Source organism: Podarcis raffonei, chromosome 17 (assembly GCF_027172205.1).
Source record: "Podarcis raffonei isolate rPodRaf1 chromosome 17, rPodRaf1.pri, whole genome shotgun sequence".
In the NCBI taxonomy this organism is placed as follows: Eukaryota; Metazoa; Chordata; class Lepidosauria; order Squamata; family Lacertidae; genus Podarcis; species Podarcis raffonei.
This window is the reverse complement of record NC_070618.1, coordinates 35708347-35847452: the sequence shown is the minus strand read 5'-3', so window position 1 is coordinate 35847452 and position 139106 is coordinate 35708347. Positions and strand designations below refer to the sequence as shown.

Below are 139106 nucleotides of genomic sequence, written 5' to 3'. Positions count from 1 at the left end.
CCTCATTACCCAAACCCTCCAGAGCAGAATTTGGGGGGGGGGGGAGAGAAGTCCTGCTGTGTGTTAGGACCTCGTTCTATGCACAAAACAACTTAGTTAAATATCACCCTTTGTTCACATTCTCTTGTCTCATGAGGAATGCTGAACAATACCTGCACACTGCAGAAGGTTCCGGACCATGTGCGGTGGTAGCCAACCTGGTGCTCTCCAGAGATTTTGGACTGCAACTCCCAGCCCCCCAAGCCAGCAACATGTTGACCAGCCTTGTTCTAGAATGCACACAGTTCATGTGAGCACTTGGCTGAGCTGGTTAGGCCACACGAACACTCAGGCTGGTGTCCGATTTGGCAAGATCCAGTTTGGCAAGAGCCTCTTAATCTCAAGGTTGTGGGTTCAATCCCCACATTGGGCAAAAGGTTCTTGCATTGCAAAGAGCTGGACTAGATTGCCCTGGTGGTCCCTTCCGACACCACGATTCCATGGGCTCCTCTTGCCTTATGTCTTCCTGGACAGTGGCAATGACTCTGCTCTCCTTCCTGGACAGTGGAAGCAAGAAACCCCCTTTCTTGGCAAGCAGTAGCTCTGCACACCATGAATCCCCTTACCATGAAGCTAGTTTGCCCTGGTGGCAGCAGCAACAGAAGGTCTTCTTTAGCCAGCAAGGACCTGCCATTTGAATTCCCTGCATTACCTCTGAGGCCTCAAATGCACTGTGTTCTGATGTGTCCACAGTGAGCCTTTTGGCGGTGGCTGATGCACGCCTGCTTCCTGATAACGGAAGAGGAGACCCTGTGGGGAAGATGGGATTGTGGGCCCTCTCATACATTTGGGCAACCAGCCCAGTGGTGCTGACCCCTGACATCAGGGCTGCCATCACTGCATATGTATTGGGGGTACACCTGAAACTGCAGGCACACATTGCCATGGAGATTGGTAGCAGTGGGCACACAGCTAGCCATTAGTGGTTCTCTCATCTAGGTACCCTGATAAGCTTGACTTACCTGCCAGCAAACTGACCAGTAGCACCTGCACTGGAAAGACCCAGGAATCACCATGAGTGCCATAGGATGTTGTGTTAGGTAAAGGTAAAGGGACCCCTGACCGTTAGGTCCAGTCGTGAATGACTCTGGGGTTGCAGTGCTTATCTCGCTTTATAGGTCGAAGGAGCCAGTGTACAGCTTCTGGGTCATGTGGCTAGCATGACTAAGCCGCTTCTGGCAAACCAGAGCAGTGCACGGAAACGCCATTTACCTTCCCGCCGGAGTGATACCTATTTATCTACTTGCAGTTTGACGTGCTTTCAAACTGCTAGGTTGGCGGGAGCAGGGACCAAGCAACGGGAGCTCACCCCGTCACGGGGATTCGAGCCCCTGCCCTTCCGACTGGCAAGCCCAAGAGGCTCAGTGGTTACATTGCTTTAAAATGTACCACTTTGGTTTTCCCTTCTAAACAAGGGACTGAGATGCTCCTCCCTCCTTTTTCTGATCTTCTTGCCGTTGCCCCTTCTGGTCAGTACAAAACGTGATCATGTCCTCAAGTAAAGCTACTTTCTCCACTTAGTTAATGGATTTTGTTTTGATTTGTTTGTTGCCTGGTTCAGCAGCAGAGGATTTTGCAACACAGGGAGTGTCCCGGTGTGCTTTTTTTTTGAGCACTTTAAAGAATGATTTTATACGGTGGCTGGGAAGGAAACCTGTCACCCAAATGGGGAATAAAATGGCAGATTTTTATTTTAACCCACCAAATTCCATTCTCGGCCCTTAGAAAAGGCAAAAAGAGGCTGACTTCTCAGGTGGTTATTTGGGATGCTGTTTCATTATTACACTTTACAGCCACGAGGAATGCACCATAGAGAGCCAATGTGGTGTAGTGGTTAGGAGCAATGGACTCGTAATCTGGTGAACCGGTTTCGCTTCCCCGCTCCTCCACATGCAGCTGCTGGGTGACCTTGGGCTAGTCACACTTCTCTGAAGTCTCTCAGCCCCACTCACCTCACAGAGTGTTTGTTGTGGGGGAGGAAGGGAAAGGAGGTTGTTAGCCGCTTTGAGACTCCTTCGGGTAGTGATAAAGCAGGATATCAAATCCAAACTCTTCTTCTTCTTCTTCAGCATTTGGATCATGGTTTGCCCCAGATATTTTCATAGAATCATAGAATTGTAGAGTTGGAAGAACCCCAAGAGTCATCTAGCTCAACCACCTGTAACACAGGAATCTTTTCCCCAACATGGGGTTCGAACCCACGAACCTGAGAGTCAGAGTCTCATCCTCCACCATCCCATGAAGCTATCCCATGCCTGAGGTAAAGAACAAGATGATTCCCCTTCATTCCATCCAGAATTTGACTGGACTCTCAGGTCAATGTTACTTCAGCACTGGGGATGGGGCAGCACCCTGCCCTCTACCTGAGGGCAAGTAACCAAACAATTTAACCCCTTGTTGCAAACAATAGTCAGTAATATCCAAGGCAACACGATGACCAAATACAATGATACGATATCGATATACACTCTTTATATAATATGAAATATATGAAATCACATAAACAGAAAACTTATGAAAGTCACAAAATATGCACTCTTAATGGATTCTCTTGAAAACATAAAACCAAATGAACATAAGTCTTATAAGTCTCTGAAAGTCTTTGAAGACTATGCAAGTCTCTGAAAGAAGCAATGGATCAGATTCTTATCTGGTGAAAATAGGCTGTAAAGCTTTGTTTATGACGTCCAATGCTGCTGAAGTAGTTCGCAAATAGACGTTGTGAACAGTGATTCCGGATATACCCGCTGTTTCATGGAATTCTTCTTCAGCACAGCAGAAGGATACAGAAATGCTTCATAAACCCATCTATATGGTGAATGGAAAAGTATAACAACAATTGCTATGGAGCAGTGGTCATAAAGTTATGTAGTCACACTCTGCTCATTTGGATGATGCACGCCAGTCACCCAAATCTCTTGGGCTGCTCCTGCCATATTTGAACTGCCTTCCAGAGAAAGAGAGAAAGCCCTGGCTTTCAGGTCCATAAATAGCAACACCCTAGAGGTCCCGGGCCCTAAGGAAGTTAGATTTGCCTCAACCAGAGCCAGGGCCTTTTCAACACTGGCCCCGGCCTGGTGGAACGCTCTGCCTCATGAGACCAGGGCCCTGCAGGATCTGATTTCTTTCCGCAGGGCCTGTAAGACAGAGTTGTTCCGCCTGGCCTTTGGCTTGGAGCCAATTTGATTCCCTCCCTCTCTTTCTTTTTTCCTTTCCTTCTCCTCCTGCGATGAGGCTACATTTTAATATTTCAATGTTTCAATATTTTAATGTTGTATTTTAATTTTGTTTTTAAGTTGTAATCATTCAACTTGTTTTTATTATTGCTTGTAAGCCGCTCTGAGCCCGGCCTTGGCTGGGGAGGGTGGGGTATAAATAAAAATTATTATTATTATTATTATTATTATTATTATTATTATTATTATTATATGCCTCACTTTTATCTGTGAAACCCCTTTCCCTCTTTCCAAGGTCTCTGTCACATGCCTCCTTGAAAACACATTCCCAAAGCAGTACCCTGGTATCATTACCTTAAACCCTCCTTCGATGTTTTGAAAGCTGGAGGATAGACTAGCGTCCTTTAGCTTCTTTCTTCTCCCTTTGCTTAACCTCCTTGTGTTTCTGGCCACATGATTTATGTTTATAGGCCAGTGTGGCCTGGCTGCATTTTAACTGCACACAAATGACAAATGTCCATTAGACACTGTCCCTATTTGGTACTCAGGATATCAGCGGCTACACTCATATATTCACAGGCTTGTGTGACCTATCAGAGGTACCAGCTGTTAAGTTGCACAGTCCTTGGTTCTTGGGGTGCTTGTACTGCCTCCACCTGTTGCCATACCTTGCTGGCTCTTTCTGCCTGTTCACAGGAAATATCAGCAGGACTCTGGGACTTAACGGTTCTTGAGAGAGCATTTCACACAGGGAGGTACGCTCCTCTCTCTTGAGTGACAGGTTTGAGTTTCTTGCGCGCACACAAGCAAACATAGACACACACACACACACTTTCTCCAGAAAGTCGCTGGCTCACTCTGAATCAGCAGCTGACAGTTCAGAATGTTGCCTGCTCTTATAGAACAAAAGACTTTGTCCCTGTATTTGAGAGGGGATGCCAGGTCAAGACTGTGGGGTGTGAAACACAGAGCAGTCAAATTACAACATTCCTAGTGTGGACATAAAAAGGGGTGTGTGTGGACCAGCCAGTCGGAACTTCCTGTTTCCTCCTGGGCTGGGATAGACTTCCTTTGCACGTGACCAGAGGTGGGCGTGGCCTCACCTGTGCAGGTAACAAAATAGCACAGAGGAGGCAGCCATATCTCTCTTTGACTCCATACCTTGAAGAAGCAACATCTGATTAGTCTGAGATGCTCTCTTGGCTTCTAGCTTCCAGCCAAGAGAGGACAAAGAAACTGTCTCCTTATGGGATGGATTCCAGGTGTATATACTTTGTAACTTAAGTCTGCCTTCTGGGATCCATTTGTGAACAGAATGTGAGTAAACTATTTTATATACAGTGGTACCTCTGGTTGCGGACACGATCCATTCCGGGGTGCCGTTCACACCCCAAAAAGTCTGCAACCAGAGCGGTGCTTCTGCACATGTGTGAAGCATGACAGAGCGCTTCTGAGCATGCGCGAAGTGTGTAGAACGCTTCTGCACATGGTGAACTGCACAGAACGATTTTGCGCATGTGCGCGCAGCGAAACCCAGAAATAAATACTTCCGGGTTTGCCACATTCTTAACCCGAAAAAACGCAACATGAAGTGTTCACAAGAAGAGGTATGACTGTACTTTTATACAAGACTGTGTCATGTCTATTTTTTTATGAGGGACTAAAAGGGAAATTACCAGGAGACTTATTTTAGAGGCTTAAACAAGCCTGGCAAACCTATCCACTGTACAAGTTTGAAAAGGGGAATGTTACTCTGCTAAATTGTAGAACTTGTTAACACAAGTTGGGAAGGATATAATTAAGCACTATATCCTCTCCTGCCTCCCTGAACATTCCCACAAAGACCAGCCCACACCTACAGAAGGAAGAAGCCATCGCCAAAGAAGATAAAGAAAATTGGCAAAACAAATTAGCAAACTATGCAGGACAAATTAGATAATCGGTTAACCCAAGAAAGAAAGAGGACTTTGATTTATTTTTTTTAAGGGGAAATGTTTAATGCAATTTTTTTAACGCTTTGTGTATAGATTTTGACATTAGTAGAACTTTTAAAAGTCACTTGTAGTAAGATGAAGAAGGTCTTAAAATTGAACTGTTAAGAATATAAGGTTTTATGGACGTGCGTGAACAAGCACAAATGGAACCAAAAGGGGGAGTGGAGGGAAGTCAAGCAAAAAATTATGGTTTGAAATTTTGTTTATGATTCTTTTCTTTTCTTTTTTTGTTATTATAAAATTAATAAATTGCTTACCAAAAACCCAAACCCCAGAATGTTGCCTTCGCTGTTCTAAAACTGCTTCAGCAAACCTTGCAAGATCAGGATTTTCCATATAAATGCAAGGGAAGAAGCCGGCACAAACATAATCAAGCATCAGTTTCCCTCCGCCACAGACTTGTAGCCCTTGGACTTCCAGCCTTTCACTTGCTCTTGTTTGGGCCCTCTCTAAAGGAGCAGAAAACACTTACAACATGAAAGAAACCATCATTGCTAATGGGTAGTGAAAGCATGCAGAGAATTTGCATTCTTTTTGGTTCCCTGCTAATTGTCCTTGCCTAGGAGAGTCCCTGCCTGAGCTTGGAAGTAGTATGTGGTGCTTTTAATATGCAGCTCAGTGGGGACCTCTCGCCTATTTTAGCATCTAGAAATGTTTTGCAGACAATGGGGTCCGAAAGCTGATGGACCAGCTCCACCTAGTGAGGGGGAAATGAATAGGAGATCCTGACTGTGGGAATTACTCCATAATATATTATGGCTTGGTAAATTTTAACAATTCTGCACTTTATGGATACCACTAAACACAGTATTCAGTAGATGCAAGTAGGAGCGATTATAAGGTAAAGGTAAAGGTACCCCTGACCATTAGGTCCAGTCGTGACCGAGTCTGGGGTTGCGGCACTCATCTCGCTCTATGGGCCGAGGGAGCCATCGTTTGACCGCAGAGAGCTTCCGGGTCATGTAGCCAGCATGATGTAAGCTGCTTCTGGCAAACCAGAGCAGCGCACGGAAACGCCGTTTACCTTCCCGCCAGAGCGGTACCTATTTATCTACTTGCACTTTGATGTGCTTTTGAACTGCTAGGTTGGCAGGAGCTGGGACCGAGCAACAAGAGCTCACCCCGTCGCGGGGATTCGAACCGCTGACCTTCTGATCAGCAAGTCCTAGGCTCTGTGGTTTAACCCACAGCGCCACCCGCGTCCCTAGGAGCGATTATACTTTGCATGAATTCTTCTTACTGTTGCCTCTGACATTCCTATTCATTGCCATTTGCCACGGATTTTCCCACCCTGCCCAAACTTTCCCCTTTTTTCCAGCTTCACTGTCTCCAGTACTGGACCAAGGGGATCATTTTTATGACCTCAGAAGTGAATGAACCGGTTGTGACTCTCCTCCGTGACTCATTTGTATGCAAGTTTAGTCACTTGTTACACTTTGCTTATCACCAGGAACCTGGGAGATCTCGACGGCATTATCGTTTTGACTGGTACGATTTCATTAAAATGCAAATTTAATTGCCCTGCACACAGAGAAATACCACAGAGATTATCCTAAGGCCAATTAATTGCCCAAAGCTGCTGCAAAATCTTTTTGTGTGTGCTGGTCCAATTTTTGCTTCAGATACCCAAGTAATTCCCACCCCCGAAACTGTTTCCACATTACCACTTGACTGGTGCTATTTATAGGCTTGCCTTTTCTAAGAGCATCACACCAGGGCTGCATTTAATGAGGACCTCTGTTAAGTTGCATGACACTGCTTCAAAGATGCTCTTTTATGCTCCATATACTCACTTTTTTTAATTAAAGAAGAAGAAAGTTGTCGTAGATCTCTAAGCACTTGGCATCCATGAGCAAGTCTTTCTCATCTTGCATCTGGGCCTCCATTTATTTCTCAATCATTTGTATTGCTTACTCTTTTTTAACTCACTGGATCTTATGTGCCAGCCCATCCTATTTCATGATTACACAGAGGGATATGTTATTCAAAGCAGATTATTCTGGGGGTCCTGATGATGAGCATTTTGTGGGCTCATAAAAGCCTGCAGTGGCAGATCAAAATTACTGAAACATAGGGCTTATCCACACTTGGTTTGCCCTGCCGCTTTCCCTTGGGGAAACCCAGAGTTTAGTGCTAAATTGGAACTAACACCAGCTGGGTTTTCTGAGAATTGCTGTTTGTTCCGATTAGCGCTAAAGAGCAGGTTCTCTGGGGAAATGCAGCAGGGAAGGGCAAAACTGTTTGGATCCGTGGCTACAAAACATGGGGCAAGTGAAAGTGTGGACGAACCCATTACGAAGGTGAAGGGTGTTGAGTTAGTGTACATGTGAGCTTTCTCTTACATTGAGGTGGGAATCTGCTTGCCCCCACCTGTTTGGGAGCTGTAGAGGCTTTTATATGTTGCTGTAGATCTGTGGATGTAAAATGCTTGGGTTCAATCAATGTTAGGATTTAATTAGAACTGGTGTGTTAGGAGCAGGGAAAGACAGACCCAAGTGTGTATTGGGGGCCTTAAGAGGTGTGGTGGTCCCAGTGATAAGCCTTTGTAATTATCACATGTAAAAGCAACTGAATAAGGCACACTTCCTGGGTTGTGTATTTTTCCGTTAACAATAGAAATGAGCAAACCAGTGATATTTAGGGAGCAGGTTATCAGACGGGGCCCACTACTTACATCATAGGAGCCTACACAACACAAAACACTGTTGCTGTATGTATTTCTTATTTTATTTGGTTTTTTATCTTATACAGTGGTGCCTCGCAAGACGAACGCCTCGCAAAACGAAAAACTCGCAAGACGAAAGAGTTTTCCGTTTTTGAGTCATTCCGCAAGACGAATTTCACTATGGGCTTGCTTCGCAAGAAGAAAACCCATAGGGAAATCTCTGGGGACCTCTTTTAAATGCTGGCGGTGGGGAGCAAAGCCTTTCGCCCCCCTCCGACCTTCAGAAGAGGTCCAGGAAGGCCGGCGGGGCCCGAAAGGCTTTGCTCCCCACCGCCAGCATTTTAAAAGCGGTCCGGGATAGCAGGGAGGCGCGCTGCGCTTTCCCGCTATCCCGGACCGCTTTTAAAATGCTGGCCATCGGGAGCAAAGACTTTCGCCCACCGCCGGCCTTCAGAAGAGGTCCTGGACCTCTTTTGAAGGCCGGCAGGGGGCAAAAGTCTTTGCTCCCCCCCGCCTGCCTTCCCGGGATAGCGGAGAAGCGCAGCGCGTTTCTCCGCTATCCCGGACGGCTTTTGAAGGCAGGCGGGGGGGAGCAAAGACTTTTGCCCACCGCCTGCCTTCAGAAGACCTCCGCTGTCCCGGGGGCTTTTAAAATGCTGGGGGTCGGCAGCGAAGCCCTCCTGTCCCCGGAGCTTGCGGGGCGGGAGGTGGGGAGAAGGGCTTTTCTTCCCACCGCCAGCCTTCAGAACAGCCTTCTGAAGGCTGGCGGTGGGAAGAAAAGCCCTTGTCCCCCCCCCCCCCCAGCCTTCAGAAGAGGTCGGGTGATAGACTGTCCCCGGACCTGGTCTGAAGGCGGTTTCCATAGGAACGCATTGATTGATTTTCAATGCATTCCTATGGGAAACCGTGCTTCGCAAGACGAAAAACTCGCAAGAAGAAAAAACTTGCAGAACGAATTAATTTCGTCTTGCGAGGCACCACTGTATTTTGGAAATGTACATCCAGGGTTTTTTTCCTTTACTTTTTTGGGGGGCCCCCAAGAGAGTGGGGCCCTAAGCTATAGCTTCTTTAGCTTATACATAAATCTGGCACTGCCGCTGGGAGAGATCATCAGGGGGTTTGGGCTGGGTGTTCATCAGTATGTGGATGATACCCAGCTCTACCTCTCTTTTAAATCCGAACCAGTGAAGGTCCTGTGTGAGTGTGTGGAGGCGGTTGGAGGATGGATGGCGGCTAACGGATTGAGGTTGAATCGTGACAAGACAGAAGTACTGTTTTTGGGGGACAGGAGGCGGGCAGGTGTGGAGGACTCCCTGGTCCTGAATGGGGTAACAGTGCCCCTGAAGGACCAGGTGCGCAGCCTGGGAGTCATTTTGGACTCACAGCTGTCCATGGAGGCACAGGTCAATTCTGTGTCCAGGGCAGCTGTTTACCAGCTCCATCTGGTACGCAGGCTACCCTATCTGCCCGCAAACTGTCTTGCCAGAGTGGTGCATGCTCTAGTTATCTCTCACTTGGACTACTGCAATGCACTCTACGTGGGGCTACTCCAGAATGCGGCAACTAGACTGATGACTGGGACCGGCCACCGAGATCACATAACACCGGTCTTGAAGGATCTTGATTGGCTCCCAGTAAGTTTCCAAGCACAATTCAAAGTGTTGGTGCTGACCTTTAAAGCCCTAAACGGCCTCGGTCCAGTATACCTGAAGGAGCATCTCCACCCCCATCATTCTGCCCAGAAACTGAGGTCCAGCGCTGAGGGCCTTCTGGCGGTTCCCTCATTGTGAGAAGCCAAGTTACAGGGAACCAGGCAGAGGGCCTTCTCAGTAGCGGCACCTGTCCTGGTGAACGCCCTCCCACCAGATGTCAAAGAGAACAACAACTACCAGACTTTTAGAAGACATCTGAAGGCAGCCCTGTTTAGGGAAGCTTTTAATGTTTAACAGACTATTGTACAGTGGTACCTCGGGTTACAGGCGCTTCAAGTTACAGTCGCTTCAGGTTACAGACTCCGCTAACCAAGAGATAGTACCTCAGGTTAAGAACTTTGCTTCAGGATGAGAACAGAAATCATGCAGCGGCAGCAGCAGGAGACCCCATTAGCTAAAGTGGTACCCCAGGTCAAGAACAGTTTCAGGTTAAGAATGGACTTCCAGAATGAATTAAGTTCTTAACCCGAGGTACCACTGTATTTTAATATTTTGTTGGAAGCTGCCCAGAGTGGCTGAGGAAACCCAGTCAGATGGGTGGGGTATAAATAAAAAATTATTATTATTAATTATTATTATTATTATTATTATTATTATTACTACTGCATGGCACCTATGGCCCTGGCCCTCCACAGTCGCGGGGCCAAGCTGGCACTCCTGGCCCTCACCTGTACCTTGCGACCTCAAAGCTGGCTTTTTAATTTTATTTTTTTATTTTTTAAAAAAGCAATTATTAATTTTGCACATAGTTTAGGAAAAAATAAAACGCAACAAGAGAGAAATGGTGAACCGCATTTTGGTGGGCAGCGGATGGGAGCAATGTAGGTGACGGGGCTGTCGTAGGCTTCGCAGAAGGGATGCAATAATAGTAGAGGAGCTGGAAATGAGCGCAGAGGGGGAGGCGTTAAAAAATATCAGAGCAATTCTGCAGAAATCATGCCTTTCCCCCTTTTTGCCATACGTCCGCCGAGGATGCCGCCCAGGGCAGCTGCGCCCTGCTCCTGTCGATAGCGGAAAAGGGGCTGCACTGGATTCCTCGACCCTGAAAATCAGAGAATCGGGCGCTTTGGCAGGAATTGCGGCATCTTGCATCACCGCTCGGAGGTGTTTGTTTTTAAAGCAGTTTTTTAGCTGCTTTGTGCAAATAAAAGAAAAATAAATAAGTAAATACATCAATAAAGATTCAATAATTCATTTTTCCTTTTCTTTACAAAGTATAAAGGTAGAGGTAATCAACATTAGACACAACAATTTAGAAAGAGTAAAATTTTTGAGGCCTTAGAACGAAGGAAGGAAGGCTATATGTGTACATGTATGTAATGACTAGATTAGAATGAAGATATGGTTTTATTTGTAGATGTGGGGGGGGGTTCCCCTTTTTTTCTTTTTTGTGTTTTGTTTTTCTTGTTTGTATAGTTTTATTTTGGATTCAATGTTTGTAATTTTTGTTGTAATTTTGCATTGAAATTTTTTAAAAAAATATATTCAATAATGATCTCTTCAGACGGGCCTAAAAAATCTTCTGGCTGAGTCGTGCCAGACCAGAGGCAGCTTCTACTTTTGAATGGAGTCGGAGTGGTTGCGCATGCGTGTCACTCTTCTCTTTTCCTATCTCTATGGGGTGGGAAGGCGGGGCTTGGACTTCCTTTTACCACCTTCCTTTTGCGACAGCTGCCGGAAGTGAGCGCCGGAAGTGCTCCGCGCAGATTCCAGGAGGGCGCCGAGCGTGAGAGTTCTTCGTGGGTACGGAAGGGAGCGAGTGGCGGGGACGGGGCACGGGCGAGGCAGGGGAGGGGAGCGGAGGGGCATGGAGGCTTAAGGCTTAGACCTGCTTGGCACGGACACGTGTGTGTGCACGTGTGAAGGCGTGCACGCAACATCATGCAGGGCAGCAGCACGTGTAATCGCCCTTGATTGTTACTGCCACACCCTTTGAGAACTACTGCTATATGCTGTATTGTTAGCATTGTGTTCGGTATACCAGGCCACAGGATAGCGCCCGAGAAGCAGACAGGACTGGGCAACACAGACTTCCATCATCCTGCCCAGTAGTGGCTGCTGCCAGCCAGAGCTTATGGCAGCGGTCAGCAAACGTTTTCAGCAGGGGGCCGGTCCACTGTCCCTCAGACCTTGCTGGGGGCCGGACTATATTTTGAAGGGGGGGAAATGAATGAATTTGTATGCCCCACAAATAACCCAGAGATGCATTTTAAATAAAAGGGCACATTCTACACATTTAAAAACATGCTGATTCCTGGACCGTCCGAGGGCCGGATTTAGAAGGCAATTGGGCTGCATCAGGCCCCCGGGCCTTAGTTTGCCTGCCCATGGCTTATGGGATAAGGAGCAGTATAAATGTCAAGTGACAATAAATGTCATGGACTGAGATTCCCTTGCAGAGTGTTGTTATTGTTTGAAATGTCTCTTCTCCTTGCAGGAAGAAAGCAACCTTCCAGCGCAACCTTCCCTTCTTTCCCCAATGCCATCCAGTATAATAATAATAGCAGTAAGAGCAACACTTGGATGGCTGATCAAGGTGTAGAGAAGTGTCAGGAGACACCAAGAGCTGAAGACTTGGTAATGGACACTGAAGAGGAAGAGGCAGTGACTGACCAGAAAGAAGAAGGAAGTGAGGTTCAGTTGGATCTCTCCACTGAAGATGGCGCCAAAAAAGTTGTGCCAGGCATAATTTACCTTGGTCACATCCCTCCTCGCTTCCGGCCGCGACACGTCCGTAACTTGCTTAGTGTGCATGGTGAAGTAGGACGTATTTTCCTGCAGCCTGAAGGTGAGCCTTCTTGGTGTGTATTGGGGAGCAGTGGGCAGGGGTGGGTGGGTCTGCCAGTCAGCTGAACAGGGTCAGGCAGAATAAACGCCATGGTGAAAGGCTACAAAGCAAAATATCATGTTGGATGCAGGTGCCTTAGAACCGGTGTCAGCATCTGGTATGGGGAGTGTATGAAAGACGTGGAGATTAGTGTAGAGAAGCTGATTTCAGAGTATTATTTGATTTATGATCTGTATGCCACCTTAATCGAAGCGTTGTGCAATTCTTACATTTTCAAAGGGTGTGAAAAAAACTACAGTTGAGTGAGAAATCTAGAAGCCGGTGGATGTGTGGACTGAGGTTGCATTTAAAACTAGGCCATTGTCACATTCTGCACAAACCTGTAACCCTCCTCTCTGTGTCCTGCAGAGCGATTTATACGAAAGAAAAAGAAGAAAGCAGGTAGCAATGCCAAGAACTTCACTGAAGGCTGGGTAGAATTCAGGGATAAGCGTGTGGCAAAGGTAGTAGCTGCCAGTTTGCACAATACGCCCATGGGTGTCCGGAAGAGGAGCCGATTCCATTATGACCTCTGGAATATGAAGGTAAGTGGGTGCTGAGGGCTGCGCCAGTAAATAAGGATTACCCCCTTCGCATCTAGTTGATCTTGTGACTTAAACTCTCTGTTGAAGGAATGAGGTGTAAAGTGGCCTTTCTGAAGGTACTGGTCCCTCTCGCTCTCTCATTGGATGAAGTCATGAGTTTGCAAAAGCCTCTCTCACATCCATCTTCTATTCATTAATGTGGTGCAAAACAAACTGCTTTACAAAACTATGCTTGGATGGGCAGGCACAAATATCACAGTGCTTCTTGCACCCAAAGCCCGGGGAGCTTGGGGGAGGGGGGGAACAGGGATGGTCAAGCCCAGAGTTGACTCTCAAAGTAATATTTCACTTCCAAGGAGAAGAAACAATGAATCCATATGGGTATCTTTTCATATGCGAACAGCGTCGCATTGGCAAATTAGCTACATTCTGGAATAGCAATGGGCTGCTGCCAAATGTGGGTCATGAGGGGATCCTTTTGGGGGAGTACAGTCATTTCTCTGCTCCAATTCCAGCTCCTTTTGATGATGTCAGATCATCCAAGTACGAGTTCTCCATATCACTAAAATGTTTAATGCTGCATGGTTATGGAGATTAACCAACTGAGCAGGGGTCTCCGGACTAATGTCTGGAGAACAGAGGTGCTTCTTGATCATTCAGAGGTTGGCTGTTCCTGGTTGCACGATTGTCAAATCTTTTAAGCCTATGTTTTTAATAAAGGGAAGGAAGAGAGACCACAGGACTCTATGCACTGTATAAAGTATCACTCTTAGAAAGTGTTAAGAAGATGCTGTACCTCTGCTGTTGGAGGCGGCACGCCTTTAAATGCCCGTTGCTGGGAGTGGCCTGTGGAGGACGTCCCTCTTGCAGGTTTCCCATAGGGGCATCTGGTTGGCTACATTTAGAAGCAGAGTGCTGGACTCGGGCCTTTGGCCTGATCCTGCAGGGCCCTTCTTAAATTTCCTTGTCTTTTGTCCCCAGTATCTGCACCGCTTCAAGTGGACTCACCTGAGCGAGCGACTGGCCTATGAGCGTCAGGTGCGGCAGCAGCGCATGCGGGCCGAAGTTTCACTGGCCAAGCGTGAGACTAATTTCTACCTGCAGAATGTAGAGAAGAGCAAGCGCTTTTCAGAAAAGGGCAATCGGGGAGGACAGGAAGAGAAGAGCTGGGGCTTTGTCCAGCGCCAGACTGAGGAAGAAATCCAGACCAGCAAAGGGAAGAAGCGCCTGAAGAAGCAGTTGGCCCGGGCTGCTGAGATCCAGCAGAAATCCCAGTCGAACAGCTCTCTGCTATCCAAGATCTTCAATATCCAACAGTAGGGCTTGTCCTCTGAAATGTCAGATTTGCTGCTGACCCTGGTTTAGCTGCTGGCTGCTGGGTTTTTATAAGCCAAGCAGACTCAGTCTATTCTTGAACCTACCAAAGCAGGCAGGGGAAGTTCATTCTTTGTTGCACAGCATATTTTATACATATGCTGTGGTTGTAAAACTTGTTGATCTTTCTGCTGTGTGGAGCCTCTTTTTAGGAAGCTGTCCAGCTTTGCCTGAGCAGCATTAAAGCTTTCCCCTGTGGGGATTTGGCAAAGGTTTGCTCTTTTGGTTGTTCTCTTGGCGGCTGAGATTGGCGCTGGCTGTCTCACCTTCCCAGACCTGAATCAAGTTCAGAGGTTGATCCAGCGGAAGAGTGTGCTGTTCTAGATCGGATGCTGCTGCGGGGAGGGGAGCTGAAACCAGCTAGAATCCAGTTGCTAATAGGAACCTTGATCTTCATTTAGAAATTGGGGGGGGGGAGGAGGAACAGGCCAAGCACTGCCTTTGTGGACATTTTAGTTCTCTGCCGCTGATCATCCAAGGTACTTTGGAATGAGAAGCGCCAAATGGGGATTCTAAGTGTTTTGGTGACATTAAGGTGATAATACTGTTAAGTCAACATGCAGCTATTATTTGAAACAAACATCTAGGGCTAGAACAGCAATAAGCATACAGACCCCATGAAAATGTTATTTTTCCAAAAAGTATTGAATTGGGTTTGGGATCAATCATTTTTATATATTGTCCAAAAATGTGGTCTGTTACTACTGGAATTATTTCAATTTTTCATTGTTTTTATTTTGCATTTCAACATGTTTCAACAATAGAAATTAAGCCTAAGCAGACTCCACCTACATTAGGAATTATCTCCATTTTTAATGTGTGTGTGAGAGAGAAAGCAGGTACCAAGTGGTAAATAAAAAAATTATTTTGAAGCACTGGTTATGTCTGTTCTTCAACCGTAGTGTGTGGACATCAAGTGGGAAGTGTTCTAAAGTAGTATCCGATTCCCTGTTTAGGTAAAAGAACAGTTGGATTACTGTAGCTCTGGTTTGAAATGCTCAGCATTTCTCTGGTAAGCCATACACTATATGTTACATACAGCTTCATTACTCAGGAAAAGCCTGAAACAGAATAGAGTTTTGCCAGTCCACAATCTCAGTTGAGGAGTTGGAATTGTGTCTGGTACTTGGAGCCCAGAAATCCTGAGGAAAGTGAGGAAAGCTCCCTAATATGAGGAGTAATTGGATTACTTATGGAGACTTGGTGGTGAAAGAAGGTGGGAAATGGAGATTGAAACCATATGAGCAAGTAAAAGAACATGTATTTGACTGGCTGCACTATTATCAGATAAGTGATATGTTTAAAAAGGATGTGAAAGAAAGAGGGTATAAAGAAAAAGATTCGAAATTTCAAACAGAAATTGTCAACAATGATTGTAAGATAATTTCAAAAATGTATAAAATTTTACTGGAATGGCACACGATGGATGAGGAAGTTAAAGCAGTAATGATTCATTGGGCCAGAGATTTAGGGTATAGTATAGATTTGGAAGATTGGCAAAAAATATGGAATGAAAACTTGAAGTTTGCAGCATGTACTACGTTAAAAGAAAACGTTATGAAAATGGTATACAGATGGTATATGACACCAGTTAAATTAGCAAAAATGTACAAAACTTGTAACAAATGTTGGAAATGTAAAGAGAAAGAGGGTACATTTATTCATATGTGGTGGGAGTGTAAGAAAGTGAAGGGATTCTGGGAAATGATATACAATGAGTTAAAGAAAATGCTGAAATATAGCTTTGTAAAGAAACCAGAAACCTTCTTACTGGGAATAACTAAAAATGATATAAATAAGAGGGACTGTAAACTCTTTCAGTACGCAATAACAGCAGCGAGAATATTGATGGCCCAAAGATGGAAACAAGAAGAACTACCAACTCTGAAAGAATGGAGAGCAAAACTAACAGACTATGCAGAACTGGACAAATTAACTGGGAAAATCAACTTCAAAGAGACCATAAGTTTCTAGAGGACTGGGGAAAATTCAGAGACTATTTGAAAACTGTATGTGAGGAAAATACAACGCTAGTGTGTTTTAAAGAAGCTTTGTGAAGAAAATAAGGAATATTGCAAGAATGTAAAAGAGGATAGAAAAAATGTATTTAAAGGCGATACTATAATTAAGGAATGTGAAGATAGAAATTTAATTATGGATGATTATCAGAGGAGTTGAGGGAGGTTCAATAAGTCAAAATATGTGATGTGAAAATTGTATGATTGGAGATATTATGGAAAAATTTAATAAAAAATTATATTAAAAAAAAGAAAGTGAGGAAAGCTCCCATGTTCCTATCCAAATGTCTTTTCTCTGCTGGAATATGATTGATGTGTTTTAGTTCTGCAATGTGGCTTCTGAATCTTACCTCCAGAGGAGGAGGGAGACATGGGAAGGCATAGAAACAAGCTGGTATAACGATTAACATTGAGTTTACATATGAAGCGAGATTCATTCTCGGCCTCTTCTGCCTCTAAGTGAAAGATGGAGAGGTTCCCGCTGTATTGATGTGAGAAGGCAGACATAAAAATAAAAGCAATTTGACAAGCTCTGAAAGACTTTGAGAATTCCTTCTCCCTTCACTCCACCCTTTCCCTTCAAAACTGACCTATTTGTATCCCTTTCATGTTGTCCTAAATTAATGATCTGTATCGCCAATCAGGATTCAGGCCCCATCACGGGACTGAAACTGCCTTGGTTGCACTGGTTGATCTCCGGCAGGCTATGCAAAGAGGTGAAAACTGCCTCCTGGTCCTGCTGGATTTCTCAGTAGCCTTTGATACAGACCATGGTAATGCTTCTGGACCATCTAGAGGAGTTGGGGACATAGTTATCCAGTGATTCTTATCCCTCCTAGGCTGTGTCCAGAAAGTGGTATTGGAGCAGGGGGGACAAGCGTTCAGACCTCTGGGAAGTCACTTGTGGGGTGCCTCAGGGCTCCGTCCTCTCCCTCCCACGCCATTTTTTAAAAACATCTATAGGAAGCCTCTGGGACAGATCATCAGGGGCTTTGGGATAAGTGTTCACCAGTATGTGGATGATACCCAGCTCTACCTCTTCTTAAACTGGAACCAGTAAAGGTGGTGAATGTCCTGTGTGTCTGGAGGTGGTTGGAAGATGGGTGGTGGTTAATGGATTGAGGTTGAGTCCTGTCAAGACAGAAGTATTTTTTGGGGGCGCAGATGTGAGGAATCCCTGGTCCTGAATGGGGTAACTGTGCCCCAGAAAGACCAGGTGCGCAGCCTGGGAGTCATTTTGGACTCATAGTTGTCCATGGAGGTACAAGTCAATTCTGTGTCCAGGGCAGTTTACCAGCTCCATTTAGTATGCCAGCTGAGACCCTATTTATCTCAAAGTGGTTTACAAAAAGATAAAAAGAACATCGAGAAAATTTGCTGCATTTCCATTTTGCCCAGGCAAATAGAAAGGCTTGTGGTTGGTTTGCATCATAGAATTGTAGTTGGCACCGGGGGTCATCTATTCTAGCCCAACCCACTACAACAAAGATTTCTAAACTGTGTGCTGCAACACATCAGTGTCGGCTGCAGTTTGTAGGTGTGTTGCGCCACTCTCCCCACTCTCCTCCAAGGGCTGGAAAAGGGTTAGTTTAACCTCTGGTTTGCTAGTAAAACTAAATTACTGTGTTGCCAAATGATGCATGTCTAAAAAGTGTGTCACCAACATGAAAAGTTTGGAAAGCTGCCCTACAATGTAGAAATTTCTACACACAGTCCCCCATCCAATTTGAAACTGTACTGGACCTTGCTTAGCTTTGCAAATGTGTTAGCAGTTTTATAGCTGCACCACTAGGCATCATTTTCATTTTTTAAAATTATTCTATTTCTTATCTGCCCTTGACCACAAAACCCCAGGTTGGGTTATAGCAATTTAAAAATACTGTACAATCATAGCTCGGGTTGAATGTGCTTCACGATGAGCTCGTTTGAGTTGCGCTACGCGGCAACCAGGAAGTAACGGAGCGCGTTACTTCTGGGTTTGGCCGCTTCGCATGCTTTCAAAATGACATTACACGCATGCGCAGAAGCGGCGAAAAGCGACGCGCGCAGACGTGCCGTCACTGGTTATGTTTGCTTCTAGATGCGAATGGGGCTCTGGAACGGATCCCGTTCATATCTAGAGGTACCACTGTATTAAAACAAAATAGTCAAAAGAACAGGGTAAATCCTAAAACATGTCTCGGGGGTCAAAGACCATGTAGAGACGCATCTTCAGCAACTCCAAAGCAAACTCTTAACAGCCCCTCACTGAGGCTGTTTTGTGGGCCAGAACCTCATTGCAGCGTGCAGAGGCCAACATGCTGCGGAATGCGTTTCATGAGCATTTCCTTTGCATCCAAAAGGCGGCTTTGGGGACAAAGATGTGCTTTTGGCTGCATTGCAATGGCAAGGGATTACCACAAGGGGGAGGCAGAGTATGCACAACCTCTATACCAGAAGCAGGGACTCTTTTCAAGTCGGAGGGCCACATTCTCTCTTGGGCAACCTCCTTGGGGCCGAATGCTGGTGGTGGGCAGAGAAAACTGGCTTTTATTTTTGTGTATCAAGCTGCATTCCAGCCAGGTGAATGTGCTCGGGGGAGGCGGCAGCAGGGAACATACGCTGCAGACTCCCCAGAGGGCATTGGTAGAGATTGTGATTTGTTGGTCCCCCTTGAATGCTCTGGAAGGGGCAGCCTGAGGACTTGCCCTGGAATCCCACAACCTGAGCAGCTCCTTAGGCCTTTCAGTTTTAGCAGCAGGTCTTAGAGGCCCCTCTAAATAAAGCTCCTGTTATTGAACTATCGGTTCCTGTTCTTGAACTCAGAAACGTTGCTCTCACTCCTGCTGTGCACAGCAGCAAACCCATTTTTCCCGAGTGTGGATTCTTACCCAGACCAAACTGCCCCGTCCCAATAGAACAGGGAAATAGCAGCAAGCCTTACAGGAACTCAAAGGTGTACAAAAAATTATTACTGGAGGAGGGAATCTCGAAAGGGAAAACCCAGAAGCAGCTCAACATGGACTGACTTGAGCAAAGGAAGGGGGGGGGAATGGAGCACCGCAGAAGCTGCTGGTGGCTGGAACCCTGAACAGGAGCACTCTGCACAGCGCATTTCACAGCAGGCTTCCTTTGTATAGCCGTACCTTGTAAGTCAAACACCTTGTGAGTCAAACATTTTGGCTTCCGAACACAGCAAACCCGGGAGTGTTCCGGTTTGCGAACGTTCTTTGGAACCCGAACGTCTGACACGGCTTCTAATTGGCTGCAGGAAGCTCCCTGCAGCCAATCGGAAGCCGCGCCTTGGTTTCCAAACGTTTTGGAAGTTGAACAGACTTCCAGAACAGGCTCCATTCGACTTCCGGGGTACAACTGTGAATTTATAAAAGGGGGTAAAACCTTTAGGAATGAGGTAGAGGCTAACACCACATGAGCTGATAGTCACAGGGGTGTCCCCGAGGGGGGAGGGAGGCCATAGCTGTCAATGTTTCCCTTTCTTGAAGGGAAATTCCCTTATTCCAAATAGGATTTCTTGCAAGAAAAGGGAAAAGTTGACAGCTATGGGGGAGGCATGTGCCTGGGAGGGGGCAGGAAGGTAGAGATGAGAAGCCCCATTGTATCCACATCTGAATCTGTGTATGTTCATGCTTTTGTGTGCAGCTCCTAAGCCCTTGTACACAGCCTACATGCATAAAGCTTGTCCATATGTAAAGATTACACAGGTGGTCAGTTTAACCTCTGCAGGCTGGGGGTTAGACTGACCACTGCCACCCTTCCCCATCTGTATTCAATCTACACCTTCAAGATACTATTACCTCCTATGAACTGGGCCAGGTTCTGAGATCCTTGGGGAAGGCCCCTCTTTTGGTCCTGCCACCCTCAAAAGCACGGCTGGCAGGGACATGGGACAGGGCCTTCTTGGTGGCTGCTCCCAGACTTTGGAACTTTGTGTCTTTACAGCACAGTTGAATTCCAGAATTTCATTTTTCATTTAAAATGCCTCCCTTGCCTTTCCTTTTGCGGCTGCTGTAAGAGGGCAATTGTTCTCTTGGTAGAATAGAAAAACAGCCTGTTCTCTTATTTTTTGAAGCAACTCTTCTGGCAGTGGGAAATGGCAGGTTGTGCAGCACCTTGCAGTTTAACACCTGTGCTTTTAGGTGCTCATGCATTTAAAAAGTTGCAGCTGCCCCTCTTCTCAAGAGAATGTGTGTTCTTGAAAGAAGCTGAAACCTTAAGAATGTCACCAGCCAACAAAAATTTAATATGACATTCCCAAAAGGCAAAAAAAGTGGGGAACACAGTAATTACCAGGAACAGGTACCAGAAAATAGGGGTACTAATTACCAAGAACAGGTACAGAAAATAGTACTTTTGACAAGTGAATCTCTGAGCACAAGTCAAATGCAAGTATGTAGCCACGATACTGAAAAAATGTATTGCTATCAAAGGAACTGCACAATTTGCAAAAGCAGTTAAAATAATGCACAAATACATTTTATTTCTGAGCTCTGAAGATCTTCAGAATTTTTTTTCTATGAGGAAATATAAGACTACTGACACTGCTTCTCAACAGGAAATGGAGTTGGCATCTTTCAGGAATGTCCTACTTCTAAAAAAAGAAAGAAGAGTTTTTCAAGCTTCTGGTTCCAGAGAATTCATTTTCTTCCTGGTCATGTTGCCAACTCCAAGCTCCCTTGTGACACAATCAAATATAGTGTTTTAGATTGCTGTTTGCTCTTCACCACTTTCTTCCTGACAGGAAACATTTAGGTGGCAAAAGTAAACAATGCAACCCTTCCACAATTAGTTCTATAATAAATAAATAGATAGAAAAACTGTAAATTGGATGTGGGCCCCCCCAATCCAGATCAGGACCTTGCTAGTGAGGCAGGAGGCAAGTTATCTATTTCAGGCCCAACACCTCGTTTTCTGCCTGTTGGATTTCAATCTGACTCCATGCATATCAAAGATACCTGAAATAATCATGTAGAAATAAGGAGTCATTATTTGGTTCCGTAGATCTAATTGTCATCGAGTGACAAAAGAATGCTGAAACTAGTCTATAATGTATCCTATTTTAACCTGAATTATACTGTTGTAATTTTAAAATTGATTTTCTTGCTTTTTTTTGTAAACTGCTTAGATGGTTTCCCCTTTTTAAAATGTTTGATATTTTACTATGTTTTATATACCGTATTTTTTGCTCTATAAGACTCGCTTTTTCCCTCCTAAAAAGTAAGGGGAAATGTGTGTGCGTCTTATGGAGTGAATGCAGGCTGCGCAGCTATCCCAGAAGCCAGAACAGCAAGAGGGATTGCTGCTTTCACTGCGCAGTGATCCCTCTTGCTGTTCTGGCTTCTGAGATTCAGATTTTTTTTTTTATTGTTTTGCTCCTCCAAAAACTAGGTGCGTCTTGTGGTCTGGTGCGTCTTATAGAGCGAAAAATACGGTATGCTGTAAGCCACCGAAAGTGGCTGGGGAAACCTAGCCAGATGGGTGGGATATAAATAGTAAAATCTTCTTCTTCTTCACAATCAGTATGTATAAATTTTAGGAAATACCACTGCTTTTTTTAAAAAAAAAAAGTCACAGGATATCCTGATTGCCAATATCCCATTTCACATCTGGATACACCCTCAGCTTCTCATTCTTGGCCTTTGTACATAAAATCAATCAACCCTGCTCTGGGCTACTTTGGGAGGGAGATATAAATTGAACAAACCCCTGATTTAAATCAGAATGGAGAAACCTCTGCAGGATCAGACTCACCCTGTAGTAGAAAAGGCAAACTACTTTGCATGCAAATGTATGTATTCAAATGTATGTATAGTGGCAGCTGCTTCTTGTAGAAAAGGGAGCTTTCAGCTAAGCAGCAACAGGGGAAGACTGCTGCCACAAAGCACTGTGGAAGGATATTATGGTTGATGATATAAATAACCAGACTTAACAGGGATAGACTCGCCCCGCCCCACTAGTCCCTGGTGTAGATTATCTCTGAGGGTTGGAATATGTCTCGGTCCTAGATTTGGGCTAGAAACCAGATTGGAATAGAATTAATCCAGATGGTTCAAAACCCTCTGGAGCCGAGATGTTGCCACAGGCTTGAGCCCCTTTATATTGCTTGAGCAATATAAAATAAATTCTTCAAAACAAGGTACCTAATGATTTCTGGAAGATGTTTATTGTAAAAAAAAACACCAAAAAACATTTCTGGCAAAATGCTCGAAGGCTGCCTCTTACGCTGATAGTGGCAGGCCAGGATTTTAAGTGGTTTGGCTGAGAATCATCATCTCCAAGAGGATTAAGAGCAAGTCCCCGCTACTTTGATGGGGCTTCACAACCCTGCTTGCCAAATTGCCCCTGGAAGGAGGGGGGAACAGGGGACAAAAAGGAAAGTTTGGGCATGAAGGTAAAGGACACCTTCCTTCAACGCTCCCCAGTATTTCATCTGATTCTAAGCACTAATACAGCCTGCCTTTTCTCTGAAAAGCAGCATTTGCTAAGGCTGCTTCTTCAGGACTTGTGTGGTAGCGGCAGTCCTTCTCAGGATCTCTCACTGGCTCACTCTGAAAGACAAAGAAAGGAGGCACAATACTTTTGGTCTTCAAACATCTACTCACCTCTGGAACAGATCGCCTCCTTGGGGGGGAAAACCACACAAGCAATTACACCCACCTTGCACTGCCCCGTCCCTTCATAGCAGAACTCAGTCAGGCTCTTTACCTTTCTGCCACCCTACTAATGATCTGAGGACTTTCTTCCAGGCTGCTTTGAGGTGGGGCACCATCAGTGCTTGTAGTAGCGGCATCAGTTTCTGAGTCAGCGCAGATGAGTTCTCAAGTGCCACTGTCCAATGCAGAGGGATACCAAAGCTACAAAGAGACACCCAGCAGGATTCTGTTCCTCTTAAGAGTAAGGAGCCTTCCATATCTCCCCTTCCCTGAGCTGCAATTCCAATTGCCACTGCACAGTGTGCCCCACTTCAATTAAATGTGTGCACCCCATACTGACTTTCAACAGGAAAACCTAAGCTGGTCTGCAACAGTGCATGTGCCTTTTTAAAAGAAAAGAAAGGAAAATTATTTATTTATTGACGCTTTACAGCTTTTGGAAGCCTTCTAAGCATGAAGATATTAAAAATTTGCAACCTAGTCTCAGGACAAATGCACCTTAGCATCTAACCAACATGTTTTTAAAAACCGGATATTGAATCAGCTGGTGGGATCAGAGAGGGAATGTAACCCTTTTTCTCCTTCGTTTCTACTCATCCTGAGGAAAATCCCTTCTCCGAAGATGTTATTTGCATTTGGGGTGGGGTGGGGGAAGGTTTTCTCAGCTCCAACAGATGGGACTTCCTCTTCAGAAAAGGATTTTTTTTCCCCAGGACCACAGAAGGGGAGGAAAGGATTAAGTTCCTCTCCATGCCTGCCCTGATCCCATTGCTATCATATATTTACTGTATTTTTTGCTCTATAAGACTCACTTTTCCCTCCTAAAAAGTAAGGGGAAATGTGTGTGTGTCTTATGAAGCGAATGCAGGCTGTGCAGCTATCCCAGAAGCCAGAACAGCAAGAGGGATCGCTGCTTTCACTGCGCAGTGATCACTCTTGCTGTTCTGGCTTCTGGGATTCAGAATATTTTTTTTCTTGTTTTCCTCCTCCAAAAACTAGGTGCGTCTTGTGGTCTGGTGCGTCTTATAGAGCGAAAAATACGGTATATGCTTCTTTTCATCCTAGGGAAGCCTTGAAGTGGTGGACCCTTTGAACACAAAACATACACTAAAGTACAAGGAAACACCATAAATCAACCAGCAAGCAAAACAGTGCTAGGCCACAAAATCACTTCATGAGGGCCGAAAGCAAGCTCCCACAGTAGAGAATTAAAGGGTGCTCCCAGCAACACTACACCCCACACACACTTGGAGGAGGGCTCGAAAAACACCAACAAGAAAGTCAAAACTAAACTCAGCATGAACTGAGGGTGTTCTCACGAAAACTTACTATTTCACTTCTCCCAGCCGATACCATCAATTTCCACTTCCTGAAACAGCAGTGTTTAAGGTCCTGTGGTCAGTGGGTTGAATTTTAAATGGAGTGATGGCCACTTACGACAATAGAGGAAACAAATCTTGTTACAGCCTACTCTCAGCCAGAGACCCAAAGCTCTAGAACAGGATGGGGATGAGCTAACTATGCCCCATTCATTTTCTGGAGTCACCCAGGTACATGTGGATCAGATTCTGCAGCTTTCTAACAAACTACAGCTAAGAAATGTGTTCAGCTCTTGGGCTCGGGAAGAAAATGAGCTTCCCACCCTGGCTTTTGGTGAGAGGAATGGAAGAGTAGTGCCATCAGGCAGTAGCAGTGCCCCTGCTTCCAGCTTAGAGCCAAAACGAAGCAGGTTCTAAAAGGTCTGGCAGAAGTTGCACTATTTTGGCTGCAGAATGAAAAGCAGTAGGGAGAGGAAACTTTATACACAAGGAGCAGAGATGGGTAAACTCTGTCCTGCTCTTAAGTAGGCTGCACCCACAAGAAGCCAGTGCCCAAGACTGGAGGGGCCACCGAAATAACCTCAACACACAAAAGACTTAACCGAAATAACCTCAACGCACAAGACTTTCTAGGCATTCTCAATGAACACTCATGAAGCACTTCATGCAGCAATTTACAGAGAATGCTCTCTCATTGGATGGCAGCTGTCAATGTGGGGACATGGGAAAAACACCGGCTAGAGTAAAGTTTTAATAAAAACTGAGTAAGTTTTGATGACTAGTTTCGATGGGGGGAGAAGCACTTTTCAGATGGTGCATCCATGCCACAGCAGATGCCATTGTTGATGTGTCTGTGTGCAAGTGTACTTGCATTACTTAATTAGTACTCATCCCACCCACCCCACAGCCTAACTTCATTTTATTGGAAGGTTTGCCCCTCTATTTTCGAATGACCACATTAATATACGCACAAGACAGGAGCTCCAGAGAGGTACCCAAAGGGAAAGTCTTTTCTCAACTCCAGCCTTGAGGTAAACTCACTTCCGGATCCAGGGGTGCCCCTTCCACCTGCCAAATAAAGCCATGTTACAATTCTGGCTCAATACTCAATACCATGACTATCTTGTCAATGGAGCCTTGCCTGCTGAATTCCGATGTCTTGGGCTTAATCACATTAAATATTTTATAGGTATTCCATCTTCCTTCTTGAAGACAGGGTATTTTGATCCTCTACTCACAAAATGGGATTGGAGCAAAGGGTTATCACCATGGTTTTAAAAGCAACCACAAGAAACCACTGCCTAACTAAGCCAATGGGCCACTGAAACAACCTGGCTACACAATGATTGCACAAAGTTTGATAATCTTTAAGCATTCTCAATCAACAATCCTACACTTGAAGCAGCAATTTGTAGTATGTTCTCGACTCTTGTACCATTAGCTCCTCACTACGACTGATATGAGATGTATTTAAATCTGATTTGGTTTCAACAGATGCAGGTAAAGTGGCAGACACCCATAAGCTTCCCACTATCATCAAACAAATCCAGAGTGATTTCTTAAGATTTTAAAGTCACGACAATGTGTGCTTACCATTCCCATCAAAATACCTACAAGGTATTACACACACACCAGCCCAGGTTTTCTTTTTTTATGGGAATGGTTTTACTGTAATTTCAGATTCAAAAATTCTTACTTTGAAACACAACCACCCACCCCACTCAAGACTTTTGGCTTCGTAGTTTTCTCCTTGCCCCATTTAAACAAAGCAAAGGAAGAAACCAGTTTATTGTGATCAGAAAGCTCAGCCTCCCACTCATAAGATGCCAAAGTAGCATTGGTGGAGCTTGCCTACTAAAACCAGTATTTTGAAACAACTGGTAATTTTATTTTTCCACTCTGTCATTTAATTACTCTTGATTTTTAATGTCTTAATTGTGTATTTTTATTGTTGTTAGATGTTAAACTGTACTGAAAATCATACTGGCATATGTATTTATGAAGGGTGTATATAAATGGCTTAAAAAGCCAACAGTGGAAACTGTCTTGTATCTGTCTCAAAACTGTACCCAACTAAGGAACCTGGCTTTTGGTAGCTCCAGGAAATTATAAAGAAATAAAGAGCAGAAAAAGCAGTGAAGCAGGAGGTACTACCTCAGGCACCACCAAGATCAGTAAGTGCTCAGCCAGCAGCAGCAGCAGCAACAACAGCAGTAGCAGCAGCAAACTCTTCCAGCAGGAAAGGACAGGACACCAGAAGCCACAGCAAGAATCCCTTCCAATGAAGTATTGACTCTGTTCTGAAGCCCATGTATTTGTTGCCCCTGCCCTTTTCAGGGTCTCATAATAGTTCCCCGAGATTTATCACAAAACAAGCCTTAACGTAAATGTGACAAAACGCAGGTTGGCTATGAAATACAGCCTATGCAGAGGTCTGTGTACCCTTGCACAGAGTCTGTGCAAAACACAGCTGCATTCTACATCTAGGACATACAATGCAAATACACCAAATTTGCATATGCTCTTATTTCAATTGTGCAATGAATGTTTACACTACATGACTAGTCTAGTTTTGCTAGCCACAAGGAAAGGCAAGAAGGCGTGCAAAGCACTTCAAGTCTTTGGTCCCACGATGGGATAGCAGCTTCTGAGATTTTAGTAGGTAAACTCTCCTCTGCCCAAAATATATATTCAGGCATACTGTTGATATTAAAACATGTTTCCCCCTTATTTTTAAAAATCAACGCCTGGTATTTTCTGTAAGTCAAGGTGTACACCTTACACCATTTGGGAGGTAAAGTGGTGGTGTCTTAACTCCCATGGAATCATGGCATAGAGCCCCACCTACATATTAGCTCAGTGGTTTTCACACACTGCTTTGGGACCCTTTTCTTAGGTACCAGAGTGCAGACATTGGCAACAGCAGATAACCTGCCCTATTAAGACAGATTGGCCACTGTTACGGATATTCCTCTGTGATGTATATAGTCAAACAAGGAGTGGTATCGAACATAGTTTACTCAGAGTAAACATACTGAAATTAATGGGCAAACTTTGTTATCAGTGGGTATACTTTTTGGTAAAAGTCAAGCTGAATACCACCCAAGGGATGATAGCCTGTACTCATGGATGCATCTAGTTCAGGCTCCACAGGCCAGGCTGGTATCTTACATGCTCATCCCAGAATACCTCAGCAGCACAGAGGTTCTGTGGCACAGAAGCCAATATAGAAAGAATCCCAAACACAAGGCACCAAGTTTCAAACTGACAATATACAAAGCACCCAAATACAAATGCTTGTGGGATTTAGCCCACTGAACTAAGTACTGAAATTCCTCGGCATCTCCTCTCCAAGGTATCCGTTTAACAAATACACAGCAGTTTAAAGTATGTGCCATGTATTATGACTTTAGATTGGGCATAGTTGAAGTGTTAAAACGTCAAGAACAAATTTCATTTTCAGAAGGGCATTTAATAGGCTTCGTGAAGCCAAAGAACTGAATACAGGAATTCCTTAACCACTTTTAGTACAATATCGAGTTACATGTGTGTCTTCCAGTTTAAAAAAAAATATAAACAAACGGTTTTTCAAGAACAACTTGCAAGTTCTGCAAGCTTCAGTTCTAGGTACATCATACAGTATAAATTCTGATTTCTGAAGATCAAACACACGTCTCCCTTTATAATCAAGGGGGTTTTGCCTTCCACCATACCCCTTGCTTGCTACACCATAGGACTTTTACAAAACTACAAGGTATTAATGCATTTATAAAAACAAGGACCCTCACACCTTGCTCAGACTCTGGGGAATTATAGGTGAAGAATAGGTCAGAACCCCCATCTTGGTGTGTTAAAAGAAATCCAGGGGGTGGGGGGTGGGGGAAAGCAATAAAAGTATGTATTCAAAAATGCTTAAACACACCTGTAAAAAAAAAGGCAAATTAAAATGTTTTCCTTCAGAAAGCTCTAACAGGCCATCCTGTAGCAGAAGCTGTTGGGCTGCTTGTGGTAAGACTACAAAAAGGGAAGATACAGGTAGAGAACTAAACAAGATTCAGCGAAGCTCCAAAAATCTTTATAAATACGGCCATTGGAAGGACGATCTTGATTCAGGAAGGATTTATGCTCGGTGCAAGCTGAGGACAAGAAGCAGGTACAAATCATAAAGTACACTGAAGAACATTGGTGCATGATGCTAACCTAGTCTCCCTCCTCCCAGCCCAGGGCAACTGTTTGCAGCCTTGGAGATGATGCAGGTGGAAATTATCTGCCAGTAAATGAGTATTTGCATACACCTTTTTTGTTTTTAAAAGACCCTATTAGGAATGTGGAGGTTTAATTCCCATAAACTTACGGTTCGGAGAAAGTTTCCGTGTATAAAAGGCTGTAGTCATGGTTTTTATAGACTGGTTCAACAGTGTCCCTTAAAAAAAAAAGTGTGTGGATGGGTTTAACTGTCCCATTTTTATTTTTTGCTTCACTCCAGCAACAGGCCAATTCTCCATACGCAATTATGCTAGACTTGCTGATGAGGAAAGGAGTTCTGCTGACAAAGTTATTCTTTGACGTGAGAGAACTAAGTCCTATGCTTTAGTAGCTATCCTGTTATCAGAAGCAGATGGTGCTTAGACATACACTTACCTAGTTATCGTAGTTGTCTCTGTAGGAGCTCCCAGAGTAACGGTCTCCATAGCCTCCTTGATTCCTTGAGGGAAAAAGCACAGAAGACTGATATGTCACTGCTGAGCTGCTGCTAAATGCTATACATTGAGTGAGATTCAATGTAGCAGGCATCCATCCACTCAAGCAGTAGGGATTCTTCTTTGCCTCCTCCCGCCCATGGGAAAAAAATCTGATCTGGGGACCTGGAAGACCACCCAGAACTTATTTTGGGGCTGATGTCCCATTGTACAGGTGGACATATTAAAATATCACTATAATGCCAAAATCACAAAAAGAACCTTTACGTGCAATACAGAATCGCTCATTTATAAACCTCATTCTTATTTAAGTGCTGTATATAAATTGGTCATTAAGAGAAGGACCGATTTAGTAATAAGGTTATAAAAAACTAGGATCCATTTCTAGCTATACTAGTTTTTCAAGACGTGTTTCCAATACTGTACCCAGTAAGCACCTATATGAATGCAAAATGGCAACTACTTCTTTGCTTCTTGCAGTTTTTATAAAGCACCACGGCATAGGTGATGGGCATAGATCTGAATCACAAAATGACCAGAATCACAGCACAAACCCAGAACGCGGTGGGAGCTAGGGCCCTCTGAATGTTGATGTACTACACCTCCCATCTTCCTTGAAAACTGGTTGCGCTGGCTGAGGCTGATGGGAGTCCAGCAGCATAAAAAAGGCACCACTTTGGCTAAGTTGCCTTAGGGGCAAAGAGAAACCAGTTGGAAAACAGGATTCCACTAGGGCAATATATTGGCAAGTTGTCTGAAACTGCTGTTGTTCAGATTGTGATACCAGTTTCAGACATTTTAAGCTCAAATTGCCTGCAGACGGCAAATGAACAAGCAGACGGAGCCTGAAAAAGTTCTGGGTGACCACCCTCTCAGGCTCCGTGTCTGGCTGCACCTTTGAGTAAGTCCCCTGGTTTGCGAGAGCTGCAGCGGTATGTGGGCTCGCTCAGCTGAGGGGTTGGAGGATTCACATCCCCCAGCTGAGCAGTTTAAAGAAACTGTGATGCCCCTCTGGCTCGCATGAGCCAGAGAGGTATAGGGGCCTGGACTGGGCGATGTATCTCAGCAATGTTGAAAACCAGGTATCATCCCAGACTAGATTCCAGCCACCACGCCCCACCAAAATGAAATATAAGCCAATCACAATACATGAAGGAACAAGGGCATACAGCAGCACTGTAATTTGACATTCATTTAAGGTTAACAATTTCAATTACAGCAAGTCAAGTCTTACTGGCAGACTCATACCCACCAACTGTGTTGTTATTTAGAAGAGAAACACAGGCATGGCAGGACTAGCCTTCCTTTCTACATGATAGCCTGTTGTTAATAAAACAGCAATACCTGCAGCTTCCATGCCAGAGCAGCACACAGCTGGCTAAGCCTATTTCCTAGTGCTAAAATAATCAGGAGCACTTCAACAGCTCTCTTTTGCTACCTCTAAGGAAAAGTTTAATGGTTCAGAAGGAACTCTCAAACTGTTATTCTAATACAGAACACAAAGGATCATGATCTCAACATGAGATGTGTAGGTACCACAATCTGCTGCAACCAAGTATCTCTTATGCGTGCGTGCTGGTCTTACCTGCTGCCATAATAGTCTCTAGATCCACCATAGCCACCGCTTCTGTTATCATAACGGCCACCTCCATATCCTCCACCTCCTGCAGCAAAGACACAAATGTTTATCAAGCCTATTTGCTCCCACACCACTAAGCAGTTAGTACTGAAGGGCACATGCCACAGGAAAGCTCACCTCTGGAGAATCCACGTCCACGCCCTCTGCCTCCAGAAGAGCCACGGGAGGATTTTCCAGCCTGGTCCACTCTGATCTGACGCCCATCCACAGACTTGGGAAAAAGCAAGAGAATGAATCACAGCCAGAGCTTTTAACAAGATGATGCTAATCTTCCAACCTGCTACCAAGGACGCAGGAGTCCAATATAATCAAAGCTTGGATTAAAATTTTGCTTTGAACAATTTGCATCCTCTGCCACTGGGAAGCAGAACAAATCCCTGCTCTGCTGAATGCTATGCAAAACCCACAGAATAAATATTTAATTTAAATAAATATTTTTATTAAAAATATTTTTTGAAGCTGAATTCAGGAACACCAGTTTTGTGTATCTCACTGGTGCACCCCAACCAAACAGGACTGAACTTTCCACACAACTGACATCACTTATGACATCAGTTGAGGGTAACCTGGGAGTGAAACGGCCTCATGAGCCAAATGTGGATTCTGGGTTGACAAGCCAGAGGTTCCCCACCCCAGTTTAGAAGAGCATCATAAAGTCACTTTAAAAAAGGTGAATTACGCAACCCTGGAGCTGTAATTCAGGACTAAAAATTATTACTGCTCACTGTGCAGCACACCCACCAAGATAATAGTAGGTAGTTACAACATTTTGCAATACAAGCATAACAGAAGATCACATCTAATAGCCCTCCATATTCTAGGAAGTTACAAAGAAAGTGGATGCAATAGAGAATGAATAAGAAATGGTGAACAATCTCTGTGGGCGACACTTACCTCTCCATTCATGGCCCTCATGGCATCCTTGGCATCTTCAGGACGGCAATAGGTAATAAAACCAAAACCCCTGGACCGCTGAGTCTCCCTGTCTTTCACCACAACCACTGGAGAGAGAAAAAATTGTAACAGATTATTTTCCTGGCTCTTTTTCTACATGTAGATGACAGCCAGTGTCCCTTGCCAGGTCCCTTCTTTAGCCCCACTTCAGACTCAAAGACTGCTTGGAAGGACATTATAGCCTCACATGGGCATCCGGGAAATAAGTTCCAAGAATTGGATGCTGAAGAGTAAGAAAACCCCTGCTGTCTAGCTTACTGGGGAAACAAGATGCTGTTATTCATGAGCTCAGGTAATTTATTAACCAATCTCTCAATCACAAGAGCTTGCTTCCAGGAAACCTCAGACCTATACATCAAGGGTCTGTAGTATCAAAGCACAATCCCGCCCAACTGGACTTATTGATACCTTTGTATTTTTTGAATACACTTTGAAAACAAGGAAGATGCAGCCATGTATCATTGGCATTCTTCAAATCTAACCTATACATGCCCCTCATCCCATTTTGACAGCTATAATCAGCAAGCCATAGTATTAATTACAACACAATTTGGGGAAAGCAAAATGCACATCGTTATTAACACTATATATTACCAGGAGTATCACTTCAGAATGCAGATATGTATCAAGTGCTCTCTCATGTTGACAAAACCCCATTTGTTCAATATGAACATGGTTGGACAATCTTCATCACACATTCGTTTTGTACGTTCAGAAAAAAAGGATTTTACATAAATGAGCAGGCAAACCTCAGCTGTGATCTGAAGTGATACAGCACAGGAATTGCTAAATCAGGGGTAGGCAACCTAAGGCCCGTGGGCCGGATGCGGACCAATTGATTTCTCATTCTGGCCCATGGACGGTCAGGGAATCAGCATGTTTTTACATGAGTAGAATGTGTGCTTTTATTTAAAATGCATTTGTGGGGCATAGGAATTCGTTCACCCCCCCAAATATAGTCTGGCCCACCACATGGTCTGAGGGAGGGTGGACCAGCCCACGGCTGAAGAAGGTTGCTGACCCCTGTGCTAAATCATTCAAGGTGGCTGACATTAACACAGGGGTGAGGAACCTATGATCTGCAGGCCAAATGTGGGCATTGAAGACTCTCTATCAGGCCCCAGGGACTTTTCCAGGCCACACCCCTCATCAGCCCCACTCAACAAACTCTTTGTTTTCTGGAATGCATCCTTGAATTACAATGGTGGCTCTTGCTTGCCTCAACAAAGAATGGCGATTTTCTGCCTCAGCCAAAGAGTTATCATGCCTTGAATGCAAGATGTGACAAGTCTTTAACTTATCATAGTATAGTTGCTAGCATTGTGTGAGTGCATGCACTTGCAAACCCCAAAGCCCTACCAATTGGTTTCCTAGTGTGGAAAGATTAACAGATTCAGAACTTCTGTAATTACAGAATAAAATCAGGTGTGACACCCTTCCTCACCTTCTGCAATGTCTCCATAGGGGGAGAACAACTGCTCCAGATTCTGCTCATTGGTGTCAAAACTGAGCCCTCCAATGAAGAGTTTTCCTTCATCCGATGCCATTGTTTAAGTGATCTGTAGGGAAGAAATGTGTTTAGACTTGGCAAACATAGGTGGGAATAAGGACAAAAGATAACAGGCCACACTAGCAATTTACAAGTAGCTGATCACTGAGAACAGCCCATTTTCATTTTCCAGGAAAACAGATTATCATTATTCTTCAATGAATAATCTGGTACAGCTCGGCTTCTTGTTAATCTGCTGTATAGTCATCACTGATGTATAAGTTGCCCATATTGACCAGGGTCACATCTTCCTTTTGTAGCTTATCTTCATTAGTTGCCTGACTTCCAGTAGCAGTCTCACTTCCAGGCCTGGAGCCTCTTAACTTGGTTTTACTATCTGTTTCCCACTGAACTGAGACCCATAATTATCTATTCCAACTGAGCATTGTAAACTTAACATGCTTACTTTCCCCTGCATGCCCTGAGGCAGAGACATTGAGAACCTGAAAAATTACTTATTCTGTTTTTATTTGCAGCTATTTATTTATCTGGAAGCAACAAACTGAAAAATCAATGTTGCTTATTTCCAGGCAACTTTGCATGTTTACTCAGAAGTATTATTTCCAGTAGGTCTTACTCCCAAGCAATTGTGCACAGAATTGCAGTCTTAACTGTAATCCTGTGCAAACTTCTCTGGGAATAAGCGTCACTGAAAACAATGTGACTGACTCTCAAAGAAGCATGCAATAAAGCAGCATATACTGTGGCCAAAAAGTAGATATATGTGTGTGGCCATTTGCAGGAGTAAAGAATTTTCTAAAAGTTTACTCAAAGGTAGGATTGCTAATGTTGCCCACATGTTCTTTTGATGCTTCCTATCTTAATACCAGACAAGGTGTTCTTGTGCCATTACGTTTAATGTTACGAGTTTTTATATCTTGAGCCTTCTACAGTAAAGGACAGTCTTAAGAGTGCATAAAAGTACATTTTACTGGACACAGAATGAGCCTAGCTGATACAGTTCTTCATTACAATTAGATACAGGTGACTGGGCTTAGCTATAAGCAGGCAGGAGTTAATTAGCTACAAATGAGCAGTTAACTTGTTTTCCCAGTGATATAACTGTGTTAATCCCCAAACAAAGATGGAAGATGCTTACTTGCCCTACTCAAAGTGCTTATCTGAATTGCTTTCTCCAGAGCATCTGATAAGCTATCAGTCATTGAGGTTTGGACATACTAAGGCGAAATACTAATTAACACTTCTCAATTTTCATCAATGCCTGCTTCAGAAAAATGGAAGGTTAATTGAAGGAAGCATGCAGGCAATCTTTCTCAGATGTGAAAAGGAGGTGGCAGTGTTAAGCCACTTCCCTACTAGGGAGCCACCTTTCATACTATTTATGAGTAAAGTGATTAGGGTGAACACACACTTTGAACCAGTATTTTTTTTTTTGTATTTTTAATATTTTGTTGGAAGCCACCCAGAGTGGCTGGGGAAAGAAACCCAGCCAGATGAGCGGGATATAAATAAAATATATTATTATTATGGCAACCTCATTGTAACTAGTATGAGGGCTAATAGTTCAGCACATTTTCTATTTTACAGGAAAATGAGTGTTTATCTGCTTGGATTAAGTCCTTAGCCGTACAGGTGGATCTTACTTTCAAGCAAAAAATATTTTAAGATCAGGCGTTCTCGAACCATCTTATGAAGCCTGGTATTGGCTCCACTCTGTGCAGCAACTACTAGAATGTTGTGGCCAATAATTTTGGAAACATGAGGTTGACGACCCGAGGCAGATTTCATCCATCAGGTGCGTATGGCAAGATCCTGCAATCTACTCAGTGCATCAATAGCTGGAACAGGTCATCGAAGGAAGGCAAGCAGGAACTAGTGAGTGAGCGTTGCAGCGGCTCCCGACGGCTTCTCAAGGCAGACGTGCAGAGAGAATGGGCTCCCATTCTTTGCCCCAACCAATCCACCCCTCCCCCCTGGTAAAATGGCCGCGAACACGTGGTCTGAGCAGAATGCGGGAAGGCGAGCTCAGCGCGTCTCACGTTCTATGGACTGAGACCCCAGCAGGCATGCGCAAAGACTACCCCGCTGCTGTCCCGCGCTCCGCGAACAGCCTTCGCGCAGGCGCACTAAGCCAAGGGCTCCTCCTCTCCCGCCCCCGCGTTAAACCTGCTGCTACAGCGGACTTGACCACGTCTAATGCTCTCCATCCCCCTAGAACAATTTCATCCCTTCCCGGTGGTCTTCAGCAGCGCACCACTCCTCACGAAGGAGCCTGAGAGAGCGGCGTTTCAAACACAAGAGTGTGCGCAGAGGGGCCCTCTCGTTCTTTATGGGCAGCCGCCGCCATTTTGTGGAGCGTCTCTCCCTTCAGCCTCCCCCGCCTCACACGGCGAAGAGGAGCCTTTCTTCCCCGTTGCCCTCCCGGCTCCCCCTCCCAATGCTCGATGCAGCGACCCTCCTACGGCTTTCCTGCAGCGGCCTGGGCGCTTCCCCGGCGCCAAAGCACTCACCGAAGCCGGTCTCCGAGCAGGATGCGAAGAGAGCCGTTAGCCACTGAGGCAAGAGGGTATCGCGATGGCGCCGAGAGAGAGAGAGAGAGACGCAAGCGAGGAGAATGAAAGCGAGGCTGCGGTTAGGCCACGCCCGACACGCGGCTCCCGAGCCGGGATTGGCTGGGCGCGCGGAGGGCGGGGCCAAATCACAATGGCGACCACGCCCCTCCCCCTCCTTCCCGCTACCCCCAATTCATCTCCGAGGCCTCGTCGCCTCACGTGCGCCTGCGCGCCTGCCCCTCCCCCTCCCACACCTCCTCCCCTCTTTCAAAAGATAACCGACAAAAGCCGCGGCCTACTCGAGCTCGCCTCGCTTTCTCCTCAGGAAGCGCGTCTAAGCAGGCCCGCCTCCGCCAGCAGGTCTTCATTCGGAAGGCGAGAAATGGCTGCGGCCCAAACGATGCGGGAAGGATGCCGAACTCTGGCCCTTGGCCCATGAGCTCCGCGTTGCCTGCCCTGGCTGGCAGCGGCTCTCCAGGGTTTCAGGCAGGGAGTGTCGGATGAAGGGGGCGATGCTAATGGAGCCAAGATTTTACCCGCCGGACGTGTATGGCAGTACCTCGTGAGGCTCCACGGGCCGAAGGTTGCCTGCCTCTGCTCTACACGGACTGGCAGCTGCTCTTTCTCGAGGGTTTCGGGCCGGGTTGCTGTCCCAAGCCCACGTGCAGATGCTGCTGGGGATGGAGGCTGGAGCCTTCTAGCAAGGCAGACGCCGAGCAGCCGAGCCAGGCCCTTCCCATAATGTGAGAGCGCCAAGAAAACAAAGGAAAAATCCGTGTTCCTCTGGTTGCTAGTTGATGGTGGCCAAGGCTAAATTAAGCCATCGCCCAGATTCCTCTCAAGTTTCCTGCATTTTGACTTTACAATAAAGGGTAGTTTGCTTAAGTTACGATTTTATATTAATCTTGATCACTCAGAAGTAGAAAAATGTCTGTTCCCCTGAAAGGTGGCCCCTACTAAGACTTTCATTGCTCACATACAGGCTCTTTTAAGGAGCAATACGTGGTTTTGCTTTTTTTAAGCGTGTAAGCTTTGCAAAAACCAGTGTAAAAAAACAAAGGCTCTTAAAAATAACTCTCAAGTTTATGTACAGAAATGGAAACAGCCCAGATCCCTATTTTATACGTACCCTTCTTTGTTATGGATACATGCTTGGAAACTAGGCATGTTACAGCACTCTTCGTGTGCAAATGGAATCCAAGACATTAATCTTCCATGGAAGCATATTACTACACAATATGGAGAACAGGAGAAAAGGAGTGCATCTATCACAATTGGCAAGAACATGAGTGACATTTTGCTAGTTGTCCTAACTTTGCCATGGGTGGTTTATCAGAGGATGAAGCAACATCCAGCACTCCCAGTGTTAAAGATATACAAACTGGGTGCCAAATGGCTCCTTAAACCAAGGTTGCAGTTGCCAAAATGAAATGACCAGTTGGCATTTTTGGACGAGATGTGAGCTAGGTTAAGAGCTCTGAGAATGGGCACTTTATCCAGGAACAATCCACATACATATTGGCCTGAATGGTGACTGCTCCTGCTTAAAATGCACAGAAAAAGCATTATGGTTCCAAAAATTCATTCCGATTGTCCAAAAGAAATATAACAGAATTCCACAAGAATAGCCTATTAGTGTGTGAAAACAGTCCACATCCAAGGATTCCCACATGCACCTCCAGATGGTGAAAACATCAGGTACCATCCTTGCGCCCGGACATCTTCACTTGGTCTCAAGTGGTCAAGACAGGTGCCTAGCTGATTTTGCACCCAGAGTGATTTAGACTTGTATTTTTTCCCCATTCAACAATTGCCTTCCCATGTCAGATTTCACATGTTGCAATAGGACTCTATAGAGATAAAGCAGATCTGAAGGCAGAACTTGTGCAATGCAGCAAAACAATTTACATTCTGGTGCAAGGTAAACTCAAGTTCCTAATGAAAGGCAAACATTGCTTCTACTTGCATTATGAAAACTCGCACACAGAGCTTGCCCATTTGACCTTTTATTCCTTTCAAAATGAACCACTTATGCTTGCCCCTTTACAAACCTGCTACAGCACTTCCTGCAGGTTACTGGGACCAGTAATAACAGAACCTAGCTACCACCCAAAGCATAAGTACATAGAAAGAAATTGTAACTCACAAAACTTGGGAAAATGTATCCATTTTGATTTGAATTTCTAATGGACAAAGTCTGGGAATAGGATGTTAATAGTTCAGGGGGTTTGAGTTCTAGCCTTAGTAGCTATATGTAGTTTTATGAGGGGAGGTGCTTATTTGCCCAAGTGTACTTTTGGTTGACGTAGGGACATGGGTGGCTCTGTGGGTAAAAGCCTCAGCGCCTAGGGCTTGCCGATCGAAAGGTCGGCGGTTCGAATCCCCGCGGCGGGGTGCGCTCCTGTTGTTCGGTCCCAGCGCCTGCCAACCTAGCAGTTCGAAAGCACCCCGGGTGCAAATAGGGAAGGTAAACGGCGTTCCGTGTGCGGCTCTGGCTCGCCAGAGCAGCGATGTCACGCTGGCCACGTGACCCGGAAGTGTCTCCGGACAGCGCTGGCCCCCGGCCTCTTGAGTGAGATGGGCGCACAACCCTAGAGTCTGTCAAGACTGGCCCTTACGGGCAGGGGTACCTTTACCTTTAGTTGACAAGTCCCTCAACAGTCCATTTACCTGTGGATCTTAATTTAGGAGTTACTGATGTTATGTATTCTGATCACTAAATAAATTCAGAAATAGAAAATCATGCACATAGCTAGTTAATCCAAGTCATATGAAGGTTTCTGTCTTTCCCACTGAGGCATGTTGTTCTGCATTTCTTATAAAACATTTTTTTTTTTAGGTATGGTAAAATACCTATCAAATATACTCATTAAGTCCACACTTGTAATCCTTTGCTAGCTCTTGTCTGATGTGCAAGGAGTTGGAAGTCAATGCACCCTTCTTTAATGTTAACCAGCTGCTTACCCTAGAAGGTTGTATATGTGTTAAGATGATGATGTGCTGAAGAATGCAAGCTGAACACAACACTAAGTCAGTTACTGTTTCATTTTTATTAGAAGCCATGGTTTAACATATTTGGAATTCAAAGCACATGATGAATAGTTGTTTTAAGTAGTATTTAAATTTTACATCACTTGGTGTTAAGGTTTCAGACATTCTTCCAGTTATAGGTCTCATTAAAAGATTTTAGCTCAAGCGCTGCACAAGCCTACCCCAAAACGCACACTATATATAGCTAGCATTCACATTTTACAAATTAAATTAAACATTTCAGAAAGTGCTGTATCACAGGATTGAGCACCCACAATTCTTTAAATTCAGTTCACTTTTGAGCACTTTCCACTTCTTAGCCAGCCAGCCTCCTCATAAGTGCCTATATTCCAACAGTATTGAATGCACAGCCCGTAGTAATCTACTTGCTCCACTGCTGCCAGCTGATAGGTTCATTCCAGTAATGACACTTAACCTAATACGGAATGCAAGAAGACAAATTAGCACACAGAACTCACCGATTTAATGTGCTAAGTCAGTTAATACTCTTACATAAATCCAACCTAAACTCAAACCAATTGAGCTTACTGCTCCTGCTCCCTTCAGATACATCTAATTTAATGGGTTTTAAAAAATAAACAAACAAACCTGTCTGAATAGCTGAACAAGTCTCTGCAAGAGGCATCTTCCTCTTGTCCACTTAATACCCAGTAGCTATAGGGACCCTGCAAGAAAAGAATTGGTCAGTCACTATAGAAGGGCACCCTAGATATGAAACAGTCATATATGAGCATTGAGGCATGAAGTTCCTGGTTTTGAAGAAATAAACTGCTTATTAAAGTTAGAAAATTTAAATGGTTACTTCTGTAGCATCCAAATCAGTAAGTTTGTCACAAGTTTATCATGCACAAGGTATGGGCCACGCTACTTTCATCAAGTGCTGCAAGAAACAAGTGACCATATCTATTCGCTGCCATCACTTCTTGCACAAGCAGAACACTAAGCAATATAGTTGTACTGTGTGTGACTAATGAAGTACCAATTCACTAGTAACACGCTTCTGACCCTCTCCAATGGAAGTTTGAACTCCTATTTACTTTTGCATAGCCAAAAACAATTTGTACCATAGCCACAGTTTAATGGCACAGCAACACATAGCCATGCTTAAACTACTGAATATGAAAGCAAAGGTTTTTCTCTAAGAAAAATGTGTATTTACTTTGAAGTGGGGGAAACTGTTTACTTCGTAGCTCAAGTTCAGGATCCAAAGAGTAGTCCCTGTTCCATTCCATCACTTCTTTCAAGATAGTGTGGCCAACACTTTTTCAGGCTAGAATAGCCACCATCATCTCTTCTAACCTGTCAAAAACAAGGCAGTGTCACTTAACACAAGCACATTCAAATTCTCATTGTATTCAGATTATACATGTCTAACAGGATATTCCAAGCCTAGGTGATGCTGTTCACCTAGCCCTTGGGAGATTCCCCAAGTTATTAAAGTTCAGATTTTTCTCCCACTTTTAGATTCTTGTCCAAAAGCCACCATATGCACTAAGAATTGGAAAGTTTTACGTGGAAATAGAAGCCTCCCACACCCAAACAATGTTGCAATCGGAAGTCTTCCCAATTAACAAGTCCAAGGTCAGCACAAGGCACAATTACAAGATATTGGACAAAACAGCAAATGCAGCTGGATGAATCCAAGTACTGTTTGGCCAACTACCTTCCCTCTAAGTTTTTGAAAGCAAATCTCAAGTCGCAACAGCCAGATAGGCCCTCCCACCCCAGATAAAAAAAGGAGCAGATTGAGTCCAAGTTCTTGTGGGGTCTGAGGAGACCCCAAACTTGCCCAGTACGTTTGTCAAAGAAATAAGAATCAGTGGTTTGCTGTAGCCACAAGAATGGAGCTCTGTGGGAGGGAAGATGCAGACATGAGCAAAAAAGTTACCTCGAAATACAGGACTATTTCCACAAATGAACTAGCCAAGAGCAGCTTTCGTCTCACATGGATCGCACTGAAGGAGGCACAACACACTTCGGGGTCTCCAAGGACACTGGCTTCCACACGCTAGCAGAGAATTCTCACAGTGTAAGAACAGGACAGAGCTAACTACAGGTAGGCCCATCTAGGCCCAATATCAGTTCAGCCTTAACCCTGAACAAAGCCTCAAGGCCCCCCAGTTTCAAAAACTTCCTTCTCCACCAGCTCATCTGACAGCTGAAATTTTCCAGTTGTAGTAGGACACATTATCCTACTTTAGCATTTGTGTAAGGAGGCAGGTCCTTCCCAAGTCTTCCTCTCTAGCAACAGCAATACTGTGTACTACTATTGTAGCAAGGAGAACCAGCCCATTCTAGGTTATAACACTGAACTTAAATGTTTAAACATAGGGCACATCTTTCATCACACATGTTTTGGCTTGGTACCCTGTATTTTGGTCCCTCTGTAGTAGTGACTCCCAAACCAAAAATAATAATTTGCCTTCACTAAAGGCTCAGCTAAATAATTCACTGTTTGAAGACTAAGAAAGAAAGCCCAAGATTTGCAGGTAATACTGTATTGAACTCCACTGGGATCCTTGTTTGAAACACAAGACTCCACAGGTATTTCACCACCACCAGCCACTACCCAGATTCATTTCCCCAGGATAGCACTGGCACAGCTATAAACATTCTAGGGAATCATGTGTTGGTTTATGCAATTAGGGTAATATATATCATTTAGATACAAAGTTATTCAGATACAACATGACTAACAAGATGCTACAGTTATAGCTTAAAGTCATGCTAAAATATCCTATAGCCAGTTTAAGGAGCAGACAATGTTTCCACTTCCCCATGTTGACCATTTCCTGTTTCCACCATTTCACACCAACCGCTTAAGTATTAGTGTATGTCAAATTTATTACTTGGGTACCAACCCCGGGATTTACCTAGGTGAGGCCCAACATGCTTTCGCTTCCTTGTCACTAAGCTATCAAAGTTGTGCGGTGCAATGTGATGTCAAACGTCAAGAGCAGAGAATTGTTTCAGATGGGATTTTAATGGGCTTCGTAAAGCCAAAAACTCAGTACAGGAACTTCCTTATCCACTTCAAATACAATGTCAATTGAATTATGCACGTTTCTTCCAGTAAAAAAAGGACAATATAAACAAACATTTTCAAGAACCTCTCAAAGCGTTCAGTTTTGATTTCTGGATTTACTTTTTACAGTAAAATAGCTTTTTACTAAACCAGCGTGAATCATCTAATTCTTTTACTAATACCAAGGTGGTTTGCATTTGTTGCCCTCCCTTACTATGCTAAGAGTTGAACTCAAGTGCATTGCACTATTTCAAAAAAAAAGGTTTGCTCAGTTTCCAGCTGTTTAAAGTTGTAGGGCCCCATGTGTCACGTTAAAAGAAACCTTGGATTGAGAAAGCAAGACAAATAAAACCGATTTCAAAATTGCTTAAAAACCACTCTTGAAAAAACCAACTCTTGAGCAAAGTCTAAACAGGCCATCTTGTAGAGGAAGCTTTCGGGCTGCATGTGACAAAAGCTATATGGGGGAAGATACAAGTAGGTAACTAAACAAGATTCAGCGAAGCTCCAAAAATCTTTATAAATACGGCCATTGGAAGGACGATCTTGATTCAGGAAGGATTTTTACTCGGTGTGAGCTGAGGACAAGAAGCAGGTACAATCATAAAGGCACAAGCATATGGACATGTTGCAGCAATTCACCACTCCTAGACTTTTTTAGATTAGTGATGCTAGGAATCTCAGGCCCTCCCCCAGTTAGCACTCTGACAACTTTGCAATTTGAATTTAAGAGTTCTTTAAGGTCCAACATGCACTTAAAAGTTATTTACCAGTAATGTGAACTGAGGGCTGCAATGTTTTAGATCTGAGCAAATGGCAGATAAACAAAAAAGAAAAGAAACATCTTTGATACTGACAACTCAGTAGGGAGCTGTAGCTACTGTTGTTACTCAGTGTGAAGTCGGAACACTGATAGTTCACAAGCGTTTTGGCAAGACAGCATTTTCACTCCCTTCCCAAAATCCACTTACCTCAGTTGTCATAGTTGTCTCTGTAAGAGCCTCCTGAAGAGTAGCGATCGTTATAACCTCCCTGACTTCTGAAAACAAAGCATTTGTGTTTTATATCTGCTCACCTAAAACTGCACCTAAAACTGAACATTAATGATGCTCTCGCACATCAACACAATTACCTGCCGTAATCCCGGGAACCGCTGTAGCCTCCACTTCTGTTGTCGTATCGCCCACCATAGCTTCTGTCTCCACCACCTCCAAGAAGGAAAAAAAAAACATTTCAGTGACAGCTAAGCCACCAGCAACCCCACCCACTTCATTACCCCAATGCATGCAAATGTTTGTTTCAATCTCCTTATACTCACCTCTGGAATAACCACGGCCTCGCCCCCTGCCTCCAAAGTAGCCACCTCTAGATCCACGGGAAGACTTCCCTGCGTGATCAACTCTTATCTGGCGCCCATCTACAGACTGATAATGAACAAGTACTTTAATTATAACCATTGCTTAACTAGCTGATCAAACAAAGCAACTATTTACATGAATTTTCATATGCACATAACCAATTGTTAATAAAACATGACTTTTCACCAATTACTATTGCTCTTATTAAGATACTGTAGATCAGTGGATTTATTTCTAAATTGAATTCTGAAGTTCTCCACCTGTGTAGGTTTGGGTATCTGCCACTTGCATTACAAAAGATCTACAAGCAAAAGCAGCTATTCTGGAACTTGCACTCCACACAGCAAATTGAACTACTTAAAAAATACTTTTCCAAAGATAAGTCAATATTCTGAAAAACCTCTGGTAGCCTTAAGAAATGGAATCACAGACAGCAGTCCTGATGCTGAGATTCCTGTTGGGTGCAAACCCTGTAAAGGTGGGTGGTAAATAATCTGAGAGTAGCTTGTCTCAGAGTGTCTGGGCAACCTCAGCCAGATGGCCTGGGTATAAATAATAAACATTAGTATTATTATTATTATTTGAAAGTAAGAAGGGTAGTGGAAATGTGAACTAGCAATGCCACTCAATGAGCTTTCAATACATCTGGAAGAATGCAGGATCCAGCTTCCCAAGAAGAGCCGGATCCCAGGCAGCATGGCCAATAGTCAAATGTTGATAGAAACAAAAGTCCAGCAGCATCTGGAGGGCCACAGGTTCCTCGTCTGTGCCTGTTACCAATGTAGCTGTCTCTCACCAGCTTATGACATAAAAAACTGCTCACTTTGACACTAAATCAGAAGCATCATCACTGCATGTGCTTTTAGGTAATGTGCATACACTGCAACAGCTCCCTACTATTGGGTTGACACTTGCAAGAAAAGGCCATTTTCTAATATAGTTTAATTAAGGGCATTTCACAAAAACTAAAATCAAAGCAGTATGGTTCCTGGGAAACTGTCTCATTGTATTTTAACCTGTATTCTAAATTGGTTTCCCCATTACATTTTTATTGTTGGCTCTGGTTGGGGAATAAAAACTTATTATTATTTAATTAAAGCAGCCAGGACACAGTAGGACAACAGATCACACCACAACAAAGTACTCACCTCTCCATTCATGGCTCTCATGGCATCTGATGCATGTTCAGGATTGGCAAAGGTGATAAAGCCAAAGCCTCTTGATCTCTGGGTCTCCTTATCCTTGATCACAACAACTAAGAACAGAAAACAAAAGTAGCTAAAATTATCCAATTTTATGTTGATCCCAGGGGAAAACTCCATCCCCAACACCACACTTGCTTACCTTCAGAAATGGGTCCAAAAGAGCTGAAATGCTGCTCCAGGCCTTGCTCATCTGTGTCAAAATTCAGACCCCCAACAAACAGCTTTCCTTCTTCAGAAGACATAATGGTGGTAGGGAGGAGTCTGAAGAAGAGAAACGTGCACAACTGTGGATCAGAGGTCTAATACCGGAATAATTCCACTACAAGAATTTGAAGAACCACCAATGCTTATTGCAGAGCAAGTTAGCAAAATCCAGCTGCAAACAACCTGTCGTAGTCCATGAGGGAGAATTTAAAAGGCCCAACGCTCCAGAAACACCAGACACCGTTAATTATCAGTCACAATATTTTCAGTACTCTTGCTCTGTTCACTCAATTCATCAAGTGTGGCTTAATTCCTCCCCCCCCCCGAAGTCACCCTGCATGTGGTGCCACAACACTAAGAAAACCTGTTGCAGGTTTTATAACGCATGCTGTCCCCATCTCTTCCACCCACCCTCGCCTAGTCAAGCTCCATGTGGTTGCGCATTACTTCCAATCAGAAAAGGAAAGCTTCTCAGGGCCGTGCTAATACGTCCCCGCCCTTCGCGTCACAGCAGCAGTTGCTAAATCTGACCCACTTTAAGCGCCTACAAGCTTCGAGTTCAGGGCTACTGCTGGGCTTTTTTAAAAAAAATAAATAAAGAGGAGCAAGCTTTAAGCCACATCCCCGCCTCAGTTTCTATTTCAACTGCATGTTCCCGAAGGGAAACTCCTCAGCGGAAGGCGAGAGGTGGGGGTGGCGCGAGGGCGAAGGAAACGGCGCTTCCCCCTCCCCGCCTCGAGGCCGCCCTCCATTTCCCCGCCTCGAGCGCCATCTTGTTCACCCCCAGCTTAAAGAGGGGCAATCCGGACGACCAAAGATGGCGGCAGGCGAGGAAGGCCGCTGCATGGCCTCGCCAGTGCGCCCCGCGCGCCCGCCGGGACCCCCTCCGCCATTTCCTTGCTCCGCTTCTTCTCATGCCCGCCCCGCCCCCCCCGGTTCCAAAACCAAAGCGCGCACGCGCGCCACCCCAGACCGCTGTTTTCTCTCTCTCGCGGCGCGAGGGGAACCGGGCTCCTCCGCCGCATGCGCACATCATCAGCATTCGGAACGCCGCTCCGAACGCGCGTGCGCTTTGGTGCCGCAGGCCCCCACTGCCACCCCCTCACGTCGTCGCTACCGAGGAACGGCCACCGTTACCTCGCTACTGACGTACTTGTTTGAACGGAAGCGTCGGAAACAACCCACCCCCGCACCGTGCATTTCACCGACAACAAAGGAAGCCCGCAAGACCGCCCCCCCCCCGCCTTACCGAAGAGAAGCTTCCTGGGCTCAAGCAGCTGAAAATGCGGCCGAGGCACCGCCCGCGCTTCGCTTATATAGCGTCCCGCCCACCGCGACCAATCACGTGATGGACGCCGCGCCTTCCTAGGGTTAAGTGCGCAAACTACGCATGCGCTTACTACGCACGACCGTTACGCCTGTGGTACGAGAGAGGTCGCTCCGACATCCGGGGATCCGTTCAACTTTTTCCCTCCAAAAAGAGATGTGCTACAGCATCCGGGGCCTTTGTTCGCTCGCGCGAGGCTTCCGCCTCCCCCCTCCATTTCACATAATAGAGACCTGCACTTCCGGTTCTGACTGGATTGTAGGGCGGGGGAGCGACTGCTTAATTGAGGCCGTGCTTTGCGAAATGGTCATTCTTGTTCCCTCCATTTCTGAAGGAAGGCTTTTTTTACGGGCAGGGAGGGAGAAGGGCCAGAAGGAAGACCAAGAGCGCCGACCGTTAAGGGCGGGACGTTTGACTCGCGCGTTTTGTTTGAAGCAAGGCGGGTTTTGTGGTGCCTTGAAAGACAAACTGAGGAAATAATGTGGGACCCTAAACAGGTTTCTTGCGGCCGAGGCCTCCGTGGACAATATTATTATTATCGGGAAATGTAATGTTTGACGTTTTACGATGTTTTTGCGTCCTGGAAGCCTCCAGAGTGGCTGGGGAAACCCAGTCAGATGAGCGGGGAATAAATCATTAATAAAATAATAATAATAATTCCCAAGTTTGCGGGGGCTGCCTCGCAGGGCTGAGGGGACGCGAAGGGCGAGGCGCACGTTCCGACGTTGGTGAAACCGATTGACGCGCGTAACGCGCTGGTAGCCCGCCTGGCCCTGGTTCGGGCCTTGGTGCGCGCAGGCAACCCCTTTGGCTCTCCTTTTCAACCCCTTTGCTCTCGCTCGGAGGAGGCTCTTCCCCCGCGGGCTTCTGGATACCTCCGTTCCCGAGGCCAGCAGCGCCCTTCTGCATATGTGGACGTAGGCCAGACGGTACCGTCTGTAGTCAAAATGAAAAAGCCATGGATAAAGAACGCGATTCCAGAAATTGCAATACTCGGTAGCACCGAAGCAGCCACCGTCAACAGCTTGCTCTCTATTCCGTGGACATGTTAGCTGTTCCTCATAAAGATAATTACTTAACTATTGCTTTCGGGAGCAAATTCCTACATATTTCTAGCTTTTCCCCACGACATTAAATTGAATGGACCACTTACAAATGGGACCCAGATAGCTCATAACTACTGAAATTCATCACCTCGTGCATCGTAACCTCAAAAAAGCATTACCAACCTTTTCATTACTAACGCAGGAAACCTGATACTATGAGATTTATGACATTGCCTTTTAAAAGAGGCTGTTGCCATGGTAGTCTTGCAGGGTTCCCGCCACTGCTCCATTTTCTGTCAGTATGCTTGGAGGACTTTGCATTAGACTGCAGTTTACTCCCTTGTGCTCAGACTTCAGTCCAAACCTTTATGTATGTATACCCCGAAACAAGTTCCACTGCATTCAATGTTGCTGTTCCTTTAAAAACTTGCACAAGGAAGAAATACCACTGAACATAGGACTTGCCCCTGAGTAAATTTGCATGAGAAGACTGTTGCAACAGGCACTGCTAGCTTTCTGGAATTTGTAATAAAATAACTGCCCTGCAACATGTCACAAAATGACAATTTTGTTGTGTGCTGTAAATGTATTCTGCTTGAACATCTTGGCCCACACTGTTACACATTACTAGAGGGTCTTCTCAAGCTGTAGCATGTTGTATTTATGTGGCAGTAGCCTTTCTTGCCAACCTAGCAGTTCGAAAGCATGTCAAAGTGCAAGTAGATAAATAGGTACTGCTCCGGCGGGAAGGTAAATGGCGTTTCCATGCGCTGCTCTGGTTCACCAGAAGCGGCTTAGTCATGCTGGCCACATGACCCGGAAGCTGTACGCTGGCTCCCTCGGCCAATAAAGCAAGATGAGCGCCGCAGCCCCGAGTCGGTCACGACTGGACCTAATGGTCAGGGGTCCCTTTACCTAGCCTTTCTTGCATCAATTTGGAAAACGTTTCCCTTTTAGAAAAAACACAGTTGCCTTATTATAGCATCTGATTAGCAACAGTGGAAAATAAATCTCAATCAACTAATGTATATGAAGTGGCAGTTTGTACACTCATGGATCCACTTGGTTTCCAGAGAGCTCTGGGGAGTTTTCTAGTTGGTGTGGCTGGCTCATATTTTGAAGTCCTAATAAAGCTGTGGAATACAGAGATGGTCTGGGCAATTGGCAGGATTTTTACAACACTACGAACGAGACCAATAGTGAATCCGATGGTGAAGAAGGCAGTTTCTGCACATGCTGTAGAGAGAAGTGAGGGGCAGATGGGGTTCATCAACTTGGGAAGGTAGTTCATCGGGGGGGGGGGAGAAAACACTGATTCTAACCCTCCACTGCCTTGCAGGCTATCTTAAGGAAAAGAAGGCTAAAGAGTAAACCCTACACAAATCCGGAGTGGAGTCCCTAAGGTGGTTGGATGGCGTCTTGTATGCCTCTTTCCTGCAACTCCTGCAGCCAAGCTGGTGCCAGACATATTGCTCTGCTTTCTTCTGGACCACATCAGCGAGGTTGAGGGAGGGGTCCTGTCGTCTGGGCAGCCCAGGACCTCCATGAACGCTGCCCAGGCTTGTGCCCTGGGGAGGTCACTTTGGTGCTGTAAATGCAGCAGTTTGACTTCATCCCCACAGCACACTCCATTGTCTCTTGAGACAGACAAATACCAACAACATGGTAACCTTAAGATTGGATTATTCTAATGAGCTTTATGTGAGGATGCCTTTGAATATAGTGCAGAAGCTTCAATTAGTGCAGCCTAACTTCTCATAGGTTTGAAGCAAGCATACCAGTACTGTTCCTATTACACTGGCTGCATATATATTTGCTTGCAAGCCCAATGCAAAGTGCTGTTTTTTACTTTTAAATCTCTTTACGGCTTTTTATGCCTCTCACAGTATAACCCTAGACTGTTATATCTTCACTTGAGGCCCATCTTCTGGTCTCCTCTGAGGGAAACTTGAAGGGTGATGACAAAGGAGAGGGCCTTTTCAGCTTTGGCTTCCCAACAGTGGAATGCTTTCTCCAGAGGTCTGCCCGGCACTCACTGACATATTTTCAGCACCAGGTAAAAATGTACCTCGCCCCCCCGACTTTTGATGGTCTGTGTTATGTTTTATTATTATTGTGATGCAAAAGTTTTCTATTGCAGCTGGGAAGGATTGTTTCAAATTACTGTAAAAAACATAAAAGTTTTATAATAATAAAAATAATAATAAAATGACTATTCATCTTTTATGGAATAATGTGCTCTTGTTTATGTTTTTAAATATAAGTTTCTTGGAGGCCTTCTTAGATAACAAGTGACTAATAAGTCAAAATTATTATTATTATTATTATTATTTCTTCATGTGTTCCATGTGCAGTTGTTTACATCCATATGCATTTGAGACCAGGTGAGCACATTCCAGCAGTCACTTTGTAAAAGTTACTGGTAGTGCTTATTGTTCTTGTATCATTCTCTTGAAAGATACCATCCTTGTTATGTCTTTGGGGAACGCCTTTGCAAGATTGTATTAATTTGCACACACATGCACTAGAATTCTTCACGGTTCAGCTCCTCTAGATTAATTAAAGCTCCCAATAGGTGGGTAGATGCATCTGGACATGCATCTATTTAAGGCACAGGCATGCAAATTATACAGACATAAAATCCCTTGGTGCCACTTTCCTTCCATCTTTCCCCTCCCCCAAAAATGCTGATAATATAGATGTCACTGAATTTTTTTTTTCTGTTTGAGTTGCAACTGTTCTGTAACAAAAACCAGCAGATCCATTTTAGCATTTAGCATTTTATTAAACATTAAAGTCTTTGTAAAAAAAAACAAAACTGAAAACTCTGAAGTTTACTAATATATCCTGCTTACTCTTTTAGAAGCCAGTGCTAGACTAGACAGGCTATTTCAGAGCAAATGAATGAAATCTGGAGTAGTAGGCCAAAAAGAGCTTTCAGCAGTACATAACGTGTGGTGGCGGAGGAGGGACAAAATCATTCTGAGGCAATGATTTGTCGTGTGCCACTCGAGGCACATCACACATACACAAGAGCACCCCAATTTTCATCTCTGAAATGTGGGAGGGTGTGAAGGTACATTGAAATACATCCACCACCATCCATCTCAGATCCTTCAAGGTCTAAAAGCTAAATACAGTGTACCTTGGGTTAAGAACTTAATTTGTTTCGGAGGTCCGTTCTTAACCTGAAACTGTTCTTAACATGAAGCACCACTTTAGCTAATGGGGCCTCCTGTTGCTGCTGTGCCGCCGGAGCACAATTTCTGTTCTCATCCTGAAGCAAAATTCTTAACCCGAGGTATTATTTCTGGGTTAGTGGAGTCTGTATCCTGAAGCGTATGTACCACTGTACACACACACTTTGCAAGGGTGTAACCTGGGTGGATTTGATTTAAATCACGATTTAAATCATGAGTCAGTAAGACTTGATTTAAATCATTTTTTTTTAAAGAAAGACTCTTGTTGGTTTAATCTTAATATTTACAACCAGATGAAGGTTTCATTTTTTGAATAATAAAATTTCAGAGTAGTTTTTACAGTTATATCAAAAATTACTGATTTGGTTATACTATTAGAAATAGATTGACAGATAATTATGAGATTATTGTGAGGCTTAATAAGTTAACTGTTCATATTTGGACAACTTTTCTGCTGTACTTTATTGGAAGGAGAAAAACGATCATTACCTTAACAATTTAAACAATTTATTTAACTAAAACAATAACATAATAGCATATGTATCCATGTTTGTTAACAGATGTGGTTAAATGGTTTTTTTTTTAAAAAAACCCTTAGATTGAGATTTAGTACACATGAAAAACTGAAAACAAATCCTTATTTCCTGATGAATAGTCTTTAGACTACAATGTAACTTAAATAGAAAACTATCTTTAGAAAGATTTTCCCTCCAAAAGCATTTTATTTTAAAAATCTGATTTAAATAAAAAAACCTGATTATTAATTTTTAAAAAAATAATAATTACTTTTTATTCACCCTGGGTGTAATGAAAGAGAGGCTGAAGCACAAAAATAGCAGGCCTATTAACTTAAACTGTTTTAAAAGGCATAACAGGTATTTGAAAATATACAGGCATTTTGTGTGAGAGCCAAGGTGGACTATCTAAGCTTTATCCGGCAGCTGCTGTGTTGTAAGATCTTCTGATGTGTGAGCTGAAATTTTCAGATGGGATTAATTGTGGCAGTGGTGTGTTAAAATTTTATGTATCTTTTTAAAATGTGTTTTTTTCTGGTTTGAATAGCATCCCTGAAATTACACAAAAACAGACAATGGTGCAAATATTTGATGAACTTGTGAGGAATATAGTGGACCATATCTGTCCTCCAAGAGCATAAAGCCATGGTTTTCAGACTGCATTTTTGGGAACAGGGATTTGCAAGATCTCTAACACTCACCAGTTTCCTATTGTCATTCATTTTGTTATTTAAGATCTCATTCATTTTTGATTTGTACAAATAATTTTTGTCTGTCTCTTCATCTGTTGCAGTTACATTTGTTTAGGTATTCACACTTGTCTTCATAGTTCTGCTGTCTGAACTGATTCTGGAGTCTGTTCCCGGTGCTATATTAATACAAGTTCATATCTATCCATTTATTTCAGAACAAATTAAAATAGAACAGTTCAATTTTTCTTTCTGCTCAAATATGCATGTCTCTCTCTAATGGAAACCTCCAGTGTTCTTCAGCAGTTTATCAGGGCTTTCTCAAAGGTAGTTCGCTCACCATTACTGATCTTCCCCTGCAGTTAGGGTAGCCACATGTCCTTTGAAAAGGACAGTCCTTTAATTGAAGCTGTTTGAGGGTTGTCCAATTCAAATCCAGTTTAAAAATAAGGAGCCACAAGGAGAACTGGAGGGCCCATCAACATTTAGTAGCACCTGCTGCCTGGCATCTTCTCAACTATGGTGAGTTGTTTTATAATTTTATTTAAATTATAGTAATTATTTCTAGATTTGTGTCTATACATATAAATTACCATATGCAAATTTTATGCAAACTGGTGCCCTCTTTTTTTGGTGCTGTCAACCCTCTTTTCTGGCAATGCTCAACGGGTCACCCTACTTTCAAATTGCAGATACTACCAATGGTACCAAATAGTATGGGAAACAGCCCTACTGGAAAAATTAACTAATAAACTGAAACTGACACGGGGACAAACAGAAGAAGACACCTTCACCCTGGTATGGCTCCCCTTTATCACATACACAGCCCAACAAGACAATGACAATAATCCACCAACAGCATACAAATCAATATGGCTAACCTGATCCAAAACACCCACCCACCCCACTCACACACGAAAATAAAGATCACCACAGCCAATCACAAACAAACAATCACACCCTAGGCCAACCCCAAACTCTCTCACCACCAAAGGAACACAAGTGAACAACACAAGCAACGCTGACACCAAACTCTACATACATTAAGCATAATAGAAACACCGCCACCCGACCCCACCCCCATCCATCTTCCCTCCCTCCACCCCCTTTCTTTTTTCTTTTTCTTTTTTCTTCTCCCCCTAATGCCTCAACAAATGAAACGGATTTGTAAAAATGTTACATCGGGGGGAAAAAATACGAGGCATTACACTTCTGTAAAACAAGAAAATCCTAAATAAAATATTTTAAAAAAAACACAAATTGCAGATACTGAGAAGTTTGGGGCTCTAGGTTGCTCCCTAAGTTGTTCATGTGAATGTTTGGCCCAACTGGCCTGGGCAGCACCTTACATGGACCAAGTCCTCTCTCTCCATTCCAGAAGACTTTGAGAAGCACAAGGGTTTTGTAGCAAAGGGGCAGGGGTTCTTCAGCAGATACGTTGACGTAGCTTAAACAGGGTGTTACACTGAGCTTGTTCTTCAGATACCATGCATATCACTGTTTGGCAGTGGTGTGTGTGTGTGTGTGTGTTGTTGTTGTTGTTGTTTATCACTGGAACAGTCAAGCTCATGCAGCACAATTGCTTAATGGAAGCCACTACCAGCAGAATAAACAAGACAACGATGCACATCTTTGGGTATCTTTATGATAATTTCCTCTGCCCTGTGTTCCTGCACCATGTCAATCTGCTGCAGAGAAAGAGCTCTTAGTTCCAGTGGGTGCTGGGGTCGAGAGTCAGAGAGAGCACAGGAGGTGGCGGAGCAGCTGTGGAGCGCAGTGGGCTGTACCAGTCTTCGTGAGCATGGGAGGGTTGAGGGTGGTGGGGGGCAGGACAGGAAAACTGGGCAGAAGTAGCAGGGGGAGGTGGGGGTGGCAGAGTGTAGGTGGAGGGAAAGCGAGGCAGGTGATGATGTGACCCAAGAGTGGGGGGATATTGGTACTGTCGAGATAGGGGTGTAGGCAGGGGACAGAGGACACCAGGGGTGCCTGGTTTGGGCAGCGCTCGTTCCTGCTTTCGCTGCTTGGCTCGCCGGTTCTGGAACCAAACCTGTCAGCACAAGGACAGAGAAAATGCATATTATGAATTGTATTCCCTGGGCAAGGCATCTTGGCAATGATGTTTAGAATAGAATTATTCCTGAAAATCCATAACTTGTCGGTGCCAGTCTTTTAAGAAAACAAAGAATGTTCTGGGACATCGGCAGATGGTAAACATCTGCCAGAAGCAGGAAATTATGAGATAAGCTTGTGCAGTGTGTTTGGGATGGACTAATTATACTTACAAAACAACAGGCAAAAGGGTAATGATGCACATTTATACATAGGTATGTGTAGGTAGCACATTTATACATAGGTATGTGTAGGTAGAAGGGACGCGGGTGGCACTGTGGGTAAAAGCCTCAGCACCTAGGGCTTGCCGATCGAAAGGTCGGCGGTTTGAATCCCCGCGGCGGGGTGCGCTCCCGCTGCTCGGTCCCAGCGCCTGCCAACCTAGCAGTTCGAAAGCACCCCCGGGTGCAAGTAGATAAATAGGGACCGCTTACCAGCGGGAAGGTAAACGGCGTTTCCATGTGCGGCTCTGGCTTGCCAGAGCAGCTATGTCACGCTGGCCACGTGACCCGGAAGTGTCTCCGGACAGCGCTGGCCCCCGGCCTCTTGAGTGAGATGGGCGCACAACCCCAGAGTCTGTCAAGACTGGCCCGTACGGGCAGGGGTACCTTTACCTTTACCTTTATGTGTAGGTAGACAGATTGGAATTGTGGGCCCAAGCAGAGATTCTTAGCAGCTTTCTGGACTTTGCACACCCTGCTGGTTCTGTGGTTAATATTTTTTTTTGTTAAAATAAAAAAGTCGTAGGTATTGGGAGGGGGATGCCTCAGTTTCTCATATAGAATCTATGTTACAACAACATGTAACCAGTAACATAGGTCTGGCCCTGTGCCTTTTGTTTCAACTTTTAAACACCAGCTGAAAACTTTTCCATTCTTTCAGGCAATTAAGAATGCATCTTTCCACAATAGTTACCTGTTTTCTGATTTTAACTATTTTCTATGGGTTTTGTTGTATGTATTTTTATGTACAATTGTCGTGAAGCACCTTGATTGTTTTTATACGAATTAGTGATCTATAAATATTTTTATAAAGAAATACATGTAACACAACTGTTTAAGTTTACATAAATGGAGAGCTTCAAGTCCATACACCCATTAATGCAGTTAGTAAAATACTGCCTCACTATTAGGAAAACATAGAATGAAAAACACCAAAGGGGAAAATTAGTTCTAAATGTGACTTTAAAAAGCACACTTTCTTTGTCCCTTGGTTGCAGAAAGGCGCCTTGGACACCCAGTTTCCAAAAGGCCCCTTGCAGGCTGCTTTTAACACGCCCAATATGGCAGTGTCCATATGTTCTTGGGGCCATTAAGTACTGAGCAGGTACCTGGATGCGAGCCTCATTGAGTTTGATAGCCCTGGCCAGCTCCTCTCGGCAGTAAATATCAGGGTAATGGTTTTTTGCAAATGCTGCCTCCAGGTGATCTAGCTGGTCCTGGCTGAAGGTAGTCCGGTGACGTCTCCTGGTAGGGGCGGCAGCTGTGTGAAGGGAGGAAGGTGCAGCCAGAGGGACCCCAGCCGGTTCTGGTACATTGGGGAACTTCTTACAGAGGGGAACTTCCACATCTGGAAGGCAAGAAGAGGATCCACTGGCATCTCTCTGTCTTGAGCTACAAGTCACCTTTATCCAAAACTTTGCCAGTGCCCCTTTCTAACCACTACTCCTTTAACCCATCCTCACCCCCACCTTCCCCTCCGCCCACATCTCGAAGCACTCCTCTTAATGTGACATTGCGACAACAAGAACTCTGCAGCTGTGAGGTCTGTTTGGTCTTGCTTCTTTGCTCTAGATCATTCCCTCCCAAAGCTGCTTTTCCTTTTAGGAAGGCTCTTGGGAGTTCCATTTATGCATGTTTGCCAGCCCCGTGTGGTTTGGACCTTACATACTCCTGCCCAGCTGGTTAGAGTGTGGTGCTGATAACATCAAGGTCACAGGTTTGATCCCCATACAGGCCACCTGCATATTCCTGCATTGCAGGGCATTGGACTAGATTACCCTCAGGATCCCTTCCATCTCTACAATTCTATGATTTTATGAAAGGAGCTAGAAATGGAACGGCCCTTGAAAGAGATCCCTCTTCCTCCTACATATTGTGTGGGCTCCCCACACTTCCCACCCTGTAGAATGATTTTTTAAAATTGTTATTTTTGGCTCAGGACAGCAGAATACTGTAGCTTGAGCCAACCCTGGTATGTGATCCTGGTGGGTGGCAGCAAGCAGACCTTATATTTCTTAGAACCACTTGGATATTGCTTTAGCTAGCTGCAAAAAGCTGTGTCGCAACTGCCTCTTCTTCACAAAGGGTCTCCTGCTTTGTAAGTTCTGTAAGCGTTTTTCAGAAGCCGCACCTGGTAGCATTAGGTGTTGTGAACCTTTACCTCTTGTACTGATAATGAAGTGCCAGAATGGTAACAATATTTCCCCACACCCTTTCCCCAATTCCTTCCTGCAATCCCTAGGATTAACTGTGGGGAACATGATTCTCCAGCCCCCACTCCCTGGGAGAACCTGAGATCGTGAGAGTGAGGGGAGCACAATAGGCTCACCTGAAAAGCTAATTAATTTGGGACCCCAGCATAGAGGAACTTGAGCCCCCAGGGATCTGAGTCCAAACAGCTTTCTCATTAATGTCTTTGCATCCGAGTGTTTCGGGAGAGGCTGCCCCCAAGGGGTTATAAGCCCCCCTCCAGCCTATTTCAGTCTCCTGCTACTCAGCAATCTCCTCCAGCTCCTTAGAGGCTGTCATGTGGAAAATGAGTTTGCTCTTTCCTTGGGACAAGTTTCCTGCTTTTGTGGAGACTGTGGCAACTCTTCCCCTCCAAAAGACCTCCTGGCTAAAATCACACTGAACAAGATCTGGAACTAGGACAGATGGTTCCTTGACTATGCATGGAAGGGTTGCCCCTTCCAGGAAACCAAGGGACCGAAACTGCACATGCACCATACATTTAAAGTACATGACTTTCCTCAACACATCTTGAGAACTGTAGCTTACCTCTCACAGAACTATGATTCCCAGCACCCTTGACAAACTACAGTTCCCAGGATTCCTTTTAAAGGAGTCATGTGATTTGAAATGTATGGTGTGCATGCAACCACAGTTACATTGCTTTCCGCTTCCATCACAAATTTGGGATTGATTTGGGGTTGCAAAAAGGCCAGGAGGCACCATCTGCTGGTGGTTTCATGGAATTTGGTCTCGGATCAGAATTAAGTTTGTGATTAGTGTTGTGATGAGCACAGAAGATGGTTCTGAAAGCCACAGACAGTATTCAAATATGCTCTCCTGATATGCTGTCCTACCAAACCCCAACCTCAAAGTGTCTCCAGACTGTCAGTATTCTGTGGAAGGGGTTCAAGCGTATACTGGGAAATTTAGGTGTACAATTAAAAGTGATTAAAGTGCTCCATTCTAGCACAACAACCACTTTAATAAAGTCAATGTAGTGTACCTGTTTAGAGGGACGCTAGTGGCGCTGTGGGTAAAACCTCAGCGCCTAGGACTTGCTGATCGTATGGTCGGCGGTTCGAATCCCCTCGGCGGGGTGAGCTCCCGTCGTTCGGTCCCAACTCCTGCCCACCTAGCAGTTCGAAAGCACTCTTAAGTGCAAGTAGATAAATAGGTACCGCTTTATAGCAGGAAGGTAAACGGCGTTTCCGTGTGCTGCTCTGGTGCCGGTTCGCCGGAGCAGCTTCATCACGCTGGCCATGTGACCCGGAAGTGTCTGCGGACAGCGCTGGCTCCCGGCCTCTTGAATGAGATGAGCGCACAACCCTAGAGTCTGTCAAGACTGGCCCGTACGGGCAGGGGTACCTTTACCTTTAGTGTACCTGTTGGACTAGGAGCCAGAATACCAGGATTCACATCCCTACTCAGTCACAAGCTCACTGGCTGATCTTAGGCCAGTCACTGTCCCTCAGCCTAACCTACTTTGCAGGGTTGTTGTGAGGAGAAAACTGGGAGTAGGAGAACTCGGAAAACCACATTGAGCTCCTTGGAGGAATAAGGAATATAAATATAAGAAAGAAAGAAAGAAAGAAAGAAAGAAAGAAAGAAAGAAAGAAAGAAAGAAAGAAAGAAAGAGATGGACTTTATGTGATTAGGAAAGAGACAGGGAGATTCACTGAGAAGTGTGGAATGTACAAATGATGAATGGGAAGATATATAAAAACATTGCAAGCAAATCAGGATGAATGCTCATTGCTGTGTAACCTGCCTACAAATAATGAATTCTCAATAGAGACCGGATATAATTTAAGACATAAGCTTTGTGTTAGCAAATAAGGATAGATGCTCAATAAATAGGTCATCAGGAGAAGAGCTAGACACACCGCCCTGGAATATTCCCATCTCACTGTCCGTCTCTCCTCCAAAGCTCAACAATGGTGTAAGAAGAAGAAATACCACAAAAATATCACTTCCCATTTAATACAGAAACAACGTACAGAAACAAAGATCACCCCAGATCTGCTTGACCCTGGTTTTTGGCTCTAATAAAAAGCTCTAAAAAGGAAGCCTTGCAAATGTTTCCTGAAGACTTTTGTAGACTTCTTCCCACACAGTTTTCAAGTCCTGCTCAGAGCTGGAAGCACATCACTGATGTGCTGGCTCCCAAGTCCCCCTCTGCACAACCCCTCACATGCAGCTTTTCCTCCGCCCAAATGTTCAGTAGCATCTGGACCCTCTTTGGTCTAGATGGCCTCCCTGTGCCCCTCCTCATGTCTGTAGACCAAAGCTTCCCCAAACTCACCAGCTGTGGAGCTGACAGTCTCAGGGTATACGTCAGTGAACCCTTCGCTCTTCCTTTTCCCTGTTCGTCCACCCTCCATCTCCTTTGATCCTTGCTGTGTGCCCCCCCCCAACCAAACTTTTAAGCCAGTTCTAACGTCACCCCCTCCCTGGTTGTCTGTCTTACGTGTGGAGGGTGCGGCTTTGCCATGTCGCCTCCCACCCCTTGGCCTGGAGCACCCCCTCCCAGGATGGAGGTGGCCAGGAGCAGGAGGGGGTGGGGTGGGGTAGGGAAGGGAAGGGATGTTCACATCAAGGGAACGGGGCCAGGCAAGGCATGTGGAGTGGAAGGATACTGGAACTCTGGGTATGTGTGCAGTCCGGAATGTGAATTTGTGCAGCAGAGTTACTTTAAAAGTTATTTATGCAGGTTATAGATGTGCCTAGATGCTCTGTGAAAATGCTGCTGAATGGATGCATATGTCTGCATGTGGAGAGTTGTTGCATTGCTTTGTTACATACAGTTCCCTGTGATGCACTTGTAAGTATGTGTGCGTTTTTGTTTATGAGAGTTTTGTAGCTCTCTTGGAGTGGCGTGCACACCTTGACTTCCCGAGGTATGCCAATTGCTCTGTGAGTGTGTTGAATTGATGCCTTTCTTGACAGCACTCTGTGGGTGGCAGCCCACCCTGAACCCATCTCCTGGGATAAGGTTCCAGCAATCATGACTTTCTATTGTCAAGGCAAATCCCTTGGAACAGCAGGAGCCAGCCGGTCCACAGAGAGGCCCTTGAAAAGCTCTCTGCTTGCCACATCCCCCTTGGAATTGACTTGCAGCGCCTGCAGCCCTTCCAGCCACTGCAAAAGCATCTCCACACTCAGATCCACTGCTGTCCTAACAGGGGTGAGGTGGGGGTCATATCAGGCCACTGCTTATCATTTTGGGTTTTCCTTGCTGAAGCTTTTGTCTTTGTGACACAATTGTGGAGCTTAAAAGCAATCCCAGAGGGACAAAGGTGCCGACTGGTCTGGCAGGTAAGGGGAACCTGCAGCTAGTTCAGCATTCCAGCTCATCAGTGCTTGCAGGGTAGTGGTAAAGGACCCAAGGTGTGAATAGTGTGGCTGGGCACTGCTTGAGGCCACGTCTCACCCCGACACTGGGGAGCCAATCTCTCCCTTTTAAAAACAGACACGATGTAATGAAAGATAATAGCAATGGCACCAGTGGCTGCTTTGTGCCACACAAGTGCCATGCCTGCCATTAAGTGTGGGTGGTGGCTGGACAGGAAGTCCAGCAGGTCATCAAAGAGTTCTAACCTTCACCGTCTCTAACCTAGGAATTCTGCAGTGATCCAAGAATCCTGCACCTGCTTGGTTGCTATTGCAAAGGAAGAGAGGGACATTTTGCTCCTTTTCTCTGGGAATCGCCCAATGAAACTGATGGCTGAGAGGTTCTTCAAGACTGAGAATAATGAAATAAACCTCCACACAATGTGCAGTTCACTTAAGGGCTAGAATAGATAACATGTACAGAGGATAGACTGATCATTAGATATGATAGAACAGAATCTTTCCACGTTTGGAAACCCTACCGCTGAGAACAGGGGAGTAACAGCAGGGTGTGGCCATTGCACATGCGCCTTAGAAAACTAGAATTAGAGTTGGAAGGGACCCTGAGGGTCATCTAGTCCAACCCCAGAAACATCTGGGTTGCCTTTTCGGAAACGTGACGGTGGGCTAGAAGATGGTCTCATTCAGCAATGCGATGCTTTGTGCTCTTGTTTATTGTTTCTTTATACCGCCTGTGTGGCTCCCCGCAACCCCCCAAAGCTTCTGGGAAGTTAGTAGAAGGATGAGCCCTGAAATTGTGCATCGACTGTTGCTGTTGTGCTGATTGCCCTTCGATTGCAGTTTAATGTGATTAGGCCCTTGTGATTGCTAAGCCTTCCTCTGGGTCCCAGTGGGCAGCCTTCCTCATTATTACTAATTGGCAATCGTATGTGGAGAGGAGAGGCTGTGCCCTCAGGACATGGCACAAGGTATGGGGGTGGCAGATGGCAGGAAATAATAATCTCCAGCCCTCCCATAGCGCTATATGTCAATAAGCTTTTACAAATCATAGTTAAGTCTTGACCAAGTGTTGATTCTTTGAATCCAATGAATGAGTCTAATTGATGGGCTCCAGCCCACTTTTGCAGCTAGGAGGAGTACTGATTGCACATTTTCTTCTCCTTCACTAGTCAAACTAGTAAGGGTGCAGCTGGGGTGACATTTCAGTTTTCAGTAGGGGGAGATTTTAGTCTGGGTAGTCCTACAGAGGCATTCATTAGAGGTACAATGAACTAGAGGTATGGCAGAAGCTGCAGTAGCATTGTGGTGGCAGTTTCTGCCCCAGAAGGGTGCAGGTTCAAGGGAATGCCTGCAAGGAACCTGCACAGGGATGAAGACAATTTTGCCCCATCCTCAAGTGTGTTCACTGTTCCCTAAATATGGCTACATTGTGGTGGGAGGATTCCCAAAATGGAAACCCTAAACTCCCACTCTGGGATATATTCACACACAAGGTGAGGCAAAGGAGAAGATGGTTATCTCTGGTGTGTGAATCTGACTTCAAGCCAACATTAGTGATGTAACAACATCCTCCACCACATCAGACGGCCGCAAACCAGCACAGGGGCTGCAGCAGCTCTCCAGCCCTGCTAGATCAGACCAAGGGACCATGTAGTCCAGCATTCTGTTCTCAGCAGTAGCCAACCAGATGCATCTGGGAAGCCTGCAAGCAGGAACTGAACGCAACGGTAATGTCTCCACCAGTGGTTCCGCCTTCAACAGCAAAGTCAGAACCTAGTTATCATGAACTCAGCATGAAGAACCAGTGAGTTGGCTAGAAATGTAGGTGTTCCTAAGGAACACTCACACAGAGGTCTTCCTTGTAGCTCCCTAAAATGTCCCTGTTTGCTGCCTCCGTAAGGTAGGAAAGCACGAAATTGCTATTTTCTCCACATGTTTCCCTTGAGCATGCAAAAAATGGGTCAAGAATGCAGAACTCTGCATTCTTGACCCAGTTTGATGCCTTTTCCTAACCAAACTTTTTATTGTTGCTATTATCTCCTTAGGAATTTTATCTCATTTATAGTTCTACCACAGGGATGGGAGTCCATTCATGCTGTGTGTGCCTTTAAGTGTTTGATGTTCCAGAAAGGACTTAGCAAGCCAACAGCCCCTGTTACTTCAAAGTGACTTTTGAATTGTGTGGTTGGGAGTGCAGAAAGTGTGTATTCTCCTCCTTAGATTTACATGCAGACTGAAAACATGAAGGGTAAATAGGATTGTGCCTCGTGGCTGCGTTCTTGACCTCTGCACTTCCACTGACCTGACTTAGTACATTCACCAGAAGATGAGAACAAGCTCTACATGTGTACATGTGCCCATGCATACAGCCCATTCCTCACTTCTACTGCAGGTTTGGAGGTTGGGAGTGAGGCCAGCAGATTCACAGAGGTTAGGGAAAGAACAAGTGGGTCACAATTCCCCTCCATGCTTTTGCTCTACATCAGGTTTCCACCTTTAGCCTTCCAGAAATTGTTGAACTATAACTCCCATCATCACTGGCCATTGGCCATGTTTTCTGGTGCTGGTAGGTAATTGTACTTCAGGACCTATAGCCTGCAGCACCAGTCCTATCATGCAACAAGGTGAAGCAGATGGTGGCATTTAGAAGAATGCAGATGAAAGCAGAAAATAGTCTCTGAATGATGCCCCAAGATCCCAGGGTGGGGTGGAGGCATCATTTGGTGCTCTGCTTTAGGCAGCAAAAACCATCTTAGGCCAGAATTGAGAGACTGGGCTTGACTCTTCAAGGGGAGTGGTAACAGGCTGTGACATCACAGGGCGACCTCAGAGCTGAGGTTCTAGAAGCCAGATGAACTGCCAACACTGGGTGGGGTGCATTGCCTGCTGCAACTTGCTGGGCTGTTTAAGAACTTTGTGGTGGCCCTGGAGAGGTTCAGGCAGGCATTTGGGCAAAGGTAGGCTCCTCATTCTGCTAGTTAGCACTGTATGGCTTCTGGAGCTGTAGACTTGGCATCTTGAAGACGAAAAGCTGAGGCCTAATTCTTGCCTACGTTAGAAGTCCCACTACGCTAATTTGAAATGGATTTGAACTCCACCTTCATCAGGCAAACCTTGCTAGGTTAGTAGGGTCAGTCGCTCCCAATCTTTGTGTTGAGAAACACCATGTGTATCTTTGTGTTGTGATACACAATTTACCATGAATATTATGCCGTTAAAATAATGATAGTTTCCCAGGAAATCTCATTCAACTCACCATCCTTTGAGATGGCAATAAATGCCCCCCCACAGTCTCTCTACATCTGGAATGGACCAATGGAATGGTCCAAATATACCTGAAGTAGAGACCATTAAGTGCCAGAATCATAAGACGTCCAACCTGCCCATCTCCTTCTGGTCCTTTTGGGTTTGAGAGGGACACATGCTTCCAGTTTTCATTTGGAAAAATTGTGTGCCTCAGGTGTCAGAAATATGGGGAACACTGGGTTAGGCAGACACTGCTCTAAGGCAATATTCAAGAGGACATGCTGCACAGTTCACACTGTTATGTATGTTTCCTGCTTTTCTTCCCCTGGAAGAATAATTGGCATGAGGATAATAAGTTAGGTGAGGATGTTGCCAAGAGGAAAGCTTTTAATTCCTCTGTTAGCCACACCCTTTACCAAGAGTCTGGACCATTTGCCAGGAGGTCTCAAGGCACCTAAATCCACCAAGCCTGGATTCTGAATGGAACTCACCACAGATTGAGAGTGAATCACCAACCTCTCGGAACCAGAAGAGACTGCTCATATCTTTTTGAATTGAAATTAGAGCAACCAGTCCCCCAAGGCAGTTTGTAGATCCCCAGGGAAAAGGCAGGGGCTGTGCTCTGAGGCAATGTAGTAGCCGAAACACAGTGTGAGGCATCAAGACAGAGCAATGCACTTAATTTGAGAGGCAGGGCTTCTGCCTCCATGAAGCCTTGTGGGTAATAAAACACTTAGTCAACCAGGTGTTATGTTGTGTACATATGGATGCAATCTGTGCACATGTACAGGTAGTGCATGTGTACAGGTGGTACATGTGTTTATACCCAAGATGTACATGCAAATAAATCAAGATCGTGGCAGTTTATTTATTTGTATCTGGTCATTTTCAAATTGCTGTATTGTGGTGCCTGCACTAAGCCACCCCAACCTTTCCCATGCATTTACTTTTGCCAAGCAACAGCCTTCAGTGACTGCCAGTGCTGGGTCATGGGACAAGCACTGAGGAGGAAAGGGGCAATAGAGTCAAGGAGAAATCTGCAAGTCTGGACTAACCACAGATGCAGGAACACACCAGAGCTCAGGAATCCCCTGATGCTCAAGCAAGATGTCCGATCCCAGCTAGTGGTCCCAACCAGGGGGAAATGGGGGCATGTACTAAGCACAGATTCAAGGGACTCAAGGTTGCGAAGTCCAGGCTCAGGATCCAGTAAGCAGATTCAGCTCATGCAGAGGTCAAGCACCAGTAGGGCAGAAGTAAGCAGAGCAGAGGATGGGTCCAGATAAGTGAAATTAGGCAAAGCAGAGGCCAAGGTAAGTAGCACCCTGGACAGCTCCAGTTGGAAACTAGGCTAGAAGCCAGAGGAATCAGACTTTGGTGTTGCTGCAACAGCAACAGCCAGCAAGCCCAGACTGAGCCTTAAGTGGGGCTACAGGTTCTGCTAGACAGCCAGCCTCAGCCCTCATGAGTGGCACTTCTACTCTTAAAAGGGGCCCATCTTGCTTTATAAGCTCCTGTCTCCAGTAGCACAAGGGTGGCTGGGGTCCCACTATGGTCCCACTATGGCATGGCTGGGAAAACTGGGGTGTTGCAGATGCTGCTGGAATATAACTTCCATCATCCCTAACCATTAGCCACACTGGCCGGGACTGATGGGAACTGAAGTCCAATAGCAACTGGAGGTCCACAGGTTTCCAAGTTCTGCACTTCAGCCTCTACGCTCGAGTCCTTGGACTGTAATGTAGCCTTTTCAGGTGCCTGGTGCTGGAATTTCTAAGCAGGTAGGAACATTGGAGGCAAGTTCCAAGGGCAAAATTACCTCCTAGTCCATTATGCTCCCATGTGTCCATGGTCTCTTCTCCTAAGAGGAGACCAGGCCCTAGGCCATGAACCATGATGCAAGGCTCAGCTGGGACAGGAAGACCTCTATATTCCTTCCTAGCCAGAAAGATCCAATGGGTGGGTGAGGTCACTCTAGTTTTAGAAGGTTCTTCATTGAGAAGTCCGGCCACCTGCAATTCAGTGGCTCCCCTGGGGCAGCTGCACGTCAGTTCCAGCTATCCTGGTAGTGATGCCCACACAGCACATCTTGTCTCCTTGCTACATCACGATAACTCTCCCCAATAGTAATGTATCCTTCTCCTCCCGGGATGATCTCCAAGTCACTCTCTCTTCCCTACATTTCATTTTTGTAGATCTGGTCAGCCTGAAAAAGTCCCCTCTTCCTCCTGCTTAGCAACAGGGACAGCAGGACCAGGCCGCTGGGAAGAGATGAAGGCTCTTTTGCTGCTGCCCCTTATGGCCTGCCTTGCGTTGAAAGTCCGTAGCAAGATCTACAGTCGCTGTGAGCTGGCACAGACACTGAAACGCTGGGGAATGGATGGGCATGAGGGCTACAGCTTAGCTAACTGTGAGTAGCCAATGAGCGGTTGTCAGTTTGCTTACTGTGTTTTGTGGGAGGGTATGAAGACATGGTGCATCACCAAAACTGGCAGGATCAGCTTGTATGTGGGCAAGGAGAAGTTTGCAGAAAGCCATTGAGTGTGTGGGCAGAAATTAAAGTGGCCCCAAGAAACCAGTTTCCCAACTTGCTCTGGCTGCCATATGCTCAGATTTTCCTGGACAATACAATGGTACCTCGGGTTACATACGCTTCAGGTTACAGACTCCACTAACCCAGAAATATTACCTCGGGTTAAGAACTTTGCTTCAGGATGAGAACAGAAATTGTGCTCCGGTGGTGCGGCGGCAGCAGGAGGCCCCATTAGCTAAAGTGGTGCTTCAGGTTAAGAACAGTTTCAGGTTAAGAACGGACCTCCGGAACGAATTAAGTACTTAACCCGAGGTACCACTGTACTGGGATTTCAAAGGTGGAATTGACGTCCGGGGTGAATTTTAGGGTTTCCCTTTAAAAAGCTCAACAATTTTGGTGGTTTCCTGGTTTTTACTTTTTGAAGTATGGCAGCTCTAGCCTCCAGTCTCAATATTTTGCAGCCGGGTTTCAAGTGCATGCTGAAATTACAGGTTTCTGCATTAAAAGTAGATTAAAGCACTCTGTTGCTCTAGTACGACAAATCCACTTTGAAGAAAACAACAATGGACATTATGCTTTGGAAAGCTTCTCAGACTTTCTACCCTAAGGGCCCACTTGAAATGATTGAAAATTACTGAGGCCCACCAGTCACAAAATGGTGGCACTGGGGTGGAGCCAGAGACAAAGTGGTAGAAGATGGAGACAGAGTTTGCATAATCAACTGGCAACTGAATATTCTACCTTTGGAAATTGCTGAATTGTTTGCCACAGAATTTTTATTGTGGGAAGAAGTTCCACAGCTGTGTTGTTTTTGCTAACCTGAATACAGACATTTGCTCTGTGCATCTTATGAACCAGCCTCCTCATTTTCTGCAGAATTTGCTGATTCATGGCTTCTGTAGAGGAGCTCTTTTCTTTTATATTTTTCCTCCCCCACCCACCATGCCTCAGATTGTATTTTTATCCATCTCCTGTAATTTCTTCTCCTTTTCTCCTTTCGCATCCAACCTGTACCTTATCTCTCACACCTTTCATCCCTCCTCTCCTCTTTTTACATTCACTTTCTCCTCCTCTAACAGCGTCCTCCTTCCTTTCTAGTCCCAGTTTATTTATATGTTAACAAAATAATAAATATTAACCTTTTCTCTCCCTTTCTAGTTTTCTTTAACACATCCTTGCATCTCCCCACCCCCACCCCACCCGAGGAGCAAGGGGAATTCCCTTCTCTCTTCCCCAACATAATTTTCTGTCTCCTGGGCACTTTTACAGAGTATGCAATAAGTTGCTGGTGCTGGTTATAGTCCAACCAAAAGGCTATGCCACAAGTGATGGGCACAGCTTTAGGGATTTCACAGCATTACATAAATAGTGATGGTTATTTTTGTTGCCCTACCATACAGCTGCTGGTAGTATAATGATGCTATGTTGCTATTGTCCATTGAAGAAATGATTCAAATCAGAAGGGATTCCTTCAGTGTCTCCCATGCCAGTGGTATGCCCCATTAGATGTTTCACTACAGTGAAATGTACTAAGCTACTGCAAAATGCAGAACGAAGTTTACTTTAAGCTGTGAGAATGCCAGTGCACTCTGGTAGGACACACTGCAGAATTTGGCTACAGGTTGCGGGGTGGGTGGCGGCTGGCAGAAATTAAAAGTGCCTTGCATCTTCTGGTAACGGCTAGAAGGCAATGGGGAGCTGGGAAGAGCTTTTGGTGGGTACAGGGTAGGAATCTAATGTCCCTACTATAGGAAAGGCTACCATTTTCTATCCACCCACTTAACCGTACTATCTATCCCAATCGTCCACAAAGAGGAAATTGGGGGGTAACTATTTTATTATTATTATATTTTTCTAGTACTGTATCGGGACGTGGGTGGCGCTGTGGGTTAAAGCCTCAGCGCCAAGGACTTGCCAATCGAAAGGTCGGCGGTTCGAATCCCCGCGGCGGGGTGCGCTCCCGTTGCTCGGTCCCAGCGCCTGCCAACCTAGCAGTTCGAAAGCACCCTCGGGTGCAAGTAGATAAATAGGGACCGCTTACTGGCGGGAAGGTAAACGGCATTTCCGTGTGCAGCTCTGGCTCGCCAGATGCAGCTTTGTCATGCTGGCCACGTGACCCGGAAGTGTCTGCGGACAGCGCTGGCCCCCGGCCTCTTGAGTGAGATGGGCGCACAACCCTAGAGTCGGACACGACTGGCCTGTATGGGCAGGGGTACCTTTACCTTTAGTACTGTATCAGACTGAAGATCAGTATCAAAGAAAGTCAAATCCTTCTGAGCTTGCATGTTGACACTGTGGGTGTGCAGAACGCATCCTGCTAATCCCAAGATCCTTTTCAAAATATATCTCTTCCGCTAGCATGTTTGCCTGCAGAACAGCTAGGGATGAGTGATTCTGTCTATTTCAGTTTCACTCAGCTTTCCACTCCTAAATTCAGCTTTCCACATTTCTGCACCAAAATCTTCATAAAGATTCATCCCTATTTTAGCTTTAATTTCCCCTAATATACACATTTTTGTATGCAGCTTTTACTAATATGCACCTTTTAAAAGCAATTCTCCTCAACATAATGTATTTTATATGTCATTTTCACCAATGTATACATTTTTATATACCCTTTCCCTTAATAAATGCATTTTTTAAGACTGGTTGGTTGGGAAACTGCATCTCAAAATTTTGAGGTGTGACTTTTGAACGATAATTGTCATATAATTATATCCAGCGCTATTTTCCTAGAAAAAGAGGTCCCTCGTTCACTTATATTTAGATCTATCCAATTACCGCCCGGTTTCGAATCTTCTGTTCCTGGGTAAGGTGATTGAGAGAGCGGTTGCTGAACAGCTTGGTGGGTTTCTGGATGAAACATCGGCTCTGGATCCATTCCAGTCCGGCTTCCGCACTGGTCATGGGACCGAGACGGCTCTGGTTGCCCTAACAGATGATCTTCGTAGACAGCTGGATCGAGGTGGGTCGGGGCTGCTGATTCTTCTAGATCTGTCAGCAGCTTTCGACATGGTTGATCACGAACTTCTGGACCACCGCCTTGCCGACGTGGGGCATCCAGGGCACAGTCCTTCAATGGCTGCGCTCGTTTCTCTCTGGTCGGGGACAGAGGGTGGCGCTTGGGGGGGAATTGTCATCGCGCCACTCCTTGGTGTGTGGAGTACCTCAGGGTGCGATACTCTCCCCGATGCTTTTCAACATCTTTATGCGCCCCCTCGCCCAGCTTGTCCGGAGTTTTGGGTTGGGTTGCCATCAGTATGCTGATGACACCCAACTCTATCTGTTGATGGATGGCCATCCTGACTCGGCCCCAGACACACTGACCAGATGTTTGGAAGCTGTGGCTGGATGGTTACGTGGGAGTCGGTAGAAGCTAAATCCTTCGAAGACAGAGGTCCTGTGGCTGGGAGGGGACGATATGGGATTGGGGGGGCAACTCCCATCTCTTGCGGGGGCGCAATTAGTGCCAGCACCATGCGTTAAGAGTTTGGGTGTAATCTTCGACACCTCCCTTTCCATGGAAGCACAGATTGCAGCTATAACAAAGGCGGCATTTTTCCATCTCCGCCAAGCTAAGCAGTTGGCTCCTTACCTCTCTCGCCCTGACCTAGCCACTGTGATCCACGCGACGGTCACCTCCAGACTGGATTATTGTAACTCGCTCTACGTGGGGCTGCCCTTGAGATTGACCCAGAAACTCCAGCGGGTGCAGAATGCTGCAGCGAGACTCCTTACGGGGTCTTCGCTGCGAGATCACATTCACCCGGTGCTATACCAGCTGCACTGGCTCCCGGTGGAGTACAGGATCAGGTTTAAGGTGCTGGTTTTAACCTTTAAAGCCCTATACGGCCTAGGACCGCCTCCTGGTATGCCCCACAGAGAAACTTACGGTCTTCAGATAAAAACATCTTGAAGGTCCCAGGCCACAGAGAAGTTAGGCTGGCCTCAACTAGAGCCAGGGCTTTTTCGGCTTTGGCTCCGATCTGGTGGAACACTCTGTCACAAGAGACTAGGGCCCTGCGGGACTTGACATCTTTCCGCAGGGCCTGCAAGACAGAGCTGTTCCACCAGGCCTTTGGCCAGGGCACAGCCTGACTCCCTCCCTCGGCAATCTTCGCGGAGCTCTGGCCCAATGGTTGCCAGTGGCTTGAATTAATTAATTTTATAATGAATGATTTTAGAGTGTTGTTTGTGCTGTACTTTTGTACTGTTTTATTGTTGTTAGCCGCCCTGAGCCCGGCTTCGGCTGGGGAGGGCGGGATATAAATAAAATTGATGATGATGATGATGATGATGATGATGATGATGATGACAGTGGCACCCACCTGAGAGGAGCCAGAACTGAGTTCCAGTGAGGGAAAGCCCACTCACATTTTCCTTGAGACAAATTTCATCTCTGATAAAATCTGCTTTCCTAACAACTCCTTTCTGGGGGGGAAAGTGGTTAACCTGTCCACCTGTCCATCTTAGGGATCTGTTTGGCGTACTTTGCAAGTGGCTTCAACACGGAAACTGTGATGCATAACTCAGATGGCAGCTCCGAATACGGCATCTTCCAGATCAACAGTCGCTCCTGGTGTGCTGATCGACACACTCTATCAAAGAACCTGTGCAGTTTATCTTGCTTTGGTGAGTTTCATTGCAAGAAGGCAGGGTGAGTGCCTGGGTTATGGTGCAACCTCCATGCTGGGCACAGCAAGCCCACAGTCTGGCCTGGCAAATCTGTTTAACAGAATTTGTATGCCTCTTAATTGTAAATGGAACCTCCAAATTATTTAAAACTAGTGATCCTTCTCAGGGATTCCTTTGCAGAGAACACTCATAACTAGCTCTGCTGCAGTCTTCTAATCTCCAGCAGATGTTCTGAGAATTTGCTAGAATCCACATAGCCACAGCTGCAACACCAGCCATTAAAAATCAGGGTGATGTAATGGCTGTCACTCAATTAAGAGACTGCATGGATTTTTAGGGTGGGGTAATAGTCCAGTGCTGGAGAGACATAGACATTACATGTTGAAAGGCCTGTGTGAAGATCCCTGGCATATTAAGTAAGGCTCAGGCTGTAACAGCAGGGTCAAATTTCTCGAAAAAGGGGCAAATCCACATTCATTGCACATGGCTTCCCCCAAAGGATTCTGGGAATAATAATAATAATAATAATAATTATTATTATTATACCTCACCCTTCTGACTGGGTTGCCCCAGCCACTATGGGCAGCTTCCAGCATATATAAAAACATAGTAAAACATTAATCGTTCTAAAGTTTCCCTTTACAGGGCTGCCTTCAGATATTTCCTAAATGTTATATAATTACTCATCTCCTTAACATCTGACCAAAGGGCATTCCACAGGGTGGGTGCCACTACTGAGAAGGCCCTCTGCCTGGTTCCCTGTAGCTTCACTTTTCGCAGTGTGGGAACTGCCAGAAGGCCCTCGGAATTGCAGTTCCCCCTTCACAGAACTACAGTTCTTGGCAACCATAACAAACTACAGTTCACAGAATTCTTTGGGGGGAAGCCATGTACTTTAGATTGGTGTTGAATATGCTTTGAATGTATCGTGTGGAACTGCCTGCTTGTGGGTTGCTCAAAACCACCATAAGAGAAGCTGGGCTATAATGTATATTGCAGATCACTAGGCCCAAGGGGATGCAACGTGATTAAGGAGAAGAGTCAAGGAGAGTATTAGAGTCAAGAAGGAAGAAAAGGGAAGTAATGTCCAATTGAAAAGAACAAAAGGAGTACAAACCTTGGCAAGATAAGTGCAAGCAGATACCAAGGGATACCCAAACAGAATGCGATGAGCCCATTGCTAGAAACATAAACCTAAGGAAGCAGTTGAACTTTTGGACAACAAGGAAATCAGAGGTGTGCTAAAGGAGGATAAAGAGATTTCAGGGAAGCAGAATGTATTCTTTGCATCTGTCTTCACAGCAGAAGATGTAGGACAGATCCCTGTTGGAAGGGACCTCCAAAGGTCATCTAGTCCAACCCCCTGCAATGCAGGAATCTAAGCTAGATCATACATGACAGATGGTCCTCCAGCCTCTGCTTAAAAACCTCCAAGGAAGGAGAGTCCACCAGCTCTTGTGAGAATCTGTTCCACTGTTGAACAATACATGGAGTGTAAGGCTGTCAAAGATTACTAGCTGTGATGACCACGTTCTACATCCATTGTTGTAGACAGTATGTTTCTAAACACCAGTTGGTGATAACCACAAGTGGGGAGAATGCTGTTGCGGTCAAATCCAGCTTGGAGGCTTCCCAAACGCATCTGGTTGGCCACTGTAAGAACAGGATGCTGGACAAGATAGGCCTCTGGCCTGATCCAACAATGCTCTTCTCATGCTTCTGTGATGGGAAAGAGTCTCTGTCAAAGTTCCTGGGAAACCTCTGCCAATCAGAGTAGACAATATTGCACTTGTCAGAAAGTAAAATAAAATAAAATTATAGTCTGACCCAGGCTGGATCTATATACACTGCAGAAAAAAACGTGTTATGAACACTCTTAATGGAAAAATCCCATTGGTGACGAATCTATAGCTCTACAGCACCATCCGGTGTCACATGTTTATAAAGCAGTTATAACAATATAATCAATGAGTGTAGCTGAGTCCCATGTATAAGGGCACCTATGTTTAACTGAGTAAATGAAATCTGTTTTAAATAATTGCTGTAATGATTACTGAGCTAATGTATTTAAAGTGCTTTGTACGCTTTGGAAACCTGCCACAGAAACACTGTTATATTATTAATAGGGGCCTGTAACTTGAGATCTGGGCTTTGCTTTCAGATCCATATGAGAATTTCCCACTTCCTCCTCTCTTTAACATCTCTTCCCCTGCAACCCTTTGCTTCCCTCCCTGAGACTCTTTCCTCTGGCCATCACTTCCTCTGAACCACAGGCTGTTCCAACTCTCTTGTTTTAGCCACCCAACCACCAACCACTCATTGCCCTTTCATTAGGCCAGGGTCACCGACCTTTGGGGACACAGGGGCATGTTTGGAAATCAAAAGAAATTGTCACTGGCATCAAAGTACACCCCCACAAGCCCTAAGCACTCCTTAATCTTCCTTTGAGAAGATCTCAATCTCAACGTAGTCCCTCCCTTGCTGGACATTTGCCTCTTGAAGCAGCTGCTTCACTCTGCCTAATGATAGGACCAACCTGCAAACAATCTGTTTCAATCTGGCCTTTTGCACTCTGCTGAAACTGCTGCACACAGATAGCTCAGTATAAATAATTATTTAACAATATTTATCTCAGTGTGTATTAATGAGACCATTAGAGGGTTCAACGGTCAAGAAGGAAGTTTTTGCATGTGCTGTAGAGGGAATTGAGGGGTAGATAAGGCTCGTCAACCTGGGAAGGTAGCTCATCTAGGAGAAGGAAAATCTGATCCTAAATCTCTGCTGCCTTGTGGGATATCTTCAGGAGAGGAATAGGCAAGGGAGTAAACACTACATGAATCCAGAGTGGAGTCCCTAAGGCAGTTGGGTGGCTCCTTGTGCACCTCCATCTGGCAACTCCTGTAGCCAAGCTGGTGCCAAACATATTTCTCTGCTTTCCTTTGGACCACATCAGCAAGGACTTGTCATCTGGGCAACTCAGGACCGCCATACAATCTGCCTGTCCTGCACCCTGGGGGGGGGGTTCACTTTGATACTGCTAATATAGTGATTTGACTTCACCCCCAGAGGCACACTCCATTGTCTCTCAAGACAGACAGATGCCAACAGTATATTATTGTACAGTACATAATATTGCCATTTCCTCCTCACACCCTAGATCTACTTACTGAAGAAATTATTGATGACATAATCTGTCTCAAGCGAGCTACAGCTGAACCAGAAGGCTTGGCAGACTGGTAAGGGGATGAGTTTGTCTTTCAGTAGCCTTGTCTACCTGCTCCACCCATCTTTCCATTCTGTATTATCTCCTCTTTCTGGTAGCTGTCCATCTAGCCTTAAAATCCCATTGGCAGTAAGCACCTGTGCCAATTCCATTTTCCAGTTCTTATTGGAGGGTAGGCAAGGAAGGAATGATTGCTTAAGATTTCTGGTTTGAAACCTTGAATTAATAGTAGTAAAAATAATTTTAAAAATTTGCCATCCTGATCAGTGTTTGAGTGGGAGAAATATTTCAAATAACAGAACTGCAGATGCAGTCACACACACAGTTGTATTCCCCAATAGCCTGGGTCCTGAAATCTGGCATTGGGACTGAACCTCAAGTTTGGGTACTCATGAACACATAGTCATCTAGACATATGAAACTAACTTATTGCAAGTCAATGCCGTCTAGTACTGAGATTAATCTGTGTGGCAGTAGTTCTCCAGGTTCTCAGGCAGAAATGAGTCTTTCCCATCACCTGATCCATCACCTGATCCTTTTAAACTGAAGATGCTGGAGAGTTCTGGTCCATTCCCTGCACTCACTTTGCGCAAAGCCAGGAGGACTATCACTCCAGCACAGATCACCTCTGCATTCTGGACCAGACTGTCCCACAAAGAGAGGGCACTGCAGTAAATTATCTACAGAGCAAAGAGATTCAGATTTTTTAGGCACACAAGACAAGGCAAGGATACCCCAAAAAGATAATTTAAGTGCAGATTAAGGCCTAGTTCTTTCTGAGGTTGTAAACCTGAGTCTGTGCTGCATCACTCAGATTGCACTCAAAGACTTGGATGCTTCTTCATACGAAATGAAACGAAACGAAACAAAACAAAACAAAACAACACCATACATAGACATGCTATCTGACAATGAGTTTTGTTATGTTCAGGGATATTTTTGCACGAAGGAGCATGCAATCCTGTGAATCCCCACTGGCAATCTAAATTGGTATGACCCAGTTCCAAGTTTCAGACCCCAAAGACAAGTGGGCCAAAGAGAGACCCCAAAAGTAGTGGAGATGTCCAGATAATCACATAGGCAAGTGAGTCATAGACACACGAGAAGAATAACCACCCTGTCAAGAACACAGAGTCTGATTTCTCCTCTCAGCAATTTCAGGGAGATACTATAAATAAGCATTCTCCGTGTCCTTTGTCTGTGTCAGCTGTGAGAAACCTGTGCTCCCCTGCCCAGGATATTGTTGGACTCCCAACTTGCATTAGCCTCAACCATAATGGCCAGTGGGGTGGGATGATTGGAGTTGTGGTGCAGCAACATCTGGAGGGCCACAGGTTCCCCAACATCTGTGGGGGGGGTCTAACTAATGGTGTGCTCAGATTGCTGTTCTCAACAAGGGCATGCATTCAGGACACACCGTTGTACAACTAGGACCTCCAAACTTTGCTGGCCCCTCAGTTAAGAAGAACCCTGCTGGGTCCAGCATTTGGTTTCCACCAACGTCCCCATCCTAGCAGGGACCACGGAGACTGACAGCTACCCTGGGCCCCCATACCAGATGGCTGGTTCTGTGAGCCACTATTCAAATTCCCCACAGTCCTCCAGCAACACAAGGCAGATGTGGAGAAATGCACAGCCTGATGCTATCATGTCACACTTTTGCATTTCATTACAATGGAAGTACATCAGAAGCTGCCATATACAGAGTAAGGCTATGGATCCATCTGGCTCATGACTGGCTTCGCATGCTGTCTGCATTTCTTTCTCTCCCTGCTCCCCCTTTCTCCTTAGGTATGGCTGGAGAGATCATTGCCGCGGCAGAGATCTGAGTTACTGGGTCGCCGCCTGCAATCTGTGAATTAATAGCGCCATCCATGGAACTCATGTCCTGCAAGTCACCCTGCCTACCTACGTCTTGTCTTCAGATGTAATTCCATAATGTAATCTGATTGAAGCCATAACGCTATTTTGATAAATAAACTCCATTCCCAGACAAGGCCTTGCCATGTACTTTGTCATTTCCCTGGTATGGATACTGGGGGTGCGCATCATGGCAGGGTTGTGGGGAGAACGGCAAGAGGAGCTGCTTGTCCAGAAAGAAAGAACCAGAGCTGGCTAGATATGCTGAGCTCTGGAGTGGGGTGTGTCAAGCTTGTTCACTTACATACGCAAACATTTCTTGAGGGGTTTTTTGTGTGCCTTGTTGCCCCGCAGAGGACCTTAAGGTCCACAAATGACAACACTTTGGAGGTCCCAAGTCGCAAGGTGGTTAGATTGGTCTCAACTAGGGCCAGGGCCTTTTCAGTACTGGCCCCAACTTGGTGGAACGCTCTTGTCACAAGAGACCAGGGCCCTGTGGGACTTGACATCTTTCCGCAGGGCCTGAAAGACAGAGCTGTTCCACCTGGCCTTTGGTTTGGACTCAGTCTGGCCCTTCTGTTTCCTTCCGCTTACGGCTTTGATTTACGGGCTACTTATAAAATCAGCCTGCATTTTAAATTGCATTTTAACCTGTATTTTAAATTGGTTTGTCCCCCCCCCCCTATTATGCCTTTATTGTAATTTTACTGGCGTTAGCTGCCCTGAGCCTGGCTCTGGCTGGGGAGGGTGGGGTATAAATAAAATTATTATTATTATTATTATTATTATTATTATTATTATTATTATTATTAACATATATGACTGGCAGCTAGCTGTGTGATCTAATAGCCAAAACACCTTCAGACTCTTTTTAACAGCATTCTTAATTTTAAAGACAAAGCAGCTATATCTGGATTGGGGCCCACAATATTTTCCTGTGGAGCACCCCCATCCCTCGCCACTCCTGTCCTGCCTGCTTTTTGCACCTGAAGGTGCTCTTTGTGGTAAACAGTGCCTTTGGGTTAGCCTCCTGTGTCCTCAGATGAAATGATCTCATAGTCAGTTTTCAGGAAGTTCTGGAATTCCTTGAAAGTTCTAAATGGAAGAGGAAGAGGGGTCAGAAGCTGATGGCAGCAGCTTCCATGCAAAAGCCACGGTGGCTTCCCTGGCCTTTCCCACTCTGCTTTTCCTCTTGTGAAGAAGGACATCCTTCCTTCCCTGGCCAGCTTGGCAGGATCTCATCCTCTTCTTGCAAACCGTGAGCTGAACAGGGTGATGAGGATACCTAGGTGGGACTTGGGAAACAGTAACCAGCTTTTGCTTTCTGGAAGCTGCCCTGCAGCTCCATCTGCTGGGAAGTTTGAGGGGAAGCGTGTCATTTAGAGAGGGCAACCACATCTGTGATATTTGTCTTCATTTTACAATGCGTAAGAAAAGAGAGCAATTCCAACAAACGCTCTTAAAATTCACTGTATTCTAATCAATTGTTTTTATATTTGGTGTTAGCCGCCCTGAGCCCGGTCTTGGCTGGGGAGGGCAGGGTATGAATAATAATAATTATTATTATTTTAAATCTTGTTGGGAATATTGCTGCCACTTATATCTATTCCTCTCCCAGGATTTAAGGGGTGTGTGTCTTCCAGAAAGGTCCCTTCAGTGGACCCCCTTAAGCTGCACAGAACAGGAATTCTCACACACTACCACCAGTATTTTGGGTGCTCATAATGTAAATGGGGGCAATGGGCCCCTTGCTTGTCTTGGGTTCCCAGCAGATCCCCACCCTTGCTACCCTCTAGAGCTAGCCATCCCTGTCCTCTGGTAGAATACGAAGGGGTACTTGAGCAAGGTCTGGACACTGAAACTGGGAACTGGATGGGGCATAAGGATTCCAGACTGGTTCAGAATCACAGACCTTTGGGGCATTCCATCCCAGAGTTCGTATATGTTTTCATTTATTATGTATGTAGCTATTTAAAGTATCCCCCGTCTTCTTCCATAAAATAAATGTTCAAACCAAAAATAAAAAAATAGAGATCAATAGAGTTACCTGCTAGGCTTAGCCATTTTGTTAGCTTCTTTTCCCCGCGGAAGATCTAAGGAAGAAAAGTTCAGGCAGTATTCTGCCTGATTAATCTGGGCCTTGCAACATGTGGCTGGCAGTAGGGCTGGGTGTGGGAACCTGGCTTGTCGTCTACAAGCTGAAAAGCAGCAGGGGACGTTGTGACTCACCTCACAGATGTGGTGGGCAGGTGCTGCCTAACCCTGCCTCTACACTCTGGTTTCCCCTGGTTACTTCCTCCACCAGATGCTTTTACCCTGGGCGGGATTCCAAAGGTATATTTGTTTCATGGCACAGAAAGGGTTGCAGAGAAAAAGGAAACAAACTCGCAAGAACTCGCAAGACGTTTCTTCTTGCGAAGCAAGCCCATAGGGAAATTCGTCTTGCGGAACGACTCAAAAAACGGAAAACCCTTTCGTCTAGCGAGTTTTTTGTCTTGCGAGGCATTCGTCTTGCGGGGCACCACTGTACAAGTAACATGAGATTGGGAGTCTGTGTTCCTAAGATCATAGCCAGGCCATTTGTGAATGCAGCTCCTCAACGGAGGGCATTGTTTGTGTTCAAATAATGTGGATGAGTGGAAGTTGGACAGTTATATACTGATGTATTTCCAACTCAGAATCACAAGGTGGCTAAGCACATTGCACACCCGGTAAAGCTGACAGCTTCTCTGCGCCTTGCCTTAGCTTACCTTTGCCATAACATGCAGCTCTCTCCTTCTACCTCCAAGGAAGAGACTGAGAGCTAGACTCATTTGAAGGGCCAGGGAAAGATAGATGAAAAGCCTTGTACTTCAGCCCACCCATCTGCTTTTGTTTAAAGTAGGGATGGGGAATGTGTGCCCTTGTATTTCTAATCTTTCTTGGAAGCCGCCCAGAGTGGCTGGGGAGGCCCAGCCAGGTGGGCGGGGTAAAGGTAAAGGGACCCCTGACTGTTAGGTCCAGTTGTGGCCGACTCTGGGGTTGCGGCGCTCATCTCGCTTTATTGGCCGAGGGAGCCGGCGTACAGATTCCAGGTCATGTGGCCAGCATGACTAAGCCGCTTCTGGCGAACCAGAGCAGCGCACAGAAACGCCGTTCACCTCCCTCCTGGAAAGGTACCTATTTATCTACTTGCACTTTGACGTGCTTTCGAACTGCTAGGTTGGCAGGAGCAGGGACCGAGCAACGGGAGCTCACCCCGTCGCGGGGATTCGAACCACCGACCTTCTGATTGGCAAGTCCTAGGCTCTGTGGTTTAACCCACAGGATGGGCGGGGTACAAATAATAAATTATTATTGTTGTTGTTATTATTATTGCAGATGTTGTTGGACTCCAGCTCCCATCAGCCTCAGCCAGCATGACCAATGCTAAGGGATTATTGGAGTTGGAGTCCAAGAACACTTTCCCCATCCCTGTTGATTTAGAGCTTCAAATGGGCATTTATACATACGGTATATAAGTTCATCCCTCATAAATATGCCAAGGAATGGGTTGGGGGGTGATTGGTGACAACACTGGTACTAGCCACAAAGTGTTCATTCCAGCTGGCATTTTCCTGGTACAAACTGAACAATGCTGAAAAACCTACCCAGAGATTTCCCAGGACAGAAAACATGTATTATTTTGAGAGGGCAGGGGTGTTTCCAACCTCTGTCACTCTTAAAACATGTCTCTTGTACCCTGTTTGAGCCAACCTTCCTGTTTTTCTGCTTCTCCCTAAAGGAGTTAACTTCAGAGGTTTTGTCAACTCCCTCCCATCACATTTAAGCAGCTAAGACGATGATCCACTTATTACAGACCCTTCTCCTCACTTGCTTTGCCGTCACTGTGCAAGCCAAGATCTTTGGTCGCTGCGAGTTGTACCACGTGCTGAAAGTTAGCGGACTGGATGGATATGAGGGGTACAGCCTGGCCAACTGTGAGTGTAGCTTCTTAATGCAGAGCATACTTCAAATGTTGTGGGAGGGAAGGAGTGAGATAACAACCATGGTCTTTCCAGACATCATTTCCTTGTCTCTACGTCCACAAGAGGGTAGCAATTTATTTGGTTTGGCCTAAAACCTGTCCCAGTTTACTTCTTATGAATGCTCCCCCAAAGTACGCCATTATCTGAAGACCTAATGAATGAATGAATGAATGCCTCTCTACTTCCCATTCTCGCTCTGAGCCAGTGTTGCCATAAGGCAACGAGATGATCCTCTCTGGAAGCAGATTTCTGTTACACAAATGGAAGGTACACAGATCTGACACAGGGCTCACCCACACTCGCCTTTTGCCCTGCTCTTTCTAGGCACACTTGCAAGCTTTCCCAGTCTGTGTCTGAGCACTTTTTTTTTTTGCATTGCCACATTCAAAGTATTGGTGCTGACCTTTAACACCCTAAATGGCCAGCCAAAGACCCATGAGCAGGGATGATAGCAGTTGATGTGCAGCAATGTCTGGGGGATTGCAAGTTTTCCACCTGTACATTGCAGGACCTCTTGCAGGGAAAATTCCTGGCAGGTGGTGCCTCAGGTTACTTGCTGCCCCAGTCACCAAATTTATCTTGGGACATGCCAGTCAGTAGGGTCTTCACACACACACACACACACACACACACACACACACACACACCACATCTCCAGCTCACCTAGCTACAGCTGACCTGCTTTTCACCTGAGGATGGGGGAAGCTCCCACTGGGCCCTGACCTGACAGGACAACCATCATGAGGGAAATGTGGATGTTATGTACTGAAGTTCTCGCCCTGGGCCAGCAGGGGGATACTGTAGATAGTTATGCAAATGAAGGATCGAAAGTGACGTTCAGTGATTGGATAGTTTGTATGCAAATGAAGGGTCGAAAGTGACGTTCAGTGATTGGATAGTTTTAGAAAATTGCAACAGTTACATTGTTCTGGAGCTCTATATAAGCAGGCTGACTGAGCTCCTCAGTTCAGTTCTGTTCCAGCTTACGAATAAAGAGCTGCTTTGGAAGAATCGCTGTGTCGTCTGATATGTTCACCCACAACTTAACAGTGGAGGCTTGGTAAAGCCTTGTCTTACCCCAGATTCTTGTATGATTTGTAGTGAAAGAAAAAATGTCTCCTTCCCTACATGTATTTGAGGAATGAAGACTTCATTTTTTTAAAAAAAGATATTTATTGAGATTTTCAGTTTTTTATACAAACAAAAAACAAACAAAAAAATTAAAAAAGACATATAGTTCATAATACAATCTTTTCAGTAACATATTTCTCTGACCTCCTCATACCTCCCCTTCTTGTATTCCCTTTCAAATTATTTGTTCAGCAAATCCTTAACTTAAAGCATTACAGCTTATAATATCACCTTATTTTCTATCCAAACCCTTTTTTTCTTCCATGTTCCTTTATATCATTACAGCTAGAAACCACTCAATTTCAATCCAACATCATTCAACATTCCTTAATTTTACAATATTTCTGCAAATAGTGTTTAAATTTCTTCCAATCTTCTTCCACCGACTCTTCTCCCTGGTCTCGGATTCTGCCAGTCATTTCTGCCAATTCCATATATTCAATCACCTTCGTCTGCCCTGAAAGATTGCTGCAAGAATCTGCGTCAAATCAAAAGACAGCTCAGGAAGCAAAAGAAAAAGCAGTGGCTGTAGAGGAAAAGATACCACCGATATGTAAACAGCTTGGAGACAATCAGACACAGCTTGGGGCCCACCAGTCAATTTTGTCTATGATTGAACTGAAGGAGAGCAGACCAATCTGAGGATTAGAGCGGTGCCCGAACTTGAGTAAAAAAAGTGGTTTTTTTGGGTGAGAGTACAGCACGCGTCAATTGATTCACCTGGCAGCACATCCTGGAAGATGTGCAACTCGGTTTTTGAGCTGAAAGGGCAGACTTTGGCTGAGGGCTTGTGCACACTTCTGTTTGGGCAGTTTTCCACTTGTCTCATGCATTCTAGGCTGTTTTGCTTTGCCTCACCACTTTCCCCTAAAAACTCTCTCCAAATTTAGTGCTAATTCAGAGCAAACTTCAATCCAATGAAAATACGATTAAAGTTTGTGGCGATTTGGTGGTCTTTTGAAACGTGATTGATATTTTAGTAATCTGCAATAAATTGGCCGCTACTACAGAGTGTAACTTCTATTCTTCTCCCTGAAGGGATCTGCATGTCGTTTTTTGAGACTGGCTTTGACACAGAGGCTGTTGACAGGCGCAAGGATGGCACTAAAGACTACGGCATCTTCCATATCAACAATGGCTGGTGGTGTAAAGATGAAGGTACCCTTTCAGAGAACCTTTGCTCCATGTCTTGTGCAGGTGAGTTCCTTCCTGCCTCCCCCCGCCACAGGTGGCACTGTGCCGGAGGGGACAGGCAAAATGGTGGGGTGCTGCAGAAAATGGAACAGCTTGCTAAATGCTATGTTAGAGGTGTGGAACCTGGTGCTGTCCAGATGTTGTTCAAGTTATCACCAGCCCCAACCCAACACGGCCAATGGTGAGGGATGATTGAAGCAAAAACTTGGAGGGTCACAGCCTTCCAGGCCTTGGAATACATACTACTGGCCTTTCCTGACATTTTTGTTTTATATTTTCAAATTAAAACAGAGCTTGATTTAATAGCATAATACCTCTTAGGTTAGTAAGCACATTTTTAGTCTTGTCAGTAATAACACATTGCTGAATTCATATTTTTATGTTAAAATGTTGATCCCTCCAAACACAACAATGCAGCTCAAAAATATAAATTACGTAATTTTATTATATTTAAAATGCTAATACATTGAAACATAATCATCCAGCTCTAAAATGCAGGCAGAATATGATCTCTTTTTTTTAAAAGGATATCTTACTCTTGTTCAGAATGTTAGTAAGCCATTTCATAAGAGTTCATAGGCTGCAAAAGACTGGCAGCTGGTTCAAGGATAATGCAGGAGTAAATGCTGAGCTTTTCCTATTCCACCTCCAAAAACCCCGACTATTTGGTTTGTATTCAAGTGTTTTTACATTGGAACTAGTCAAACTGTCCTGTCCCTAATTTTTACATGCAGACTGTAAGGTTTGCCATTTCAGCAATTACATCCATCAACAATTTTCTTGTTCAGGTAAGGAAGGTATGTTACAACAGCACCACCTGCTGGCTGCTAATACCTTAGCAGCTGATCAAGTGCCTAATATTCTTTAATGTGCTTTCAAGCGCTCATTACAAGTGATTCATAATCTAATTGCAATACCTAACAACAATCAATAAAGTACTAAAATGCTGGCAGATTTTCACAAGGATGGTGGTGGTGGTGGTAGTGATTGCATAATGTTGTGGAAATGTGGAGAACTGAATTTAAGCTTGGAAAAATGAGACACTTGGAAAACTGACAGATTTGTCCATCTTTAGTAGCAAAGCATTTTAGCCATTGTGATGGAACTAGGCAAAGTGTCCTGTCCCTGATTTTTACATCCACACAGTCAGCTTTGCTGTTTCAGCAATTTTATGTAAAAGCAGCTTCCCCATTCAGATAGAATAAAGGTAAAGGGACCCCTGACCATTAAGTCCAGTCACGGATGACTCTGGGGTTGTGGCCCTCATCTCGCTTTACTGGTCAAGGGAGCCAACATTTGTCTGCAGACAGTTTTTCTGGGTCATGTGCTCAGCATGACTAAGCCGCTTCTGGTGAACCAAAGCAGCGCACGGAAACGACGTTTACCTTCCTGCTGGAGCGATACTTATTTATCTACTTGCACTGGGTATTGCCATTCAAATGGTGTGCATGTGTCGCATCATGTGATCGGTTATGCAGGGCGGAGTTTACCAAGGCCCCCCAATATTTTATTCAAGTTGGCACCCCTGACCCCCACCTTTGTTGATGAGAGGAATGGGGAGAGAGTAAGTGGGCTGCTTCCATTCCTGCTACATGGGGGTTGCTAATGGGATGTCGTTAGAGGTGGCAATGCTAGGGAGATTCGATTCTGCAATTAGCCTTAAGTTTGTCTTTTAGTTTATTCTAACCCTGTGATAATAATTGCCGACTTTCCCTTCCATTCATACATTTTCATTCTCTTTTCTAGATTTATTGAATACTGATATTCACGATGATATCTTATGTGTCAAGAGGATTGTGAAAGATCCCCAAGGCATGGGGACCTGGTATGAGAGCATCTTCTGTTTTTCCCCACCTAGATGAATGCCCTCTATGGGCTAACTCTGCAAACACCTCCCTCACCTGGTTGTTCCAGTGTTACCAAAACCAATCTGCTCTTTCTGTAGCTGTATTTCTCTTTCCTGCTGAAATAGCCTTGACAGACACCCCCCACTGCTTTTTATAACAACCTTACATGCTGGTCTCAAGCAGGTGGCATTTCTGCTATCAGTTTATGACAGGAACATCTTCTCCCTGGCCTTAATTTATGTGTGCCAGACTGCTGTTAAAGGCACAGAAGCCAGGCCTGCTTTGATTTATTTTTAACTAAAAATTCCAAGTCAGACATGGGGGGGCCTGTGTGCCTCTAAAAGCTGCTGGGACACTAACTCCCATAATCCTGACCCTTGGTCTTTCTGGCTGGGGTCCAACAGCATTAGTTCCCCTGCTTGAGCTAATAAATTGTCATTTTTCAGTGCTGGGTCAATCATTTGGCTTCAAACAAGCTGGATCTCTAATGGAGTAGAGTTGCTGCCTAAGTCAGAGGCATCCAAGGAAAACAGTTAGTAGAGTTGCCAAGTCTTATCACCCCCGCAAGTGCCTTTCACAACCTGGAAACAGGCAGGAATCCATAGCTGAAGCTTTCTCTATCACTGAATTGCCATTCCAGAAAAACCCACAGCTGCTGATTTCTAACTTACTACACAGAAGCTAAAGGCACAGGGTCCCTGGCAGAAAAAAGTTGGTAACCGTGTCAGAGATGCAGGTGGTTAACCAAAGATGGGACTCCTTAACACATGCAGGAATTCTTGTGTACTTGAGAGGTTTGGTTGCATTTATTTGTGCAATATTTTCAACACATAGAGAACAAAACGTAAGACAAATAGCGCAGATCGCTGTCCTGAGGAATTACAAGCTAAAATGCCACTGGCGTGAGGATGTCATGTTAGCACAAACCCAATTTAGTAGGGGAAGCCTTCTTACATGGATGTTAAGGAGAACAGGGCAAACCACAGACAATTTTTGAATAGCTATGTAGGTGAAATTTGGAAGGTATTGTTATGCAGTGACAAAAGAAGCTTCACTTGCCAAAGTTATCACCTGTTCATAACTGTTAAATGCCCAGGACTCTTCTTCTAATTTGCACCTGATAATTCCAGTGTATCCTGGGAACACCCCTTGTGCGCTGAGCAGTAGGTGGAAGCCAGGAGCCTTCAGTGTATATGGCACGTTATGAATTAATGGTGCAGTCCAAGATCCATTATAAAAATCACCAAACGGCCTTGCTGGGGTGTGTGTGTGCGCACGTGCGCACCTGCCACCAGTTCCTATGAATGTTTACTCAGAAAGTAATGTTTACCCAGTCAGTCCAACACTACTTACCCCTTAGTAAGTGTGCTTTGCTGGAATTGCATCTAGAATTCTCTTGAATTTAGTGGCTTGAACCATGCTTAATTCCATGATAGATTATGGTTTAATCCTTTTGTTCTGCAACTGCATTGTAGTTTGAGAAAATGCTATGATCCCTATGCTTGAAAAATTGTCTTTAGGAATAGCCATTGTGGTAACAGACTTCCTCTTTCTCCGATTTGCCTTCTGCAGGAAGGAGTGGAAAAAGCACTGTGAAAAGCAAGACCTGCGTGAGTGGGTGAAGGGGTGTAATCCCTGAAAACCTGTCTACCTTCTGTTTGCCATCTCTCATGTCATCAATACAGAGTTGTTTGGGTTTTTTTCTTGTAAAATGCTTCTTATATCTGTTATTTCCCTGGATGGTAAAAAAAATTCCAAATATGAAACGAAGAAGCAATTTATGCTGTGTACACACCATACACACAAAGACACCCCCCCCTCAAATCCTAGGAACTGTAATTAAAGGAGTTGGGAATCATAGCTCTCAGAGGCCTAAACCACAGTTCCCAGGATTCTTGGTGGGAAGTTGTGTGCCTTAAATGTATGAAATACACGCATCTTTAATTGCTTTGCATCCATGGCGTCTACACTAGTCCCCTACCCATCTCTGATGCAGATTAGGACAATTGGAATCTCCCCATTTGTGGAATGCTCTTCCCCAGGAAGGTTTGGCTGTCACCTTCATTATACACCTTTAGGTGCCAGGCAAAAAAAGTTCCTCTTTAACCAGGTCTTCAGCTGATTGGCATCCGATGGCCTTTTAAAATGTGTTGGGGAGGGTGGGGATTATTGAGTTGTTCTTGTTTTTTTTTTTATTACGTATTTTGTGTTTTTATATTGTGGCTTTTTGTTGTGAGCTGTCCTGAGACCTGTGACTATAGGGCAACATACTAATACTAATAATAGGGGAGGCACAAACTATACACATATGGGTGCAGGATTCTTCCTAGTGTTGCCAACTGAAGGTGGTGAGGGGAGCCCTCAAGACAGCTTGGCTTACACATGTTCTCGAAACAGTTCCCTGCAGGTTTGACCCAAGGTATTTTTCTCCCTCAGGTGGACACGATGGTGAGGTTCTGTACACAGCAGCGGATATGATTGTGTGGGTGGGTGGGTTGTGCCCGTTCAAGGTTGAACCAATAATGGAGGTTAGATATACACAGTAGGGATGTGGCTTTATTGTGAAACAGAAAAGGAGGAGCAGAGCTGCCCCTCTGGTCTGGCTTTGAGGGATGAAGGAGGAGATGGGAGGGTGCTGCTGATCTCGGCAGGCCTTTACTTTCCCTGGCACTGCTCCAGGCTCCGCTCCGCTCTGGTTCCGGAGGCGATGTGGTATGTGGAGCACTTGACGGAGATGTCAGAGGTCAGGCGGCTGCGAGGGAGGCTCAGGATGCTGCTGGCGCTGTAGGAGCCATCCTCATTCAAGACCACCGCCCCAGCAGTCACCCCCTCTGATATGTTGACTCCAGCCTCACTCCACTTGATCTCTAGGAACCCTGGGTAGAATTTCTCGGCGATGCACAAGGCGTGGATGGTGGGCGAGTCCACTGTCTGGTAAGCATCAGACAGGAGGGTGACTGAAGCCGGTTCCTTTGCTGATTTGCCTGGGAAAGAGACACCATGAGTGGGTCACAGAATCCAAGTGACCTGATTGTTTTTGGGTGGTGCTGCTGAACGGGGGTTTCCAAGCAAAGTTAACTGAGAATCCCCAGCAGTACTTAACAGAGCCCACACACAGAAATGCCACCCTGGATAACTTAATGCGTCATTTGGGCCCCAGAGGCATGGGCTGGAGTTGATGATTTTCTTGTGGAGATTGCGCAAGCATTTCTGTGGTTTAGCTCCTCTTCCACTCTGAGGGCTTATCCACATTTGCCTTTCCTCCATACTTTTCAGGCGCGATCCCAGCACTTTTTTTTTTGGTCTGGAGTTTTCCACACCAAAACCCGCTCTTTAAAGCAGAATTGGAGCAAATGGCAATTGCCGTTGGCTGTGTTTCAGCTTTAAAGAGCAGGTTTTCATGGGGAATGCTCCAGGGCATAAAAAAAGCTAAACAAACAAATGCTCAGATGTAGAGCTTTAAAGCACAGACCTGTGCTTAGAAAGAGTGGGATAAAAGGTAAATTTGCCTAAGCCCTCATTCTATTTTCTGACACCTTCCCCCCACCCAGTGCCCCAAATCTGTTTTTCAGGTGAACACGCAAGGCATCGTTGCAGACTATTGTGCACATGGAGTCTGCTGCTGTAGAGAAAGGGCATTAGAGGACAAAAAGAATAGGGTAGAGTTGTGGAACTTGCAGCCCTCCAAATGTTGTTGGACTTGCTTCTCCTGCCATCCCAGCCAGTGTAACCATTGACCAGGGATGATGGGAGTTGGAGTCTGCCTATATGCAGCAAAGTGCTAAGTAAGTTTCCTGTTGACGCAAAGATTTCAGCTTGTGCAACAGGACTCCCCCTCATATCCCTGCTTAAATCTGCTCTGGGTTCCCCCACAACTCTCCAGAGCAGATTCAGGGAGCGTAGGCGGGTGAGAAGAGGCGGGGGGGGGGAGTTCTGCTGCACAAGTGGAAATCCTTGCAATACTGGAATGCATAAGTTGGATCCCGCTTTTCTGATACCACTTTTCTGAGTGTTCATATTAAGCAGTTCACCTTACAATAACCCTATAAGGTCACTAGTGCTATTATTCCTACACTGCAAGCATGAATCTGAGCCGTAGCAGCTTGCCTAAGGCTACTTTGTGAATTCATGCCCGAAGCGAGACCTGAGCTGGTACTTTCCTAGGGCACACTTCATAACTTCCATGCTACACAAGCCCCTTGCATGCTTCCCGTAGTACATTGGGCTCCCTGTGCCCAAGTGCTCCACTCGTAAACCATGGTATTCTCACTCACCTCCTGTGACACTGAGCTGTGTTCCACTCCCTGAGACAGCGGTGTTGAAATAATTTGCCTCTGCCAGGCAGTAATAGGTGGCGCTGTCCTCCGTGCGCGCCTTCCGAATCTGCAACATGTAGGTGTTGGCATCCCGGATGGCCACAAAACGTTCATCAAATGCAGGAGCACGCTCTACCTTGCCATCAATGTGATGCTTCAGTATAAAGACTGGGCCTTTTCCTGGCTTTTGCAGGAACCAGAAGGCATGGTACTCCTGGATATTACCCCTCTCCAGAGGGCACGGCAGGATAGCAGTGGTCCCCTCTGCGAAGGAGGCCTGCGGTGGCTGGGCGGGCAGAGGCTGCAGCGCTCCACCTGCGAGGAGGGAAGTAGGTGGCTGCTGTGAAGCTAAAATTTCAGCCTTATAATGAGAGTGAACGGTGAATTTTATACAGCTTGAAAGTCTGCACCCCCTTGTATTTAGTGTATTTCACTTACAGAGCCAGCATTTCAAAAATGATTTCAGTCTGCTCAGTAGTGGTGGGCCAGTTTGTCCATTTCAGTTCTGCTGAGTTTTTAACTTTAAAAACTTAGTCTTCAGTTTTCCATATTTCCACATCATTTTGTGATTATTATTTTTTTGAAAAAAAGCTCATCTGCATTTTATTGTGAATTTCTCCGAGTATACACATATTTTTATCCAAATTTTGCCAATGCACACATTTTGCAGAGCAAATTCCTATACATTATAGAATATGATATATATTTGCACATGTTATTGTCACTGATATATGCATTTCTTATGCACACTCTGCCCTAGAGTGTTCATTTCTATACACATCACTTGGCTGCACAACTACACTGCGCAAATCGAAGAAGTGTGCATTCTGATGGGTGGCTATACTTGAGCATGCGTATTGTTTAGAAAGTGGGGACTAGATAGGATTGCCTTTAAATCTGAACTGAGTCGAATTTTCCCACCATCGCTATTCGTAAGTGCCTAGTGGGTAGACGGAGGGATGATTGAATGAGTAGGTCTGGGTTTTCTCCTCCAGCCTTCTAAGCGTACACCAGCCTTTGAAGTCCTTTGCATCTACCTGCCATTCCTAGACCTTAGCCGTGGCCCTTGACTGCCCTCCACTGAAAGACACAAGAGGTGTGCGGATTTCTCTAGCCCATCATGCTCATTCTCTCTATTCTAGCACAAGGCCCAAATTCCTCATTTCCCCGTCATTCCCACTGGCCTATTGCAAGTTCTTGGCCTCTCTAGCTTGGCAACCAGCTATGTGTGTACTCACCATGGATGGAGAGAACCAAAGAGAGACACAGCAGGATCTGACAGCCCATCCTTCTCCGCTTGGAGGTGGTTTGATGATGAAACTGCTTGTCTTTCTAGCGCATATGCACCATGCACATTGCTTTATGGCTACCATGCTCATTTGCAAGCATTTGCCTAGAGGCTGCTTGTTTCCCTGAGGTTCGCACAATACAGCTCTGTCATTGGCTGGAGGCAGACATCGGAAAGAGTCTGGCAAATTCATACTATTGCGTTGAGGGGTCTGGTGGTGGCCACACAGAAAAGAGCTGTGGATTTCAACCCAGTGTTTCATTGTGAATTTGTGCCTCTTTTCTGTTCCTTCACAAGCAGGGCTAGACTCTGTGTGATTGGAAAATGTGGCCGTTATATTCACCTGTAAATTCGAAGTGGGTTTTTTTGGATAATTGGAATTCTTCAGGTCTAGCATAAATGAGAAAGAGGAAAACATCTAAAGCAGTGGAGAATATGTTGTTTCTCTGTAGCATGTGCACTACTGCATGCATTCTCTAGGAATTAAAACCAACTGAGCTAACTCGCAAGGCTAGCTGATTAACAGAGTTGTACAAGTGAAACCTGCAACAAAACTTACATGCCATCTGCACGGTACGTTTAAAGGTGCTTTAAATGGTCATGTATTCCCCCTAAGAATTATGGGAACTGTAGTTTGTGCTGCAATCCCTTACTCCCTCCAAAAGCTACCATTCGTCTATGAGGGGAATAGGGGGGTCTGCTTACAATGCTCAGCACCCTTAACAAACGACAGTTCCCCAAGGTTCTTTGGCGGAAGCCGTGCTTTTTAACATGGTATAAAAGTACTTTAAAATTAAGTTGTAGATATGACCCAGTTTTCTTCATCAGTCAGCCATCATCCTATGGTTACTGTCCTCAGCCCTTATTGGATGGTTTTTCAGGGTTTTCCATTTCCTCTGCAGGCTGTTTCACCTTTTAGAAACTTATGTAAATCTTTGGTTCCAGGCCCCCCAAATCTGATGCTACCTCCCTCTTTGCCTACAGTGGTACCTCAGGTTACAGATGCTTCAGGTTACAGACACTGCTAACCCAGAAATAGTACAGTAGTACCTTGGGTTAAGAACTTAATTCGTTCTGGAGGTCCGTTCTTAATCTGAAACTGGTCTTAACCTAAGATACCACTTTAGCTAATGGGGCCTCCTACTGCCGCCGCATAATTTCTGTTCTCATCCTGAAGCAAAGTTCTTAACCCAAGGTACTATTTCTGGGTTAGCGGAGTCTGTAACCTGAAGCATATGTAACCTGAAGCGTATGTAACCCGGGGTACCACTGTACCTCAAGTTAAGAACTTTGCTTCAGGATGAGAACAGAAATTGCGCAGCAGCGTCAACGGGAGGTCCCATTAGCTAAAGTGGTATCTTAGGTTAAGACCAGTTTCAGGTTAAGAACAGACCTCCAGAATGAATTAAGTTCTTAACCTGAGGTACCACTGTATATGTGTTGTGCCATTTGGACTTCAGAAGCAACAGTACTTGGAGAACTGAGGTTGCGATCAGATTGGAGCCCTGCAACAAAATGGTGTGTGGCCATAGACAGCCTTCAGAGATCTCCTTTTTCAATCATGTGGCAGCCTAGAATAAATGATAGGCAGCTGCCATCTGGCAAGAGAGCAAGCGAACAGGCAGGATGGGGTCTGGACAGTGGTGGCAAAAGAGAGAAGGAATGGGTGTGTGTCTCCTTCTCGATAGTCGTTTTGCAGTCTCTTTATTTCATTTCCCCTCCAACTTGGATTTCTGTAACCCCTTCTGCTTTTCTCTCTCTCTGGTTTAATTATATATTTTATAGAGCATTTAGAAAAATACAACATGAACAAATCCAGTCAAACAATAAATAAGAACAACGAAGTACACAGTAGAAGTAGAATAATGGCAAAATAAAGTCACATCTCACAGAGCAACTGTGTTACAGTTTTTCCTCTCAACTATCAGTCCACATTCCACGAGTCCTTAATGGGCTTTTGGGCAGATCCCCTCCCTTTCTTTAGTTGTTTTTTTAAAAAGCAACAACAACAACAATAATAATGAAGTTTTGGTTTTACAAACAAGTTTGCCAATACTCCCTTCTAGTGTGTGGCTGTTTTGGATATCTAGGCTACAGCACTTAGAGAATAGAATGGGAATTAGGATACACAGTGATTTCACATCCCATCCTGCAACAATAGTTTTCAAGCTCATTTACAAATTTACAATTAAAAGAATAAAACAAAACATACATGCATATTCAAGGGATTAATGCAGATTTTATAATGGCAACAACAATGGCCTGCTTCACACATAATGATGTATCATGACTTAGTGTTATGTATCAACCCTGCCCAGTAGCTCAACTGCTGTTTGTTTTTACCGCCAACAAACCATGATTTGAAGCAATGGTTTGTTGCTGCCTTAACTCGCGTTTTGTTAAACAAGCCATGGCTTAGCGTTATATGTGAACCAGGCTGTTGGAAACACAGAAGAGACAGAGCAAGCTTCCACTCCACTTTTTCTGTCACATCCCCATTCTCAAGGAATATGCTACACCGGCCTCCCAGAGTCCTCTTGCTCAGACTGTTCTATGTGTGGACTGTAGATTTCAATTCATATCCGTTTCCCATTTAGCCATATTACATTTTTTATTGAAAGGTTTGGTGGACCTGTGAAAAAATCAAAAGCTTCTGGAACACAGTATATGACGAGCTTAAAAAAATGTTTAAGTATAAAATAATAAAAAATACAGAAGCTTTTCTACTAGGGATAATGGACACAGCTCTAGCAAGAGATTAGAAAATATTCCTCTATGCCACAGGAGCGGCAAGGATCCTAATTGCTAAAAACTGGAAAAAATGAAACTGTGCCAACAAAAAGGGAATGGCAAGACAAACTGTTAGCGTATATTGAGCTGGCTAGATTAACAGAGGCAATTAGAGATCACACTAGACAAGAGTTTCAAAAATCATGGGGGAAATGCAGAGAATACTTCACAAAACAGTGCCCTGAAATTACATACCTGGACTTGTTTCGATTAATGTCTGCAGGAGACTTTGGATATTTAAGTTATAATTAGAAAAATCTTAATAATTCTTCATAAAGGAAAGAGTTTATAAGAAGTAAATAAGGAGGCCAGATACAGGATCTTGTTTGTATTGTTGTATGTTATGCTCACTGTATGTTATGTTCACATTTAATGAGGGTAGATTGTGTATTGGAGGGTGGGGGGTTTATGTTATGTTGTAAATAAAATTCCAATAAAAACTATTTTTAAGAAAAAGAAAAGAAAGGCCTGTGTGTCTTCAGTATGATGCCCTATGCCAGCCTTTTCAAGTCTTGCTTATTGGAAGGCATCCAGGATGCTGAGTTTCTGTTGAGCATGTGAAGTCCATTATTTGTTATAATCCAAGTTTGCTTTAAGTTGGAGACATGATTTATTTATATTTCATTTCTATACTACCCTATACCCGAAAGTCTCAGGTTAAAGGCTTCCAGGAACACTGTTGTCCTGCTGAGAGGTGTTGATAGCATTGGTTGTTTCTTGGAAACTAAGGAGTTTCAAAGCTGCTCCTGACAGGATTAATTCAGACTGCTAGGAATAATGCTTCTCAGCTTTTGTTCTAATGTACTGAGTCAACACAGATTGGTCAAAGGTTGCTTGGTCGACACATGGTGTCTACATTTATTGCTCAAGACTCTCCACTAATCACTGCTCTCTTGAGTCAATTGTTTGCTGCAGGCTCACTTTGGTAATTTTAATATGTAACCTGAAGGATGTGATTTTGCTATATCATGGGACCTTATATCTCAGTAAGAAATGGCTGGTTGTTGTGTCATCACTTCTTTGAGGAAAAGCCTCTGAACGAAGTAACCAAGTTCATTATCTGAAGTTTCTGTGTAAATCCGGATTTAGGGGCAGACAAGTCAAGTGACCACTTGAGATATCAGGCTCAGGGCTTTACCCAATTAACTAGATAGGTGAGCCAAACCCAAGTCTGGTGACGATGGCTTGAAGATTGAGCGATGTTTCCTGAAAATGAGGACCTTGTTGAGCTCATAGCAAAATGGAGCTGAGACGGGGCCTCTGAAGACCTAAGTATCAATTGACACGTCGCCTTCTGTCTTGAAACCCCCCAAGTGGTGAGGCTACAGACAACCCGAGCGGCCAAACAGATGGACAAGAGGCCTTCTTTTGGAACCTCAGCTGCTTTTCGGTTCCTCTAACCAAATGAATCGAGATTAGTCTGGAACACATCTGAGCTAATTATAGGCTGGGGTGGCTGATTCTTACGCACCTGGTCCACTGTTTATCTTAACTTGTTTTGTTAAAGGGCTTAAAAATACCTAACCGCAAACCACTTGTGACCATGTCTCTGTCTTCCGGGAACAGCGGAGTGCAGCTACCAAAGGACCTAAATACATGGTTTCTGATCCTTAAACATGATGGTGGGCGATCTTCACCCAGTATGAATGGTCTTTATTCCAATAGAGCTGATGAAGCTGGTTTCTCGGTTAGGGTAGGGTTACCAGGCGTCCCTGTTTCCTGGGGACAGTCCCCGGATTTGTGAATAAGACCCCAGATAAATTCCATCCCTGGAACGTCCCTGGATTTCATCTAATGTCCCTGGGAAATGCAGCAGCGGCAGTCTCAGCAGCCCGGAGCAGTTGGCTCTGGCTGGCTACAGAAGCTGCTCGGAACTCCCCATATGATGGTGGTGCAGGGGCCGTAAGATGCTGCTTCCGGGCTGCCTCCCCTTCCCTGACCCCAACAACTAAGCTGTGAAGGGAGACTTTGTACTGCCTATCAGAGCAGCCTCCTAACTCCTACTTGCGTGCACGTAGGAGCGGAGCGGGGATCTCTCAGCTGTGAAGGGAGGCTTCATGCTTCCTATCAGAGCTTGTGTGTAAGCAGGAAGGGGCAGGGATCTCTCAGTTAGGCAACGGGAACCCTCCCTTCCCAGCTGAGGGATCCCTGCCCCCTCCTGCTTGCACACAAGTAGGAATGGGATTGGGGCTGCTCTGATGGGAAGGGAGTTATCGCGCTGCCCGAACCTCGCTGCCGATGCTCTCGCCCTTCCTTCTCCGCCTTCCATGCCTGATCCACAGTGCACTGCTTCCCCACCACCACCACCGAAGAACCAGCAACTCGGGCTGCCCGGGCTCATGGAGAAAAGAGATAGAAGTCTCAGAGGAAGGGGAAACATGGCGGCTGAGGTCAAGGTGGCAGCCGCCCTTCTGCCACCACCATCGCTGCAGCATCAACGTCCCGAACGTGCAGTATGTATGTATGTATGTATGTATGTATTTAAAGCGTCCCCAAATTCATTGAAAAAAATCTGGTAACCTTAGGTTAGGGTTGCATGTAACAACTCCCTTCTGTATTGTTATGTACTGAGTTGAATAGGATCCAAACTGCAGCAGTCTGATTGGTCCTAGAACAATGCAGCAGTATGATTGGTTGGCAGGAACTACCCAATCATGCTCCAGATAGAAGTGAATCCACAACCTGATTGGCTTACAGTAGAATTCCGGAATTAGCCAATCATGTGCAGCCCATTGTGTAAATAATAAATAATAATAATAATAAATATGGGACTGGCAGAAATGACTGGCAGAATCCGAGACCAGGGAAAAGAGACGGCGGAAAAAGATTGGAAGAAATTTAAGGACTATCTTAAGAAACATTGTAAAATTATTGAATGTTAGAACGATGTTGATTTTGAAATTAAGGGGTTTTTAGCTGTAATGATTTTGTAATTAAGAAAAGAAAGGTCAAAAACTATATAGAAATTAGGGGAAGGATTTGCTGAATTGAACTAATTAGAGGTTGGAATACAGAGAGGGGAGGTATGAGGAGGTCGGGAAAGTAAGTTTTATGAACATAGGGGATTGAAATTATATTTGTTGTTGTATGTGTTTTGTATGTATTTTTGTTGTTTCTGTTTGTTTTTTTGTTTTTTCTATTTTATATAAATCTTTAAAACTTTAATAAATATCTAATAAAAAAAATGAAATGGAAAAAAAATAATGTATATAAAGCAGATACTTTGAGGGGACTTTGATTCATTCCTCCTCACCACTATGAGCTGAATAAAGAGCATGAAATCACTTTGCGACTCTGAGTATATTTCATGTATCTTTAATTCAGATGTGGCCCTCCAGATGTAGCTGACCTGCAGCTCGTGTCAATCCTGGCCATTAGCCATGCTTGTTGGAGCTGATGAGACTCATAGTTCAACATCAACTGGAGGACCAAAGGCTCCCTGCAGAGTAGTTTAACTTCGAATTCCTCTTCCAGGGAAGTCTGGGAACTGTAGCTCTGTGAGGGAGAAAGAGTCTCCTAACAATTCTTGGCACCTTTAACAAACCACAGTTCCGTGGACTCTTCAACGGAAGCCATGACTGTTTAAAGTGCCATGGTACTGCTTTAAATGTATAATGCCAATAGGGCCTATATTTCCTTCTCTCGCACTTCAGTAGACTAGGACATTTTTCAGTTACAGCTCTAAGTCTATCTGGGTGAACTTAGAGAAGAAGTCCCATCTTGCTCCTCATCTGTTAGTCTTGTAGGAAGCAATGGAACTATGTGTACCATTTGTTCCCTTCAGGATCACTCAGATGTTAAACAAGGGAACAGCATAGCCATAAGGGCATCTGCTTGCTAAGCAGTGACAAAACAGGGCAGGTATCAGAATGGAGGTACTGACTGGTCAACAGAGAGAGGAGGAGGAGGAGGAGGAGGAGCATATGGTAGAGCTGGCAGAGAAAAGATAAATTACTCCAGTTGTTGACAAAGCTTTTCAAATGAATAAAAACAAAAGTTCACATATTAGTCATATTATTCCCCCACAACAAGTGGACTGCCTCACCTTAAAATTTAAATGTCAACTGAAGGCATCATGGTTCGCTAGTCAGGGGGGCCATCACTTCCCTGAAGCACAATTTCCCTCAACCAGTGGAGAGTGGAGATAAACAAGATTCTGGCACAGCCTCCTTGGCCCACCCAAGGGTGTCCATGTTAGCATTCTGTTAATTACCTTGACTTTCCGAAAGAGCAAGTTCCGTTTACTGACGCTCACTCATATGCCTACTTGTTTCCCCAGCCAAGCTGAGGGAAACATAAGCGAATGTAGCATGACCAAGAAAGTCAGCCACTTCTTGTGTTCTTATGTGGTAAAACCATCCTGTGATCCTCTGATGAAGGACAGTATAGAACAGACATCCCCAAACTTGGATCTCCAGATGTTTTGGGACTACAACTCCCATCATCCCTAGCTAGCAGGACCAGTGGTCATGGATGATGGGAACTGTAGACTCAAAAGATCTGGAGGGCCGAGGTTGAGGAAGCCTGTAATATGAGCAAAATATGGGTCAAGACAAAGTGTGGATGAGCCCTTGCTGTGCCTGTTGGTTTCACCTCTTATATTTTCCTGTGCAGCTGGTGTAGCCTTTTTGACAACAGCTACCCAAAATTAGTTGTATGACACATCCTTCAGTATGATACGCCCTGTTCCTGTGGAGCTACACTCCATCTATTTGCTTGTTGTGATGGGCTATCAGCTTCTGAATTCACTTCAGCCTTGACTCATTCAAGGGTTAATTCTGAGACTGAACTGAATTGAAATGGGGCACCTGGTGGGTCACTATGAGAACAGGATGCTGGACTAGATGGGACTTTGGCCTGATCCAGCCGAGCTCTTCTTATGTCCTTACAAAGGAAAGTGAGCAACATACCAAGAAGAGGAGCTCTTGAGACTCTTGTCTCTTAGGGTGGTTCTATAGGTTTGGATGTTGCTCAAGATCTTGCCACCCAACTTGGCAGGAGGGCTCTTGAGATGGGGGCAGCAATCTTTGTCAATGTTTGGGTGCTAGCCACCATTTTGAATCAAGATGGTTGACGAAAAAGTCACTTTGACATGACTTTGTCCAATTTTTGGCATGGGCTCTGTCACCTCATGATATATCTTTGCCACACTGGGTTCCTGAGGTGGGGGTAGCAGACTGCATTGCCATTTCGATGCCAGGTGCCATTCTGAATCAATACGGCAGGCCAAATCACTTTGGTGTTACTTTGCCCCCCCCCTTTTTACACAGGTTAGCCCACTCTTGAGATATCCTTGCCATGAAGGTTCCGGAGTTCAGGGTCTACATCAACGTGTGGGTACCCAGTGCAATTTTGAATCTGGATGGTGGACCAAAATGTGACTTTTGTATTATGCATCCATAGAATCATAGAATTGTAGAGTTGGAAGTTATCCTGAGGGTAACTTTTGGGCATAGGTTTGGCAACCTCTTGAGATATTGTCGACAAACTTGGCATGAGGTTCCCACCACGGGGGCAATGGTCTTTGTCGATATTTGGATGCTGGGCACCATTGTGATTCAAGATGGTAGACTGAAATATGATTTTGGCATGACAACCCTTTTCTTTTCTTTTCTTTTTTTTGCATAGGTTTAGCTACCACTAAATATATCATTGCAAAACTCACCATGAGGCTTACCAAGGTCAGGGCAGAGGACTCTGTCACTGTTTGGATGCTGGGCACTGTTTTGAATCAAGATGGAGGACTGAAACATCAATGTGGCATGACTTCACCCATGTTTTGGCTTAGATTTGGCCTCTTGAGAGTGTTCCCAAACTCAGCTGTTGGCCTTGAGGAAGGAAGGCCTTCTCTGTGGCAGCTCCTAAGTTGTGGCATTATAGGTTTGAGCAAGGGCTGAAGACACAAACTTCTTTATCCTGGCATTTGGCCCACCCTATGCCTGTGGTTGTAATGTGTGTGTGCTTTTAATTCTGATTTTTAAGTTGTTGTAACCTGCCATGGGACCTGCTGGTCGAAGGCAGGCAATAAATGCAAACAATAACAGCAACAATAATAACCGCTCAATAAACAAGTCATCTTCCAGGTAGTTCCTACAATCTTTCTGCGACATGCCTGAATAATCCAGGACTTCACCTGCCTAGGGCTTCCTTGTAGTGACTCCTCCCAAGGTTCTCCCACCTACAATGTAAGGATAGGTGCTGAACTGACATTATAAAACAGGTCTCCAGTGTTTTTTAATGCATTTATTTTTGCGACTGAGTTAGAACAATTTCTTGACAGGCTGAGACATAACTGAGGCTGGAGTCAGTTTTCTAGCATCCCTGCCGACACCAGGATAGTGTGTTTTTTCTACAAGTCGCACCCTGCAACGTATTGAGACAGGTCCTGACCTTGGCAATGTAATCGCCATGCCACCCTGGAGGGGAAAATGAACAGATATGAAAAATGAACTGTGTGTGCATTTTATCAGCTTCAAACACAGCTAGGTTGTCCGTTTTCTCCATTTGGATTGAAGCTGGCTGGGGGTGAGGGGAGAATGCATCAAAACACAGTTATATCACAACTGGATCGACATAGTTTGTGGCTACGGTTGTGTGCACACTGTTTCACAAACCAGTGGTGGGAATACTTTGGATACAGAGAAAACATGAGTGTGCACAATGCTTTTGTTTTATCACTGTTTCCCTATGCAAAACTTTCTTAACTAAAATAGATGTGTTAAAGAACATATATTAATTGATATCATCTAACACAGGGGTTGTCAACCTGGTCCCTACTGCCCACTAGTGGGTGTTTCAGGAGTCTAGGTGGGCGGTAGGGGGTTCTACGGCACAAGCTGAATCCTTCTTCCATCGAGCACTGGTGGGTGGTAAGGAAATTTTACCATCAAGAAAGATGCATTAGTGGGTGGTAGGTATAAAAAGGTTGACTACCCCTGATCTAACAGATTGCCATGGGCCCCCCTTGAAAAACTGAAATGCAGCACATTTCATAGGCATGGCAACTTAGACTGTGTGCACATTAGTGGCTTGAAACAGAGTGATGTCGTTCCCCTGCTGTCTCCCAACTCACATTTTTACATTGCTGTACAGACCTGGGGGTGGGGGGGGCAGGTTGGGGATGTCTTCATCCAAGGCTTGTTACCCGATTTGTTTCCCTGTACATTCAACCCCCCCCCAAGACTTCTGTTCAACTTCTATTCTGCTCATCTGCACATTTGCAATGACTGTCTCAAGTGGACACACCTCAACTCAACCGTCGCTTCCATTTTCAAATCAAACAGGAGCATTTCTAACATAATTGTGGCACCCTCATATTCCCCAGCTCAGAGGGAACTGGTGCTTCTGCAGTGATTGTGGTGTTTAGGGTGTCCCTCCACCTCTCACAAGGGAAGACCCTTCTCCCAACAGTTCACGGGCTTCTTACCAGGCACCCAGTCCGTTGGGTGAATTGTCAACGACAACCTTAGCACAAGCCACGTCTACGGCGATGTTGTCCGTCAGCAGTTCTGCAAGGAAAGCAGATGCAATAGGAGCATGAAGCAGGGGTGTAGGGGGGGCAGCCTACCCCAGATGTCATCCCAGAGTGGGGGTGACAAAATCCCCCCTGGGCGGACTGTGCGATTGCCCCCAGGTGGATTGCCCCACCCCCTTGGCGGATCGCTCTGCCCCCGGGTGCACGACATGTGCACCATTCCAGGCGCCTGAGCGGCCAGCTCCACCGCTGGCATGAAGGGGCCCTGTTGGGATGTTATAGGCCTGGTGCAGTTTTGAAGGGACAAAAGAGATGTAAAAAGGGCCGGACAATATCGCCTGACTCTCCCATAGTTGCAACCTTTTCTCCCCTCCCACCTGGCATGGCTCTTATGAAGCAGTCAGAAATACAACAGGTGTAGCTTCCTCCAGGATGGGAAAGCTGTGATGGTGGGATGAAGCTCTACGTCAGGCATGGCCAAACTTGGCCCTCCAGATGTTTTGGGACTACAGTTCCCACCATCCCTGACCACTGGTCCTATTAGCTAGGGATGATGGGAGTTGTAGTCCCAAAACATCTGGAGGGCCAAGTTTGGCCATGGCTGCTCTATGTGGAATTTCTGTCTATTTTGCAAATGCTAAAGAAACAGGAGCTGTCTGGGAAAAACAACAACTAGTTGTCCTAGGCTGACCCTTTGTCCATTAGCATGCAGCTTGAAATAGCCTTTTGTATCCAGAGGGTAAAAAATTGGGAACAGTCCCTATACACTTACTAATTCCAAGTCAAATAAATGTATCTTCTATGATCTGACTACACAATTTAATGTCCAAACAGACTACATGTGGAACTTGAAATCTCCTGGCTATGAGGGCTGCATTTCTGGTAGGAAGCTGGGGTTTTCCCAGCCAGCAGATACATCAACGTATCAATAAGCTGGTCAAGCTAAACCGCTGACCCACAGCTATCTGACTTTTTCTCTTTGGGAGTGCAAATGCCACACCTGCAAAGAGCTGAAGCAGAATGCTCCAGGGTGATGAAGGACAACTGATCCTTTCTGTCTCCCAGAAGCAATTGATGTGCTGTGCATCACAATTTAGATTGGGGTGGGGAACCTGTGGCCCTCCAGATGTCATTTGGTTCTAACTTCCATGAGCCCCGGCCAGCAAGACCAATGGTCTGGGATGGTGGAAATTGTAGACTATCAACATCTGGTGGGCCAAAGGTTCTCCATCTCTGAAAGAGGCAAATCTCCCTCCAGGAGAAGCTGATTCTCACCAGAGCATTGAATTCCGCATATGTTGGAACTTGGCTCGCTGGGACTCTGGCACCAGTAACGGCTGTTGATCTGGAAGATGCCATAGTCAGCACTGCCATCGGAGTCGTAGTGTATGGCCTGGGTATTGTAGCTGCTCTCATGACATGCTGTGCAGACCCCTGAGACAGAAGGCATGATACGGTCAAGAACCAAGTGTGCAGATTCTGAGGAGGATGCTCCATTCTTCACACCCACACGTGTTTCGAAATCCTGCCTTATCCAACTGTCCAGTGAGTCTGAGCTGCAGACTTTGGTAGCAAAGGGGTGGAAGGAACAAGAACCCCCGACAATAACGGACTGGCATTATAAGCCACAAGAATTTGCTGAAATGGCGCAGTTAACAAATACCCTGAGAGGCAATTCAAAACAAAAAATTACGGAAAAGTGGGATAGATATAAAACATGTTCAAAAATACAGTAAAGGTTCACTATCTATGCTAGCATTCGATTGACATTGGAGTGAGCTTGAGTTGAGAAATACATTGAGAGCACATATTGATATAGGAATGTATTAGATAATATGAAAAGAAACATACAATAATAAGAGTACATTCATTTGTAAAAAATATACAATGGGAAAGACAGGAAGTCTAGTGTGTTGGTATGTATATGATTTTGGGGGGGGAATGTTTTCCCCCTTCCTCTTTGTTCTTTCTTTCTTTTTTGTTTCATTTTCTTTCTAGGTATATAAAATTTTTATATAATTTTTGTATACATGTTGGAAATTATAGTATGTCCTGTAATGTAATATGACAACATTTACCGATGTAATATAGGAATGTTAACAAATAAATAAAATGCAAATTCAAAAATAAAAATAAAATATCCAGCTGTCCAGTGAGTTCTTGGCTTCATCACATCCACCTCTACGCTGCACCCTTCCACTTCTCTGTATGTGGATGCACAAACCACATTCTTCACCCTGATTCATTCATTCACACACATCATTTGCACCCTATTCCTGCAGCCCTATAAGGTAAAAAGGTAAAGGACCCCAGTCAAAGGTGACTATAGGGTGTGGCGCTCATCTTGCTTTCAGGCTGAGGGAGCCGGCATTTGTCTGTAGACAGCTTCCTGGCTCATGTGGCCAGGATGACTAAACCGCTTCTGCCCAACGGGACACCATGACAGAAACCAGAGCGCACGGAAACAACATTTACCTTCCCGCTGGAGCAGTACCTATTTATCTACTTGCACTGGTGTGCTTTCGAACTGCTAGATTGGCAGAAGCTGGGACAGAGGAACGGGAGCTCACCCCATCGTGGCGATTTGAACCCCCAACCTTCCGATTGGCAAGCCCAAAGGGCTCTGTGGTTTAGACCACAGAGCCACCTGTGTCCTATAGCAGCCCTATAGCAGGATGCAGCATGGCATGTTCCAAATTAGCTATAGAAATGCGGAGGGAGGACACCTTCCTCTCATAATTACAGCTACACACCTAGTCAGTCAGACCCAGAAGATTAAGCTCTCTCCCCAGATGTAGTGCACAGCCACCTGCCGCCGCTGCCCCCTGCTGCCCCCCACTCAGATAAATTCTGTCTTTTCATAATGCTTGCCTAGCCAATACCCAGATGTCCCCCAATGGACTTACAGTTGGCCAGGCTATAGCCAGCGTAACCATCTAAGCCCAACTGCTGGAGCCTCTGAGCCAGCTCACAGCGGCCATAGATCATGCCTTCTCCTGTGGCGAGGAGACCAGCGAGGAAGGGTAGCAGCCAAAGAGCCTTCATCGCTGTAGTGCAGGAGGTCAAGGTAGATGGTGAGGGTGTCACGCCTGCTTTTATATGGGCTCTTGGGCACTCCTCTGGAAAGAAGCCAAGGTCTGCGTGATGTTGCCAGACCCTTGAGGACGTTCACCCTGACCTTGCTTAGCTAATCTGCATGTGTGTGTCAACAAGAAGAAGGGGACATGACTCTTTGGGTCCCACTCTCTGTGGTGGAGGGCTGAGAGCTGTAGCTCCAGGATCCACGTTGTATTACTAGATTTTAATTCATTAAAAAAGAAGTATTGCCATGCTATATTTGATAAATTCACAATCTAACCAATTTAATTCCTGTATTAGAATTTTTACTTTAATGTACAAATAGGGTAATTTATGAGAACTTTCTATGGTTGGTATTCAGCTAAGTTTTACTCAGCATAGACCGGCTGAAATTAATAGACCTAACGGGCCATATTCAAGGAATTTTTTGCACTAGTGCAGAAGTGTAGAAACTTTTTGGCTCCATGGGCCAGAGCCTGATCAGGATCAGCCTCGCAAGGAAAAGGCCAGTGGGTGGGGAAGTCTGACCTGCTGGGAGCCTGAGGGCCCCATTCCTGCCTCTCTCCACCTGGCTCAGGGCGGGGCCTGACAGGCTTTGTAAGAACTGCTGCTGCTGCTGCTGCTGCTGCCACCCAGCAAGGACTGGGGTATTTGGGGGATAATTTTGTTTGGAGTTTTTGTTGTTATTGATATTAAATTTTTTAATCTTTATTTTTATGTGGAAATTGTTCAGTTTGGTTATGTAGTTTTTGATGTGTTTTGTTTATTTTTATGACTACTTTGCTATGTTTGTAATTATGTAAATCTTTTCATATCGTAAGCTGCCTTGAGTATTAACTGTGGAAAAAAGGTAAAGGGACCCCTGACCATTAGGTCCAGTCACGGCCAACTCTGGGGTTGCGGCGCTCATCTCGCTTTATTGGCTGAGGGAGCCGGCGTACAGCTTCCAGGTCATGTGGTCAGCATGACTAAGCCGCTTCTGGCGAACCAGAGCAACGCACAGAAACACCGTTTACCTTCCCGCCAGAGCGGTACTTATTTATCTACTTGCACTTTGACGTGCTTTCGAACTGCTAGGTTGGCAGGAGCAGGGACTGACCAATGGGTGCTCACCCTGTCGCGGGGATTCAAACTGCTGACCTTCTGATCGGCAAGCCCTACGCTCTGTGGTTTAACCCACAGCACCACCCGCGTCCCCTAACTGTGGAAAGGTGGCATACAAATAAAATGATGATGATGATGATGATGATGATGATGATGATGGGGCACCCCTTCAACCACATGACACCTTCTTTCACTATAGCAATTGGCTTTGCCTCTGCTCTTGGCAATTTCCATGGTCTAGTCGAAAGGACTTTCCTATGGCTGTCGCTTGACTTTCACCACCTTATCTTATCTTACCACCTCCTGAACCCAGAACAAACAGTGGGAGTGATGCCCTCTGATTTGTTCCCTGCTTATTGTTTTTGTCCAGTGGAAAAACTGGCACCTAGTTATTTGCAAAGGCAGTCAACTGGCACAGCCTGTTCCTTCACCGCTGGGAAGGGTGCCGAGTATTTTCATGTCTGTGTATTCTTGCATATTAGTTCTTCAAAAACAGGTCTTGGTGGCCCAATATTTTGTGGCACAACCCTGCTAAGGGTTCTCCGCCCATGAGGTAAAGGGAGCCCTGGCTGACAAAGGATCCAGGTGAGTTGAGCAGATGTGGGAGTTGGGCAGCAGGGCCAGGAGGTCAGGACAACCCGCCCTGCTTCTCCTTTCCTTCACCCAAGCTTTCAATAAAGTAACGTGAAGCACAAAAACAAGTATGTGGGAAGAAAGCCAGAAGGGGAGTTTGGGCTTTCCAGTGTTTTGAACTGTCCGTCACAAGTATACCTATCTCTGTTGGACAGGAGTCTGGGGTGTGTCTGAGGTGCAATGAGCTCCTGGGTCTCTAGGGACAAATCTTCTCTTGAGGCCAAGGTGGCAGATTTGGAAAAGTGAAGAGAGGCAGAGCAGTTGATGGATGAGGCTTTCAGGGATGTTATAGCTATGTCCCACTCCCAGAATGGTCGGGAGAATGATGCTCTTAGGGAAGGAGAGTATCACTCTGAGGAAGAGGGAAGCAGTTCCTCCGAAGGGACCTGTTGTTTAGGAGATGAACAGCTATCCTCTTGATCCTCTTGTGCTGTCATGGTCCACTTCATGGGCGATCAAAGTCCCGGCAGGGGACGTCAGGACCAGGGGAAAGATAGCAGGGTGGGAGCAGGAATGGGGTCCAGAAGCCAGGAGTCAGGAAGCCAAGAGTCCAAGGGTCGGGAAGCAAGGAGTCACAAAGTCAAGGGTCTGAGGATCAAGAAGCAAGGAGTCATGAAGTTAGGGTTCCAAGGATCAAGAAGCAAGAAGGCACAAAGTCAGGGGTCCAAGGATCAAGAAGCAAGGAGTCAAGAAGCCAAGGTTAAAGGATCAGGAAGCAAGAAGCCAAACGCAGCAAGACAGGATGTGTGTTGCTGTGGCAAAGAGCCGAAGGGAAATGCTGACCTTATATCCCTTCCCAGCTCTTGGCACCAGGTGCTGTGAGTTACCAATCGGCCTCACCTGTGAGGCCGCGCCTTGCCTCTTCAGAACAAACTTAGGAAGGCCCCAATCCTGCAAAGTCCTATTGGTCACAGCGCCTGGCTCCTGCACGCACACCTGACATGTGCCAAGGATATTTCTCCACTGGGTGAGTCAAGTGATTTAAGTGCTTGAGGGCACTTCAACCCTTCTGGCCAGAAACAAGGAAGCTAGATTAAATGCTCCCTATCCAGGCTCCCTCAGTCTGTGAGAAGAAATGGACCCCTCTGGCTTCCTCTGGAGCTACAAAAGCATCCTTTAGCTACAGTTTCTATCTGAATTTCCAACCAGTGACTTATTTGCTCATTTGTTAGACTCTGCATTTTTTTATCTGAACGATGTGCTCTCAGCAATTGTGTTTAATGCTTATTGTGTCTTGCTTAGTGACATCGCTGGGGCTGTCCCATGACATCAGCAGGGCCTGCCCTCAGCTCTCAGGTTGGGGCACTGGAATCTCAGGGTCTGGGGTGCCCCTGACCTGGCAACTCCAAGCACAAATGTTCATCCATGTGCAATAAAAAGGACGTCTGGAGGGGCCCATAGGGTTCTTCAGCAGCCAGCATGACCAGTCTGAGAGCAGTCATGCCTGGTAAATATACTTTGTTCCCAGACTGAACCAGTAACAGTTCTTTTCACATGAAAAAGGCAACATTCATCCCAGAAAATTGACATGACAACATCACAAGGACACTTGGCAGATTCTTTTAGAATGGAGAGTGAGGAACCTGAGACCTTGGGACCAAATGCGGCCCTCCAGGCCACTCTAACTGGCCCCTAGGAGTTTCCCAGGCTATACCCCTCCTTGGCCTGCTCAGCACCCTTCTTTGCCGATTTTTCCTGGCAGGAACATGTCTTGCATAATGCTTCTTCTTTGCTTTTTCCTGGCAGGAACATGCCTTGCATAATGCTTCTTGTTTGCTTGGATGGGATATGGAGATGGATGTGTGCAAACTGCTGGAGTTTGCCTGGCTGGGGTGGAGCCTAATGTGGAAAGGTCAGACCCGTTGCTCCACTGACTTTCACTCTGGTCACGCTCAATACTGGCAGGTGACCCCTAGACGGTTGTCTGGGACAGGTTCTCCACCTCTGTTTGAGAAGTATCAACAACACTGTTTTCATGATGTGTGCCTTGGCTGCTTTGCTCAGATTTGTTTCAAGTTCAACTTCTTTTCTGGGTATTTTGCTTTGTTGATCTGCACATTTCATGCCTATACGTTCAAGATACTGGGTGGGATTCAGCTAAGTTGTTGTGTGTGCAGAATGAGACCCACTCGCACAACGGGACTTCCCTCCACACTCTCCCCTTCTTGCACCTCCCTAAATCTAGAGGGTATGGGGAACTCCTAGAACTGTCTGGGACTGAGCAGAGAAGGAATGGTGAAGACTGCCTCCCCAGGAGGAGGAAAAGGAAGACAGTATAGATACAAAAATACAGTCTCAATAATAAAGTTACAAAATAATAACAAGGAAGTCACGCACGGGCGGAGGGAAGACACAGGACAAGAAATAAGAAATTGATAAATGTTGGTAAATAATGAAATGTGAAAATGTGAATTTACAAATATTATATATATGTATCTTTATGTAAAGATTTCATATATGTGTTGCAACATTAATAATAAATTACAACAGGGGTTTGAGGAAGGTCGCAGCTCAGAGGCAGGTGAGGTGGGAACCTGGGAAATCATGGGAGAGTCGGAACAACACCCAGCTGACACGTTGTCATTAAAAAGAATTCCAGACCCTCCATCTCCCAGAACCCGGCGAACCTTAATCAAAGACAGAGGGCACATGGCAGCACCCGCAGAGGAGACAATGAGAATGACGAATGAGGAAGTGGGAGAGACGGGGGGTGGAGATTCACTCGGGATAACGCCATTATCCAAGAGACTGGGTTCTGTAGCCTCTCTCTGTAAAGACTGAAATAAAAAAGGACGGTAAGGAACTTTCTCTTGTCTTTATACTTTCCTGGGCAACCAGCTGGGAGCTGCTGACAGCATCCTGACAAGAACAGGTTTAGAGGGTGCGCTGTGAGAGGAAAGACCCATTGTGTGAGCAGATCTCATTCCTTGCATGTGTACCTCTAAATGGAAATAGCGACACTGTGCTGCTAAAAAGCACCATGAAAGAAGCTTAAAATTGTCGTGTTGCCTGACTTACGGACTTTAAAGCAATCAAGGCAAGCATCAGAGCGGCAAAATTTCAAGTGCCTTGGACACATTATACTTTTTCTTTCCATGGGACAAGGTCGACTGTATCCAAATCCTAACTGCTGATGGATTGCCCCCCACCTCCCACAATGGTGCTGGGACTGTTTCGCTGTACAATCATCAGCAGGAGAATGTTGTTGTGCTCCTATTCTCTTAGGGAGTTTGCATGGGTATTTGGTTGGCCACTGCAGGGAAACAAGATGGTAGGCAAGAGAGGCCAAGGGTGGGGAAATTCAGCCCTCCAAGTTTCTCTACCCAGCCCCCAGGATTCTCCCCCAAGCCACACACCTCTTCTCCCATGGCCCCCCCTCACCAGCCCTGCTTCACACCCTCCTTGAGTATATCTGCCTGGTTGGAATATGCCCTGGCACTCTGACGATGCCTTTTGCTTGTCTGGATGGAAGCTGGAAATGGGGTGTGGAGCACAGGTAGAAAACAGCGTATAGTGGTACCTCAGGTTAAGTACTTAATTCGTTCTGGAGGTCCGTTCTTAACCTGAAACTGTTCTTAACCTGAAGCACCACTTTAGCTAATGGGGCCTCCTGCTGCTGCCGCGCCGCCGGAGCACAATTTCTGTTCTCATCCTGACGCAAAGTTCTTAACCTGAAGCACTATTTCTGGGTTAGCAGAGTCTGTAACCTGAAGCGTATGTAACCCGAGGTACCACTGTATTGCACAAAAGCAAAATGTACATTTGTTGTTCCATCTATTTCTGCCTCTGGCCCCACCCACCACTGGCATGTAGTCCATAAATGAAACGTGGCCCTTGGACTGAAAGATTCCCCAACCCCGAGAGAGACCTTTTGTTTGATCCAGCTGTGCTCTTCTCACATTCCTGGAGCTGGACCCAAGGGTCCTGCTGAAATACAGCAGACCGAAGGAGCTGTTCTTTTGAACAGGCAAGGGAAAGAAGACCCTGGTCTATTTCTAGACCAAGTCTGACCAATCCAGAGGCTCCATCCTGTGCCAAAAAATGTCTCTGAGACCTGTGCACATGCAGCCCTCAGTAGCTAATGGGGCTAAGTTGCAGCTATAGGTGAATGTTGTTCTTGGACTCCCCTTTTTTGGGATTACGATAAACCCCACTTTTTTGGGTTGTGATAAGATCAGCTCCGTATTTAAAGATTTGCTAAAGGGAGGAGGGGAGAGGGACTCTTTAATCCATCAAATAGACACAAGAGAGCAACCAAATAAAGGAAAATGGTGGGTTCTTTGTCAGTCCTTCACACAAAACGCAAGCCAATAAAGAATACCCTTCAGAGCTGTTGTACAGAATGGACTCTCTTATCTACATATTGCTTAGCTTATCCTGACTCAGCTGTGGAGCCTATTGGACAATCACCCAGAAGATCCCATGACTCCTACTCCCACCACTCACAATATTGAAGAATGGTGGGGATGGGTGCACCCATTTCTCAGCAGCGTAGCTCTGCTGGCAGTGGGAAGCAGTAGCAGGTCATGTTCTAGAAGCCCAGTTGCTGTGACGTCACAGGAAACCCGTCGGATTCCAGAAGCACCTGCCCCTTGGGAACGTCTGCCTCCAACTGCAGAGGGACCCAAGTGATTCTCTCACTCACGCAGGGCTTGTTCAGTAAGTGGCTTTCTGGAAGGGTGGGAGAAGAGCCAGGCTGGGTGTGGAGTCATGATGTGTAGACCTCAGCCACAGCTTTGGGATGGACATGTGTTCTCATGGGATAAACATAGTGGAACAGGTGCATGAGGCTCAATTCTTGAGTTCTAGCTGGTCTACAAGGGAAGTGGGGACTCGTGTTTTCAATTGCATGTCTCTGATGGGGTGGAATGTGTATTTGTGGAGGGCTTCTCTTTCAAATCCTACAAGGAAGTTGATTCTGCTACAAACTCTTAGTCTAAGGTTACCAGACATCCCCGTTTCCTGGGCACAGTCCCCAGATTTACAGAACAGTCCCCATACAAAATCCATTGAAGTTGAAATGTGTCCCTGGATTCATTGAAAAAAAATCTGGTAACCTTATCTTAGTCAGCTAAGGCACACTTACTTTGTGTAGAGGGCATATCTCTTGAAAGATAGCCATCTGGGCATAGCCGAAGGACTGGAGTGCTTCTGTGCCAGAGAGTTTTCTTCATTGATCTTACATTTGTATCCAGCTTTTCTTTCAACATGGAACCCAAGGTTCCCCGATGGTTCCCCATCCAGACAGTGACCAAACACAGACCTACTTAGCTTAGCCGGGTGCTGAGTCTTATCATGTGCGTTAAGACCACATACCCTGGGACCAACATTTTGTTGCCTTTCACAAAGTTAGTCAACACTATGGCCAAGACAGGGAGTGTGGCTAAGACAAAGCCTACAAGCTCACTCTTCTGGGATGATCCTACAGATGATGCTGGACTACAGCTCCCATTGTTCTCGATGCTGGCTGGAGCTGATGGGAGTTGGAGTCCAGTTGTATCTGGAGGACCACAGTTCCCCATGTAAAGAGGAAGGATCAGATATAAACATAATCATACATGTAGTCTTCAACATCCAAAAAGCTTTAAATATTCATTTCCAGAAGTGTGAGCTGATGAATTGTTTTGTCTGAGGACTCACGTATTGTAGGGTCTGAATGAGGTCTGGTGATGTGCATGGAAGTGTTCACACACCCATTTCTCCCCATTCCTCAAATGTAAGGACAAATCACAGTGGCCTAGTCGCTTGCTAACTGAACCTTTTCACCACAAGGGGCCTCATGGTGGTTTTCTCTTTCTCCATAGGCTGCCTTGGAGTCCCATGCCCCACCTGTCGTTCCCCGGGGATCATGTCCTTCCCAACACTTTTCTTTGGGAAGAAGCTTCTTTTGCTGCTGCCTCTACTCATGTGCTTTACATCCAGAGTTGGGGGAAAGATCTTCGGACGCTGTGAACTGGCCCACTTATTGAAGGTGTCTGGCTTGGAAGGTTACCGTGGATACAGTCTAGCTGACTGTGAGTGCTTCTCCATCTCTTCCCTCCGTCCCTCTCACCTGAACTGAGGTCAGCCCTCATGTATGGGAGCAGGATCTCCTGGCCCTCCTGTTCAGGACCTGGGTATTGGGGTGGGGTGGTTGTAATAATCAGGGCTGCATATTCTACAGCAGAGCTTTCCAAACTTTTCCTGTTGGTGGGACACTTTTTAGACATGCATCATTTTGTGACACAGTAATTCAGTGGGACGCAGGTGGTGCTGTGGGTTAAACTACAGAGCCTAGGACTTGCCAATCAGAAGGTTGGCGGTTTGAATCCCTGCGACAGGGTGAGCTCCCGTTGGTCGGTCCCTGCTCCTGCCAAGTCAAGCGACAGCCATAGGAAAGTCCTTTCGACTAGACCATGGAAATTGCAAAGAGCAGAGGCAAAGCCAATTGCTATAGTGAAAGAAGGTGTCATGTGGTTGAAGGGGTGCCCCATCATCATCATCATCATCATCATCATTTTATTTGTATACCACCTTTCCACAGTTAGGGGACGCGGGTGGTGCTGTGGGTTAAACCACAGAGCCTAGGGCTTGCCGATCAGAAGGTCAGCGGTTCGAATCCCCGCGACGGGGTGAGCTCCCGTCGCTTGGTCCCTGCTCCTGCCAACCTAGCAGTTTGAAAGCACATCAAAGTGCAAGTAGAGAAATAGGTACCTTTCCGGTGGGAAGGTAAACGGCATTTCCGTGCGTTGCTCTGGTTCGCCAGAAGCGGCTTAGTCATGCTGGCCACATGACCCGGAAGCTGTACGCCAGCTCCCTTGGCCAATAAAGCGAGATGAGCGCCGCAACCCCAGAGTTGGCCATGACTGGACCTAATGGTCAGGGGTCCCTTTACTAATTCAATTTTACTAGCAAACCAGAAGTTAAACTGACCCCTTTCCAGTCCCAGGAGGAGCACAGGGAGCGTTCATGCAACAGACCCACACACTGCAGATGACACACTAATGTGTTACAACACACAGTTTGGAAAGCTCTGTTCTACAAGCATGTGCAAGGGCAGTAAAAACAAGTGTAACATGAAATTTAGTGGTGAGAATGTGTGAGCTTTAATCCCAAAAAGAAAACGGCGTGCTTCTAGCCCTCATGACTGTGAAAAGAAAGACTTGGAAATGTACGTTTAGTTATTTATTATTTATATATTATGACTATTTATCTACTGCTTAATTGCAGTCATCCGTCCCCAAGCGGTGTATGGGAAACTGAAGACACTGAAAATGAACATTGGTTCAAATTATAAAATCAGAATTCAGTTAAAATGACTGCTGGCATAGCAATTTTCAACAGGCTCTGGAAGTTCAAAAGGGAGGGACCTCATCTGGAAAGCGGTTCCATAAAATTGGGTCCAAAATGCTGAACGGACTCTGCCTTGGAAATTTAAGGTGTGCATCTTAGCCGGGGGGTGGGGTGGGGAGACTGCTACCAGTGTCTCCCCTGGAAACCTCAGGGCTTGGGCAGGATATAAAAATTCAAGCGGTTCAAGGGGTATCCTGGGCCCATGTTGTAAATTGAGACAAACACCTTGAGCCTGGCCCAGGTGTGGGCAGCCAGTGCAAGCTTTCGAGCACTCAAGTTATGTGCTGGTGTTGCTCTGTTCCCGTCAACAGTCTAGCTGCAGCCTTTTGCACCAGCGGCAGCCTGCAGGCCAGGCCCAAGCGTAGCCTTGCATAGAGTGCATTGCAATAACTAAGCCACCTTGCTGCGTGAATCACTATGAAGCATGTGTGCCCCTCCTAGCTCCTTGTCCCTCCCGCATGACTGACAGAAGCAAATAAATTATGCAAAACAAGGACCTATATGTAAATATGCTTAATTTGCATAATTTATACAGGTGGCCCAAACCCCAGCATTTCCTGGAGCAGAATTTGTGTTAATCTTGGCGCAGAATTCCTGGATCCTTCTCCCTCTCCACCTTATAGGGGTCTGCTTGGCCTTCTATGAGAGCCACTTTGACTCGGCAATTGTGGACCACGAAGCTGACGGCAGCACCAGCAATGGCATCTTCCAGATCAACAGCCACCTTTGGTGTGAAGATTACAAACACTTCCAGCCAAACTTCTGCAAAATGCATTGCAGCGGTGAGCTCTGAAGTGGGTTGGCTTCAGTTCTACATCCTGGCATTAGAGGGCGCTGCTCAGCAGCCATATGGGACCAGGTTGCAGCCAAGTTCCCTGCAGGGACTGCAGCATCTGCTGCCGCCTTTGCTTGTAAAGTCCACTCAGTGGAGCCTGCTTCCTGCATCCTGCGTGAGCCACCGATCTTGGACACACACCTTCTGATTGGAAGAGGGCAAGCACAGGGACCTAGGGAGAGAGACACTGGCCTCCTCCTCCAAGGTGCTGCAATTGAAAGATCCATGCCCAGACAATGTGGCAACAAGGCAGAATTACCTGTGCCCCAAGCCTGCTTCATCAGAAGCTGGCCAAGCCAGACCCGGGTACCATGCAGAGAAGCAATAGGCAAACATCCACACAGGTGGGAGGTTTGATTCCCTGCTGTCCTCTTATAGAAGGAATGGGGAACCCATGGACCTTTGGATGTTGTTGGAGTACAACTCCTATCAGCCCCAGCCAGCCTGACCAATGGCCAGGGATGTTGGGAGTTGCAGCCCAGCAAATTATGGAGGGCTGTCCATCTCATGGCATGTTTATGTCCCCTGGCAGACATTTTGGGGGTTTCTGTACTAGGGGGATGTGCTGGTTTGCAGAGATATTCTCTTTCCAATAGGAAGGCACAAGATGCAGGCTAAGGAGCTGGTTGGAGAGAGGCTCCGGAGGGATGTTGTAACTCATGGGTCACCTCTGCAGGCTTCTTCTCTGCAGAAGGTCACCTCTGCAGAAGCAGGAGTTGCGGGTGTTGCCTCAGCCCCTCATGCCTTCTTTTCCTCTGTCCCCACAGATCTGCTGACCAGTGACATCAAGGATGACATTGTCTGTGCCATGAGGATAGCACAAGGACCAAGAGGCCTAGGAGCATGGTAAGGGGAGCTCTCGGGGGTAGTGGGGTAGAGGTCCTGCACTTCTGCTGCATGCTAAGCAAAACAGGAGAATTTGTTAGCAAGACACCGTGGTGATATCCAGCCTTACTGTTAGACCCCATCCTCTGGACAACCAGCCATCAGAAGGATCTTGTCTCTCAAGATGGATGGTAAATCAATGTTGAAAAAATCCAAAGAAATCAAGCAACAGAAATTATTATTAAAGTACAGTCATACCTCGGGTTGAATGTGCTTCAGGTTGAGCGCTTTCGGGTTGTGCTCCGTGGCAACCCGGAAGTAACGGAGCACATTGCTTCCAGGTTTCGCCACTCGCACATGCACAGACGCTCAAAATGATGTCACGCGTATGCGAGGAAGCAGCAAAACACGACCCGCACACGCGCAGACACGCCGTCGCGTCTTACATTCTATTCAGGATGCAAATGGGGCTCCAGAACAGATCCCGTTTGCATCCCAAGGTACCACTGTATGGTGCAGAATTGCAACGATCTTTTTTAAATATAATACATAGCACTTAGAAACCACAAACACATACAAGGATCTGATGCACAGGATAATTTTAAAAGCAATAATGAACAATTGCCTTGCAAAGCCACAAAATGCCCAAATAAAAATCCCTTATTAAGTCTGATACACTTTTAAATAACAGAGAGATTTCAAAGTCCAAAAAATTCAGATCTCAGTGTTAGCTGATCAGGAGTCATTGGGCCTGTTCTTACAAAATCCTATTTAGGGTAACCTCAGCAGACTGGGACGTGGGTGGTGCTGTGGGTTAAACCACAGAGTCTAGGACTTGCCGATCAGAAGGTTGGCGGTTTGAATCCCTGCGACGGGGTGAGCTCCCGTTGCTTGGTCCCTGCTCCTGCCAACCTAGCAGTTCAAAAGCACCTCAAAGTGCAAGAAGATAAATAGGTACCGCTCCAGCGGGAACGTAAACGGCGTTACCGTGCGCTGCTCTGGTTCGCCAGAAGCGTCTTAGTCATGCTGGCCACATGACCCGGAAGCTGTAGGCCGGCTCCCTCAGCCAATAAAGCGAGATGAGCACCGCAACCCCAGAGTTGGTCACGACTGGACCTAATGGTCAGGGGTCCCTTTACCTTTACCTTTACAGCAGACCAGATTTGTTCATTGATTGAACAAATGCAATAACAGCCCCACAGTTCAGGAGTAAGGAAGCTGTGGCCCTACAGATGTTGTAGGGCTGACGCTCATCACCCAGTGAATTTCATGGCTGAGTAGAGATTTGGACCCTGGTCTCCCACATCCTAGTCAGGCACCCTGACTATTACACCACACTGGCTGCCCACGGTGGTGGACTCCAACCTCTATCAGACCCCTGCCAGCTACCCCAGCCTAAAGAGTTTATCACAGGCTCATAGAAGATAGAAGCTGCCATACTGAGTCAGATCATTGGCATGTCCCTCTCAACTGTGCCTAGACTGACTGGCAATGGCCCTACCTGGAGATGCTCCTGGGGACTGAACCTGGGACCTTCTGCAAAGCAAACCAGATGCTCTACCATGGAGCTACGGCCCTTAGAAGAATCATATTGTAAGCCTGACATTATAGATTCCCTGACCATTCAGATTCCAGTGGACCATTATGTCTCTGCAGCTGTGCAGAAGCTAGTTGTCTGGTTATGGTGGCCCTTGCCAGTCTGGTGCCATCCAGATGTATTGGATTACAGTTCCCATGAGCCCCATCTGGGACAGGCATACGACGCAGGGGCTGATGGAAGTTGTAGTCCAAATCATCCGGTTGGTGAAGATGGAGTTATGCTCAGGGCTTGGAAAGTTCATTTTAAAAGGACTTTGTTCCAGTTCACCCCTCCAGAAAGCAACTAACTCTGTTCCAGTTCACTTCACAGCTCAGTTCACAATTCATTCACGTGGTTCTCAGCATTTCCCCCTAGTCTTCAGAATTTTAAATTGCTAAAGTATAAAATCTGCTTAAGAAGACTCTAAATCCCCACCATCCACAGTGTAATGTGAACACTTGTTTCATTTCTTCTTTCCAACAATCATGAGCTTTAATCTTCAACTGCAGCATACCCTCCGATGAAAATAGGGATGTCTCATGCTATACGGATAATTTTACTATTTATACCCCACACATCTTACTTGGGTTGCCCCAGCCACTCTGAGCAGATTCCAACATATATAAAAACATAATAAAACATTAAACATTTTTTTTAAAAAACCTTCCCTATACAGGATTACCCTTAGATGGCTTGGGGGTTGGATAACTCCATACCTTCCAACATTTCTCCAATGAAAATAGGGACAGCCTAAGGAAAAGTAGGGTATTTCGGGATCATATCAGAAACTGGGACAGCTTCTCTAAATCAGGGGTGTCCCTGGAAAATAGGGACACTTGTAGGGTCTGCTGCAGCATCACTTTTCAGGTAGCTTAAAATGGTACATGCAATGGCCACAATCAAACACAGATTGAATTGAATTAAAAATTGTCCTAATTTCTACCATTTAGCTCACCTGGAAATTATAGGAACAGCTCTCAGGTGTGATCCAGAGGTTTTTGAATTTATTCAGTGTATTAGTTAATTTGAATGAGTTTCTCCCAAGCACAGGTTATACTCTTGCTGTCTGTTTCTTTGGGACTTGTACAGCAGAAGCTATCCTGTAAATTTACATTCCATATTTATTGAGTTTATCAATGAATTTCTCTTTAATGAGATTCCCTTTCTTTCTCTCACTCAGGATGGGTTGGAGGGAAAATTGCGAAGGCCTTGATTTGTCTGCCTGGTTGAAAGGATGTATTCTGTGAGAGAATAACAAGGAGGACAGAAAGGCGGCTGTGGAAGGGCTGGGCGCCGGATGTGTGGCTTGCGCCCTGCGACTACTGCCTTCCTGGAGCTAAATAGTGCTGCATGAGTAAACTCTTTTAAAGCTCTCAGCTGGGCCCTGCAGTGGGGAGAGTGATTGTAACTTGGACAATGAGAACCAAATCTTGTGCTATAAAAATATTTCTTCAGACTCTTGTGATTTGAGGTACCGTGTATTGCAGCTCATGTGAGGGGACGTGTTGGGATCTATGATGCCTCAGTTTTCAAACTGTATTCCAAGAGGTCCCTCAGGACCTTATCGGGGCTTCCTCGGTTTAAAGGTCAGTAATGGCAAACAAGATTCCTGCAAGGACAAGTTGGTTGTTTATTTTGTTAATTAAATTTGTATGCCATTCTATACCGATAGAACTCAGGATGGTTCTCAACATAAAATTACAATATAAAAACCACAAAATATACAATAAAAATAAGAATGGGAACAAATAAGCCACCTTCCACAGAACATTTGAAAGCCTAAAAACCGTTTTATGAAGGTGCCAACCAAACCTCCCTGGGGAGAGCATTCACCAAATGGGGAGCCACTGCAGAAAAGGCCCTAGTATACCCCCAGTTTGAACAAGGAACATAGGAGAATTCTTACATTTTACTTACATTTATTTGTATTTATTCTTAAATTTTTATTATTACATACATGTTCTTCTCCCTCTCCACTTTTTCCTTGCAACAACCCTGTGAGGTAGGGAGATAGGCTGTGTAAACACCATACATTTTAAGCACATACTCCACTCCTCACACCAAAAAAAATAATCATGGGAACGGTAATTTCCTTTTCACACAGCTAGAATTCTCAGAACCCTTAACTACAGCTCCCAGAATTCTTGTGTTTATGCTGCCATAGTGACTGGAACAAGGGCTTCATGTCTGAGTGGGGATTTAAATCCTGGCCTCTTGTGTCCTAGACTGAGACTCTGCCCACTACACCACAAGCCAGCCTTCAGTGGTATGCATTGCAAAAAGTGGTGGCCAGTTCTCCCTGGGGAAGCATGTCAAACACAACCACTTAACCCATTGAGGAATCCCTGATAAGCTTCCAAGGCCCCAGGCTTCTCCATAATGCAGTCTGAGAACCACTGGGCAAGATGCATGCATCACAGGCATATGGCCACTGTTAATGGGTTGTGGTGTTTTTTTTTAGAATTCCCATGATTTGGGTTGTTCCCCCCCCCTTATTTATTAAAGGGGCAAATAAGAGAAAACATTTAGAGGCATATACCATCATACATGGTGTTGAGAAAATAAGAAACTGGGGTCATTTAACAAAGTTAAATGGTGGTGTGCTTGTAGCAGAGTTGGAAAGCACACAAGCATCATCTAGTCTAACCCCTTGCTGTGAAACGTACCAGCTGCTTGGCAATGAGCTCATGTTCTACTTGTGGGTTTCCTGGGGCCACCTTGAGAACAGGGTGCTGGGCCTTTGGCCAGATTTAGCAGCTAAACCTTTACATAATGTAACCTTTGGGAGCACAGGGTTCAAATCCCAACTATCTTCCAGAATAGCTGACTGCATACCCTTGGGGGGGAAGCACTGACTTGGGCCAGCAACAATCGCCTAACCTACCTTACAGGGTTGTTGAGGAAATAATGGAGAACCATGTACAGCACCTCCTAGAGTTCGCAGAAGATAAAGCTGTAAGATAAATCCTTTTATAAGGATTGAGGTTCTGAGCCTATTGCACAAACAATATTGCCCATGATGGCTAGTTCCACACCCCTCCAGCTTTATTTTGGTGTCTTTGACCTCTATGCACCTCTCCCAATATGCATGTTGTTTCTTGACCAATTACTTCCATTTTCAGGAGCCACTGCAGGGATGCACACATTGTGGCTCCATCATTAGATAAAATACAGTATTAAATCCCACAATTGCCTCAATTCCCAAAAAGCAAACAGTGAAAATCCATATTTGCCCTGGAAGATGTAAAATGTGCCCTAATGTGAATAACACTTTATATATGTGCCCCAATGTGAATAACACTTTATATAGCCTCACTGTTTTTCATTACAAGATTGAGAAAATAGGTCACTGGCTGGTGGTGGTTCATGTATGTACTTGGAAAGATCTATATTCTATATAAGGACAACAGGATTTGCAGGTTGAGGTATCTCAACTTTTCCTCAAAGGACCTCAAAGTGACCAACATGGGCTACTTTACACTTAATATTGTAATTAACAAGTTGGGAAAGTTAAGAGTGAATGGATGAAAGTCATCTTTTAATTTCATGGTTGGAGGGGGATTTGAACTCTAGCTACACAATACTTGCATGTGTTTTCCCAAATACAAGGGGAAGCAGACCCCTTGAAAGTGATAAGGCTTGGCAAATCCAGTGATCAACTCTCAACCAGAATCCCCACTGTGGAAGGATGTGTGGATCCAGAATTGGCCTCCAGACTCATGGTTAAAACTTTTTATGGAAGACAATCTTATTGCCACTTATGGCTACAAGACACTGCAGCCAACTAGTACTGAATAATTTAATTGTACTAGTGTAGCATGCAATATTTGGGTGTTTTAAAAGGCTAGCATTAGTTATGGTGCAAAGTGTGTATAGAACACCTAAGGGAGGAAAAGTATGGGGGTGGAAAAGAGAATTAAACCAAAGGATGGAAACATCAAGTTTATGTGCAAAATGCAACTGAGGTTTTACAGTTAATGTGGTTTGACCTAATGTGGCTCCCAAGTGTTGAGACCAAGAAATGGGTCTATTGAGCTATTCACCAGGCATGGCAAACTATTTGACAAAACCACAAAAGTCACATTACAATTCATTAGAGCACAATTTTTATTAATTTAAACAGCTTTTAGTAGTTTCATGCAGTAGCTACAATACAGGTGTACAGCAACAATGTTATAAAGAACAAAGTTTAGTCAGTTAGTTAAAGGGAAAGATTGCAGGGGAGGGTTGTGGTTTTTTTGCAAGCTTAGAAAAGCAAGATGACTAGGGAATGTATTAAGTTTTGTTTAATTCACAGTTCTCCAGACAAATAGGGAAAACACTATGGAAAACACTTGTTGCAAATTCTGACTGGAAACTACCCAAACAATGTAGCACTTACCCCATATTGCCAAAACAGTAGAGTGCTAATGTTTGAGCAGCATCTGGCCAGAGATTAGTCCTTTTTGGTGCAGGACCCCCTGGAAGCCACTTCATCAAGGAGCACTTATGAGTACAGGCTACAGAAGTGCTCAGAGGTGAAGTAGCCTATGAGGAGGAGACAGGAGTCACACCTTTGGCAGGGAAGACTTGCAAAAAGAGGACACAAAAAGCTGAATATACCAATGGACAAGGTCTCTGAAGAGTGAACTAGAGCCAGAACCTCACCCAAACAATGAAGCACTTTCCTGGTCTAATGCAACAGAAAGTGCCAGTGCCTGGGCAAGGTTCAGTAGGGATTGGCTCAAAGATCATCCTGCTAAGATACATAGAAGATAAATAATCCTGGTCTGGTCAAAGGTTTGACTTGGTTCCAGGTGTTGAGGAAGTGCAGGCTTTGCTTATATTCCCTGTAAAATAGCAAGAAAAACAGTGTTAAAGATCTGGAAGGCAGGAAGGGACTCCTGACATCTCAAAAAACACAAGATTTAAGATTAGGGAAAGATCGATACAAGTTACAGAAGTTAAAGCACAAGAAGAAATCGTTGTTAAAAGCTGCTGTAGCTTGTAGTTTGTAGCTCAGTCAGGCCTGAACTCCACACAAACAATATAGCACTTAATTGACTCTGAATATAAACAAGAAAGTGCCACTGTCTGCGTGGAGTTCAGAAGGCCCTCGGTTTCCAGATCTGTGGGAATGGGGAAAAGTTTGCAGCCCTTCATAAAAACTGCTCGGGATGAAGTCGGGATATCCTCTTTGCGGTCGCGATGGGATGCGCAAAACAGCTGATCCGGGTTTAAACTCTGCACAGCGGATACTGAACAGCACGGGAAAAGGTACCTTGACCTATGAAGAACACAAGAATAACCCCACGCTGCTCAAAACACGAGAAATGCTAAAAGCATTAAAAATAAACGAGATTTGCACTGGGTTGACAAAAGCGGAGCGAAACTGGCTAATCCGATTGCTACCGCTAGAGGCGCAAACAGTTCAAGCACCACCCTGGTAGTTTTAATGGACGGCAGTCAGAGCAGGGTACCTGGTTGTGCATTTGACCAAGTCAAGAAATTTTAAGCGAAAACCTGACCAAGACGTTGCCAATATAATGAAGCACTTTCTCAGTTTTAAAATCACAAGGCAGTGCTATCGTATTGGCGGCGTCTAGGCAGCGGAGAAAGCGTGCTTGGGTCCAACCCTCGTGGCTCCAGGATGAAGTCCCGACCCAAAACCCCCCCGAAACCCCGCGAAACCCCACAAGAGATCCTTTACCCCAGCTGCAGAAAGGATGTCAGACCAACACCAAAGAAAAGGAGACCTAACTTCCTTCTCCGTTCTACTGGTTCCCCACAACTCAAAACTTCCAGTTTTTGACCATCTCAAACACGTGGCCTCGATTGTGGAAAATTACGTATTAAGTTGCCAGTCTTCTGGGAAGACAAGACTCTTTCAAAGCTTCCCCAAACCAAATGAATACGCCTCCCCAGTCCCCATATGAAAACCCCCCACCCAGTTATGCCCTCCCTCATATTTACCAAACAAAAACATTCAGGGTTGGGTAGAGAGGTTTTTGCTGTGTAATGCTTAAAAATACAACCAGTTAAGAAAGGACCATTCCCCCTCCAAGTGTCATTGCGCGGTTTAAAGCCCCCAACTCCTACGTCTGCAAGCTATATAAGGTACAAATTTCTGCATCCCACCTCCCGGAAACCGCAAAAAAATATACTTTTGAAGGTAGAGATCAACCTGAAAGGTTTCACGTTCGGGGAACAAACAGGCCCGTCCTGCAAATTTCCATGAACAGAGCCAAAAGAATCCCAAGAATTTAAACCTCCCGGGCAGATCAAGAGATCTCCCCTTGGCCGTCCCAAGATCCCAAGCATGGTTTGGGAGAGATCTTCCAAAGCCCACCAGCGCCCCGAGCCCTTTCCCTCCAATGCTCACCAGCCGTGCCATCTTCCGTGGTGGTCTCTGCTCCTGGGGTCCAGAGATGTGCTGTCCCAGTCGAGGGGCGCCCTTTATAAAGGCTGCAGCCTCGAGGGTGCCATTGGCTCGGCACTTCCCTCCATTGGCTATCTTCCTCCAATCAAGTTCAAGAGCTGGGGTCCCCTTCCCCTCCCACCTTTCCCTGACCAAGCCCTTGCCTGGTGAATGGATCGAGGAATGGGTGGGGCAGAGAGGTGAAACAATCAAGGGGGTGATGGAGGGCAGATAGCGCAAGCCTTTGCTGGAGACAATGGGCCAAGCCATCACCCCCACACCCAGGAAGGTGGGAAAGAGAAGAGAGCCTCCGGCATGCAGATTCCCGCCCATCCCATTCCAATGGGCCAGCCTTTCCTTAAGCCCTGGGGAGTGAGAAGAGTCCCTTTGTTTTAAAGAAGTTGAGGTGATCATCATGCTAAAGCCAATTATTTTGAATCAATTGAAAATGCCAAAGTTTTGGGAGGAAGGAGGGAAGTGGGAAAGAAAACCTATAGGCTTGTATGATCTATTCACGCTGGAGGGCTCATCCATTTTATTCCTTCCATTTTAACCTTCCAAAACCATTTTCCTCCCTCCCGACTTTATGTGATTCCTCTCTTATGTGCACACTTTATTTAATTTTGTTAAGAGATTTTTGTCCCAGTCTACACACACACGTTTTTCTTCTCAGGGTTGGTTAACAAACATGTAAAACCAAAAATGGAATCCGTTTTTAAAAGCCAAATAATATGCAGCCTTCACATGATCAACAGATTTCGCAGGATAAATAACAATGTATATATGCGTTATATATATGGTTTTATAAGGCCAACCATCTATAGACTTCACACGATGATTAGCAACGTATATAATATTTGTGCATGTATATTTTCATCAATCTCTGTCTGCTTCATGCAACTGATGATATAGGCCCTTAGCTATGAAAGCTGGTGCCAGATTTGTTTTAATTTGTAACATGTCAGAGTATAACAATTTAGGGTTTGGCACAGGAGCCAATTTTATGAGGTTACCCTGGGAACTGTATAGCAACAGGATTTAAGCCTAGTCCTGGCCCAACATGTTGGCAGCAGCACTAAAAGCCAGCATGGTCTGAGCAAGGAAATCTCAAAATCTCCAGCTGAAAATTTTCCTCTGACATGGACACAACACGTGGTCTTAGCCAGCCCCAGCCCCCCAATTTCTTAGCCTCAATCCCACATCGTCTCTTCGAGGACAATCAAATTGATCTTGCTTACAGTTAATAAGATTTAAGGTAGGGAGCACACCGAACAGTCAAAATTGCAATTTAATAATAACCCAGAATTATTATTAACTAGCCCCAGAGCAGTTGATCACTGAAGCTGGCCACAGTTATCCCTGCTGTCTCAGGAAGACTAGATGTGCTCAGTGCAGCATCCATGACTTCCCCCTCCCCATTTTACTTTCACAACATCCCTGTGAAGTAGGTTAGGCTGAGAGATAGTGGGTATCCCCGGGTCACCCTGGTAACTTCATGTCAGAGTGGGGATTTGAACCCAACTCTCCCCAGAATTAATCTATCATTCTCACCACAACACCCCACCCCGCAATTATTATTTTATTTTTAAAAAAGTTTTGTATTTTTAAATACAAGTATACCTGCTCACCATGAAGTTGTGACACACTTTTTACCAACAACAAAAAAAAGAGGTGCTGGGACTGCATACTCTTGAGTACCCCCTGAAAAAAGAACAGTGCATACCAATTTCAAATGTAAGATTCTGAGAATTTTCACATGTATACTAAATATTTGTGAAGCATTTCCTTCCCTTTCCATTCCGATCTGTTTTAAGTAAGTTAAACAGTTGATTTCGAGGTGTGTGTGCAGGGTGCAATGTCATTCACCATAAAAGCATAAACAGGTATATTTTGCACTTCCTCAGAAGAAAACAGAGCGGCTTAAAATCCAAAATATGCAGGTAATTAATGCTGACCTAATTTGCAGGGGTATAAGGGCCACAATACAATGATTTTGAATAACTTCCAGCAGTCTAAAATGCTCAGTCTTATTATTGTTGATGTCCCTAGTCAATTTTTATTGGCACAATCTTGTATAAATGTCTACTCTGTCAGAAATAAGTCACATTGAGTTAAATGAGACTTCCTTCCAGGAACCTCAGTATAGGATTGCAGCAAAAAAAGAAAAAAGAAGAAAAGAGAGGAAGAAAGATTGAAAACCCATACAGTATTAGTCTACTGCTGGTAATTATCCCTGGAAATTATTGACCCCTCCACTATTATTTATTGCTTTGGCAGATTTATCTGCTTCTGAGTAATCCAGTAATCTCTGAGTATCCTTTGGAAATCAGCATTAGAGTGATAATGGAAGATCAAGCATTCAGAATTAATTCCCTAAACCAGGAATATTTGGGTAGATTCTCTTCTTCATACTCCCTTACACATTATCAGCATGTCTTTTAATTCTAAGGGATGGGGGGGGGGAGCGAGCAAGTATTTCTTATTTATTTAAGAGGATTTATATCCTATGCTTCCATTGTTAAAAATAAATATTCAGAGTGTCCCACAACATATTAAAAAAATACCCCCAAAGGCATCTAAGTGTTTTGATGTACGTTGAGTGTTTTTCACAGCGGCATCTAAAATATTGAATTGATCAGATGTCCAAATGCAGAGGTAGTAATAAATGCATTTTTAAAAATTAAGTTTCTATAGTAAATACAGGCTTATATAGGCCATTTATTCTTGCTCTTTCCTTATGTTTGTTATTTGCAAAATATAAATGGAAATCTATAAAACTGCTTAAGCAAATTGGGGGAAACAGCAAAATTGGTGAGGCTAACAAACCTCTCTCACACACCAATACAGACACGTGAAATAAAGCAAAACAGGGAAAAGGGAAAAGAAATACTTATTGAGGGGGGAATTTGAGTAATCTTATAATGCATTTTAAGTTCATGGTTTTTAAGCATAACTTTGGGCCACAGTATTTACTATAGAAATCTCTGTTGATTGAACTCTATGGGACTTTTATAAAGAATTCTTTAGAAAATCATCCTTCATAAACACACACACACAAATATATGCACCCTTTCCATTAAATCCATAGCAATGAAAGAAGATGTGCTAATTGGGGACAAATCTGGCTGAAAACAGGAGTTATTTTATTTTAGTTTAGTCTTCAGGAATCTTGCTCCAGAACTGAAGTGGTTAACAGAGAAGGTGGGGTGGATGGGGGTGGAATCCTGGCCACCAGGATCAAGCTTCCCATTCTACTGGCTGGTGATGGCTTACAGCAAGGGCTGGGGGGGGGGGAGGTGAAGATTCCTGCATATCAATAGTTTTTGGGAAGAGTCTTGAGAGGAGGGCACAGGCAGGAAATCTTTGGCCCATAGGGGTTTGGGGTGGGGGAGGATATCTCTGCATTTGAATGAAAGTTCAATAGACAGAGAGGCTTTGTGATGGGAAGATTAAGTGTTTTGCCACCAACTATCTCAACATCCCCCACCCATCATAACCATCTTCCTGGAACTGTTTCAGAAGCCTGGAGCCAAGGTTGACTTGCAAAGACACTCCATAATCAACTTTCAATTGATAGGGAAATGAACCTAAGGCCAAAGAGAAGTTCTCCAAGTCTGCTCCTTTCCAAGAGTTTCTGTTGCTACCTTCTCTAGAAGCCAAAAATCCTCCTTTCCAGCTTCCTTAGGCCAAACTTGTGATCTGCCAGATCATACCTAGTGGCTTCCTGGAGTCTTTCCATCTAGACTGTAGGTTTCTATTTTTCTTATGTCTTCCTTCAACATGGGGAACCCATGGACTTCTTCTGGCTAGTGCTGGACTCCAACTCCCATCAGCCCCAGCCAGAATGGCCAATGGTCAGGGATGATGGGAGCTGAAGCCCAACAACACCTGGAGGGCCACGGGTTCCCCAATCCCTGGTCTATAGCTTGGTAAGTGTGCCATTGCAGACACAGTCCAGATAGTGTTGTGATGGGGAACATGTGGCCCTGCTGCTTTTGTTGGACTACAGCTTCCATCATCCTTGATCGCCATCCATGCATGGTGGGAATTGGAGCCAAACATCTGAAGGGCCACAAGTTCTCTGCCCCAACATGGTGCATAGTTTACAGAATAGTTTACAGTTCTTTCCCAGATACTCCACAAAGTTTTCCCATTCCTCTTTATATACTTGAACCTCTTGTTCTCTTATTTTACTAGTTAAACCTGCTAACTCTGTGTATTCTATCATTTTTAATTCCCCAGAATAGCTGTTTCAGCACGTTCAAGCTCACCTCACAGGCAGGAGGTTAATCTCAGATAATTGAGGCTTTGCCAAGCCTACTGTCAAGATGGTTCTCATCATGTTTTCATGGGCAACCATGGTTGATCTCTGACAGGCATGTCCAAAGTCTGTTTCGGGGGTCTAATCCGGGCCACCAGTCGGTTTAATCGGCCCCTGTGGCAGTTTATTTCCTGGGGTAAAATCCTAAACCTCAGCATTTCAATCCTAAAAGAAGCTCAACAACTTTGGGGTAAAATCATAAAAAAGCTCAACAACTTCAATCCTAAAAAAACAACTATGGTTGGCCCTTTGGTTGGGCCTCACAGCCCTTCATCAAATCTGCCCTCTTTGAAAAAAGTTTGGACACGACATGAGAATGCATGGGTGGCTGAAACCAAAAGTGTATTTTTAATGCTTCACTGTGTTTCCGGCCCTGGAGTGGAAAGCATATATTTAATTGCAAAACCTTCCATAACTATCTCTCTCTCACACACAAACACACACACACACACACACACACACACACAGAGAGAGAGAGAGGGGGGGGACTTTAAGAGAGTATTGGATATTGGAATTAGTACAGCTATTTTTAAAAAGGGTATTTACAGAAATATGCAAAATTATGAATCGGGGTGTACAATGCAATCCATGCCTAGGTTTACTGACAATTTTTAATGAGTGGCACCCAACAACTACAAATATAGTTTGTATATTTATGGGGAAAATTGCTGTATTAGCCTTCTAGGGGAGATGTGGGGGGGGGACCAATTATTTTGATAATGTTATGTTATTCTTATATCCCTTTTCTGGGAAATTAATAAAATCAAATAGAGAGAGAGAGGATTGGACAAATTCATGGAGGAGAAGGTTATCAATGGCTGCAAGACATGATTCCACACTCTGCTTCCATAGTCAGAGGCAGTAATGCTTCGGAATACCAATTGCTGGAAACCTCTGGAGCAGATAGGGCTATTGTACTCAGGTCCTGCTTGCAGGTTTCCCAAGGGATCTGGTTGGCTGCTGTGGAAACAGGATGCTGGAATAGATGGGCCACTGGCCTGATCCAGCATATCCCACACACAAGTTCAGTGGCGGGACCTTTTCATGTTGCCACCAGTGTTTGTCCAAGTTGCTGTGCGGTGCCTGGGTTTGTGAATTGAATTCATTCTGCCCTCAAACTGGAGATTCCCAGATGAGCCCTCCATCCACTCCAGTTCAGTTGGATGGATGAAAATGTACCATTCCGACTTAAAGTCGCCCATTACTGAGATGGAAGCAATTCCTTCTGGGGTCATTGGCTCGTCTCGTCAGATATGCTTCAAGAGAACCAGTGTTGTGTTCTGATTAGAGTGTCAGACAAGGACTCAGGAAACCTGGGTTCACTAGATGGCCTCGGGCAAGACAATGCCTCAGCTTAACCTACCTCACAGGGTTGTTGTGAGGTTTAATAATGGGGTGGGGAGAATCTTACATGTTGCCTTGAGCTCCAAGAAGGAAAGATGGGTGGGGAATGTAATCATACACAGGGTTCTCTAGGGGTTGGAAAGTATTGGGTGACCCCTGGGATGTGTGGGAGTGGTGGTTGGAGGAACACAACTTGCTTTTTGAGGTATCAGCTGGAGGTGAAGTGCCCTGCCATCTACATGGTCTTCCCTATTTTATTTAATTCATTCATTTATACCCGACATTTGCTCCAGGGTAGAGGTAAAAGGTAAAGGATCCCTGGATGGTTAAGTCCAGTCAAAGGCGACTATGGGGTTGTGGCGCTCATGTTGCTTTCAGGCTGAGGGAGCCGGCGTTTGTCCGCAGACAGCTTTCCGGGTCATATGGCCAGAATGTGGCGTAACAGAACACTGTGACGGAAACCAGAGCACACGGAAATGCCGTTTACCTTTCCTCCACAGCGGTACCTATTTATCTACTTGCGCTGGTGTGCTTTTGAACTGCTAGGTTGGCAGGAGCTGGGACAGAGCAATGGGAGCTCACCCCATCACTGGGATTCGAACCGCTCAAGGTGAGGTAGGTTTAGCTGAGAGACAGTGACTGGGCCAAGGCCACCCAGTGTGAACCATGCCTGAGCGGGGATTTGAACCCAGGTTTCCTAGATCCTTGTCTAACACTCTTACATACTATACCACACTAGCTCTGAAAATTCTCAGAAAAACATCAAGCTCTGTTTTCCTCCTGCAGGAGGGAAATGCATATTGTTGTCTGGGCGAACTTCATGTGGCATAAGAGTGGGGTGATGATGTTGTCCCAGGAGGTAGAATTTAGAGAGTACAGCCTAGGCATGGACTAAAGGCATATAAGAACTTTCAAACAGAAAAAATAGTCATTCTAGATTGGGCCAATGGTCCACCTTGTCCAATATTCTGTTCTCACAGTGGCCAGCCAGATCCCACTGGAAGCATGCAAGCAGGACATGGGTGCAACAGTGGTCTCCTGACTGTGAATCCTTGCATACTGAGTTATGTAGCTTCTGATAATGGAGGCAGAAGACAAAATAGCCATTACTACTACTTAAGTGTGTTATCCTCCATGGAAGCAGGTCCTAAGCAGGTCTGGGCCTGGGCAGTACTCAGAGGGAGACCATCTGGGGGCTCCATGCAGATTGCTTCTCACAGAAGATGGGCATGAAACAAATAGCAGGTAGTTTTTTAATGTTGAGAAATGCTGTTCTTGCCAAAACTCTCGATCCTGAAAAATCCACGGTGTCTGAATTTATTTCTCCCACATTTGCTTTCTTCTATCATCTGTGACTGGATTAAAGACTTTCTGATAGATCGGACACAAACAGTGAGGATTGGACATGTAACATCTAATTCCTTAAAAATCAGCACGGGCACACCACAGGGATGTGTGCTAAGTCCCTACCTGTATTCATTGTATACATATGATTGTGTATCATCTGACCCATCTACTGCAATTATTAAGTTTGCAGATGACACCACCATAATGGGTTTAATAACAGGTGGAGACGAATCAGCGTATAGAGGGGAGGTCCAAAAAATATCTACATGGTGCCTAGGGAACAACTTGCACCTTAATATCAGCAAGACAAAGGAGATGGTGTTGGACTTTTGGAGGAAGAGAGGAGAACTAGCCCCGCTGTACATCGGGGAGGGCTGTGTGGAGAGAGTCTCTTCCTTTAAATTCCTAGGAGTTTATCTCAGTGAAGACCTTACTTGGAAAATCAATACAACCCAGGTGGTTAAGAAAGCCCAACAGAGACTCCATTTCCTCAGAGTATTGGGAAAGAAGGATGTTAATCAACATTTGATGATCTTCTTCCAGCGTTCCACAATAGAAAGTGTCCTTTCATACTGCATCATGGTGTGGTACGCTGGTTTGACATCAACGGATAGGAAGTGCCCACAGAGGGTGGTGAATATAGCACGAGATATTATTATGGGCTTTTGGTGGGTGTGCGTCAGTAAAGGAGGGGAATTAAGACTAAGAGAGCTGAGTGGGGGGAGCTCGTATAATCTCACTGTATAAAAGTTGTACAAGTGACAATAAGTATTTCAATTTCATATACATCTTGGTAGTCCCAACTGTTGGGGGGTGGGGGCGTGGAAAGTATCAGTTTCCTGATCCCCTTTCACCTGTCTGTTCCTCTGTAGTGCAAGACACAAAGTTTGGGTCAGAAGCCTGGCCCGGTTGTGTCTCTTGTAGGTTTCTCTGTCTCCAATAGCCAGGAAATATATTGGGTTGTATGTGGGTATTCTTACCAAGATGCTGAGAGACATTGGCCTTGCACTGACAGAACCACATTATGTTCAAACCACCATTTTATTTTCACAGTGCTTAGATGCAGTTATCCTCGGCTAGACTCCCTCTCTCCAAAACTCCAGAGATCCATTATTTTGGAAGCCTGGATGGGATGGGCAGATTCCCTGGGGATTTCCTGAGCTTTGTGTTGATAGATCATTACTTAAGCTATTGGCCAAGGGTGGCACCTCAAATGCTCCATGGAGTGACTCATTCCTTATCACTCACCCTTTGTGTAAATGCTATCACCATCTAGGCAAAGATGACTCACACCCAGCCCAAATCCAATCATCTCTGGGCTTTGTTTTCTTCCTCAGCATGTGAAATGACTTCAGCCAACACCAAGAAACATATGACCCCAAATTCAGTCTTTCTTTCTAACCAACTAGCATTTCAAGATTTGCTGGGGAAAGCATTTTTATTTTTATTTTTTGGTATGTGTGTGTTTCTCATTATTGAGCCTCATTGCTGATGCTTATTGGAGATGAAGACCATCCTCAGCAAGGATGTGTCCCTGTCCTCAACAGTAAAAAAAAATGCTCTGTTTCTTATACCATACTGGGAAGTTTAAAGGTTCTTAGGTCTCCCCTTTAACTCTTATGAGGATGGCTGTTACATTAGTCACTTGGAAAGACAGCTCCCAAAATTCTTCAAATTACAGTTGTTGGTGAGAGCAAATGTAAGCTACTGAAATGAGAATTGTGAGTCTGGCTTTGAGAGACCTGGATGCCAAACCTGATATCTACCTGGAGATGCTGTGGGTTGAACCTGAGATCTTCTACATGCAAGGCAGATCTCCTACCACTGAGCTATGGCCCTTTCCCTGTTGAGAGCTAGTGTAATGTAGTAGATGGAATCTTAGACTAGGACTTGGGAGACCAGGGTTCAAATCCCCACTCAGCCATGAAGCTCACTGGGTGACCTTGGGCCAGTCACTGTTTCTAACCCTAGTCTCCCTCATAGGGCTGCTGTGAGAATAAGTTGGAGGGGGGAATTATGTATGCTACCTGGAACTGCTTGGAGGAATGGTGGGGTATAAATGAAATAAATACTCAGAATTAGAAAAGCTGTAAAAAAAAAAAGGCAAAAGAAGGCAATTTGTAAGAAATCGGAAAGTGATAAAAATATGAGAGTTTAAGTTTTATTGAAAATTTTAAAAAACATACTTTATCCACATTTGCTGTATAGTAGTGAGATGTTCATGTGACAGAAGTACATTCCACTTTTCATTTGTTTCATCATTCAGATGCATTATGAAACATTGAAGAAATGAAAATGAATGGCATACCTGGAGGGTACCCTGCAGCAACCACTTTCTCTGCTTCTGTGGGAGTTAGTAATAAAATAATAATAATAATAATAATAATAATAATAATAATAATAATAATAATAATTTATTATTTATACCCCGCCCATCTGGCTGGGTTTCCCTAGCCACTCTGGGCGGCTTCCAAATGAATATTAAAAACAATACAGCGTCAGACATTAAAAACTTCCCTAAACAGGGCCACCTTCAGTTGTCTTTTAAAAGTAAAATACAGTCATACCTCAGGTTACAGCCACTTCAGGTTGCGTTTTTTCGGGTTGCGAATGCTGCGGGTTGCGTGATCCCACACGGATCACATTCACAACCCGAGCGTCCACTGTAGTTGTTTATTGCCTTGACATCTGCTGGGGGGCGTTCCACAGGGCAGGCGCCACTACCGAGAAGGCCTTCTGCCTGGTTCCCTGTAACCTCACTTCTCACACCGAGGGAACCGCCAGAAGGCCCTCGAAGCTAGACCTCAGTGTCTGGGTTGGATGATGGGGGTGGAGACGCTCCTTCAGGTATACAGGACCGAGGCCATTTAAGGCTTTAAAGGTCAGCACCAAGACTTTGAATTGTGCTTGGAAACGTACTGGGAGCCAATGAAGATCTTTCTGGACCAGCGTTATATGGTCTCGGCGGCCACTCCCAGTCACCAATCTAGCTGCTGCATTCTGGATTAATTGCAGTTTCCGAGTCACCTTCAAAGGTAGCCCCACATAGAATGAAGTTTAGACATTGTGCAGCCTAACTCCAGGCACACTGACCCAAAAGTAAGACCCTCTGTGATCCATGAGGCTCGCTCCCAAATATGTGAGGACTGAGGTTCCATAGATCAGCCTTTAGCAGCCTGGCACCCTCAGATGCTTTGGGCTGCAATTCATATTAGCCCCAGCCCGAAGGATGGATGGAGGAAACCAGGTTGGCCCAGGTTGGTGCAGATTGATATTGCTGGGACTTCCGGAGGTGGCGCCAACGGCAATGGCGGTCTCCTTCTAGTTTGGAGGGAGAAGCTCCGCGGAAACCGGGTCTTTTCCGCTACGGCGAAGCGGGGACCCTGTCAAAAACCACAGGCAGGTGAAACCTGTGGCCGTGGGACTCGGCGGGCACCGAAAGTGCCTCCCCAATCTGCAAAGGGACCCCGTGAGGGGTTCCGGAGTGGAACGGGGGTGGCGCGGTGCTGAGAGTCGATCACTACTTTCGTGGAGTGAAGCCGTGCAGCTGTTGCCGGAGAGCGCTGACCTTTCTTCTTCTGACAATTCGGCTGTTAAACAACAACCCGTGAGTAGGTCAAGCATTAAGACTGAAAGCTTAAGGAAAATCAAAGTATAATTTGGCACTGAAGCGGGAAGGTGTAAAGAGGAAGTCCACCTTCCGGTTTGTATAAAGATTAAAGCAAAGACCGTCCAAGCTAAATACCGGGTGAGGAGTGTTAAAAAGACCTAAATTCCAAACGTCAAATTAGAGGAATTCCCTCCCTGAATTTAAGGAGAGGGAGGGAAGAAGGGAGTATTTTCTGCTTATAAAAATCGGGAAAGAGTGAGAAGATAAGGGAAAAAGGGACTTAAAATCATCACTCAACCCTTGGGAACGGACTGCCAAGATTAAATATAATTGTTGCACTGGGAGTCGCACTATTTATGGACAATGTAACCTTTTGACAGTTAACTCTGCAAGGGAGATATACTGGATTTGAGAAGGCTTTTTATTTAGCTGAGGGGGGGGGCCTTTGAGAACTTGGTAAGACATTCTGTTGCAACTTTTAAGACTGTTACTGTGTCCCCCTAGAGGCTCACTGGAACTGTTACAACAGGCTAGGGAATTTTCCATTACTAAAGAGTTTGGGAAACTGCTACTGCAAAAACAAGTCTGATCGTGGGAGCGACCTTGACTCTTATTCAAAAGTGTTATGGATGAACTAAAAGAACAAAAGACAACAAGATCGGGAAAGGTCAGACATCAACAGACTAGTGCAATTCCACAGCAACGCAGGGCATCTGCATCCGGCCCTCCTGTACCACAAGGGGAAGATTTAGCACAAGCAGGGTCAAAAGGGATGACATCGGAAGAAGGATTTGCTTCAGTTTTTTTTTAAGAAGAAAAGAATTTTATTTCAGATTTGAGGACACAATCATATTTCTTAAAGTTATCAGACACAGCATTCAGACTGTGCTTGTAAAACTGGATCAGTAGACAGTCTAGTATAAAAATTGGTAAGGCAAATAAATGCTCAGAGGCAATTCTCAATTCCATCTAGCCACTGTCAGTGCAGAGAAGAGGGATGGAATATTATTTATAATACTTGAAATTCAAGCACAACATTGTACTGAGTAGAAATATAGGTATCTATTAGGCACTTTCATACGTGAAAAAACAACAAGATTAGGCAAACATTTCTTGTAATAGAACAGACAGTAAGGCATTGAGCAGACGTGGTCGGATTCAAAGTACGTTAGAAGGCATCTGGATCAACAGGGCTTTACATAAAGAAAATCTCTTCATATCCCAGTCCACAAACTGCAGTAGAAGAGCACATCGGTTAAGGCCAGTGGTACCTTAGATATGTAATTACTTCACTTTTTAACTGTGGTCCAAAGAGAGGGTTCAGCTGAGCCAGGATTGCAATCAGCCAGAAGAGGTAGCAGCAGACAGCACATGTCACCAACATTGTGTTAATAACACCCCGGTTAGGCCCCTTGGGCACAAACCACGGCACGACGACGACGACCACTGCCCAGAACATGCTCATGACGGTGATGGGCACTGCGAGGCCACCGTACGCCATGGCTGGGCTCTTGCTCGCTCCCTCCCTCCGCCGACTACGGAGCTCCTGCCTCCGCCGCCGCCTCCACTATGGCGATTTCTATGCCACCTCGCAAGTCACGCCCTCTCCCGGGAGCACCCGATTTGCTTCAGTTTTAAACAAAATTTACGAATCTTTGAACAAATTAAGTAATCAAGTAGCTGAAGCATCAAATAAAATTGACCAAAACACTGCAAGTATTAACAATTTGGGGCAGAAGGTGAATTTAAATACAGAATCCATCGAAAGGTTGCTGCAAGAATCTGCGTCAAATCAAAAGATAGCTCAAGAAGCAAAAGAAAAAGCAGTGGCAGTAGAGGAAAAGATACCACCGATATGTAAACAGCTTGGAGACCATCAGACACAGCTTGGGGCTCACCAGTCGATTTTGTCTATGATTGAACTGAAAGAGAAGCAGACCAATCTCAGGATCAGAGCGGTGCCTGAACTCGAGAAAGATAGTTTAAGTGAATTTCTAACACAGGAATTTGCAGACTTTTGGAAACTGGATGACAAGCAAGATTTCAAGATTGTAAGTGCTTTTAGACTTGGAAGAGGAGGGAGAAAGAACAGGGTGAGAGACTGTTTGATTACCCTCCGATCAAAAGAGGAAAGAGATAAAATATTGAGTCTGCATTACCAGAACAGCTTGGAAATAAATGATACAAGAGTGGAGATATTTAAGGACATCCCGAAATATCTTTTAGACCTTAGGTCCAACTACGGAGACTTGGTGGCCCTGCTGAAAGGAAGCAGAATTCTTTTTAGGTGGGAATTTCCCCAAGGCTTATCTTTTACCTTTAAAGGTAAAAAGTTCAAAATTAGATCAGTGGAAGACAAAGAGAAATTTCTGAGGGAACACGAAGAAGACTTGCAAAAAGGAGTTGAAGGAGAGCTAAGAGCCCTGAAACCAGGAATACTAGACATAGCATCACTACCTGTGGGACTGGACAAGTCAGAGAAAGTGATACCACCGTCAGAACAAGAGAACCTATTGGGAGCAGTTGGAGGTACAGCAAAGTAAATACATCATGTCTCTGCAACTATTAAGCTGGAATATTCATGGACTTAATTCCCCGGAAAAGAGGAAGAAAGTGTTTCACTTATTGAAAAGAGAACAATTGGACTTGATTTGTTTACAGGAAACACATGTAATACGGTTACACAGGAAAATATTGGTTAATAAAAGATTGGGACAGGAGTTTATTTCATCAGACAAGGTTAAAAAGCGAGGAGTAGTTATCTATGCAAAAGAGAATCTAACACCAAAATTTGTTTTTAAAGATGATCAAGGAAGATATCTTGCAATTGAAATTCAAACACAAGGAGAGAAATTTTTGATATTAGGAGTATATGCACCGAATGATGGGAAATCTGAACTTTTTAAGAAGTTGCATGAGACTTTGTTAGACTACATGGATTACAACATTATTTTGATGGGAGATATGAATGGAGTGGTATCTACAAATATGGACAAGTCGCAGAGACAGGTAGTTACTAAAGATGGCAGACTACCAAAAACTTTTTTTGAACTGACTGACAATATGGACTTGATTGATACTTGGAGAACTAGAAATCCCTTGGGAAGAGAGGGAACCTTCTTTTCTGAAGCTCAAATGACATGGACAAGAATTGACCAAATCTGGTTAACTAGAGGACTGGCACCCAAGATCCGGAAGGTAGAAATCTGCCCAAAAACGTGCTCCGACCATAATGCCGTGAAACTGGAGATGAAACTAACACCAACTGGTTCCTTTAGATGGAGGATGAATGACACCTTGTTTAGAGATCAAGAGGTTACTAAGAAGGCCCCAAAAACATTGAGAGACTATTTTGAGATAAATTTGAATACCACTGTTGAAAAAAAAGTAATCTGGGACGCAAGTAAAGTGGTTATGAGGGGCTTTCTAATTCAACAGAATTCGATAAAGAAGAGAGCCCAAAATGAGAAAAAAGAAAAGATCTTGGAAAAAATAAAAGAGGGCGAGAAGAAACTGAGAGTGAAACCAAATTCACAAGAGATTCTGAGAGATATAAAGTTACATCAAGTGCAATATATGAAGATGATGAATCAGGAAATAGAATGGAAAATCAAACAAATGAGACAAAGGACTTTTGAATCGGCTAATAAATGTGGGAAATTGCTTGCTTGGCAGATGAAAAAAAGACAAAAGCTTAACACTATTACTAATTTGGAAGTGGAAGGAAAGAACATTCAGAATCCAGTGGAAATTAGAAAATGCTTCCAGAGGTATTTCAAACAGCTATACACACAAGGGCCTCAGAAAGAATTTGACATAGACCAATTTTTGAAAACAAATGGATTACAAAAAATCTATCAAGAAAATAAGATAATGTTGAACTATAAAATTACAGAACAGGAGGTAGAAGGTGCCATTCAGAACATACAGTTGGGTAAATCTCCAGGGCCGGATGGTTTAACCTCAAAATATTATAGAACTTTGAAGGATGGGATAATTCAACCACTAAAGGAGGTTTGCAATGAAATTTTGGAGGGGGAAAAAGCGCCAGAGTCGTGGAAAGAAGCATATATAACACTAATACCGAAAACTGAGTCTGAAAAGACACAACTTAAGAATTACCGACCCATATCCCTGCTTAATGTGGATTACAAAATATTTGCTGACATTTTGGCTAAAAGACTAAAAAAAGTATTAGTGGAGGAGATACACAAGGATCAAGCTGGCTTTCTCCCAGGCAGACATTTGTCTGATAATACGAGGAATATAATTAACATTTTGGAGAAGTTACAAGTGGACATCAATACCAAAGCAGTTTTAATCTTTGTGGATGCGGAGAAAGCCTTTGATAATGTTTCTTGGAGTTTCATGAAGAAAAATCTTCAGGGGATGGGGGTTGGTCAAGGATTTGAAAATGGTATAAGTGCAATTTATTCAGAACAAAAAGCGAAACTAATAGTTAATAATGTGGTGACAGAGGAATTTAAGATAGAGAAAGGGACACGACAAGGTTGCCTAATTTCCCCACTGCTCTTTATCTCGGTTCTGGAGGTTTTGTTAAATATGATTAGAAGGGACCATTTGATTAAAGGCATAAAGGTCGGAGCTAAACAATATAAGTTGAAAGCTTTTGCAGATGACTTAGTATTGACTCTAGAGGAGCCAGAATCCAGCACTAAAAGAGTGTTAGAACTGATTCAAGAATTTGGTCATGTGGCAGGATTTAAGTTAAATAAGTTAAAAACTAAAGTCCTTGAGAAAAACTTAACACCGATTGAGAAAGAGAAGTTTCAGAAAGAGACGGGTTTAACAGTGGTTAAGAAAGTGAAATACCTGGGAATTAATATGACAGCTAAAAATGGGAATTTGTTTAAAGACAATTATGAAAAATGTTGGTTAGAAGTGAAAAAGGATTTAGAAATATGGTCAAATTTGAAGCTTTCCTTGTTGGGACGAATCGCTGCGATAAAGATGAATGTATTGCCAAGAATGTTGTTTTTGTTTCAATCATTACAAATTTTGGACAAAATGGACTGTTTCAAGAAGTGGCAGAAAGATATCTCTAGATTTGTCTGGCAGGGCAAGAAGCCCAGAATAAAATTTAAAATATTAACTGATGTAAAGGAAAGAGGTGGATTTGCCCTGCCAGACATTAAACTTTATTATGAATCAGCAGCATTTTGCTGGCTGAAAGAATGGCTGCTTCTTGAGAACACAGACATTTTGGATTTAGAAGGTTTTAACAATGTGTTTGGGTGGCATGCATATCTGTGGTACGACAAGGTTAAAGCTCATAAGGCATTTAAAAACCATATTGTCAGGAAAGCATTGTTTAATGTCTGGACAAGATACAAAGATTTACTTGAAAATAAAACCCCAAGGTGGTTGTCACCGATGGAGGCTAAGGCTCAGAAAAAGCTCAATATGGAGGCCAAGTGGCCGAAATATTGGGAAATTTTGGAGCAAGAAGGAGACATATTGAAACTGCAGAGTTTTGAGAAATTAAAAGACAAAGTGCGAGACTGGCTTCATTATTATCAAATAAGAGAGGTATATAATTTAGATAAAAAAATTGGCTTCCAGGTGGAAAAATCAAGGTTGGAAACAGAATTGTTAGAACTCAAAACTAAGATACTATCAAGAATGTATAATTTGCTGTTAAAATGGAACACTCAGGATGAAACGGTTAAATCTGCTATGATTAAATGGGCACAAGATGTTGGACATAACATTATGTTTGCTGACTGGGAACAGTTGTGGACCACAGGTATGAGATTTACGGCATGTAATGCCTTAAGAGAGAATATTATGAAAATGATATATAGGTGGTACATGACACCAGTAAAGCTTGCAAAAATCTATCATTTGCCCGATAATAAATGTTGGAAATGTAAAGAGACTGATGGTACATTCTTTCACCTTTGGTGGACTTGCCCAAAGATTAAGGCTTTCTGGGAGATGATCTATAACGAAATGAAAAATGTATTTAAATATACCTTCCTGAAGAAACCAGAGGCCTTTCTCTTGGGCATGGTCGGCCAATTGGTGCCAAAGAAGGATAGAAACTTTTTTATGTATGCGACAACAGCAGCAAGGATATTGATTGCAAAGTATTGGAAGACACAAGAACTACCCACACTGGACGAGTGGCAGGCCAAGGTGATAGACTACATGGAATTGGCAGAAATGACCGGCAGAATCCGAGACCTGGGAGAAGAGTTGGTGGAAGAAGATTGGAAGAAATTTAAAGACTATCTGCAGAAATACTGTAAAATTAATGAATGTTAAAATGATGTTGGATTGGAAATAAGTGGTGTTGGCAAATAAGAGTAATAAGAATATGTAAATATGGATTGATAATGGATGAAAATAAATTGTTATAATAGGTTATGATAAAAAGTTAAGATAAATGAAAGAAGGTTAGGATTTGCTGAACCAATTATATAAATGGGAATACAAAAAGGGGGAGTGTGAGGAAGTCAAGAAAATAAGTAAATGAACCTACAAGCTCTGAAAACTGGATTCGTTTTTAAATTTTTCTTTTTTTTTGTTTTTCTTGGTTTGTGTATGTATTTTCTATCTGTATTTTTTCTTAGTTTTTTTTTGTAATTTCTATTTTTTTTAACACTGTAATTTTTTTTAGTTCATAAATCTATGTGTATTCTTTGAAAAAACCTAATAAATATCTTATAAAAAAACAAACAGATTGATATTGCTGGGGCCTGTAAAAAAAAAAACCACAATCTTTATTCCTACTTGGGAGAGGGATTTCAGAAACCAGTGACAAGTGTGTGTTTGTGTGTGTTGCCTGTATGCAAGGAGGTATTTTCCTTCTCACATCCCTTAATCTGATATGCAGGAATGTGGCCTTCAAGGCTGAAATTCATTTGCAAATTGAGGAAGGGCAGGAAGAAGGGAAGCAAACAGAGACAAAGGACTGAGTTGTGGAGGGGGAAAAGGAGCAATAAAGGGGGCTTGGATCCAGAGCTGTCTGCACCCCAAAGATGAGCCCTCCCCACCAGACCTGCTGCTGGCTGCCCATTCCAGTTCTCTCTGGAGGGAGGGCAACCCCCCCTTCCCCAAGGGAATGCGGTGAGGAAAAGCAAAGTCACAGCAATAGCGATGGCTTCTGGGGGTTGCTGCAAGCAAAAGACTTGGTAGGGAATGATTTACAGCTGGAGTCTCTGGAGGTTGACTCTGAAGGAAGTCCTCCCCAGTGAGTTCATTGGGGATAATGCTTGAGGAAGTGTGTGTGAGGTTATTGAAGCCATGGAACAAGTGAGCGACTAGCGCTGGACTTGGCGAGTGCATTCTGGCATTCATTCTGAGCTGGCTTATTATGGCAAGGTTGCTGAGAGCAAGTTAGCATCAGTAGACATTAATTCAAATAGATGTCCTTGAATAAATATGGCCATTTGCCTTCTTTGTCCACAGTCCTCTCTTAACCACATTTCTCCAGAGGTTTCAGTAGGGATTTGCAGGGTACAAACCATACAGTTGAAGCACAGGACTTCACCTAGGTAAGGATGGACATGATAGAGGTGCTTAAAAATGATACGTGGCACAGGGAAATTGGATAGGCAGTTCTCTCTCCGTCATAAATACTAGAACATGGGGTCAAATGGGGAGAGTTCTGTTTTGCTCAGGTCTTGCTTGCAGGCTTCCAATAGGCATCTGGTTAGCTCCTGTGAGAACAGGATGCTAGACTAGATGGGCCATTGGCCTCATTCATTTGGCTCTTCTTCTGTTCTTTGGCTCCCGACCTTGGATGCAGAGCCATTACTCAGTTCTGGGGGATCCAGACACTTTTGGTGGCAATGGAGCTGGTTTTAGGCAGCAGCTAAGCATGTTAGCTAGGGGCACGGGTGGTGCTGTGGTCTAAACCACTGAGCCTAGGGCTTGCCGATCAGAAGGTTGGTGGTTCAAATCCCCGCGACAGGGTGAGCTCCC

At 44.8% G+C, this 139106-nt stretch overlaps 10 protein-coding genes and 1 long non-coding RNA gene across 21 annotated transcripts; 5 read left to right on the top strand and 6 right to left on the bottom strand.

Moving 5' to 3' along the window:
* The first annotated feature begins 11244 nt into the window (after positions 1–11244).
* On the top strand, positions 11245–15204 carry ABT1 (activator of basal transcription 1). 2 transcript variants are annotated; one of them, XM_053371234.1, is made up of 4 exons: positions 11245–11329; positions 12024–12374; positions 12783–12958; positions 13940–15204. In XM_053371234.1, the coding sequence occupies exons 2-4, from the start codon at positions 12110–12112 to the stop codon at positions 14276–14278; spliced, it is 780 nt and encodes a 259-aa protein (XP_053227209.1). In that variant the 5' UTR covers positions 11245–11329; positions 12024–12109; the 3' UTR covers positions 14279–15204. The 2 variants fall into 2 exon arrangements, with proteins under 2 accessions (XP_053227209.1, XP_053227210.1); XM_053371235.1 differs by lacking the exon at positions 11245–11329 and adding an exon at positions 11402–11486.
* A 7284-nt stretch (positions 15205–22488) lies between these two features.
* Positions 22489–35746, bottom strand: LOC128405061 (cold-inducible RNA-binding protein-like). 4 transcript variants are annotated; one of them, XM_053371245.1, is made up of 7 exons: positions 35633–35746; positions 33057–33171; positions 31553–31659; positions 30761–30869; positions 30605–30683; positions 28961–29024; positions 22489–22895 (listed from the first exon to the last, which is right to left on the bottom strand). In XM_053371245.1, the coding sequence occupies exons 2-6, from the start codon at positions 33157–33159 to the stop codon at positions 28961–28963; spliced, it is 462 nt and encodes a 153-aa protein (XP_053227220.1). In that variant the 5' UTR covers positions 33160–33171; positions 35633–35746; the 3' UTR covers positions 22489–22895. The 4 variants fall into 4 exon arrangements, with proteins under 4 accessions (XP_053227220.1, XP_053227219.1, XP_053227223.1 ...); XM_053371244.1 differs by lacking the exon at positions 22489–22895 and adding an exon at positions 27771–28455 and having other exon boundaries at positions 35633–35745; XM_053371248.1 differs by lacking the exon at positions 22489–22895 and adding an exon at positions 27771–28455 and having other exon boundaries at positions 30776–30869; positions 35633–35742.
* Positions 35747–35875: 129 nt separating this feature from the next.
* On the top strand, positions 35876–38414 carry LOC128405070 (uncharacterized). The gene is made up of 2 exons (XR_008328223.1): positions 35876–37973; positions 38317–38414. It is a non-coding gene; the product is annotated as an uncharacterized LOC128405070 (long non-coding RNA).
* A 291-nt stretch (positions 38415–38705) lies between these two features.
* On the bottom strand, positions 38706–45893 carry RBM3 (RNA binding motif protein 3). 4 transcript variants are annotated; one of them, XR_008328220.1, is made up of 9 exons: positions 45767–45893; positions 44453–44574; positions 44257–44363; positions 43069–43174; positions 42883–42958; positions 42722–42789; positions 39885–40024; positions 39314–39390; positions 38706–39140 (listed from the first exon to the last, which is right to left on the bottom strand). XR_008328220.1 is itself a non-coding variant. In XM_053371249.1 (7 exons), the coding sequence occupies exons 2-6, from the start codon at positions 44553–44555 to the stop codon at positions 42723–42725; spliced, it is 459 nt and encodes a 152-aa protein (XP_053227224.1). In that variant the 5' UTR covers positions 44556–44574; positions 45767–45893; the 3' UTR covers positions 41690–42328; position 42722. The 4 variants fall into 4 exon arrangements, 2 of the variants coding, with proteins under 2 accessions (XP_053227224.1, XP_053227225.1); XR_008328221.1 differs by having other exon boundaries at positions 42722–42786; XM_053371249.1 differs by lacking the exons at positions 38706–39140; positions 39314–39390; positions 39885–40024 and adding an exon at positions 41690–42328.
* A 6663-nt stretch (positions 45894–52556) lies between these two features.
* Positions 52557–58237, bottom strand: LOC128405068 (homeobox protein prophet of Pit-1-like). The gene is made up of 3 exons (XM_053371258.1): positions 58159–58237; positions 54734–54972; positions 52557–53341 (listed from the first exon to the last, which is right to left on the bottom strand). Exons 1-3 carry the CDS (start codon positions 58235–58237, stop codon positions 53000–53002), a joined length of 660 nt encoding a protein of 219 aa, XP_053227233.1. The 3' UTR covers positions 52557–52999.
* Positions 58238–58345: 108 nt separating this feature from the next.
* Positions 58346–74840, top strand: LOC128405057 (lysozyme C, milk isozyme-like). Of its 3 annotated transcripts, none has more exons than XM_053371238.1 (5): positions 58346–58503; positions 64649–64863; positions 69460–69618; positions 72779–72857; positions 74636–74840. In XM_053371238.1, exons 1-5 carry the CDS (start codon positions 58346–58348, stop codon positions 74700–74702), a joined length of 678 nt encoding a protein of 225 aa, XP_053227213.1. In that variant the 3' UTR covers positions 74703–74840. The 3 variants fall into 3 exon arrangements, with proteins under 3 accessions (XP_053227213.1, XP_053227214.1, XP_053227215.1); XM_053371239.1 differs by lacking the exon at positions 58346–58503 and adding an exon at positions 60837–62164 and having other exon boundaries at positions 64690–64863; XM_053371240.1 differs by lacking the exon at positions 58346–58503 and adding an exon at positions 62053–62328 and having other exon boundaries at positions 64690–64863.
* A 958-nt stretch (positions 74841–75798) lies between these two features.
* Positions 75799–84584, top strand: LOC128405064 (lysozyme C, milk isozyme-like). 2 transcript variants are annotated; one of them, XM_053371253.1, is made up of 5 exons: positions 75799–75993; positions 78468–78663; positions 80881–81039; positions 82783–82861; positions 84456–84584. In XM_053371253.1, exons 2-5 carry the CDS (start codon positions 78525–78527, stop codon positions 84520–84522), a joined length of 444 nt encoding a protein of 147 aa, XP_053227228.1. In that variant the 5' UTR covers positions 75799–75993; positions 78468–78524; the 3' UTR covers positions 84523–84584. The 2 variants fall into 2 exon arrangements, with proteins under 2 accessions (XP_053227228.1, XP_053227227.1); XM_053371252.1 differs by having other exon boundaries at positions 75800–75962.
* An 851-nt stretch (positions 84585–85435) lies between these two features.
* Positions 85436–88648, bottom strand: LOC128405055 (Ig heavy chain Mem5-like). Its single transcript, XM_053371236.1, has 3 exons — positions 88438–88648; positions 87158–87514; positions 85436–85867 (listed from the first exon to the last, which is right to left on the bottom strand). Exons 1-3 carry the CDS (start codon positions 88484–88486, stop codon positions 85539–85541), a joined length of 735 nt encoding a protein of 244 aa, XP_053227211.1. The 5' UTR covers positions 88487–88648; the 3' UTR covers positions 85436–85538.
* Positions 88649–97505: 8857 nt separating this feature from the next.
* Positions 97506–101829, bottom strand: LOC128405063 (lysozyme C, milk isozyme-like). Its single transcript, XM_053371251.1, has 4 exons — positions 101658–101829; positions 100027–100185; positions 98704–98785; positions 97506–97693 (listed from the first exon to the last, which is right to left on the bottom strand). Exons 1-4 carry the CDS (start codon positions 101794–101796, stop codon positions 97627–97629), a joined length of 447 nt encoding a protein of 148 aa, XP_053227226.1. The 5' UTR covers positions 101797–101829; the 3' UTR covers positions 97506–97626.
* A 6310-nt stretch (positions 101830–108139) lies between these two features.
* On the top strand, positions 108140–115593 carry SPACA3 (sperm acrosome associated 3). Its single transcript, XM_053371243.1, has 5 exons — positions 108140–108225; positions 109371–109580; positions 111522–111680; positions 112501–112579; positions 115318–115593. The coding sequence occupies exons 2-5, from the start codon at positions 109415–109417 to the stop codon at positions 115382–115384; spliced, it is 471 nt and encodes a 156-aa protein (XP_053227218.1). The 5' UTR covers positions 108140–108225; positions 109371–109414; the 3' UTR covers positions 115385–115593.
* Positions 115594–131956: 16363 nt separating this feature from the next.
* Positions 131957–132742, bottom strand: LOC128405067 (V-type proton ATPase subunit e 1-like). Its single transcript, XM_053371257.1, has one exon. The coding sequence runs from the start codon at positions 132655–132657 to the stop codon at positions 132412–132414; it is 246 nt and encodes an 81-aa protein (XP_053227232.1). The 5' UTR covers positions 132658–132742; the 3' UTR covers positions 131957–132411.
* Between the last annotated feature and the right edge of the window lie 6364 nt (positions 132743–139106).

Excerpts from the sequence above, each read along its gene's own strand:
- LOC128405055 (XM_053371236.1), bottom strand. The coding sequence starts at position 88,486 with ATGGGCTGTCAGATCCTGCTGTGTCTCTCTTTGGTTCTCTCCATCCAT. Across the intron at positions 87,515-88,437 it reads TTTGGTTCTCTCCATCCATG|GTGGAGCGCTGCAGCCTCTG; the intron begins GTGAGTACACAC and ends CCCTCCTCGCAG. Across the intron at positions 85,868-87,157 it reads ACAGCTCAGTGTCACAGGAG|GCAAATCAGCAAAGGAACCG; the intron begins GTGAGTGAGAAT and ends TCTCTTTCCCAG.
- SPACA3 (XM_053371243.1), top strand. The coding sequence starts at position 109,415 with ATGTCCTTCCCAACACTTTTCTTTGGGAAGAAGCTTCTTTTGCTGCTG. Across the intron at positions 111,681-112,500 it reads CTGCAAAATGCATTGCAGCG|ATCTGCTGACCAGTGACATC; the intron begins GTGAGCTCTGAA and ends CTGTCCCCACAG. Across the intron at positions 112,580-115,317 it reads CCAAGAGGCCTAGGAGCATG|GATGGGTTGGAGGGAAAATT; the intron begins GTAAGGGGAGCT and ends TCTCTCACTCAG.
- LOC128405068 (XM_053371258.1), bottom strand. The coding sequence starts at position 58,237 with ATGGAGGGTGGACGAACAGGGAAAAGGAAGAGCGAAGGGTTCACTGAC. Across the intron at positions 54,973-58,158 it reads GACTGTCAGCTCCACAGCTG|ATGTGGAAGTTCCCCTCTGT; the intron begins GTGAGTTTGGGG and ends CTTGCCTTCCAG. Across the intron at positions 53,342-54,733 it reads TCAATGAGGCTCGCATCCAG|GTTTGGTTCCAGAACCGGCG; the intron begins GTACCTGCTCAG and ends TTGTGCTGACAG.
- LOC128405067 (XM_053371257.1), bottom strand. The coding sequence starts at position 132,657 with ATGGCGTACGGTGGCCTCGCAGTGCCCATCACCGTCATGAGCATGTTC.
- LOC128405061 (XM_053371245.1), bottom strand. The coding sequence starts at position 33,159 with ATGGCATCGGATGAAGGAAAACTCTTCATTGGAGGGCTCAGTTTTGAC. Across the intron at positions 31,660-33,056 it reads CTATGGAGACATTGCAGAAG|TGGTTGTGGTGAAAGACAGG; the intron begins GTGAGGAAGGGT and ends TTCTCTCTCCAG. Across the intron at positions 30,684-30,760 it reads CAGAGGTGAGCTTTCCTGTG|GAGGTGGAGGATATGGAGGT; the intron begins GCATGTGCCCTT and ends TCTTTGCTGCAG.
- ABT1 (XM_053371234.1), top strand. The coding sequence starts at position 12,110 with ATGGCTGATCAAGGTGTAGAGAAGTGTCAGGAGACACCAAGAGCTGAA. Across the intron at positions 12,375-12,782 it reads TATTTTCCTGCAGCCTGAAG|AGCGATTTATACGAAAGAAA; the intron begins GTGAGCCTTCTT and ends TGTGTCCTGCAG. Across the intron at positions 12,959-13,939 it reads ATGACCTCTGGAATATGAAG|TATCTGCACCGCTTCAAGTG; the intron begins GTAAGTGGGTGC and ends TTTTGTCCCCAG.
- LOC128405064 (XM_053371253.1), top strand. The coding sequence starts at position 78,525 with ATGATCCACTTATTACAGACCCTTCTCCTCACTTGCTTTGCCGTCACT. Across the intron at positions 78,664-80,880 it reads GGGGTACAGCCTGGCCAACT|GGATCTGCATGTCGTTTTTT; the intron begins GTGAGTGTAGCT and ends TTCTCCCTGAAG. Across the intron at positions 81,040-82,782 it reads TTGCTCCATGTCTTGTGCAG|ATTTATTGAATACTGATATT; the intron begins GTGAGTTCCTTC and ends TCTCTTTTCTAG.
- LOC128405057 (XM_053371238.1), top strand. The coding sequence starts at position 58,346 with ATGTCGCCTCCCACCCCTTGGCCTGGAGCACCCCCTCCCAGGATGGAG. Across the intron at positions 58,504-64,648 it reads GAAGGATACTGGAACTCTGG|ATCTGGTCAGCCTGAAAAAG; the intron begins GTATGTGTGCAG and ends TCATTTTTGTAG. Across the intron at positions 72,858-74,635 it reads CCAGAAGGCTTGGCAGACTG|GTATGGCTGGAGAGATCATT; the intron begins GTAAGGGGATGA and ends CTTTCTCCTTAG.
- RBM3 (XM_053371249.1), bottom strand. The coding sequence starts at position 44,555 with ATGTCTTCTGAAGAAGGAAAGCTGTTTGTTGGGGGTCTGAATTTTGAC. Across the intron at positions 44,364-44,452 it reads TTTTGGACCCATTTCTGAAG|TTGTTGTGATCAAGGATAAG; the intron begins GTAAGCAAGTGT and ends TTCTGTTCTTAG. Across the intron at positions 42,790-42,882 it reads GGTTCCCGGGATTACGGCAG|AAGTCAGGGAGGTTATAACG; the intron begins GTAATTGTGTTG and ends CTTTGTTTTCAG.
- LOC128405063 (XM_053371251.1), bottom strand. The coding sequence starts at position 101,796 with ATGAAGGCTCTTTGGCTGCTACCCTTCCTCGCTGGTCTCCTCGCCACA. Across the intron at positions 98,786-100,026 it reads ATGCGGAATTCAATGCTCTG|AACTGCTGACGGACAACATC; the intron begins GTGAGAATCAGC and ends CTTTCCTTGCAG. Across the intron at positions 97,694-98,703 it reads CCCAACGGACTGGGTGCCTG|GGTGGCATGGCGATTACATT; the intron begins GTAAGAAGCCCG and ends TTTCCCCTCCAG.